The sequence below is a fragment of the Arachis ipaensis genome, chromosome B3 (assembly GCF_059453495.1).
Source record: "Arachis ipaensis isolate K30076 ecotype BB chromosome B3, ASM5945349v1, whole genome shotgun sequence".
Classification (NCBI taxonomy): Eukaryota; Viridiplantae; Streptophyta; class Magnoliopsida; order Fabales; family Fabaceae; genus Arachis; species Arachis ipaensis.
Genome location: NC_142438.1, coordinates 134,143,692 through 134,284,440, shown reverse-complemented (window position 1 = coordinate 134,284,440; position 140,749 = coordinate 134,143,692). Strand labels below are relative to the sequence as shown.

General features: G+C 36.5%; 16 protein-coding genes and 2 pseudogenes across 26 annotated transcripts; 7 read left to right on the top strand and 11 right to left on the bottom strand.

Annotated features, from left to right (window-relative positions):
* Window positions 1-486: 486 nt before the first annotated feature.
* Window positions 487-2,656, top strand: LOC107631296 (protein phosphatase 2C 37). Its single transcript, XM_016334696.3, has 4 exons — window positions 487-1,116; window positions 1,226-1,549; window positions 1,671-1,776; window positions 1,907-2,656. Exons 1-4 carry the CDS (start codon window positions 607-609, stop codon window positions 2,266-2,268), a joined length of 1,302 nt encoding a protein of 433 aa, XP_016190182.1. The 5' UTR covers window positions 487-606; the 3' UTR covers window positions 2,269-2,656.
* Window positions 2,657-9,701: 7,045 nt separating this feature from the next.
* On the bottom strand, window positions 9,702-15,684 carry HESO1 (Nucleotidyltransferase family protein). Its single transcript, XM_016334697.3, has 9 exons — window positions 15,232-15,684; window positions 14,397-14,707; window positions 13,550-13,714; window positions 12,114-12,292; window positions 11,934-12,029; window positions 11,724-11,793; window positions 10,812-10,942; window positions 10,461-10,571; window positions 9,702-10,353 (listed from the first exon to the last, which is right to left on the bottom strand). Exons 2-9 carry the CDS (start codon window positions 14,533-14,535, stop codon window positions 9,922-9,924), a joined length of 1,323 nt encoding a protein of 440 aa, XP_016190183.1. The 5' UTR covers window positions 14,536-14,707; window positions 15,232-15,684; the 3' UTR covers window positions 9,702-9,921.
* A 13,016-nt stretch (window positions 15,685-28,700) lies between these two features.
* Window positions 28,701-32,920, bottom strand: LOC107631298 (putative methyltransferase PMT11). The gene is made up of 9 exons (XM_016334701.3): window positions 32,086-32,920; window positions 31,726-31,875; window positions 31,357-31,627; window positions 31,051-31,161; window positions 30,758-30,917; window positions 30,022-30,279; window positions 29,783-29,905; window positions 29,541-29,618; window positions 28,701-29,307 (listed from the first exon to the last, which is right to left on the bottom strand). The coding sequence occupies exons 1-9, from the start codon at window positions 32,686-32,688 to the stop codon at window positions 29,100-29,102; spliced, it is 1,962 nt and encodes a 653-aa protein (XP_016190187.1). The 5' UTR covers window positions 32,689-32,920; the 3' UTR covers window positions 28,701-29,099.
* Window positions 32,921-38,586: 5,666 nt separating this feature from the next.
* On the top strand, window positions 38,587-41,271 carry BPM3 (BTB/POZ/MATH-domains containing protein). The gene is made up of 4 exons (XM_088509110.1): window positions 38,587-39,151; window positions 39,399-39,744; window positions 40,056-40,332; window positions 40,775-41,271. Exons 1-4 carry the CDS (start codon window positions 38,787-38,789, stop codon window positions 40,990-40,992), a joined length of 1,206 nt encoding a protein of 401 aa, XP_088365236.1. The 5' UTR covers window positions 38,587-38,786; the 3' UTR covers window positions 40,993-41,271.
* Window positions 41,272-48,480: 7,209 nt separating this feature from the next.
* Window positions 48,481-50,638, bottom strand: LOC148572521 (uncharacterized). Its single transcript, XM_088507565.1, has 2 exons — window positions 49,133-50,638; window positions 48,481-49,044 (listed from the first exon to the last, which is right to left on the bottom strand). Exons 1-2 carry the CDS (start codon window positions 50,636-50,638, stop codon window positions 48,481-48,483), a joined length of 2,070 nt encoding a protein of 689 aa, XP_088363691.1.
* Window positions 50,639-56,005: 5,367 nt separating this feature from the next.
* LOC107631299 (Regulator of chromosome condensation (RCC1) family protein) lies at window positions 56,006-61,293 on the top strand. Of its 2 annotated transcripts, none has more exons than XM_016334702.3 (11): window positions 56,006-56,518; window positions 57,372-57,445; window positions 57,532-57,616; window positions 57,792-57,923; window positions 58,100-58,324; window positions 58,406-58,645; window positions 59,038-59,081; window positions 59,718-59,900; window positions 60,123-60,213; window positions 60,549-60,592; window positions 60,784-61,293. In XM_016334702.3, the coding sequence occupies exons 1-11, from the start codon at window positions 56,323-56,325 to the stop codon at window positions 60,904-60,906; spliced, it is 1,437 nt and encodes a 478-aa protein (XP_016190188.1). In that variant the 5' UTR covers window positions 56,006-56,322; the 3' UTR covers window positions 60,907-61,293. The 2 variants fall into 2 exon arrangements, with proteins under 2 accessions (XP_016190188.1, XP_020975185.1); XM_021119526.2 differs by having other exon boundaries at window positions 56,164-56,518; window positions 60,093-60,213.
* Window positions 61,294-63,911: 2,618 nt separating this feature from the next.
* Window positions 63,912-66,451, top strand: LOC107631300 (wall-associated receptor kinase-like 20). Its single transcript, XM_016334703.3, has 3 exons — window positions 63,912-64,768; window positions 64,896-64,955; window positions 65,137-66,451. The coding sequence occupies exons 1-3, from the start codon at window positions 63,982-63,984 to the stop codon at window positions 66,198-66,200; spliced, it is 1,911 nt and encodes a 636-aa protein (XP_016190189.1). The 5' UTR covers window positions 63,912-63,981; the 3' UTR covers window positions 66,201-66,451.
* A 1,495-nt stretch (window positions 66,452-67,946) lies between these two features.
* LOC107631301 (mannose-1-phosphate guanylyltransferase 1) lies at window positions 67,947-71,687 on the top strand. 3 transcript variants are annotated; one of them, XM_016334704.3, is made up of 5 exons: window positions 67,947-68,286; window positions 69,697-69,838; window positions 70,239-70,301; window positions 70,393-70,632; window positions 70,706-71,687. In XM_016334704.3, the coding sequence occupies exons 2-5, from the start codon at window positions 69,728-69,730 to the stop codon at window positions 71,375-71,377; spliced, it is 1,086 nt and encodes a 361-aa protein (XP_016190190.1). In that variant the 5' UTR covers window positions 67,947-68,286; window positions 69,697-69,727; the 3' UTR covers window positions 71,378-71,687. The 3 variants fall into 3 exon arrangements, with proteins under 3 accessions (XP_016190190.1, XP_088364343.1, XP_088364342.1); XM_088508217.1 differs by having other exon boundaries at window positions 67,951-68,286; window positions 69,712-69,838; XM_088508216.1 differs by having other exon boundaries at window positions 67,952-68,286; window positions 69,706-69,838.
* A 287-nt stretch (window positions 71,688-71,974) lies between these two features.
* On the bottom strand, window positions 71,975-75,206 carry HAG2 (histone acetyltransferase of the GNAT family 2). Its single transcript, XM_016334705.3, has 9 exons — window positions 74,880-75,206; window positions 74,318-74,427; window positions 74,157-74,225; window positions 73,971-74,009; window positions 73,812-73,888; window positions 73,567-73,666; window positions 73,353-73,434; window positions 73,091-73,251; window positions 71,975-72,959 (listed from the first exon to the last, which is right to left on the bottom strand). The coding sequence occupies exons 1-9, from the start codon at window positions 74,998-75,000 to the stop codon at window positions 72,297-72,299; spliced, it is 1,422 nt and encodes a 473-aa protein (XP_016190191.1). The 5' UTR covers window positions 75,001-75,206; the 3' UTR covers window positions 71,975-72,296.
* Window positions 75,207-78,600: 3,394 nt separating this feature from the next.
* LOC148572520 (uncharacterized) lies at window positions 78,601-80,307 on the bottom strand (annotated as a pseudogene).
* A 9,613-nt stretch (window positions 80,308-89,920) lies between these two features.
* On the bottom strand, window positions 89,921-90,721 carry LOC107633774 (uncharacterized). The gene has a single exon (XM_016337374.1). It carries the CDS (start codon window positions 90,719-90,721, stop codon window positions 89,921-89,923), a length of 801 nt encoding a protein of 266 aa, XP_016192860.1.
* Window positions 90,722-91,157: 436 nt separating this feature from the next.
* Window positions 91,158-95,851, bottom strand: LOC148572519 (uncharacterized). Its single transcript, XM_088507564.1, has 4 exons — window positions 93,989-95,851; window positions 92,746-93,095; window positions 92,220-92,490; window positions 91,158-91,982 (listed from the first exon to the last, which is right to left on the bottom strand). The coding sequence occupies exons 1-4, from the start codon at window positions 95,849-95,851 to the stop codon at window positions 91,158-91,160; spliced, it is 3,309 nt and encodes a 1,102-aa protein (XP_088363690.1).
* Window positions 95,852-98,111: 2,260 nt separating this feature from the next.
* On the bottom strand, window positions 98,112-103,913 carry LOC107631303 (delta-1-pyrroline-5-carboxylate synthase). Its single transcript, XM_088508403.1, has 20 exons — window positions 103,709-103,913; window positions 103,507-103,578; window positions 103,289-103,392; window positions 103,058-103,160; window positions 102,759-102,920; window positions 102,044-102,321; window positions 101,645-101,795; window positions 101,369-101,533; window positions 101,192-101,269; window positions 100,795-100,884; window positions 100,465-100,551; window positions 100,252-100,338; window positions 99,995-100,091; window positions 99,792-99,895; window positions 99,630-99,705; window positions 99,297-99,447; window positions 99,082-99,150; window positions 98,894-98,960; window positions 98,738-98,808; window positions 98,112-98,486 (listed from the first exon to the last, which is right to left on the bottom strand). The coding sequence occupies exons 1-20, from the start codon at window positions 103,766-103,768 to the stop codon at window positions 98,408-98,410; spliced, it is 2,151 nt and encodes a 716-aa protein (XP_088364529.1). The 5' UTR covers window positions 103,769-103,913; the 3' UTR covers window positions 98,112-98,407.
* Window positions 103,914-105,650: 1,737 nt separating this feature from the next.
* LOC107631305 (uncharacterized) lies at window positions 105,651-108,781 on the bottom strand. The gene is made up of 6 exons (XM_016334714.3): window positions 108,536-108,781; window positions 108,375-108,414; window positions 108,183-108,272; window positions 107,405-107,570; window positions 106,450-106,714; window positions 105,651-106,055 (listed from the first exon to the last, which is right to left on the bottom strand). Exons 1-6 carry the CDS (start codon window positions 108,590-108,592, stop codon window positions 105,864-105,866), a joined length of 810 nt encoding a protein of 269 aa, XP_016190200.1. The 5' UTR covers window positions 108,593-108,781; the 3' UTR covers window positions 105,651-105,863.
* Window positions 108,782-109,887: 1,106 nt separating this feature from the next.
* Window positions 109,888-116,175, bottom strand: LOC107631304 (folylpolyglutamate synthase). Of its 8 annotated transcripts, none has more exons than XR_015907341.1 (17): window positions 115,965-116,133; window positions 115,852-115,880; window positions 115,572-115,693; window positions 115,403-115,468; window positions 114,983-115,092; window positions 114,662-114,722; window positions 113,935-114,018; window positions 113,766-113,822; window positions 113,592-113,652; window positions 113,127-113,173; window positions 112,693-112,770; window positions 112,106-112,270; window positions 111,709-111,999; window positions 111,236-111,314; window positions 110,861-110,906; window positions 110,599-110,753; window positions 109,888-110,370 (listed from the first exon to the last, which is right to left on the bottom strand). XR_015907341.1 is itself a non-coding variant. In XM_016334708.3 (17 exons), the coding sequence occupies exons 1-17, from the start codon at window positions 116,087-116,089 to the stop codon at window positions 110,311-110,313; spliced, it is 1,743 nt and encodes a 580-aa protein (XP_016190194.1). In that variant the 5' UTR covers window positions 116,090-116,175; the 3' UTR covers window positions 109,888-110,310. The 8 variants fall into 8 exon arrangements, 5 of the variants coding, with proteins under 5 accessions (XP_016190194.1, XP_016190195.1, XP_016190196.1 ...); XR_001618539.3 differs by having other exon boundaries at window positions 110,599-110,776; window positions 110,861-111,013; window positions 115,965-116,132; XR_015907342.1 differs by having other exon boundaries at window positions 110,599-110,750; window positions 115,965-116,132.
* An 11,321-nt stretch (window positions 116,176-127,496) lies between these two features.
* On the top strand, window positions 127,497-128,063 carry LOC148572518 (uncharacterized). Its single transcript, XM_088507563.1, has one exon. The coding sequence runs from the start codon at window positions 127,497-127,499 to the stop codon at window positions 128,061-128,063; it is 567 nt and encodes a 188-aa protein (XP_088363689.1).
* Window positions 128,064-128,694: 631 nt separating this feature from the next.
* LOC148572517 (uncharacterized) lies at window positions 128,695-129,522 on the top strand. Its single transcript, XM_088507562.1, has one exon. The coding sequence runs from the start codon at window positions 128,695-128,697 to the stop codon at window positions 129,520-129,522; it is 828 nt and encodes a 275-aa protein (XP_088363688.1).
* Window positions 129,523-132,849: 3,327 nt separating this feature from the next.
* Window positions 132,850-133,488, bottom strand: LOC148572516 (uncharacterized; annotated as a pseudogene).
* Between the last annotated feature and the right edge of the window lie 7,261 nt (window positions 133,489-140,749).

The window sequence follows — 140,749 nt, the reverse complement described above, 5'->3', positions numbered from 1 at the left end:
GTCCTAACAGACCGAAAAGTGGCATGCATAGGGAGCTAAAACTAAAATTAACCAACAAAAAGGAAAAAAAATGCGAAGTGGGAAAATATTTTGCGGGTAAGACTCAAACCAAATCAAATCAAAGGTGAAATTGAAAGCTACTATGATATGTGATATAGTTTTCGAATTGGAATTGGAAGAAAGAGAGAGAGAATAACAAGAAGCGGGCCACATGCGTGTCAGAAAAGGAAAAAAAACATCTAAACCTACCGTGGATCCAAATCATTGGTGCCACGTACACCCTTTTTCAAAAAGGCCACCTTACCACGTGTTCCCCTGCCAAACCCCAACCCTGATCACTTCAACGGCTGAGATCGCTTCGCGCTACTCTTTGACGGTGACGGGCACCCTGCCCGTCCATTTACTGTGGGCCCTACTTGAATTCCCTAACCTTGGGCCTCCCTCCCCCTTCAGTAGAAAATGCTCCTTCTCCCCCCTCTTTCCTTCATTCACTCCATTTTTTTATTTTAAAATTTTTTTCTTCTCTCTTACTTCTCTATATATATCCTACTCTTCCTGTGTTTCGATATTTCAATATTTCATCGTTTTTGGAGTTTCAAAATTTGAATGGCTGGGATTTGCTGTGGTGTTGTTGGAGAAGGCGAAGCAACGGCTCCAATCGAGCCAAGCCAACGCCCGTCCAGGCGAAGGAGCCTAGACTTGCTTTCTTTGAGGTTAATGACCGACGTGGCGACGGTGGCGGCGCCCGAGGCTTCCCGGAAACGGCAGAGGATGGACCTTTGCGCGGTTCCCAGGGAGCGCGGCAACGTCGCGGAGAACCGCGGCTCCTTTGTTGCCGGGCAGAACAAGGAGGACGGATCTAAGCAGCTGGTTAACAACGAAGATGGCACAGTTTCGGAAACGAAACGGTCCAAGGTTTCTTCTCAGTTGAGTTTGACGGCGGAAGGTTTGGGAAATGAGAAGGTTTTTGAAGAGTGTCCGAAGTTCGGCGTGACTTCCGTTTGCGGAAGGAGACGAGACATGGAGGATTCGGTTTGTGTGCGTCCTTCTTTCTGCGATGAGAGTCACAGAGGGTTCCATTACTTCGGCGTGTTTGACGGTCACGGTTGCTCACATGTAAGCACTCTAGCTTAGCCGCTTCAATTTTCAGTTGCTTAAATACGCTCGTAGAATGTAGAAGTGGATCTGGTTATGGTTTTAACTTAAACCGGTTTCGTGTATGCAGGTTGCGACGCTGTGCAAGGAGAGGCTGCATGATATTGTGAAGGATGAAATCAGTGGAGCGAAGAAGGATGAACAAGAGTTGGAATGGAAATCCGTGATGGAGCATGGGTTCTTGCGCATGGACGACGACGTACACATCTGGAGCAAGGCGAATCACTCCTCCGCCTGCCGCTGCGAGCTTCAGAGTCCACACTGCGACGCTGTCGGATCCACTGCCGCTGTCGCCGTCGTCACCTCCGAGAAGATCGTTGTCTCCAACTGCGGCGACTCACGCGCGGTGCTCTGCCGCAACGGCGTGGCCATCCCCCTGTCCTCCGATCACAAGGTCAGTTCTTACTTTCTTGATTTTATTTTTCCCGGGAAATAGAAAAATAAAAATAGAGAAACGTTACTTTGGCGCTTGCATGACACGTGGCCTAACTATTATTCGAATCCTTTTATTGCAGCCTGACCGACCCGACGAACTGATCCGGGTTCAAGCAGCAGGAGGGCGCGTGATCTATTGGGATGTTCCCAGGGTGCTTGGGATGCTAGCCATGTCTAGAGCCATAGGTGAGTGTTGAGCAACAACTGCGCACGTTAGCACCATGCGTTTTAATATGATTATTTTGCGTTACGGTCGCATCGTTACTGAGGCGGTTCACATTCTAGAACTTAACGATTTCCGTTTTGTTTCTTTCAGGGGATAATTATCTGAAACCGTACGTGATCCCGGAACCGGAGGTGACCGTTACTGAGAGGAGACACGATGATGAGTGTTTGATTATTGCGAGTGACGGTTTGTGGGACGTGGTGTCAAATGACACTGCGTGCGGGGTGGTGCGGATGTGTCTCAAGGCGCAGAAGCCGCCGTCGCCGCCGGGGTCTCCGTCGGGGAGTGGCGTGGCAGCGGACGGATCCGATAGGGCGTGCTCAGATGCTTCCATTCTGCTGACGAAGTTGGCGCTGGCGAGGCACAGCGAGGATAATGTGAGCGTGGTGGTAGTTGACTTGAGGAGGGGCCAACAACGGACTAATCCCAACAATAACGACAACGTTAATTGAATTGATGATACCGACGGATGAATGAATGAAATAGCCTTTTAACTTCAATGGCCATTGGCCACCCTCCATTTTTCGAAGGACCTTGTTTGTTGGAAGAAAACGGTGGGGGTGTTGGGCATTTTGGTTATTGAATGCGATTATGTAATGGTATTTAGCTAGGTTCTCGAGTCAAGTAAGGAAGAAAATTAAATCGTAGCATTATGAAATTATAGGAAAAATATTTAGTGTGGGGAATTTGTGTCAGCAAAGGACTAAATCAGCCGGTTGACACAACGGGTCTAATAGATTCTGTTTTGGTTCATAGTTTGTTCCAGTTAAGTTTGTTTTATCTCATAATTACTATGATTAATTAATGCAAAGATTGGTAATGAATAACCAACCTGTGGAAGCTTATTTCTTTTCTTTATCTATCTCGAGTCTCTCGTTTCCTTTCCAGTTAAGCTTATTTTATTTTTATATGCAATATGTATTCCTGCTTCGTTAGACATCAGAGAGGCAGAGATCGATTTTTAATTGACTCAAAATAATATTTCTGTAGCGATAATCTACAGAAGACACTTCCAAATCTAGTAATTAAAAGATCGGGAATATTCCTCAAGTTTATCATCTCAAAGGAGATTACAGATTTGTGTTTTTCGAAGTTCCGCTCACTTGCCGATACATGTTTTGATAGACATTATTGTGTGATTAGTATCGGTGAACATAGTTGAAACTTGAAAGGCCATTTGACATTTGTAGAACATAGTACCAAGGCACTCGGACTCGGTATGAGATAATATACGTGAATTATTCTTTAATTAAACCAGAGGAAGTATTAGGAGCCAATAAAGTCAATAAAATATTTGTAGTGTATAATGAAGGTTTAGAGATGTTCAATTTAGTATTAGAGATATAACTATTAGTGTTATTTTTTTCTATCAACTAAAATTTTTAGAATAAGTAGTTTCATGATATGGTATCAGAGTTCTAAATTCAAAGTGATAATTTATGAGATGGCCTGGTACAAAATTATCTTTATCACTTAAACAATATATATATATAATATATATATATTTTAGTTAAATAGTTAAATATGTTGACTCTTAATATATTATATTGAATTTTAAATCTTGACCATGGTTAAGTAGTAGATACTAGATAGAATCCTGTATAAAAAAAATTCAAAATATATATTAAAAATAAATTTAATATATTAAATTATTTTTCTATCTTAATCCATGACAACAATAAAAAAGTCAAATTCAACCCAACAGAATATACAAATTCAATTATAATTTTAGTCCTTATCTTATCTTATAGTTATCTTTATCTTTATCTTTATCTCTATCTTATTTTTATTTGCTTTTATCTTTCATAGGTCAATGTTCTATATATACCTAATTTTACCTTTATAGTTTATGCTTCAATTCAATACAATTCAATCAATCAATAATCAATAAAAGTTCGCATTCTTTTTTTTTTCTTATTCTTTCGCAATTTTATCATGGTATGAGCTCTGCTGACATCCATGGATAAATCAACCAATTCAGATTTTAAAATCCCTTCAACCTCTCCTTTCACTATGAATAATCAACCTCCTTACTCTGTACTAGATAATTTCATCCGGAGTCTCTTTTGGACCTTTCGTCAGCCTAACACTTTTCTTTCATGACACTTCTTTTCAATGAAAAAGCTCGTCCTTCAAACCAACTTGAGCTTTTGTCAAGTCCAACTACTCATTATCTTTGTTCTTTCAATACGTTTTCTACTGTTAACAATTCTTCAAATTGAGATTCATTCTTGAATACTTGGATCATTGATTCTGGTGCCACAGATCACATTGCATCAAATTTGTCTTGGTTTATTTCTTACACACAAATTTCTCCTATTATTGTTCATTTACCAAATGGTTCTCGAACTACTGTTTCTTATAAAGGCATCGTTCAATTTTCACTATCCTTGGTTCTTCATGATGTTCTTTATTTACTTCATTTTAACTTTAATATTATCTCTGTTTCAAAAATTACTTCAGCACTCATATGTGAACTCACTTTTTTATCTTCTTCTTGTACTCTACAGAGCAACAACTTGGGGACGATTGATTTGTCCAGAATGAGAGAGGGATTATATGTCTTTGAACCAAATTTCGGTAAAAATTCATCCACTACACACTCCATAAATTCCATCCAATCTCCACTCATTACACCTTCCAATATATAGCATTTTCGTTTAGGACACCTTTCTGGGCAAAGACTTAATCATTTACATAAAAAATTTCTTTTATCTCTATGCATCATGACGAGACTTGTGACATTTGTCATCTTTCTAAACAAAAGAAACTTTTATTTTCTCAAAGTTTTAACAAAGCCAATTCAAGTTTTGATTTATTACACTTTGATATTTGGGGTCCGTTTCGACAAAATTCTATTCATAATCATAAATATTTTTTTTACTATTGTTGATGATTTTAGCCGCTTTAGATGGGTTACTTTATTAAAATAAAAAGGAGAAGTGCAAAATCAAATAAAAAATTTTATTACTTTAATCGAAACACAATTCAACTCCAAAGTCAAAACTATTCGTTCCGATAATGGACCAGAATTTATTTTACCTGATTTTTATGCTTTAAAGGGCATTATTCATCAACGTAGTTGTGTTGAAACTCCTCAACAAAATGGAAGGGTAGAACGCAAGCATCAACATATTTTGAATATAGCTCGTGCTCTTATGTTTCAATCTAATTTACCATCATCTTTTTGGTCTTATACTGTTAGACATGCTGTTTATTTACTTAATAGAGTTTCATCATCCGCAATTAATTTTAAAACACCATTTGAGATTTTATTCAATCATCCACCAAATTATCATGACCTTAAAGTTTTTGGATGCTTATGTTTTGTTTCTACCCTAATGGCAAACAGATCAAAATTTGATCCAAGAGCCAAAAAGGCTGTATTTATTGACTTTCAACATGGTTTTAAATGATATATTGTTTATGTTTTAGAAGATAAAAGAATTGATATTTCTAGAAACGTGATTTTTTATGAAATAATCTTGCCCTTAGTCACAAAAAATGTCAAATTCCATACACTCAACCCAACATTGCCAAACACACATTCTCAAAAACAAGATTCAATTAGTCTTCCAGTTGAACCCTCACCTATACCCATTGACCCAACTCCACCTAATTCTTTATTTTTTTCCAACAACCTCTCCTTCTTCCTCACTATCGTTTCCTAACCAAGTTGAACCAATGACCATCGAATCACTTTCAACACTAGACACCAGTCCACCATCACCTTCTTATCCCCCGTCACCTTCTTCACCACCTGAGCAACCCCATCCTCGTCATTCCGACCGGCCTCACTGACCTCCAACATATCTCTCTGATTACTTGTGTAATTCTTCTCTCATCTCTACAAATCAATCTCTCTCAAAGTGCAAGTATCATTTATTTTCAGTCATGTCTTTTTCTTCTCTTTCATCTTCACATAAAAAGTTTCTTTTATCCCTACATTATGACGTTGAGCCAAAGTCTTTTAAGGACGCCAATCAACACTCTAATTAGCGTAGTGCTATGAAAGATGAGTTGAATGCTCTTGAGCTGAACAAAACTTGGCGTCTTGTTGATTGCCCTGCAGGGGTTAAGTCGGTTGGCTGTAAATGGGTCTATCGTATCAAACGCAAGCCTGATGGTTCAGTTGATCGATATAAAGCACGCATTGTGGCTAAAGAGTTCACTCAAACTGAAGGTGTTGATTTCTTGGAAACTTTTTCTCCTGTTATCAAGCCTGCCACCATCAGATTAGTTTTAGTATTGGCCTCTATGAAGCATTGGCCCATACATCAGTTGGATGTCAATAATGCTTTCTTACATGGGGATCTTTCTGAGGATGTTTATATGATTCTGCCACCCGGATTTACATCTCCTCAACCGAATCAATGCTGTAAGCTACTAAAGTCACTGTATGGTTTACGACAATCTAATCGTATGTGGTATGACAAACTTTTTCATCTTTTGCTATCTCATGGATATTAGCAGATCTCATCTGATTATAGTCTATTTGTCAAATTCATTTGTGATCAAATTTCCATCTTTTTAGTCTATGTTGACGACATTGTTCTCACTGGTAATTCCATTTCTAAACTTACTGCCACTAAGTCTATTTTGCACCAACACTTCCGAATTAAAGACTTGGGCCTATTAAAATATTTTTTGGGTATTGAGGTTGCTCAATCAGAGAAAGAAATTTGCTTATCTCAGAGAAAATATTGTCTTGATCTTTTGGAGGATTCTGGTTTATTAGGTGCTAAACCTGCCTCTGTTCCAATGGATAGTACCACAAGACTATATCAAGACAAAAGTCCCATGCTATCCGACCCTTTTGTATATCGCCGTTTGGTTGGCCGTCTTATCTATCTCACTACTACTCGATCGAAAATCATGTATGCCACTCAACAATTAAGTCAATTCATGGCATCTCCTACTGAATCTCATCTTCAAGCTGCCAAGCATGTGTTACGATATCTGAAAACTAGTCCTGGCAAATGACTTTTCTTTCCAAGGGAATTAGAAATTTGGCTTCTCGGCTTCAGTGACTCTGATTGGGTCGGATGTCCTGACACTCGGCGATCTTTAACAGGTTATTGTTTCTTCTTAGGCAGTTCTTTAGTCTCTTGGAAGACCAAGAAACAAACCACCGTTGCCCGCTCATCCACGGAAGCAGAATATCGTGCACTTGCCAACACAACTTGTGAACTTCAATGGATACTAAATGTGTTACAATTTTTACGCATCTCTCATATCCACCCACCAGTTTTATATTGTGATAATGTGCTCTTCATATTGCTGCTAACCCGATTTTTCATGAACGGACCAAACATTTAGAGGTTGATTGTCATTTGGTTCGATAAAAAGCTCAAGCTGGAGTGATGAAACTTCTCCCAATTCCCTCTTCTGGGCAACTAGCTAACATCTTTACCAAGCCTTTGTCTCCTCAACCCTTCCATCTTAGTCTGAATAAGCTTAGTATTCTTGACATCTTTCATCCTCTAACTTGCGAGGGCGTATTAAACTACTCTTCCACCTTAGCCCATGACAACAATAAAGACGTCTCACGGCCCACAAATTCAGCCCAACAGAATACACAAATTCAATTATAATTTTAGTCTTTATCTTATCTTATAGTTATCTTTATCTTTATCTCTATCTTATCTTTATTTGCTTTTATCTTTCATAGGCCAATGCTCTATATATACTTAGTTTTACCTTCATAGTTTACACTTCAATTCAATACAATCCAATCAATCAATAATCAATAAAAATTCGCGCTTTTATCTTTCATAGGCCAATACTCTATATATACTTAATTTTACCTTCACAGTTTACACTTCAATTCAATACAATCCAATCAATCAATAATCAATAAAAATTCGCATTCTTTTTTTTTTCTTATTCTTTTACAATTTTATCATATATATATATATATATATATATATATATATATAATACATTTATTTATACAAAAAAAATATGATTGTTAATTTTTTGTGCACATCAAATTTTTTATTTATATACAAATACGAATTGACTAATTTTTTATACACGTGTATTTTTAAATTAAAATATATATCAGGTCAGAGTAGAAAATCTACAAAAGAAGTTTTCACAAAACTTTTGGTTTTATATTTTTATATCATATGAAAATATATACATCTGTTATTTGAAAAATGCGATTTGGCGAGTACAATGTCTAATAAGTTGCCAGTAATAACAAGTACACTGTTCTTTGTTGGGAGTCCCTTTTAAGTGTCGTGGATGGATAGAGGATATTGCTGTTATGCTATATTGCTATTCCTATAGTTCCCTCCCGTACCGTACGTGAATTGGCAAGCCAAAAACTCGACACATCAAAAGTTTAAAATTAATTATAGTCTGAGTCATATAGTGATTTCTTTGATGCTTTTTTTTTTTTCCATAATTTAGAAAATAAATTTGATAATTTAAATCAATACGACACAGTCTATTTTTTATCCGTAATATGACAGGAAAAAGAAAAAGAAAATTCAACCATATTTAAAAAATTCTAATAATATTTTTTTAAAAATAAAATTTAATTTTAGTACATGAATGTGTAAAATGCTTTAGAGTGTATCACCATTAAATTCTTAAAAAAAAAAGGTTTTTGGGTGTCCCTGCCTGTTAGATTCCACCCCGTTAATCACCTCAAACAAACCAATGTAACTGATGAACCAAACATATGGAAGCTCATCTACAAAATTGAATCGAAGGTAGACACGTAGATTTTAATTCTCTTTTTATGTCACCATCTATTAGCTGGACTAGATTTTCCTCTCTCTATCACTGTCTTTTTTCTCTTGAGACAGACTAGATTTCCTTTTTTTTTTCTTTCATAGACTATACTTCCTTTTGATTTGATGCTGATTGCTCCTTTTGATTGTTGGGCCATGGACTAGTTAGTTATTTTTTTTTTGGTGTCTACCATGGACTAGTTGTATCTACGAATCCCATATTATTCTTTTTCACTTTTTTTTGTGTGTGTGAAAAAAAGCACTGAATTTGACATTTAGACTCATATATAATCACCATTAACGTTCTTTATACCTGATTAGCTTACCTAATTTGGGTGTCATGATATGAGTTATGGATCTTTCTTGATATTGAAATCAAAGGGCCAAGGGACTTGGTTATGCATGTTGCAATAATTTGATCATGACAAACTTATATGGTGCTTATGAGTCATGACTTATCAGGCTGCAACTACTATTTGAAATGAACATAGGAATTAGTAGGGATATTTTTTAAGTGATTATTGCATTACTCATTCCCCACATTCACACTTCAATTTCGCAGCCAATTTTAGCTTTTGGACATGCATTTTTGTGTTAAGCTGATTGGTCCAGTCTAATTGATGTGGGAAAAGATAATGAAAAGAACATGAAATAATAATTAATGACTTCCCAAAGATGCTAAATGATGAATTTCACGGGGTTCAATGTTCATGTCAATTTGTTTCTAAAATTATGGTTTTATGAATAAAAAGTTGTAATGTGATGTCACTCCTATTTAAACGGAATTATTGGGCCAAAATGATTTTGAGAGTTCCAGCCACCAACAATTTATGACTAAATTTGTTAAATACTGTAATAAGTTAATAACCAAATATCTTTATTAATATTAATAGTAAGAGGATAATTATCATCATTCAATGTCTCTTCCCTTTTTCTCTCGTTTTTATTCACTCTATCAATCACCCACTCTTATTCCCGTGACTTGTATAACTTGCACCACATATTATCCTCACATTATTTTCTTTTTGATGTTGATACTAATTATCCTTCTATTTTCCTTTTTAATCTTTCTTGATAATGCAAAACAAATGTAAAACTAATTATCCTGCTTGCTGTCTAAATTCCAAAATAGAGCTGAGCATAATCCAGCAATCAAATGTCAATTATAATTCCCCACCAAAAAAATGTTTTAAGTGACATTCATAATGTTTATCACTTTTGGATCCCCTGAGGGCAAAAAATATCAAGCTAGCTATAATCTATCTTATAACACAACAAATCACATGACACTAGTTACTTGTATACCGGAAAGCAAGTGTTGAAACATGTAATTAGAGACTGTATTTTTGGCTGCCAACTCATCTATTGGATGATCCTTGGCCTCCATATCTGCTGCCTTTTTTGTGCCTGCATAGGCAGTGCTCTCGATATTGAACTTGATCCTTTACTGCCACCTGAAGTTGAACCGTTGGAGCTTGATCCTTCACTGCCATTTTGAATGCGATGCTGTGGTGGTTGCTGAGGATGACGCTGTGGGGGTGGTTGTGGCCGTACAGGTCTTGGAAATTGAGGCTGAGGTGGGTGAAGGTAACCACCACCATAATTTGGGATAGCAGGTTTCATAATGTATCTCGACACATGGGGTGGTGCCAAGTAGATCAGGAGAGAGTTTGGAGTCTGACTCTTTGAGATGAGTATGCTATACGTCTCTAGAAATGCCTTCGCTATCTTTGGTAGATGTCCACTGCTGACAGATCTTGCAGTATTTTGTGGCTGCTCAAAAGGATCCTCAACCTAACCAACCATAAGGCAGATGCAGATGCAGATGCAGAGAGTAAAATTAGAGCTACAAAAAGTATGCATGATACAGTTTAAGATTGTTCAAGTGAGCAGAGTAGTACAAATATCGCATAAGTCTTCGGCAACCATCTCGTGTTGTCCTTTATCTGCTCCCATTGTCCAGTATGTGGTGAAATTCCCATCTTTGATGCCCATGAATCCATCTGAGCAAACTGCATGAACATGCAACATGCTGTAATCATCACTATAGTGTGACTAATGCCTAGAAGGCCGTACCATATAGATTGAGGAAATTAATCACAAAACAGAGCCACACAATCAGTCACAAACCAAAAGATGCAATATTTTTCAATGGTATTAAAAGAATTTGGGGGAAAAAAGAGACACAGTCTCAAATGCCTCTTAACAATACCAAAGACAATGCAGAAATCAGGAAGAAGATGATGATCTACCTTTCTTAGGAATTCAACAAAAAGTTCAGCCAATGATTTTTTGTTTTTCGGCCTGGACTTGTCTGATATGTATCTGTTTATATTGGTATCACATGTTTCTGCAATAAGATCCTCCACATCAGCTCTAACACCTGTACGAATTATACATAACAAACAATTACATAATTATTCTTGTATACATAGCTTCACAATTCACATATTAACACTGTTTTAAGAGACAGCAAGCGTTTTGCAACCTTCCAGGCCAATAAATCCAGACAAAAAAATGGCAAAGGGTGCTGGTTGATTATCACATGAACAAGTTTTAGGTACTTGGCCCTCAAGTGGTGTTCAGACGAAGTGCATTGCAATTTGCAAGGGAGATTATTTAAGGAGGGCAAATCTTATGTCCAAGACAAAAATAAATACACAAATTTAAAGAAAAAAGTCGTTGGATAAAAGAAAATTGACGGAACAACATAAAAACTAAAGAAAGTAAAAGTCATCACTCAAAGCCTGCAGCAGCCAATTAACTGTTTATCAACCAAACGCCAAATTTCTATGAAATATTAAAATAAGACACCATGATCCATAATTAATCCTGTTGACTGCATTCACGACTTTGACATAAAGGATTAATTCTTTAAATTCATTTTAAAAAATAGAAGAAAGAAAACCGCACATGGATAGTGTAAAATTAATGTGAGGAGAAGGAGATACCACTATACCAGGAGCATGTTGAACTATTTGCATTGCAATAAGTTGTATGCACCATGGAATAAATAATTCTTAATGTTGAATGCATGCAAACAATTTGTAAATCCAAAATTTCTACAAACGAGTTCAGCTTCAACAAAATTCACACCCCCATCCCACACAAAAAGTAAATAAATAAATCATGATGCCTCACAATCAATCAAAGATGGAATGTACCTATAAGATCATCGACCATATTGCCAGGGTATATATCTTTGAGTGGTGGTAAAATTGCAGGAACACAAGTCTGAAAAAGAAGGGAAAAAAAATAATGTCAATAGAGAAGGCTATTAAATATTTCCTAGTTTTGGCTGCACAAACCCCTTATCCCTCAGAACCCCTAGCTAGGAGGGACAAAAGAAATATGTAATACGCGACTACAAGTACCTGAAAGTGAAAGATTACAAGTAAACTGAGGGAATAAGAATTGAACGTTCCAGTTTTTGGGTTATTGATTTTATGTGCTTTGGCCCATTCCTTGACCTACACAAACTAGAAAGGATGAAATATGAATCGAGCAGAAGTCTGTCATTGCAAAGAACTCCTATTTCAGCCACAAGAAGGTACCAGTAAAACCATATCATGGAAGCGGCCATCTATTTTGTTGATCCAAAGTAGTATCTTGGATTTCATTTGGCCCTGCAGGTTATTAATCGAAATATCACAAGATATGCCCGGTGGGTAGCGTTTAAGTTTTAAAATGGGAACTCGTGCATTGATTATGAACTGCAAGTTGTTCCACCCACCTGCAAATTAATGTTATTTCAAAATGTATCAAGACAAAAAATAAACTGGTAAATTCCATTCCCATATGTTTATTTTGGTTTCGAAACTGACAAAACATAAAAGTACCAGGAAGATTTGAGAACTTAATGAGCACTAGAAATGGAAATCTAAAATCTAACTAATTCAAATAAAATGACTACTAAAAGTAGGAACCAATATTGACATGAAATGGTTAAAAATCGTGTTGGACTGAGACCTTTCCATAATAATGCTTCACCCAAAAGTACAAGTGATTCTTTGGTTTCTTTTGGTATTATGAAGTTATCAACATATTGACGGGATATCTTTTTAGAGGAGTTTTCCTCTCAAACAAGTGAAGAGATTGGTAGGTACGCTTTACTGATTTTTTGTCACTTATTTTTTGTTAGGAGGGTCTCTTATCCTCCCATCCTCTTGTAACATCCTTTACCCTGTCTTAATAATATTCTTCTTTTAACAACGACAACAACAGCAGCAGCAACAACAATAATATTAAATCTTATATTCCACGTGATGCTATAAAGCAACTTGTTGACGATTAAGATCCTTAATCAATGTTATTTGTACAGATTCTGAAGCAAAATTTTGCTTCATATATATGTATATATATATATATATATATATATATATATATATATATATATATATATATATATATATATCTTTTTCAGGTGAGCCAAGATAAAATGTGCATCTTGACATCAAACAGGTCAGAATTTTAAAGAGAAGTCCCCTCCTCTTTTCCTAACCTTAAAAATTAGTCATATAACTACATTACCCTATCAAGTCTAAGCATATTTGTCAAAAAATTACATGCAAATAACAATTTCAGGTAACATATGACAACAGTTTTACCCTCTACAATCCATGAATAAGCTAAAACAACTAAATAAATCTATGATATTCCAATTGTACATATTGTAGATTTATTTGTAAATCTAGAAGAGTACATTATGCATAATCATCACTTCATTAATATACAGTAGTTTGTGTTTTCAACTACCACTTCTTGTATTGCTATTTAATAAAAACTTATTTAAGTTTAGTTTGAATGAAGAAAGAAGAGGGGGGAGGGGGGGGGGGGGGTTATTCATCAACCTTTATAACCTATTTCTTCTGTTGTGTGAATACGAAGAAAGAAATTATCGAACTAAAAGAAAAATGGACCATGCACCTAAATGGTTAACCTATCATCTATTTCTGTACAGCTAAGTGACAGAAGTTTAAGAAAATTTCACCTTTTGTTCTCAAAGCCTTTAAAAGATCCCCCAATAATGTTTGTTTATGTTTTTTCCCAACAGATGAAATATGTGAACCATTTGATAACTCAATCGAGATATCCAAGTCACCCCAGCGCGTAAAGAGATTAGACACGAACGACCCAAATGGCTCCACGGTTGCTCCTGTTCCAAAAATTGAGTAAAATACGAGTTTTAATTCTTTAATTTCAAAATTGATGGAAAACTTCATGGTATATCATGGGAATCCATCTGTAAACATTTATGATACCCAAATTAAATAATGAAAACTAAATGTTGGAATAATTGTTCTGAGTGAAAGACAATAAAATTCATCTTACTTTCAATTATTTATAGGAGAAACCTTCAAGCAACAAACTAGTTTGGCATCTTTGATAATTCATTTTATTGAATGGGGGAGAAAACAACAATTTATTGCATCAATGTTATAGTCATATAAGAAAGTTGGATTATATGCCTAAAAAGAAGAAATGCACATTTTTAACTTTAGAAATGGAACAATAACTTCACAGCCAATTTTCAGGAATAAGACTTGTGGATGAACCAACTTGTTGGTCAAGAACCATGTTAGTTAGTGAAGAAACTGTTTTGTTTACAAACTTTCATGGATCAAACTAGAAGCTATGTTCATGCATGGAACTGCAATATAAGAACGGAAATACTTCCATTGTCTTTATCAATCTCTTTTCATTACTTATGCTAAATCAACACTGCAAGACCAAGATTTAGGAGGGAAAAAAAAGAAAAGAATAGAAAAGAAAAGAGAAAGGAAGCAAAAGAGAAAAAGAGGTGGGAACAGAAAAAAAAAAAATTTCAGGAAGTTCACCTCTCAGGCTTTCGACAGATTCTGCAACTAATCGTAGATCATTAATAATCCCAAATCGAACTGCCCAATCTTCTTGCAAGGGTGTCACTGCCTTAAGTATATCATTTAAAACATTGTCCAGCATACCATATTTGCTCATTTTTTATATCTCGATAACTGTGTATAGCAGTTAATGTAGCAATGAAACAACTGCAATAGTGGTTTTATGCAGCACTAGATGGACAAACTGAAGACAAAAGGATCAAAATTGACATGCTTAGGAATCTTGAAACATTGCAAATCCTGTGAAACCTTGAAGCAGCATTAGTGACCTGATATCATTGTTCATACAGTTAATGACTGCAGCATAGGCTAACAAATTAAATGAGTGCATATAATAACAATAAAAATAGAAGATATTAAAACCAGAAGATATCCAGAATTCATAATCTAAGGCACAAACAATTCATCAGTTGTTTCATCCCCTCTAATTTTCTAGCAGCCTAGCTCAAACATCACTCAATCACAAAACTACTTATCCACATAAAAGATTGATCATCAATGGCACTCTGCAATCGAGAAACATGCCATGTCATACCTAACTCATCCAACACAATGTCACACAACCTTTGGGGGGGAATGGCATGAGCAGAACCACAGAACTTCAAAAATTCCAATTCCAATCACAAACTCCCACGAGCCCAAAAAAGAAAAAGAAAAAAACTCCAAAACCCGTGACTTACCGAATCCGGCAAGCTAGCACAAACCAATCTCAATGAACACCGAATTAATCTTTAACATTAAAAAGAAAGGCAACATAGAAAGAGGAAGAGAGCAATGAAGGAAAATTAATTGCCTGGTCCAAGGTGGGATTTTGAAGGGCGTGGAGGGTTTCGAACGAAGAAAGCCAAAAAGGGTCGCAGAAAAACTCACGTCGGAATCGTTACAAGTGAGAAAGGAGGGAACTTGGAGAGCTATAGTAGTGCGAAGTAACAGTTGGTATTTATGAATATCTGTCTACGAGAGCATAACTTAGGAGGAGGGGTTTTCCATTTCATCATAACAGTAATATTCTATCCACCTTTTTTTTGGAAGGCCCCATTTTGAGATCGACAAGTCCCTGTTGATGTTTGATTAATTATTAAAGATGGCAAAGATATGATTTTGGAAGCGGGAAAAAAAAAGGAAAGGAGGGGTTAACGAGTCCACTATCGGTCATTGCTTTGAAAATGGTTCTGTGGAATGTGGAGTGTGATTCTCATGAATTAAGAAGACTTCACCTCAGTCCTCACCAACTACCAACAGCAATAGAGAGGTTCCAATTTCCAAACGCAAAATTTCGGGCTGGAAATTGGAACTCCCTATGGGTTAAACATCTGATTGACTGATTCTGTTATTATTAATTTTTTCATATTGTCATGTTATTAGTAGTATTATTATTAGGTCTTACTGGCCAAGATTATAATAGTTAAGAATGACTAAGATTTAATTGACCTATAAATACATGACATGTGGAGAAAAGTATGCAAGTTGTTAGGGGAATTTGATGATGGTTTAGTTTGGTAAAGCTTTTACTTTTTAAAAGTAGCTTATAAAAGTTAATTTTTAAAAGATGGTTTTTTAAAAGTTGTAGTATTTATGTTTGATAAATCAAATCAAAAATAACTTTTAATAAATATAAGCAACATCAATTGTGTTTGGTAAAATAGCTTTTAAAATTTAAAAATACTATAATAGACATAAACGTAAACATTAAATTTGAAAATTAGTTAACATGTTACATTAGACTTTAAAATTTTGAAAAGCACAAGCCAACTTTAAAAATCTCTATCCTAGGTGCTTTCAAAAGTACCACAATCTTTTAAAAGCTGCAAGCACAAGCATATGATCTTTTTTATTTACCAAACACAAAATGAAGAGCTTAAGCTTTTAAAAAGTACAAGCACCTCTTCAAAAAGATTTATCAAACCAAGCCCAAGTTACATGTTAGAAATTACTGCAGGATAAAGTAGTGGGCCTTTTATGTGAAGGAAAAAAAATTCTATTGAGTGGTAACACTAAAAATTTAAATGTTGGATCAATAAAAGTTACTTAATTATTAATTTATTATCTATTATTTATTTTATATTATTAATTTTATAACTAAAATATGTCATGTATTACTCTCTCATTGCAATTGAAATTCAATCTTTCTCTTTAAAATTAGAGCATTCTCTCCTCTCCAAAGATTCAATTATTTTGAAAAAAATAATTTTTAAAAGAAGAGATATAAAATTAATTCAAAATTAATTTTTTTTAAATAATTACATTTTTATTCTAATTAATTAATTATTAATCACAATATTATTATTCTCTCCAAATTATATATAATAAATGTTTAAAAGAAGAAATACAAAAATATATATTAGAAAGATACACGGTAAAAATTTAAAACTAATATATATATATAATAATAATAATAATAATAATAATAATATATTTTTATGTAAATAATATTACATGGTTGTTCATACCCTGACCCAATAACTAGGACCCAGGATCCAAGCAAAGAAGCCCAACCCAAAGGGGTTGGCCCTCCCCCAGTACCGGCCTTCATCCCCAGAAGTCGGTACCGAACACGACCTACTCGAAAGAAGTCGGATACGAGGGTTAGCTGGCAGATAACACTCATTCGAATGAGTAACCGCCCCTAGAAACTCTCTAACCACTTCATAGAGCCATATCTTAACCTCCCTAAGATATGGGAACGGTTATCCACCTAAAAAGGTGGCACTACTTCAGCGGTGGTTATTGGTTCACCACTATAAATACCCTGACATCCCTCAGGTATCACTAAGTTCCAATACATTCTCAACTTGCTCACACTCTCGCTAACTTAGGCATTGGAGTGTCTTTGCAGGTACCACCCCCCATTCTTCCACACGCACAAGTCGGACGGAGGAACACCGAGTTTCAGGTGCATTCGATAGCCACCTCCCTCACGCGTTTAGGCCAACCAACGTCATCCGGCCCACTAATCTCCGGTTACCCATCGTAACATTGGCGCCGTTGCCGGGGACCCGAGAGATTGACCAGTGATGGCGGAAAGATCCCCTGAAGAAGGGCATGTGGAGACAGATTCTGATCAAGAGAATTTGAACACCGGAAACAATGAAGCAGATCAGAACCTCCACCAGGAAGCTAATGATCAAAATAAGGAAGGTACTTCCGGAATAAAAAATCCGAAGGCAAACTCCTCGGAGGGGCGCGAGTCAGAAAAAGAAGGACCCCCTCTCGCTAGTGAGCTTATGGGGCTAATTCATAGCCGCCTCGAGCAGCTAGAGCAGGAGCGGGAACGACAAAGGGAAGCTGAAAAGAACCTAAAAGAGGAGATGGAGCGACGAAAAGAGTTAGAAAGAAAACTCTTAAAGTTAGAATCCTCCCTCAAGGGTCGGAATTCCCAAGGCGATAGAGAAGATTCTCCCTTAGGAGAGAAAGATCCGTTTAGCGAGGACATAATGAGGGCAAAAGTTCCGAGAAACTTTAGAAGCCCCGATATGGACCTCTACGATGGAACCACCGATCCAAAGCATCATCTGAGCAACTTTAAAAGTCGGATGTATCTGACCGATGCTTCAGACGCTACGCGATGCAAAGCTTTCCCGACAACCTTGTCCAAAGCAGCGATGAAGTGGTTCGACAGTCTCCCTCCGAGGTCAATTACCAGTTTTGAAGACCTCTCAAGAAAATTCTTGATGAGGTTCTCCATCCAGAAGGACAAAGTAAAACATGCACCAAGCCTCCTGGGAATAAAACAGGAGGTAGGGGAGTCCTTACGGGCCTATATGGAAAGATTCAACAAAGCATGTTTGGAGATTCAAGACCTGCCCACCGAAGCGGTCATCATGGGGCTAGTCAATGGTCTTAGAGAAGGTCCCTTCTCACAGTCCATATCAAAAAGACACCCCGCCTCTTTAAATGATGTACAGGAAAGAGCTGAAAAGTACATCAATATGGAAGAAAACGCTAGGCTAAGAGACCCGAGTTTGCGAATCGGGCCCCCTCCCTCAACGAAAGAAAGGGAGAGGGAAGCGAAGAAGAAGGAAGAGCTCGGCCTTGATAGGCCAAGAAAATATCACTCTTATACTCCATTGAAAGTTCCTGTAGTGGACGTATACAGAGAAATTTGCAATACTGAAAGGCTGCCTCCCCCCAGACCCATCAAGAATAAAAAAGGGGGGAGCCGCAGTGATTACTGCGAGTACCATAAGATATATGGACACTCCACAAACGACTGTTACGACCTTAAAAATGTGATAGAAAAGCTAGCCAGAGAAGGTCGGCTTGACAGATATCTCATAGAAAGGTCGGACGGTCATGGAAAAAGAAAGCGAGAAGATGCGGATAGAAGAGATCCACCACCACAAACTCCGGAGAGACATATCCATATGATCTCAGGAGGATTTGCGGGAGGGGGACTCACAAAATCCTCCCGAAAAAGACATCTCAAGAGAGTCTACCAGGTCGAAGAGGGGTCCCCCGATCTTCCGACCATTTCATTCACAAAGGAAGACGGGCGAGGAGTAATCCCTGGGCACGATGACCCAGTGGTAATTACTATGATCCTGGCAAATGCCCATCTACACAGAACCCTAGTAGACCAAGGAAGCTCAGCAGACATCCTCTTTAAGCCCGCTTTCGACAAGCTAGGTTTAGATGAGAAAGAGTTAAGAGCCTACCCCGACACCTTATACGGATTAGGTGACACGCCGATAAAGCCACTAGGATTTTTACCCCTCCACACCACCTTTGGAAAGGGGGAAAAATCAAAGACTCTGAGTATAGACTTCATAGTCATCGACGTGGGGTCGGCTTATAATGCTTTAATCGGCAGGGCTACCCTTAATCGACTTGGAGCGGTGGTATCGACACCCCACCTATGCATGAAGTTCCCGACCTCGTCGGGAATAGCGACGGTGAGGGGAGATCAGAAGCTGGCAAGGAAATGCTACAATGAAAGCCTAAACCTGAGAGGAAAAGGCAGAGAAGTCCACACAATAGAGCTCGGGGGAGCAAGGGTTAAAGAAGAGCTACGACCACAGCCCGGGGGAAAAACTGAGGAAATTCAGGTCGGCGAAGAGGAAGGAAAAAACACTCACATAGGAGCCAACCTAGGGGAAACCCTAAGACAAGGGTTGACTAGGCTCCTAAGAGATAACTCCGATCTCTTCGCCTGGAAGGCCTCCGACATGCCTGGGATAGATCCCGAGCTCATGTCTCACAAGCTCTCGGTCTACTCAGGGTCTCGACCTGTACAACAAAGAAGACGCAAGCTCGGCCCAGAGCGAGCCCTAGTAGTAGAAGAACAAGTGCAGGCGCTCCTAGAAGCCGGCTTCATCAGAGAAGTCAAATACCCAACATGGCTAGCCAATGTAGTGCTAGTCAAAAAACAAAATGGTAAATGGAGAATGTGCGTCGACTACACCGACTTAAATAAGGCATGTCCCAAGGACCCCTATCCACTACCAAGCATTGACGCCCTAGTGGACTCTAGCTCGGGGTATCAATACCTGTCATTCATGGACGCCTACTCAGGGTATAACCAAATCCCGATGTACGAACCAGACCAGGAAAAAACATCATTCATCACGCCCAGAGCCAACTATTGCTACGTGGTCATGCCATTTGGATTGAAAAATGCAGGGGCCACATATCAGAGGCTGATGAATAAGGTGTTTGCCCCCCACTTAGGGAGCTTAATGGAAGCCTATGTCGACGATATGCTGGTAAAAACCAAGGAAGAAGTGGACCTCCTATCCGACCTCTCACAAGTCTTTGATACCATAAGGTTGCACGGGATGAGACTAAACCCTGCAAAGTGCGCCTTCGCAGTGGAGGCAGGAAAATTTCTAGGATTCATGCTAACACAAAGAGGGATCGAAGCCAATCTCGACAAGTGTAGAGCTATCTTAGAGATGAAAAGCCCGACTTGTTTGAGAGAAGTCCAACAGCTGAATGGCCGACTAGCAGCTCTCTCCAGATTTTTGGCGGGATCAGCATTAAGATCCCTTCCACTATTCTCCCTACTAAAAAAGGGGCACCAGTTTGAGTGGACCCCCGAATGCGAGGAGGCGTTCCAGGAGTTCAAAAAGTTTTTGAGCCAGCCTCCTATCTTGACCCGACCTATAGCCGGAAAAGACCTCATCCTATACCTCTCCGTAGCAGACAGGGCTGTCTCAGCAGCCTTGATAAGAGAAGAGGAGGTCAGGCAACACCCAATCTACTTCATCAGTAAAGTTCTACAGGGCCCTGAGCTAAGGTACCACAAATTAGAAAAGTTTGCCTACTCCTTAGTAATAGCCTCTCGAAGGCTACGGCCTTACTTTCAGGCTCACACAATAAGAGTCCGCACGAACCAACCCATGAAGCAGATCCTCCAAAAAACGGATATTGCAGGAAGAATGGTGCAATGGGCAATAGAGCTCTCTGAGTTCGACTTAAAGTATGAAACTCGGACGGCGATTAAAGCCCAGTGCCTCGCCGACTTCGTTGCTGAATATGCAGGGGATCAAGAGGACAAACCGACTACCTGGGAACTCTACGTGGATGGATCCTCCAATAAAACAGGAAGCGGCGCAGGCATAATATTGGTAGATGAAAGGGGAACCCAGATAGAAGTTTCCCTCAAGTTCGAATTCCCAGCTTCAAATAATCAGGCAGAATACGAAGCCTTGATCGCAGGATTGAAGCTGGCTGAAGAAGTCGGTGCTACGAAAGTGATGGTATACAGCGACTCCCAGGTGGTGACCTCTCAAATAAATGGGGAGTACCAGGCAAAAGACCCAACTATGAAAAGGTACTTGGAGAAAGCCTCGGAGCTCTTGGGGCGCTTTACAGAAACTGAGGTGAAGCACATAACTCGGGATCTAAACAGCAGAGCAGACGCCCTATCCAAGCTAGCAAGTACCAAGCCAGGAGGAAATAACAGAAGCTTGATTCAAGAGACCCTCCAGGAACCCTCAGTGGTAAAAACAGAAGACACACTAGAAGTCTTTGAAGTGGTCGGATTAAACCTCGGATGGATGAACCCCTTAGTCAAATACCTAAAATTCGACATCCTCCCTAAGGAGGAAAAAGAAGCCCAGAAAATCCGAAGGGAAGCACAACATTATACTTTGGTGAAAAATGTTCTCTACAGAAGGGGGATATCAACACCATTGTTAAAGTGTGTACCGACCTTAAAAACCACCGAGGTGTTGGAGGAGGTACATAGCGGAATCTGCGGGAACCATCTCGGAGCCAGGTCATTGGCCAGGAAAGTAATCCGAGCTGGATTTTACTGGCCAACCTTACAGAAAGATGCCACAGAATTTGTGAAAAAGTGCCAGCCATGCCAAATGCATGCAAATTTCCACGTGGCTCCCCCAGAAGAGCTCATTAGTATCACTTCTCCATGGCCCTTTGCAAAATGGGGAATGGATTTGTTAGGTCCTTTTCCCCAAGCGCCAGGACAAGTTAAATACCTAATAGTGGGAATAGATTACTTCACAAAGTGGATAGAAGCAGAACCACTGGCCACCATCACTGCACAGAGGAGTCGGAGGTTCCTCTACAAAAATATAATCACAAGGTATGGGATACCTTATTCCATTACCACAGATAACGGAACCCAGTTCACCGACTCCACCTTTAGAAGCCTGGTAGCCAGTATGAAAATTAAACACCAGTTCACCTCGGTGGAACACCCACAAGCCAATGGGCAAGCCGAAGCAGCCAACAAAGTCATTCTGGCAGGGCTGAAGAAAAGGTTACAAGACGCGAAAGGGGCTTGGGCTGAAGAGCTCCAACAAGTACTATGGGCTTACAGAACAACTCCCCAATCCGCCACTGGAGAAACACCCTTCCGACTAGTCTATGGCGTAGAAGCCATGATCCCAATAGAGGTCAATGAGCAAAGCCCAAGAGTGATTTTCCACGATGAGATTAGGAATATACAGGGACATAAAGAAGAACTCGACTTGCTCCCTGAAGTCCGAGAAGAAGCTTAGATAAGAGAAGCAGCATTGAAACAAAGGATGACTACAAGGTACAACAAAAAAGTCATTCGAAGGAGTTTCACCCCAGATGACTTAGTCTTAATCAGAAACGACATCGGGGTCAACAAATCTGGGGAGGGAAAGCTCGCCGCCAATTGGAAAGGACCATACAAAATCAAGGAGGTCTTAGGAAAAGGCTATTATAAGGTGACCGACTTAGGCGGCACCGAGTTACCAAGGTCATGGCATGCTTGTAATATGAAAAGGTACTACAGTTAAAAGCAAACCCTACTCCCTGATGTACTCTTTTCCCAGCTTCATGATTTTTTCCCAGAATCAAAGGGTTTTTTCTGAAGAAGGGTTTTTAACGAGGCATCACAGTAAGGGCTAAGGGAAATAAATTAGCAAAAGCCCTTAGTAGCAATAAGGTACCTCCTCAATTAATAAAGAACTCTTTCATTTTAAATATCTCTTTCAAAATTCCCTTTTAAATTTTCTTTCTACGAAACGCGCCGATTTAAGCTCGACAAAACGTAAAAATCCCATGAACCGACCTAGATGGTCGTCAGGATAAAACGACGAGGTACAAGTCGGTGTAAAGAGGCTATAGAAGTCGATCATGATAAACTCGGGATCGGTCCGACTCACAGGGCGGAATGCGAAACCGAGTACAATTAAAATGAATCGCAAAAGTAGCCTAAGTCACGAAAAACTCAATAAAACAAAATTGAGTATTAGGAATACCAAAAGAGATAAGGAAAAACTAAGAAAAAGGCTGCCTTGAGAATCAAGGAAATTCAGAAAAGCAGGCAAATCCCAAAGAAAAGATTTTTTCCAGAAAAGATCAAAGAGTCAAAAGAACCACGAAAAGCATGCGCGCATAAGGTAACTCAAAACCCTTATCCAAAAAGGGTATTTATCTAACGATAAATTAAACCCCTATTAAAAAGGGGCATTACTGTTTTGTTTACGACCTTAAAAGGCCAAAAAATTGTTCAAAACACCAACAAATAAATATAAAGAGTTTAAAAAGAGGGGCCCACAGGCCGGGCCCCAATAGCCAAAATCACTTTTTTAGAAGATCACCACCAGCAGAGTCAGGGGGAACGCCAGGAGCAGGAGTTGAAGAGGAAGTCGGAGGAACGGTAGAAGAACTCGGGGCGTCCTTAGAGCGAGGAGGGGACTCTACGATCCTCTGCCCTCGAGTCTTTAAATCAGACTCAGATTCCACTATGGGGGCAGGAGGATCCACGATGGCACCATCAATAACAATCTTATCAGGATCCAAAGGAGAAAGGTCCAAGTCAGGAGCAATAACTCCGACCTGTTCCTTGAAAATCCTCCAGGCCTCATCAGCACCATCCGCAATAGAGTCCTCCAACTCGGTGTAGGCCTTCCGAGCGTTCAGTAAGTCGTTCTTTACAGACACAAGATCAGCAAATAAGCTATTGTAGCTGGCTTGCGCTGCCTTCCTCAACTCCACCTCCATGTTGCATTGGGCTTGCAACTTCTGCCCCTTCTCTCGGAGGCTGTTCCTCTCCCCCTCCAGTTTGGCGACTTTCCCCTCCAACTCCTTCTCATGCTCCTGATATATACGAAGCCTACCCTCCAGCTCCTCGACCCTCGAGGTCGTCCCTAAAGAGCTGATGGGAGTCTTCTCAAATATATCCAAGAGTTTGCCACAAACCCCCGTCGTCTTGAGACTCTCCTCAACCACAGTAGTGAGGTAGTGCCGAACAGAAACATCATCCATACTCATACGAGCATGAGGATAGATGTTCTTTCGGACGAACGCAAGAGCGTCCGCCTCACCAGAAGCGCCAGACTCTAAGGTCTTGCGCTTCTTTGGCTCTGGTTCGGGAGTAGGTCGGACGGAAGGGGGTGGCAGAGAGGAAGCAGAGGAAGAAATTACAATAGGCTGAGAAGGAGTCCCAACGTTCCGAGGAGGAGGAGGAGGAGAGACAACCATCCTAACACCTCCAGACCTGGCTCGAGACTTTGCCTTGGCTTCCTGAACCCTCTGCCAAAATCAGACAAAGTCGGTAAAAGAAATTGCAAATCGGAAACAAGCAAGAAACGCAAAAAGCTACCTAATTGTGACTGGACAAAGGACGGCGACCCCTGGAGAAATTTTTTAGTATCCAAGTATGGGGCCCTCCCCCACGCTTCTCGGAGGAACCCCACAATGGCTGCTTCTACCTCAGTTAAATCATCCAGACCATATTTCTCGCAAGGGGAGGCCTCCAGCCAATATAAAGGAAATCGGGGAGAAGAATGATCATCCAGGAAAAAGGGGTGGTGACCCTCTACAGCTTGCACTTTGAAAAAGTAGTTCTTGAAGTCATGAAAGGACTCGTCAAAAAGGGTAAAAAGTCTCCGACCTTGTATGGCTCGGAACGACACCCACTGTTGTTTATTGTTTAGCCCACTGAAGGGTTTTGTCATATGGAAAAGATGGAAGAAAATCTTTAAAGAAGTCGGGAACTCTAAAGCCTGGCTGACAAATTGATAAATTTTCAAAAAACCCCAAGAGTTGGGGTGAAGCTGGGTGGGAGCGACTCGACAGTGACGCAAAACAGATATCTCAAAATTCGAAAAGGGAAGAAAAACACCCAAACGGGTGATCATGCACTCATACATAAAGAAAAAATGAGGGGCCGCCTCATCGACTCTTCCAAAACAAACCCGGTCTTCAGGACCCGGGACTACCAATTCATATTTTGGTTCGTCATCCTCAGAAGTACAAATTCTGTGATGAGTGCGAAGGTTGGTAATGAACTCAGAATCGACTGAGGGCTCCTCCCCTAAGACCGTGACATCAACCCAGTGAGAGAGAGCATCTACAGAAGCCATTTCTTTTTATAAAAAAGGGGGGTAACAAACCTACAAGGGGAAAAGAAATGTCACCAACACGGTCTCTAAAGGGAGGAGGATGCGAAACTAAAGTCTACAAATCAAATTTATCTACAAAGGCATATTAAAGAACTAACCTTTATCCGGAAATAAGGGTTGGAAGCAAAAAGCCTTTGAAGACGCAAGAACGCAGCACGAACGAAGGCAAGGAAAATTTGAAAGATCGCAGAAACGAAACAACGAAAGAGAGGGAAAATATTTATAAGAACGTTAGGGGCATAACGGTAAAATCGGGGCAATCATTAATGAGGATGCACCGTTACCAAGGCTATTAAATCCCTACGCACACCCCTAACGGACACGACGCTTGATTAGACGTAACTGTCAGAACCAAAAGGTCACGGAAAATCACGTCGGTTCTCAAACCATCACGTCGGTCCTCTCACAAATCGGCTACGACCCCGAGTTGAATACTCGAACCCAACTCTTAAAAATAAATTGGGCTCGAGTAGGGGCACTGTTCATACCCTGGCCCAATAACTAGGACCCAGGATCCAAGCAAAGAAGCCCAACCCAAAGGGGTTGGCCCTCCCCCAGTACCGGCCTTCATCCCCAGAAGTCGGTACCGAACACGACCTACTCGAAAGAAGTCGGATACGAGGGTTAGCTGGCAGATAACACTCATTCGAATGAGTAACCGCCCCTAGAAACTCTCTAACCACTTCATAGAGCCATATCTTAACCTCCCTAAGATATGGGAACGGTTATCCACCTAAAAAGGTGGCACTACTTCAGCGGTGGTTATTGGTTCACCACTATAAATACCCTGACATCCCTCAGGTATCACTAAGTTCCAATACATTCTCAACTTGCTCACACTCTCGCTAACTTAGGCATTGGAGTGTCTTTGCAGGTACCACCCCCCATTCTTCCACACGCACAAGTCGGACGGAGGAACACCGAGTTTCAGGTGCATTCGATAGCCACCTCCCTCACGCGTTTGGGCCAACCAACGTCATCCGGCCCACTAATCTCCGGTTACCCATCGTAACAATGGTTATTTTTTAATTATATTTAATTATAAATTTAATGTATTTTTTATAGTTTTATAAATTTATTTAAATTATATTATTTTATTAATTTAATTTTTTATAAAACACAAATGTAGAGAGAAATAGAGAATGAGAGAGAAAATAGAGAGAAAGATACAAAAAAAGAAAGAGAGAGAATTTGTTAATTTCTGAAAAAATATTTTTATTTTAGTTGTAGTAAAATAACATCTTGTGACATATTTTAGTTTCTCAAATTAATAATATAAAATATAAATTATAAGTTATATATAGAGTGGAAAGAAAGAGAGAAATAGAGAAGGGGAGAGAGGTAGATAAGAGGATGGAAGAAGAAAGTTTATTAATTTTTAAAGAAAATATTTTATTCCAATTTTAATAAGAATGTCATGTGATGTATTTTGATTGTTAAATTAGTAATATAATATAGTTATGTTTTAATTTTAATATTTTAATTTTAATTTTAATTTTAATTTTAATTATAATTAGAGAAGGTGATATTGCACATTTTGATTGTCAAATTTATAATTAGTCATTGATAATGATATATAAGAGAAATAGAGTGGGTGAATAAATGAGAGAGATAGATAAAGAAAAAGAGAGGAGGAGATAACACTCTAATTTTGGAGAAAAAAATTGAATTTCAATTGCAATGAGAAAGTGAGATGTGACACATTTTAATTGTAAAATTAGAAATATATAATAAATAATAAATAATAGATTAATAATTAAGGAACTTTTATTGATCCGACATTGTAATGAATTTTTTTTTCACATAAAAGGCCCACATAATATACACGTAATTTTGGTTAACTCATTTTTCTACTTTACGTCATTCCTAGTATATAAGGTGATCAAACACACTAAGAACCTGTATACTACTTTTCACATATCATGTGTTTATAGGTTAGTCAAATCTTAGCAATTCTTAGCCACTATAACTTTAGTTACCAAAGATTTTCCCTTATTATTAAGCCATTTTTTCTGGCCTAGGGGGTTGTGTCATCCAGCATAATATGTTCGAAAAGGATTGTTTACCCAACTTGTTGCGAATAGGATAGAATAGGATGCGAATAAGGTAGAGTTAGAGTGTGGGTTAGATAGGTAAGGTACGGGTTCAAAAGTGTATTCTATCCTTTTCTACCTGCAATTCTAATATATATAAATGATGTATATAGTAAAAGAAGCGCGTGTTAAACTCACAACCTCTTTTTAATAAAAGTTTAGAATAATCACTAAGTTAATTATTTAAATTATTAATTTAGTATATTTATTTTTTATAATAAGTATGATAAGATATTTATCTTTATTTGTATTATTTTAAGTTTATTAAGAAGTTAATGATCATGTTATTTATAATTTTATGTTAGATTTTCTTAAAATTTTATTATTTTTAATTTTAATTTAAATTTAGCTTTTTATTTTATTAGTATATATAAAATTTAAAATGATTAAATTTTATATTTACTTAAAAAAATTTGATTTTTCTGTAAATAGAATCAGATAGAATAGAATTTAAAACTTTAAAATATGGGTAGAATTTGGGTTAAAAAATTTTCAAACCCTACTCTATCTATCTATTGCCAATCTTAATCATGTGATATATATATATATATATATATATATATATATATATATATATATATATATATATATATATATATATATAATATCAACCCTTTTATTATTAAATATAGTTTAAATATAATTTTTTTTCTATAAGACCAAGTTTATTCTAAAGATCAAAGCTTTTATGTAAAAAGTTTCTCTGTCACAACAAAAAAGGGTTTCTGTAAACATAAAATTGAGTGCACATAAAATTGAATGCAATTTATGTTGTACTAGCGTGTCAATACTCAATACTCACTGTTTTTTTTTTTTTATATTATTTTCGTATACTATTTTTGACCCCACAACTAAAATCTTTTGGATCCGCCAGCGTGTAACATGATTAAATGTTAATATGATTTCAACTTTAACCCTCTTTTATAACACCATTAGATTAACTTCAAAGTTCACAAACACCACTTTTTATGGTGTGCAAATATTATGACTCCTGATTTATTTTGTGAATCAGATACAATATCAATGTTATCTGATAGAAGTTGAAAGTAATAGCAAGTTGTGAGCTATGGTTAAGTTAACTAACCATATTTCTGAGCTGTCACAATATGGAACATAAGTTAACTAGTTTGTTAGACTTAAGAGTTAGTTAGTTGTAGCTGATTCTAGTTAGTTAGCTTACTATATATAGTATGTAACTAAATGTAACTTTTGAGATGCACATTTTCTGTTCTCTGTAATCAATGAGAATCACTTTCTCTCATCTCTCTCTCTGCTAAGCTGACCCTAGAGCACGATTTTTCTTCAATCAACAAGAAAATGTATACCTTATTTGGAAACTACTTATAAATCAATGGGGAAAATGTATCAAAATTGTACATAGATGATTTGTTCTATTTGGAATAATCAACAATGAATATATGTGGAATAGCTTTGTAATATACAAATAAATTGAATGTTACAACTAAGTTAGATGATGCACTTGACTTACCCAGCTTTTCGGGATCGCGCATCTCATGCCTAGTATCAACCAAAAAATGCTTCCAACACTCATCACTTTCTGAACTCTTTAAGTAACGAGTGAGTGATACTAGGCACTTAAAATCTTCCTATATTTCTGAAATGACAAACAGGATTTCATGTTGTAGGAATTCACTCCGCTATTTGTAGGATCAAAGCAAAACATGTGTTCCATTTCATGTTTATGCATACACTCCCATTTTGTTTCAGGCATGTAGCAGGTGCTTGTCACACACCAATACTCTATAACTAGCATGAGGCCCCTCAGCTGTATCTCTCAATGTAACTTGCCACCCCATTGCCTTGGCAATGTCTTGAATTTCATCCATGATGGCAATAGAATCACGGATGTATACCCGTCCTCCCGGTCTCAGTATTCGGTCCATCTCAAGCATAATAGATGACACATTGCATCTGATAAGAGAGAAATCCAACACATAGGAAGGAATAGACATTATCAATACTGAACTTTGCAGTCGAGCAGAGCGATCATAAAATACTTATTTCCTAAGCTACGATTACGAAAGATGAATATCGGATTGGATATCCAAACCACAATTCTCATTTTTCTCATTATTAACAGAAATAGTGTAATGATTATAAGCCAGGAGGAAAGATACAAGCTTGACAAGAAAAGAAAAAGGTACCTTTTGCGTTCTGCAGAAAGAAGGTTGGCAGCATGCAGAAAATCATAGGTTCTTGGGTAGGTGTCAAATGCTTCACACCTAAATTATAAAAATTGCAGAATATTACAAAACACTAACAAGATCGCAAAAGTAATTTGGGAGAATTGATATAGAGGCTCTTTCAGTACATGGAATTGGGAAACCTCAGTACTACAAGGTGAACATTTGTATTTAATATATCTTAAGTAAGTTTTGTTAAATACCAGTCATGCATAACTCCCATCAATCCACGGTCGTAGATAACTGGCAAGGTATTTGTGCTACTAACAGGAACAACATTCATAACCCAGCAGTCAAATTTCCGACTAATCAATGCTGCTGCAAACCTGAGAAAGCACTCAAATATATTGAAAATAAAAATTAGGAACTACCAAATACTAGAGCAATTAGGAATAACTACATGTCTATTCATAAAAAGAAAATAAAACGATAGAAAAATTACCCTCCAAATCCAGCTCGCATGTCCATAACATTTCTCATTCTCATCTCTTTCCAGCGTAAAGTATCAACATATTGTCCTATTATCTCATTCCAATATTTCGACTCTGCCTTAAAAAGCTCTGCTCTGGATGTGAAGGCATCAAATTTTATGCTTTGAAGCCTATCAGGCGGAGTTTGCAAACGAGCAGGCCATTCTGTAACATTTGTTCCATAGCCATTCTTAGGTAATCGAGAGATGCATGCTTTTAGATTAACATACCTACATAAATTAAGTAATGAAATTACCAATAATGAGTCATTAAGAACCAAAAATGTTATTTGGACAACCATTGAAAGCTCTCTACACCAACCAACTTTTAGTTGGTAATTCATGCAAATAGTTTGCAGCTTGCATTCGAAAAATTGGAAACTGCCAAAAAGTTTCTAATTTCTGGAAAGCAAGAAAAAATAAAGTTGTGAGAGAAGATGAGTGTGACACACACCATAATTGCTCTAATATCAACAACTTTTAGTTGTCCAAATAACATTGTAACATTATCCAAACAATCAAAAGTTGTTCTACATCAACCCTTTGAGTGCAATTATGGTGTGGGTCTCATTCACACTCTCAAGTTTGGGGTGTTTGAGCCTACATATTGGCAAATTGCATTTATTTTCTACTCTCTGATTCTATCTCGCAGAGCTCTAACAAACATATAATAATCATAACGAAGATCAAGATGGCTTCAACACAATACCAAACATTGTCTGGGTCGTCACGTGGGTCACACAGTGGAGGTTTAGTCCCTTCCTCGCGGTTTAGATAGCAGCTATTGTTAGAAGGTTTCTGCCATACTGCAATATACCCATCTTTTTTCAAAAAATTCCAGCAGAGTCGAGTAGTAAGATTAAGCATCTCTGGAGATAACAAAAACCCAAGTTACGCACATGATAGGCACAGACAGCATTCTTAATAATAAAGAAAGACTTAAGCAAATCCTAGCAAGTTATTTACTGTACAACTCTGTTCAATCTAAATGTGTAACTATACCTTCCCATTGTTCTTCTAAAGCTTCCTCATGTTTATAAACTGGCTGGGCAGCCCAGACAAAGTACCCTCCTCCTCTTAGCATCCTATCAACTTCAGCTAGCAATATCCCATCTTCAACACAAAGTAAAATAAAGTGTTAAGGCTCATAACATAAATAAAGGCATTTGCTATCATAAGCAAGAAAACTAGCATATCAACATGCACTCAACTGGTTGATTAGCTGTTATATATGCTCCTGTTCATAATATTTTGCTTCTCGTTATTACCAAGAACTATTGCACATTGTAAAAGAGAGGAAAACCATACCATCCCTTGTCCAGTTAATTCTACAGCGTGAACAATGTATCAAGTCAAAAGCTTGACTTGGATATAACAACCGTCTAGTAGCAAACACCGATGCCATTGCTGGCACACCACGCTCAAGAGCAAATTGGATCTGATTCTCATGAACATCTTTGGGAGCTACAGACATGGTGAGGACATTCCGTGACAGTAAATATGCGCCAAAGCTAGCTACACCACAGCCAACATCAAGAACAACCCGTATATGCCGACCAAAAGTAATTTCAGGGATCATCTAACAAAACAGAAAAAATCCTGATGTTCAGCATCGAGTTACCTATACTGTCTAAAAAGAAGAATTGGCGAAACCAAATTATATACACATAGAAAAACCTTAGCAATGTGGTCCAGGTATTCATTTGCCCCATGGATAAATTGCGTACCACCTCCTGGAAATTTGAACTTGTCTTTGTCTCTGGAAATCCAGTTTTGGCCACCTTTGTCTTCTACAAGACGATTGTGAGGAACATTATTGAACCATACCTACACCAGCCAGAAAGAGAAAGAAACAACAAAAACCTATCCATGTATCAGTAATAACAACGTATTTACACAAACTTAATAACACATTTAAAGAAATGCCATTGAAAATAGAAAAAGAAATCCTTCAATCTTAACTCAACTAAAAACAATAAAGAGAACTTATTTTTAAGCATTCATTTCTTGAGAAATTAAAACAGAATAGCAAGGAACCTCGTCTCGGCTTTGGGGCCATGGAATTGGGGTACGGTACCCTTTGGGTGCAGGAACCAAGCAATTCAACCCACGACCTTTTTCGGGGCAATAGCGCTGGAACCTCTCTCCTTTCTCAGTGGAAGGAAGCTTCTTAATCGCTTCCTCGTTATCCAAACACGGTATATACTCGCTCATGTTCCGCGGGCACAGACCAAACCTCTTGATCACGAATCTCGTAGAAGAACCACCACCGCCGCCGCCGCCGTCGTCGTCCTCAGTAGAGGCAACCTCCGTCTCGTTCACCCACTCATTCCCCACCTCGAAATCCTCCGACATGGTCCCATTCTCGCTCACGATCCCGAATTTCTTGACCTCCGGCTGCGGCGATTCTAGGGCTACTTCCGGCGGTGGTTGGAAATCGTTGATGAGGGCGGAGACGTTGAATTGTTTGTCGAAATTGGGGGATGTGGAAACAAGGCGGTTGGGGTTAGGGTCTGAAAAGAAGACGAGTTGTTGGTAGCCATCGGACCAGTGCATTCCCAAGTAGAAGAATGTGACGGCGATGAAGAGAGAGCCGATGATCTTCAATGCAAGGGAACTTCTCAGCAGATCCAAGCTCATTTTGGATCCACCAATATTGGGTGTGTCTCAAAACTCCTTCTTTTTCTTTTCTCTGTGGCTTTGTGATTGTGCCAGAGCTTATTACAACAGAAGAAGAAGAAGAAGGGTGACTAAGAATTTTTGTTTGTGCCTCGCGGACATTGATAATGACATGATTTAGATTTACATTACAGCTACTACATTTTGTACACGCTTCTCAGATCCGCTTTGTATCACAATATCAGTATCACCATTACCCTCGCATTACCAAAAATAATAATAAAATAAAATAGAAAAGAATATTTAATTTTTGTAATTAACTTTTTACTATTGAGTGTTAGAACTTAGAACACCTAATTGTTTCCTAAATCAAATGTAGCCTTCTCTCAACATTTTGCAGGATTCTACTTGCCCTTTGTCATTCAAGTGTCTCATGTTTTGTTGTTAGGTTTCATCTCGACACCCTCATCACTGATTATTTGGATAAAATGTGCTAAATTTGATTAGTTTGTGTAGATAGCTCTAAAACTAACAGAGAAGAATAGGAACTAGGAAGAAAATAACATAATTCAACATGAGTCAATTTGGTTTAATCCAAACTGGAATTGGCTAGTTTTTTGTTAAGATAGTCTAATGATTCAAATCTCTCTTTAAAATGCTTTTCTTGTGTTTAATTTACTGATTAGATCAGGTGGATCTTAATCACCAAATATAAAAAAGTGCATGATGCATTATTGCTAACAACACACATTGCTGAAAAGCTTCTTGTACTAATGTATCAAACATATAATTTGCACCTCTTTTTATCCATTCAAACTGGAATTTATTCCGTTAAAATATTTAGAATTAGATCTTCATTATATATACTAGCGGCTCACCAGGCACTATCGTGCCTGTTGAGCCGCTTTTCTATTGAGTTTAAGAAATTAATTTTATATTTTTATTTTAAAATTATAAATTTAATAATAATTAAAAATAAATTATAAAAAATAAAATATCTTAAATTATTTAACATATAAAATATTAAAAAAACAAATTTAAATTAAAAAATAAGATTAAAAAATATTAATTTGCTATTATCTGTAATAAAATTAATAAAAAAATTTATTGATATTATTTAAAGATTAGTTATTTATAAATATTATTAAATTTATTTATTTTTTCAATCCTATTTAATTAGAAGCAAATTTAAAAATTTATATCCAAAACATTTTTTATCTTCATCCATAATTCTAATAGATAAAAAATTATATTTTTTTAATTTTATCTTGAACCTCTTTAATTATCATTAATTTTATTCTTTTTAAGATTATTAATTTTTATTTTAATTATATTATCTCATCATATTATACACTATCGTTTCTCTTATCATTATTATTATGTTGCCTTTTTTTTTTATTCATCCCAATCGCAATTAATTATCACCGTATCATTATTCCAACTCTCATTTTTGTTTATCACTCTTATCTATAACTACCATGGTGTTAACTTTTGAGTTATTACAAATTTGCTAAAGGAATTTTTTTCTTCTTTGATTTAGATATCTAGATGTATACTTATTATATAGATCCTTATTATTTTTCAGACTTATTTGTTAAGTCATATTTTATTGCTTTCAGACAAAATTTAAGATATCAATGATTCAGATTTTTTTGTTTATCAAATTATAAAATTTGTCAACAATTATAAAAAAATAATATCAAATAGTTTATATCTTCTTAAAAGAGTAATATTATATGAACACTACTATTTTAGTTACTATTAACATATACAATTGAATATAAAAATATTACATTATTATTGAACATTTCCCCTATTCTTAACACTTATTTGTAATAATTCTTAATCTTTCTCTAAATCTAATATGTCAACTTCTATGTCTCTAACTAATAAAATTTTTAAGATTTTCATAAAATTTCATTTAATTTCAAAATAAAATTGTAATTTTTATATTGTTATTTTTTCTAATATTTTCAGAAAATTAATTTTTATGCTTTTTAAATTATAAATTTGAGATAAAAAATAAAAATTTTAATAAATAATAAATTATTAATAAATAAAATAAAAATTTTATATGTTATTTATTTTTTAATGTATAGAATAATAAAATTTAAATTAATTTAAGTATGATACTAAAATTATTATGTTATTTTTATATGTAACAATTAAGATAAAGATTTATAAATATTTATAAATTTATTTATTTTTTTAATCTTATTTAATTTAAAGCAGATATAAAAATTTAAATTTAAAGAATTTTTTTCTCGCATAATTTTAATTGCTTTGTTTTATTTTATATTCAATATGTTAAATTATCTTTTGTTTCATTATTTTTTTAAAAAAATTATTTTTATTTTTATTATTTTTTACCATTCTCCATACACATATTTATTATTATTTTCTTAATTAAGTGAAATAAAGATAGGGAGAGAGTACTACATGTACTCCATAGAATAAAGAAAAAAGACAACATGAGTAGAAGTTATGTGTAGAATAAAAAAGTAACTATAAAAAGAACAAAGGAAAATTAATTAATAATTATATTTTTGACCAAATTTTAAGACGAAAATTATATTAAACACTATTTATCAATAAAATTAAGATAGAAAAGTAAAAATTGGACACTAAAATCTCCTATTCCCTTTATATATTGTTATAGATATTTAATTTAAAGTACATTAAGATATTATAATAATATCTATAACAATATTATTTAGGACAATTATGGAAGGTTTATCGAATCAAAACTTAAGAAAAAATAAATTATTATTATTTAAATAAATATAAATATACAGAATTCTTACCTATATTTGGATCATTCCGTCTATTTGGACCAACTTCACTGTTATTATTAGTATCTGAATATTTAGAAAATTTATTATTAGCATGAAAATATATTGTAAAAGGTAATTCATATTAAATGATATACTAACTACATAAATTTATTAATGGATGTATAACGCACGTCTGGCAAGGTATTGCTGCCTCTGTTCTTCGCTCATGTTTTGTCTTTGTCGCCAGACATAGTCTTGCCAAGTCGGTCCACCACTTCCATTGGTATACTGTCAACGGTAATTAATCAAAACAAACATATAAACATAGTTTCACACTTTTATTTAATGACGAAAAAGAAATTATATTAGATGAAATGAGAAAAATGCATGAAAAGATGGATGAGAAATGAAGTTTTTCTAGTAAAAGCAACGTGAAGTGAGAGAGAATAAGGGAAGAAAGAGATAATTATTATAGAAGTTACGTGGAATTATAAAATAAGAGAGAACGTGAATGAAAATGAGGTAGTGAGAGTATTGTAATGCGAAATAACTAACGTGGGCTAGGTTATTAAGAAGGATAAAAATGAAAAAAAAGTTTTGGACACCAAAACAGGTTTTGCCATTATATATTGTTATAGATTATTATATTACCTTGTTCTCCTTTCTCGTTTTTTCTTTTTCCTTCCATATTCTCTTCTGACCGTCCGTAATTAATTATCACCAAGTATTATTATTGCAAATTTTAATTTTGTCTATCACTTTGATTTATAACCATCTATTCCGTTAACTTTTATGAGTTGTTGAAGTTTTGCTAAAAAAAGTAAGACATAAAGCATTTAATTTTATATTTAATTTTTAAAATTTTTAATTTTTAATTTTTTAAATATTTTATTTTTATTTTTTAATTTTATATTTAATTTTTTAAATATTTTTAATTTCATTATTTTTCTAAATTATTAACTTATAATTTTTATTATATCCCCTTACTATATCAAACACTATTCTTTCTCTTATTATTATTCTCTATACACATACCTATCATTGTCTAATCGCTGTTATCATATTACTTTGTTCCTTCTCGTTTTTTCTTCTCCTTCCACCGTCTCTTCACCCCATCGTAATTAATTATCACTATTTATATGTTACATCTTTTATATGTTAATCAAATAACCAGTGCCATATGCCAAACAAATGATATTATAGAAGTCAAAATAAATTATATTTTTGTAATATAATTCATTTATTTTAGTTTAATTTAAAAATAAATATTCATGTACTCAAATTTTAAATATAATATTCTATATAATTAATAATTTAAAAATTAAAAAAATAATATTATCACATATGAAGTAATTTAAAAATCCTTAAATTTAACAAAATATTAGACTTTTTCAATTCATCATTGATAGATACAGACATATTTAAAAAAAATACATATAATTTGAAAAAAATTAGTTCTTCCTTGATAAGAAAAAAAGATAAAACACTATCTTTTGTACGTGAAATATTGGAACAAATTAAAAAAAAAGTAAAAGAGCCATGAAAATATTAATTAGATAAGTAAATTAAAGAGAAAAAAAATATAGGTAGAAGTTATACGTGAACATAATAACTGCAATAAAACTAAATAAAATTTGTAACGATGGATGTGACGAAATCGATAGCGTTGAAGGTAAAAAAATAATGGCAGCAAGAGAAATATAACAAAGTGTATTAGGAGGTAAAAAAAAAACCAGTAAAATAGATGAAATTATAAAAAAAATAAAAAAGATATATATTTTTTATGATTAAAAAAAATTTAATAGAATAATTAGAATGAGGCTAAACTAATGGACAGACCATCAGAGTACAGTACTCACAGGTATACTTAAAACAACACTATACAAACAAAGACTAATATAGAATTAAACAAAACATAATTTAAATGAATACCTCCCAATATAATAAGATCTATACAAAAAAAATATTTATCACCACTGATTAAACACTTGTTGGCTTCTAATTATTTTTTTATTTCATATATGGCCACGAAAATAAATCTTTTGACATCGTCTTTACCTAGTTTAAGATGTCAAAAAAACTCATTTAAATAATTGTGCGGTACAGAGAAGAGTTTATAAGATAAAGAAGAATCAGACAAAAAAGAAGAGAGATCGTGGGAGTAAAGAATTGAATAGAAGTTACGCGTGAGTTTTTGTTGTATAATATTTTTGAATTATGTTAGTAGGGTTAAAACAGGAAATAGAAAATTGGACACCAAACCTCCATGTTTTGGCATTATATATTGTTATAGATAAAACAGAAATTCATATAAAATAAACTAAAAGTAAGAGAAAAAAACTTACATATGTGTGTCCTGCCAAGAAACCAACTAAGATATAATTAATAGTTAATTAGTTGAAAAACAGGTCTATTAACAAAAAAATAATAACTTCTCACTATCTTAATTTTTTGAATTTTAAAACTAAAAATAAAAAGAATTGATTTGAGTTAGTTTATATGGCTCCCTAAATTTTTTCTATGTATAATTTGCATTTTAAAATCTAAAAAAAAAAAGACTTTTACCAAAAGAGACATATTAAATTAAATTATTTAAATGCAAAAATTTTATTTTTTTGCTTAACTCTTAATTAAATATGAAGACTGAATTTGTATAGACAATGAGATAAGAATACAAAGATATAAAATTATATTTAATAGATAAAATATAAATATATAAATTTTATCTTGAGATATTAAATTAATATATTTTATATATTTTTTGTTAATATTTCTTATTAAAAAAATACAAAGACACAAAATATATGAATAAAAAATAAAATTTATTTTTTTATTATTTCTATTAATTTTTTATAATTGTATATTTTATCATTATTTTTTTCTTAAACTTTTATATAAGAAATATAGAATAAATTAAACTTGATAATTTATTCTTTCTTACATTTAGTTTATTAATAAATAAAATATAAGATCACAAGTGTTTAGCTTTTATTTAAGACAAAAAAATTTAAATTAAATTATTTTATTAGTCTTTGGAACGTTACTAAATTTATAATTAAATCTATATTATTTAAAAACTTCCAATTGAATTTTTACATTATTTTAAATTTTATAATTAATTTATTATCGTGAAAAAAAAAAGATTATGTTCGAAAGAAACAGACGGGAGGGAAAGAGAATGAATGATTGATACATGATGATTCTTCCGTTTCTCTCGGTTCCCTCTCTGCATCAGTTTCTATATCCGGCGTCAGTTACTTGGCCCAAACTAAATTGATTTAATTTGTTAACACAAGGTCGGTTAGGGGAGAACGATTCATACCTCAATTCTCTTCCCACTGCACCATGGAGTCGTCGTGGTCGTGGTCGCGGTCGATCACCGAGACTGTGAACGGGTCCCACCAATTCACTATCAAGGGTTACTCCTTGGCGAAAGGGATGGGTCCGGGCAGGCACATTATGAGCGGCACCTTCAACGTGGGTGGTTATGATTGGGCCATATACTTCTACCCTGATGGCAAGAACCCTGACGACAATTCCATCTACGTTTCGGTCTTCATAGCACTGGCCAGCGAGGGAACCGATGTCAGGGCGTTGTTCAAGCTCACGCTGCTCGATCAGACCCAGAACGGGAACCATAAAGTGCACAGTCATTTCGATCGCCCACTAGAGAGGGGCCCTTACACCATCAAGTACAGAGGCAGCATGTGGTACTGCTTTCTTGGATTTCTTTTCACTGTTTATGTATTTGAACACATGAATTTGGGGTTTACACATTTGAACTTAGTGAGTGGTATCTGACATTGGGTTTGAGCGAGAAAAATGTCTCCCATGGAAGCAATGTATCAATATTTATTCTTCATTTTGATGGGGAGGGGGTGGGAGTGGGTTGAAGGTTTTTGTTGTCTCTTATGCCCTTAGCATTTATTTCATTTGGCTTTTGTTGGTTCATTTCAGGGGTTACAAACGATTCTTTAAAAGAGCGTTACTGGAAACATCAGAATATCTGAAAGACGATTGCCTTATCATGCAATGCACTGTAGGTGTTGTGAAAACCCGTCTTGAGGGTTTTAAACCGGGGCTCATTGTGCCATATTCAGACATGGGCCGAGACTTTAAGGACTTGTTGGAGTCCGAAATTGGTTTTGACATAGTTTTCAAGGTCAAGAGTGAAAGCTTCAAAGCTCATAAGTTGATACTTGCTGCCCGATCTCCTGTCTTCAGAGAGCAGTTTTCTGGAGGAGTTGGGGATCCTAGCATAGATGAAATAGTGGTTGATGATATTGAGCCTTTTGTCTTCAAGGTAATTACTCCCATTTGTGAATTGTGATATCTGAACTTTGGTGAAATTTTTATCATTCTTATGGTATAACTGTGTAAGAAATGGTCTTCTCACCCCATATCTGAACTGTGAATCCTTAAGTATCATTAGCATTATTTTTTGATAATATATTTCTTTGCAAATCTTTAACCCAGTTGTGCCTGCTTTTGTTTGTGAAGCATTATTCTGTTATTTTATCTGCCTGCTGAACTTCTGGCTGAATACTCATTTTTCTTTCATTATTTTGTGTTATGTTCTGGCCAAGTGAATATTCATTTTATCTAGTTTTTCAGGCAATGCTTCTCTTCATTTACACAGACAAACTTCCTGAGATGTCCGATATTATGGGCTCAATAAATATGTGCTCGTGTACTGTCATGGTGCAGAATCTGTTAGCTGCTGCTGATCTCTATAATCTTGATCGTCTAAAACTACTGTGTGAATCAAAATTGAGTGAAAAAATCAACACTGACACTGTTGCCACAACACTTGCCCTGGCTGAGAAACATCATTGTCCGCAGCTTAAGGCGATCTGTTTAAAATTTATTGCAAATCCAGTAAACATAGGAGGTGCGTACTATTTTAGAAGTTCTATGGTTTTTAAACTTCAATATTTTTTCAGCATAAACTCTATTGCCCTCATGATGCTTTCTAGCACATCCTACACATTTTGTGTTTTAAAGTTGTTTTGGTAGATATTTGGTATGCTTTATGGTCAAATACCATAATGAATGGCGAGACTGTCATAGAGTTTCTAAGGTACTTTAGCGGAAAGAATCGTTCAAATGTCATTCTTTCCCCTTTTCATGCATTTCTTATAGTTGGAAGATTAAACATTTGAAGTAACAGTCATTCAATTCTCTATTTGGATGCTACACATTGAACAGAGAAAAATTCAATGTGTGATCTAAGAATATGGACAGCCACTTATTTTTCAATTTGTGCATTTTGTGGAAGCCCTCATATATTCCACTTTAAGACTCAGTCGTGTATTGTTTTATGTTGTGTGCAGTGGTAATGCTGTCGGAAGCTTTTGAACATTTGAAAGAAGGTTACCCTAAGATGCTGTCGGAATTGCTCAAGACATTTGCAGCAGGAGATGATAATTCAAGCCAGCCATCAAGCAGGAAAAGAAGTGGCAGCAGAATACACCGGCAAGATTTTGTGGATGGTGCTCCTGCTGAATCTGTTAATCCAAATGGCAGGTCTCTCAGGAGGCGTACATGGTGATAGAGTAAAAACCCTGAATGGAAGTGCAATATAGCTATGGAACTTTGCATGTGAATATGAGTGAATTCATCATTTCGTTTCACCTGCTCCTATATATAGCTCTCTCTTGAGTCTCAAGTATTTGGCCTTGACAACATTTTGAATGGTAGTTTGACATTAGATCATATCAGTTCTAGTGTAGGGTATAATACTATAATCATGTTTGATGTCTTTAATAAAAAATAAATAGGTATATATTGAAACCATTGAATTTAATCTACCATGATAGACTTTTTTTTACTGGTCGTTCTTACCTGCCTCTGGTGTATATCGCTATTATACAAATTGTCTTAAGATTATAAACAGGGCTAGTGGTCGAATTAGTCCTTGAAAGATGGGTTATTCTTTAAATTTGTCCATAAAAAAATTTATCAATCAAATTAATCCTTCAAACATTACAAATTAATCATTTTTGTCCTTCTGTCACTCAATTAATAATTTCCATCAACGATTGATGATATAAAACATTAACTTATAACATACATAACACCTATCTTATCTAATTAGACTTTGAACAAATATGTTTATGAAAATCTATCAATATTTATTTTTCTAATTATATTAACCATAATTCTAATATAACATAACCACACTAAATTAATAAATTTTCATAAATATATTTATTCAGTGTTTAATTAGATATTCTAAGTGTCATGTATGATGTAAGTTAATATTTCATGTCATCAATCATTGACTAAAACTATTAATTAAGTGATTGAATGATAAAAAAAGATTAATTTATAATTTTTGAATGACCAATTTGATAGATAAAGTCCTTTAAGGATAAATTTAAAGAACGAACATCTTTTAAGAACTAATTTGATTATTAATATATTGCAAGCAATTATTGGTTATGTTGATTATTAATCTATTGCAAGTAATTATTGGTTATGTAGAAGCATCTTCAGATAGATTCCTTCCTCCTCAAGGAAGAATTATTTTGCCTTACACAATCTTGTTGGGAACATGAGAGAAGAAAAGATGCAAGATAAAAATAAAAGAGAAAATGATAAATAGGTCTCTGACCTTTTTTTCTGTAGACATTTTCGTCCCTAATTATTGAAAAATACATTTAAATTCCTGACGTTCTTAAAAGTTGGACAGATCAGTCCCTCCGTCCAAATGTCTCCGTCAGACCTAACGGAAAAGTCTGACGTGACTCCCGTAATGCTTGTCACGTGTACGCGTGGGTCACGCGTACGCGTCGCCTAACAGACTTTCCTTTCACGTGTACGCGTCGCCACAAATTTAGCAAATCCTCATTTTTTCATGAATTCTTCACTGTGCATGCCTTTTTTTTTTCAATTTCTTTCAAGTAATTCTTGCCTTCAAAACTTTAAATCACTCAAACAAACATACCAAGGCATCGAATGGGAGAAAAGTAAATTAAATTTAGCAATTTAATAGCCTAAAAAATATGTTTTCAATCATTAAGCACACTTAGGAGAAATTCATAAAACCATGATATTTTAGTGAATAAATGTGAAAAAAATTGATAAAATCCACCAAATTCAATACAATATAAACCATAAAATTGTGGTTCATCAACTTTCCCACACTTAAACATTAACATGTCCTCATGCTAAACTCTTGTGGTTCATAAACTAATATGCAAAATGCATCTACCTACTTGGTTAAAAATGAATCAATCTCTAAGAACATATATGAACAAGTAGGGCTAAGATAGTATGATGATTTTTGAATTCCACTAATTCAAATCTCAAAATGAAGTATAAATATACTTGCAAGAAGAAAGCTCGTGAAAGTAAGGAACAATGAATTGAGCATTGAACCCTCACTGGAAGTGTTTGCACTCTAATATCTCTAGTGTTTAAGGGTCGATTCTCTCAATTCTCTACTAATCTTGCTTTCTAAGGCTTGCTCTTCTTCTACCAATCAACATATATATAATGCATGGATACACATATCAAGAGGTCTTTTCAAGGGTTGTAATGAGGTTATGGCTAAATTTAATTTATTTTTCTCCCATTCGATACCTTAATATGTTTGTTTGAGTGATTTAAAGTTTTGAAGGCAAGAATGGCTTGAAAGAAATGGGAAAAAAACATGCAAAGTGGAGAATTCATGAAGAAATGAGGATTTGCTGAATTCATGGCGACGCGTATGCGTGAAAGGGAAGTCTGTTAGGCGACGCGTATGCGTGAAAGGGAAGTCTGTTAGGCGACGCGTACGCGTGACAAACATTACAGGAGCCACGCGCCAGACTTTTTTGTTGGGTCTCACAGAGGCATTTAGACGGAAGGACTGATCCATCCAACTTTTAAGAACGTCAAGAATTTAAATGTATTTTTCAATGATTAAAGACAAAAATGTCTGCAAAAAAATATCAAAAACCTATTTGTCCTCGTCTCGAAATAAAATAATAACTGAAATAAAAATATTAGTGCCCGCACGACAAAAATTTAAAATTTAACTTGGTAATTTTAGTCTGAATAATTGGTATTCCATAAAAGAATAAAGTAATAAATAAAAGTCCCCTTCAATTGAAATGAAGTCGTTAAAGTTTGTTGGCATAATTGTGCACTATCACCGAGCACATGATCAGTTGGGCAACAAATAGCGACGTACGTCAATTTACCCTTAAACTTAAAAGGATGATTGATTTATATAATGAAATTAAATTATTATTATCTGGTAATGTGCGTTGTCAACTTGTCATTGTCATTCTATGAACCAAAACCCCATCTGAAAATGAAAGTTAATGTAAGCTACATGATGCGTCAACTTAAATAATCCTAATGAAAAGTACTTCATAATGTTGAAATGAATTTCTCGGCAAATAATAGAAGCTAATAATAACTAATTTGGGTTGATCGAGTGATCACCTCACTTGTTCACTTAAGTAAGTGTTGGGGATTCAAATTTCATTTTGTGCATGCAGTAATTTATTGGCCAGCCACAACCTCTTATCACTAACAGATGTAGTAGATGAGTTTTGTGAGACAAATAAAAAATGTGTATCCACAAGCAATCTTGACCGCAAGTTCGAATTTTAAGGATGTAACTCTTGTCACAATATAGTATAACCTTGTGCTTCTTCAATTCAATAATGGGAAATAATCTCGTATACATCCACCTCTTGACACACACAAGCTTGTTGGTTGGGTAAAGAAAAATCCTATCCTATAAAAATGACAACTTTAACGATGAATAATTAAAAGTTTCAGTTTATAATACCCTAAAATTTATACTCGCATTCATATTATGAAATAAATTTATTTATTTTTAACTTTTAAATATAATATATGTTAATATTTATCAAATAAAAAATAATAATATCACATGATAATTTATTATTTATTGTTCTTATAATAGAACTTATTACAACATCTTGAAAACATCTCATAATTGTATAAACACTTAAAAAATTAACTAAATTAGAGAAATACAGAAATATGTTAACAGTGATGGTTGTTTTTAATTAATATATATTATATATATTTTTTATTATTAAAATCAATGATTAAAACTAATGGAATAGCGATAGCGATGTTTCTACTTGAAATTCTTTCAAGAGAATATTATATAATACATTTTAATTATTCAATTAATAATATATAAAAAATTCCACGAAATATACAAGTTATTAAACGATACACGGAAGACTTTATCAAACAAAATAATTGACAGGCATTAACAATAACAAGTGATAAGATGACACGAACACACACTAAAATGGACCCTTTGGGGTTACGTCAACCACATCCAATCCACACGATCTCACTCTCACACCCACCTAAAACACATTGACCCCATCCAATGATTGTCAACAAAAACATCCAACGGTTCTAGCTGCCTTATAACTTGCACTAACTACTCCATACAACACCAAGAACCACCAATTTATCATGGGCCCGACCCCATCAAATAATTACCCTGCCATTCTCAACCACAGGGCTTAGTTACAGAGCCTCCTCTTTTCATGGGCCCATACCGTACACTAATTCGTCATTAGAAGGTGTGTGTTTTTTATTTTTTGGGTCACGGGCTCTCGGTTGTTATAGAGGAGGTGGTTAGTTAACACCCATGCCATGTGTTGTAGTTGTAGTGTGTTTTGCTTTCGGCCACAAAAATTATTTGTGGCTAATAAAGAGTGACGTAGCTGCACGTTTTATTGGGCATGGTACTTGGGCCGAATTTCCAATATGGATCCAATTGGTGGAAATGCAGGCCAACTTAGAATTCTGTGACTCTGAGGATCCAATTTCTTTATTAAATTTATGAATTTAATAACAGAATTTTTTTATTTAAATTAAATAAATATAAAAATTACGGAAATATATATAATATAGAGTAATTATTCAAATACACAAGGTACTATATCTCAGATACTAAGAGAAAAATTAAAAAATACGCACATCTTAGATGCTGTAACCCGCATTACGCATTTGAGCGTATTTAGGATACGAAGACCCTAATAAGTGTTTAAACGCATTTCAGTTGTTCAATACCCATTTTTCCATCTTGCGTCACAGAATGGGGTTTGAGTACTCGAAATATGCACATATTTAAATTTTTTTCTTAATACTTGAAGATGTAGTATGTTGTGTATTTAGATAATTACTCTATATTTTATATATTTTTGTAAATTTTATATTTATTTAATTTAAATAAAAGAAATCGTTTAATAGTTTTCTAAAGAAAATTCGTACTAATTGAAATTATGTGATTATAGCTTACATGTCAATGTCATTATCTAAGTCTCTTTATTCAAATGGCGGTGGACTGATGGTGACATATCTAAATAATGTCTCTAATTACTGATTAGATTCTTTTGGGCGTTATTGTTTATAGTATTATCAGCAGGTGAATTTGTTATGTACATAGAGATATTGAATTTATAAACAAGGTATTAATTGAAGTTGATTAAAATAAATCGTAAAGATTCTAGATGGAGACTATGTGCTACTATACTCCTTGTTGACAATTCTACTTTTCAGTTAACTATGTATTTGATTTACTAATAAAAACATTATTTTACTAAAAAAGTAGTTGCCATAGCAGACATTATTAGAAAGTAAAAACATTGATAAAGTTTTTAAAAATGCTATTTTTGCACCTAAAATTAATCATTAAAATTAATTATTATGTATAAATATATGTGTAGTTAAATTTATTTTTAATGTATATTTTATATTTTAATATTTATTCTACATTAATAATTAATTTTAATGATTAATTTTGGTATATATTTAGCATTATTGAGAATTAATACACCAATGGCATTTTTTACAATTTTTCCATTGAAGTGTATTCCATTTTGATGTTAACTTCTGGTTGTGGTTGGTGATTAAAACCTTTGATGATGACCTGAAATCGTTACACAACCAAGCCTTAAATAGCTTTCTTGGTTGTACCTCAAGTCACAAGAAATGGGAATAATGTTGTTTGAACATTAAAAATTAGAATAAAGTATTATTTTTGTCCCCAACGTTTGGGGTAAGTCCTATAATTGTTCCTAACGTTTCATTCGTCCTATTTACGTCCCCAACGTTTCAAAGCTGATTCAATGTGATCTTCCCGTTAATTCCATTGACGGAATACTAACGGAGCTGCCTACGTGGCTAACTTTGTCTACTGTGGCAAACATTTTTCTTTGTGACCGTTACTGAGAAATTAAAAAAAAAGGAAATACTAATTTAAAAGGGTGAACCCTAATTTGAGAATGCCCCTCTTGAGCTTCTTCTTCTCACCATCGCCGTCTCTGTTGCAGTCGTGGGTGACTCCATGGCTTCGCAGGGCTCCCAGGCGGTGCGTAGTAGCAGTGCTTCGGGTCGAAACAGCAGTCAAGGAAGGCGACGGAGAACAACTTGTTATTGTGGGGAGAGGCCAGTGCTTGCGACTTCATCAACGGCAGAGAATCTTGGACGGAGGTTTTATGGCTGTGTTAACTATGGGGTAAGTAGAAAATGTAATTGATGGGGGTGAATGTTGTTTGATTATCTGATTAAAATTTTGTTTTGGTTTGGTCTAGATTGGAGAAGAGTGTGGGTACTTTGTGTAGGCGGAAAAGGAGCCAGAAGTTGCTCGATTGAAAAGAAAAATCACAGGCTTGAAGGGTAAAGTGAAAACAGTTGAGAGGATGTTGACAATGGCAGTAGCAGTTGCTCTGGTTGGATGGACATATGCTATGATTTTATTGTGTGAAAAATTGTCATTGACAAGAAATAGGAGGTTTTTTCTGCAATAAGACTGCAGAACATAGTCGCTAGTGTAATGTCTTGGCAATATGTTGTATGTATTTTGGGGTGTGGCTGTAGGGATTGAGTTGGATCAAATGTAAGTTGTTGATTGCATGATTTTGAATAAAACTTCATTGTTGCCCAATTTTATGTGTTCAATTTACATTGTCATGTAACATTATTGAAGTAACTATCTGCTGATATGATTAAATGAGACAGTGACCCAGCAATAACATAAAGGATTAACCTTAACATTAGGCCTATTTAGGCAATAATTCAGAACTTAACCAACATAGATGTTATGTAGATGTCAAACAACTGAAAATATAAATCAACCTAGATGCTAAACATTGTTTTTGAAGTAGCAGCACCTCCAGATACAAAAAGTGAAACCAACAACCATAGTTTGTAACATGATACAAAATGCAAAATACAAAAAGCATCACAAGTCATAGAAATTCACAAGTGTCAGTAAATCACTCCACATTCTTCCATGCTGTTGGTGGAATCTTGGCCCTGAACCTAAGCTGGGACTGGGTGACCTTCTTCACTGGGCTTGGCAGAACCCTTGGAGTTGTTGGGGGCTGGTGCAGAAGCAGTTTGTGAATGATCCACTTTAGCCCTTTTCGAAAAAGCTTGTGATTGCTGGGAGCTGGCAGCTGACTTTCTCTTTGGGTGTGAGGATGGTTTGTTATTGTTTCCCTTTTGCTTCCTATTTTCACTCTCAGTAGTCTTACTAGAAGCTGTCTTAACAAAGAGTCTGACACTTTTCTAACCCCTCTCCGTGACCTCCCCTTTGAAGTAGAATTAGCAGCAATGTTAACCTGCGCACAAAACAGAGCAGCAAATAATTGAATGACCAAAATGATGAAGACACAAGTAAGCACAACAACAAATTATGAATGAGATAGTCTTACAGCAGGAGTTGGGGTGACTTTGCACTTCTTTGGACAACTCCTTTTGTTATGACCAGAGCATAAACAATAGGAACACTTTTGTTGCTATCCTTCACGAGACAGTCCAAACCTATTTGATTGCTCATCAGCAGCTCGTGTCCTCTTCTTCTTTGGCCTTCCAATAGGTTTTCTATAAGTGGGAGGCAACACATCATCGAATTGAGTTCTGTCCCAGAGGTTGGGTCCATTAACAGGGAACACAACATGTTGGTAGCAGAAGATGTATGCAGCCTTCTTATAGTAGTCAGCCACATAGGTATCGACGTTGAAGCACATTTTTCTTATACAAGTCATCGCATGTGCACAAGAAATCCCAAACAGTTGAAACTTCCTACACGAGCACTCGTGATTCCTAAGATCCACCACAAATTTTTTCTTCCCCCCTGAATGCTAACCACCTCATATCTATCACGTCCAGCATACACACTCACCCAATTCCCACTTAGTTCAGCTTGTTTTTCTACTTTAATTCTAATACGTGGTAACACATCTCTGTTGTAAGGCATTATCCTATCCCTATTGTCAGCACAGCGTTTCGTTATATAAACCCGGATATCCTCTATCATAGTCACTATTGGCTTCTCCCTAGCCTCAACCAGAACAGAATTAAACACTTCACACATATTGTTAACTAAACTGTCACACCTAGGTCTACACACAAACCTATGACGACACCAGTATTTTGTCGGTATCTCCATTAGATAGTTGTATGCTCCTTGATCCACCTTTTGTATCTCACTCAATATCTTCAACTGGATCCCTAGATATCTCTTTTTGAAATTTGCATACAGATGTCTAACACAAAATCTATGGTCAATCCCAGGCAGAAACTCCTCAAAAGTTGGCACTAAACCCTGTTATGAATACACAAAGGACGAGTATAGATTATTCAATGCTAACTACAATACTTGTACATTAAGGGGTAGAGAAAAAGACATGTACCTTCTGTTGGTCAGACATGAAGGTGCAGGTCCTGATCTTGTCAACTCCCAGTTCATCACATAGATGCTGGAGAAACCATGTCCATGAGTCCTTCGTTTCAGCTTCAATAACTGCGTATGCTATCGGCAGGATTTGATCGTTTGGGTCCCAACCTATTGCAGTTAGGAGCCAGCCTCCATATGGTGTTTTCAGAAAACAGCCGTCCAACCCAATCATTGGCCTGCAAGCCATGAAACTCCTCCTACAGGCATCTAACATCACATAGATCCTCTCGAATCTGGGTCTTAAATTTACCCCTGGCACTGGTCTTTCAGAAGCAAACTTAGGAGGCCTCTGGACTTTCAAATGCACTGATGACCCAGGGTTAGTCTTAAACAACTCATGGCAGTAGTCATACAACCTTCTATACTGCTCTATGTATGTCCCCTGCACCTCATCCAGAGCAAACTGTCTGACCCTGGAAGCCTTAGATTTGGTCAACTCCACATTCCACTTTGTGTATGCTTTCCTCATTAGTGTGGTTAACTTAATCTTCGGGTTCTCAGCAATTTTGTTCAGAAAAACTTTACTCAGCCACTTTGCATGCATGATTCCAATCTTCAACTCCCTGGAGCAGTTGTGCTTGTTGTTACAGCTCTTCAACTGCCAGCTTCGCTCATGCTTCATCTTTCCACAGTATGCGTACCACTCACAGCCCTCCACACACTCCACTTTAACCCTCTTCAGATCCACCTTAGAGAATCTAAGACTCCTTCCACTACTGACAGCATATGCAGTGGCACATTCTTTGAACTCCTCTCTTGACACATACAAGGTTCCCACCTCCCACTTGTATTCACTCATGTTCTTCAAGGGCCTGTGAATCGGGTACCTCTTTCCCATGTAATCTTCATCATCACTCAATGGAATATCTAGAAAATTCTCACTATTGTAACCTGCATCCTTATCACCAAATCTCCCTACAATTTTTTCGTTTCCAACATTTGGTGCAGCTAGTTGTGAAGATTGACCCTGTGACTGACTAGGTATAGACTCTTTTTCCCCCTCTTCCGTGATGTTCACATCAACTAACCCTTCAGCACCCTCCCTGTCATCATCACTGTCACCAAAGTCAAGACTATCAAGACTGTGATATGATGCATTCTTAGCAATTGAATCAGAACTCCATGAACTTTCACTCCCCCTAGGTTCATAGTCATCATCATCAGAGGTCTCACTAAACTCCTCCTCTTCTTCAACAGCAGCACAACCCCTACCATCCTCACATGATCCCTCACTAATGGATCCAACCTCATCCACTTCAGTGGGCCCATCAGTAGCTGCCTTTGACCCAAGCCCAACAACTAGGCCTTCATACACAACAATTGGGCCAGGCCCAGCCTTATCACTTCTTTCAGCAGGAGCAGTAATTTGCCCAGCCTGCACATCTTCTCCCACTTCACTTGTCTTGTGAACAACATAAACCTCAACCATATCATCCTTCACCTCAATTCTTGCCATATCCATTGCATCTTTGTCATTTTAAAGCATGGTCAATCCTTTCTCTAACCCAGCATTCACAGCTTTATACCACATCGCAGCGATATTCTTTTTCAAATATCCCTATCTACTCACTATTTCATACACCTCAATCAAACTCCATTCATCCTCATCACAGTAGTCTACAATGGACGTCTCCCTACCCAAATACCTAACAGCACCTCCTGTAAGCCGAAACCTCCCTTGGTGATAAATTTTTACACTAAAGTTACTCATGTCTTCCGCTACTTTTCCTATTACAAGTTTCAAAAATCATAAAACCACAGTAATCAATGTGAAGGGCAGAAAGTGTAAATCAAAACATTAAACTTACATCAATAACCCCAAACCCCAACAGCAACAACATAACGACCACAGAAATCCTATGCATACTCATCTTTACTTGCATGAACTATTCCCTTCAAATGAAAATAAAACATTGATTCAACATACCTTTTCATTCTGTGCCGTTTCAAAGTTCTTGGTACCACCAACACGGGGCAATGCTGTTCTGTGTAGGGAATATAGACCACACCAACCCGCTTCAATCCGTCTTCTTCCTTAGTAATCGAGGGCGAAGAACATGCGATCAAAAATCGATAGGGTTCAGGGACTGTGGGTTGAATGTGAAGTGTTACGTTTTTTGTTCCTCTCCTCTGATTGCAAGCGTTTCGTATGGTTAAAGAAAACATTACGCACGAAGGGAAACTCGTGTCAATACACACGTTTGGGGTTACCAACGTGTCCTGTCCACGTAGGCAGCTCCGTTAGTGTTCCGTCAGTGGAGTTAATGGGAGAATCATATTGAATCAGTTTTAGAACGTTGGGGACGTAAATAGGATGAATGAAACGTTAGGGACAATTATAGGACTTACCCCAAACGTTGGAGACAAAAATAATACTTTACTTTTAAAAATTATTATATAACATTTATAATGTATAGTTTAAATAAGATCATAGAATATTAGAATTGAAATAACACAAGTATGCCATCAAAATTTAGAAATTTATAAAATATATATCGATACAAAATACGAATAGTCCAAAACACTTTAAGAAGCCATAATGCTAGAAAAATAATAATTTAAAATGATTTTATTTAATTTAATATCTATAATAATTAAGGAATATAAAATAAAATACCTTAAGATTGTTTTATCCTATTTTTTATTGTCAGACAAACATGTTTATTTAAGGAGTATTCATATGTGTATGACATCTTTATCAACTAATTAACAATTATTCCATTCTCAAACTACCAAACTATTTGTTGACCTTTATTTAATGGAGTTTAGAGAAGGGGTTGGAAAAGTAATATCAACGTAAGTGTCACGAGATCTTTTGAAGCAATGAGAGTTGGAGGACCTCACAAAAAAGTAAAGGATTTTGTGCTTGGAACTCTCACAGACGGATTGTGAAAGTGAAAAATGATGAAAACCACTCACAAGTGTTATGTTTGTTCATATAAAGTAGTTCGTAGAGTTGGTGGAGCATGGTTAAATATGAAAAAGGCAGAGGGTAAAAGGAAAAGTCAAAAGTTAATTAGAGCATATGCTCAAAACGGCTTAATGTACCAAAATTTCCTTACAAGAAGGGAAACTAAAAATGGAATTATTAGAGAGCAAGAGAAAATTGGCTTTATGTGTCAGGGGGTGTTTACCTATATTTTTCATTTCTAGTACTATTTGAACGCAATAATAGCCCATTATACTTTTCAACGGACGTACTTTAATATCAACGGAAAAAAAAAAGATGGTAATAAAAACGATATAACAATATCATATAAAAAGAAAAATATATATAATGTTGTACTGGATGTTTCCGGTACGGGTTGAGAGATGGATCGAGAACTTGCGGGTCGAAGCGGATGCCGGATTATTTGACTGGAGCAATTGGGGGTGGTACCTGCAAAGACACTCCTACGCTCAAGTCAGAATGGATCTGAGAGGTATAAGGTGTGTAGAGTGAATGACATACCTAAAGGGGCCTGGAGCTCCCCTTTATATAGGTGATGAAGATAAGGGAGGTATTTGAATTTGATTGTTGGTTAGAAGCTCTAGTGAGCCGGTCTCGGACCTTCTAGAAGGGCGAAGCGGGTCGAACCCGAATAACTGAATTCAGAAACTGTTCCAGGTGTGGGATCCGTGGGCCGAATCCGTAACAAATGTATATGTATATCTAAGATGTGTATCCAATGCAAAGTACACCAACATGTAATTTTATAAAAATATTAAAAAGATAATAGAAAATTAACTCAAATAGTCTAATAAAATTATATTATTTAACATTATTTTTTAATTATTGTTTATTTTATTTTATATTTTTAATCATTATTAGAATATATAATTAAATAATATCAAATATAATAAATATATACTTACGAAGGTTACATACATAAAATTTAATAATTTTAGATTATAGTCTTCCGAATATTAAAGTAAATAAAAATTATAAGTTTTATTAAAATCATATTGTTTACCCATTATAAGAGAATTCTTTTATTATTTTCAATTCTGAATTTTTATTTTGTTTTTTTATTAAAATCAAATTCGATCAAATTAGTTACTTTAAAAGATAACTACTTAATTTTTTTTATTATATTACTTATTGAACTAATAAAATAAAACACATCTCACATGAGACATAATATAATTTTTTTTTACGCCACAATCATATGCCTTTTTCCCTTGTAAATTCTCTTTGTAAAGTGAGAATATTATTCGATTTTTCTATGAAACTTTTTTGGATATCCGAATGGAATATTTCGATTAAGCTGAGAAAACTATCGTATCAAGAGCTAATATATATTGGTATTTCCTCTTACGTAGCTCTCTTTATGTTTGTTTGGTAAATACCAAACAATTAAACATCAAAGTTATCGTTTAAACCTCTCGTGTATTCAAAGTTACAGTTTTTCATGATCTATAAATCATACGTTTAGCTTATAAAATGTGTTTTTGAAACTTTATATACCTAATTCTTAATTTATCTTGTCTGATTATATGTCTAACGTAAAAGTTTTGAATATATATATAAGACAATCAGACTCACTTATTAAAAAAATATTATTTACTTTCTTGAAAATAGAACATTCTGGTGTTTTCCTGATGTTGGGTCAATTTGTTAAGAAGAGTTGAAATTAATGAAGACTCAATTTATCACTCAAATGTGTTTTCCTAGTATATTTTGTCACTCAATTTTTTAAATTAAAAATGCACTAACAAGTAATAATATTTTATAGTTAATAAAAATTCAAAGATTAGAGATAATGTATCATAGCAGAAAAAAAAAATTTATCAAATGCTGGATGAGTAATTAGTAAAAAAATGATTTTTTTATGGCACATATAACAATGAGTAAATTATGAAATACAAACAAAGATAAAATAAAATAGAAAAGAATAGAATTGTGTTTTTTTAATAAATTAAAAAAATATTCACCACCATATAATTGATGGTGGGTATATAACTATTATTAGACAATAAATATAAAAAAATATTAATAGAAATATTAGATTTGATATTAAAATAAAATATATTATCAATGAATAAAATTATGAAATTTAAAATCAAATTAAAACATTTAAGTGTTAGATATTTTATAAAATTCGTAATTTACGTACCTCCAACCATTATCAATAAATTGTTTAATTTAATTTAAAATTTTCAATTCTTGAATTATACAGTCAGATAGAATCAATGTGTGTTTTTTTTTTTGTTCCATGATCATAATTGGGAACCCAAATTTTATAAAGTTTATGATGAATAGTCGTATTCTTTCCATCAAAGAACAGACCAACTGCTAATATAATTAATGAATAATTACAACACCATCCAAACTAATTTCTATATTAACAAATTGGACTACAATTAGAATAAAAATTCTAACATTAAGATCAGAAGAAAATGAAAAAAAAACTTTTTGATAAATAACATTCAAATATTAACGTGATAATAAATTAAATAATTAATATAATAAATCAATTATATATAATTGCTTAGTTCAACGAAGTAAGTTAAATATATAAAAAATATCTTATAAATATGTCATTTAAAAATGATAACATTTTTAAGAATTACTAATTAAAATATATAAGACAAAAAAATAATGCAAATTAAAACAAAATTAATTCATATTCATGTCAAATGAAATCATTAATGTAATTTATTGGTTATAGTTAATATAGTCAAACAATATATTAAACAATAATAATTAATAAGATTAAATAAAATATTAAATAATTTGATATTTATCTTAATTAAATAAAATAAATAATTAATTATGTCATTCTTAAAAATTGTTAATTAAAATATATAAAACAAAAAATTTAATGTAAATTAAAATAAAATTAATTAATTTATTTCAGTTAAATTAAATAATTAATGTAATTGAGTAATTATAGTTAATGTAATCAAATAAAATATTAAATAATATGATATTTATTTTAATTAAATTAATTAATTAATTAATTAATTAATTAATACATTTAAATGAATTAAATAAAATAAATTAAAAAATATATTAAAAACATGCTGCGAAAGAATTCGATTTTAATAATATATAATAGATAATAGATATAATAGATGTATATACTAACTATAATTACTTGCCTAAATAAATAAAAATTACTTGTCCTTGTAGATAATATAGACACGAAGGTTGACAAAAATCCATGTTACCAATAAGATCGAAAAGAAAGAAAAGATGAACTAGTGGCCGGTTGAATAAAATTTGGATACGTAATAAAGTAATGGCTCACTTTTCAAAATGAATTTCGCATACATGCACACCATTACACCAATCAAATTAGCACAAATTGTTTTTTATTTAGTTATCACCAACTAACTCCTCCCATACGGAACACTATATTTTGGTTAATCAATTTTGATTAGCAAATCTAATTGTCCACATTTCAACCATCTTTGTCACCCTATTATAACACCAATAACAAAACCCTTCAAATATTTGTCAAACTTATCAAAAATTAAAAATTAAAATTTAATTTTTAAAATATAAAAATAAATAATTATTAAATATTAAAATTTATCATAAAAAATAAATTAAACAAAAATTACACACGGCCGAATTCACCCCCTTTCCGTTAGTTGAAAACTTAAAATTCCAAACATCATTTCACACATCAACATATCACATCGCGTAAATCAGTCCCAAACCATTTTCACATTGCCGTAGAGACACACACGTTCATGACGTGTTGCTTTTCTGGAGTCGACACGTGGAAACTCATAATGATTGGAGACACCATGAGGGCCCAACACGTGGCCAAAACAGAAGCAGACACCGTAGCTGCTGTTTGAAGGGAGAGAATGAACAGAGGAAAAAGAAAATAAAGCAGAGCTTCCAGAAAGTTCCGCCGTACTCGTGGCTAGAAACTGCCGAATCAAGTAGTGGCTAGAAATATGCCATGTGTACTTGGCACCACGTGAGCATCCAACGTGGCACCCGCATTCTCGCGGAAAATGATACGCCCCCTTTTATGCACCAAGCTGAGCGAAAGCAAAAAGATTAGGGCACTTTCCGCCACTCCAAAAATCGCATTTTTTTGGAGAGCTTACCAAACGGAAACACCCATAACCAAAAGAATAAGAATAGCACCGTAATCTGAGGGGTAAAAAGTTTGGAACTTTGTTGCATTGGGTGTGTGATTCGCCATGAATGGCGAGGGGAGCGAAGCGGCATTGGAAATGGTGGCGAAGGATAGGTTGGTGTACATGTGGGGTTACCTGCCGGGAGCTCTGCCGCAGAGGACGCCGCTTTTGACGCCGGTTCTTGCCAGGGTTCCAGCACCCGGTCACTCCTGGAGGGATGTTTGCGGTGGTGGTTGTGGATTCGCTATGGCCATTTCCGGTGATTCACCTTTTTTATTAAAAAAAAAAAAAGAAAATTCTTTATTTTGTTGTTTCGAAACCTCTTTTTATTAGTATTATTTTGAGTTTTCGTTGTTGGTTGGAATTCGAGAATTAAGCTTAATCACTTTTCTTTTCTTTCGCGGGGGGGTAGTGGATTTTTGTTTTAAAGTTCAAGTTGTGGAAGGAACCGATAATCCATTGAATTTCCTTTATTTATTTATTTTTTGGGTCTGCTACTTTATTTATGTTCTTAAAAAGTCTTGAATGTTGCGTTTTTCATTTTCCATTTCGACGAAAGTAGAAGAAACTCAACTTACTGAACTTGGTTCAGTGGACTAAGCTTGACTAAGCTGATGCTGATGATGTTATCAGTGAATTGCCTTTTTCTTTTAATTTGCTAGCAACCCAAGTTGTGTTTTTTAAAATCAAAGAATTTTTCTCTCTGTTACCAGCAAACACAGTTTATTGATTTGTCTATTTACAAATTTCTGTTTGAACTTTCAATCTTGTTATTTGCTCCAGCTACACCATAAGCTAGTCTTTTTCCTTTCCTTGTTATTTTGTTAGATTGTTGAAACTTGAGGGACAGAGTTTTACCCTCTTCGTATTTGTTTTTCTTTTAAAGAGAAAATATATTTATCAATTTCTTCTCCATTTACTCTCCGATGGAATACATTGTTGTTCTTACTTCTTTATGTTGCTGTCATAATCAACTAAACTCTATTTGTTTGTTTTTATTTGTGAGATGATTGTATTCGTAATTTACTTTTAGTTTTTGTATATTTGCTTAAATGATTTATCATTGCTCTTATTTTATTTATTTATTTATTTTTAATTCTTTCCTTAATCAGATTCTGGAAAGCTCATAACATGGGGTTCAACAGATGACTTAGGTCAAAGCTATGTTACATCTGGGAAGCACGGGGTAATGCATAACCATGACACTGTTCTCCTGCAGTCTTTGTTGCTTCTTTGTTAGTCAACTAACATTTTCTTGTTTTTCTGCAAAAGGAAACTCCAGAGCCTTTCCCTCTTCCGCCTGAAGTGTCTATTGTAAAAGCTGCTGCTGGATGGGCACATTGTGTTTCTGTAACAGGTAACTTTGATCTCCCTTGTTTTGCTGGGACTGAAATAGAATGAGTAAAGGAACATTGAATGTGTAGTATTATGTCGTTGGAGTGGAGTAAAACTGGGGCTAAAGTTACACATGAATCGATTCATGTGTAAATTTAACCCTCATTACAAACACATCCTTTGATGTTTCTTTGCAGAACGTGGAGAAGTTTACACATGGGGATGGAAGGAGTGTATTCCCTCTGGGAAGGTATTTGGTGAACCATCAACTGGGGTAAGTCCTGAAAAAGATGTAACTGGAAGGCAGAGTTCATTTGTGACGGAGCAAGGTATGTTTGATCTTTCTTGAAATGGCCTAATAGTGGGGGCGGCAGGGGACTGCAGCTATGTAGGATAGAATGTTTGCAACCAAAAGAAAGAAGAAAAGAGTGTTGCCTTTTACAATGAGCAAAGAAGGATACTTAGCCTTTATCTGTCTTACTGATGTAGAGTGGTTTTGCTACAGTGAGCCCTCGGTCTCAAGGCTCAAAATCTACTGGTGGAACTGCCTCCAGTACCAGTGGAGAAGAAACTACAAAGCGAAGGAGAGTATCTTCAGCAAAGCAAACAGCTGAAACATCATCTTCTGGTGATGATGTTCTGACTGCATTGCCATGTCTTGTTACACTTAACCCAGGGGTGAGGATAGCAAGTGTTGCAGCTGGTGGACGCCATACCCTAGCATTGTCAGGTATTGATTTCATTATGGACAATCTATAAACCTATGCCAAAATATTGCACATCATTTATTCTAATTTTCTGGAAGTTACAGATATGGGACAGGTGTGGGGTTGGGGCTATGGAGGTGAAGGGCAGCTTGGTTTGGGTTCCAGAATACGTATGGTGTCCTCTCCTCATCTTGTTCCTTGTATTGATTCCTCTCCTTATGGTAAAGATAGATTGTCATCGCTGGCTCGTGGGAGCATGGGTTCGGAGGGACATAACTTTAGAGTTCCTGGAAGTTATGTTAAGGGAATTGCCTGCGGAGGTCGACACAGTGTGGTAATCACAGGTACTTGTGTCTGTCTATTCATTGTCACACGTGAAACCAGAAGAGAGAATATCCAGATGCATCATATATGATGCAATTTGCCTAGCTGGTATCAGGATTGGTTGCTTGAAGGTGTTTTTAGAAAAGGAAAATTAACAGATGCTACAATCAGACTAGGAATTGTATTATTTGATGAGATGAAGAAACATTATGCTTAGATTGGTCCATGAATTTGGGAAACATCTATAACGTCTATATATGGCATGTCATTCTTAATACCAGATTAAGAGTTGGATAGTTACAATACAACTTTCTTAGTTTCTTATTTTCTTAAGTTAAAAATTTTCTCATTTTTTGGGTCCTCCATAATTCAGATATACTGATATTCCAATGTTTGTCTATTCAATATGCAGATGCTGGAGCGGTGCTTGCTTTTGGTTGGGGACTTTATGGACAGGTAATTTAAAATGATCTATGGATATCATTGGAGCTTTTGGTTGCGTATCCTAAATGGAAGTGAATTATATCTAAATACCTGTGCATTCCCTTTTCGTTCAGTAAAAAATTGTTAAGGTTGTTCATAAATAAATTCTTATGTCTTCTAACCCATGGTAAGCTTGCTTGGTTTAATATTAGACAGTGTTTTCATCCGTCTAAGAGCAGCATATGTGATTTTCACCTCCTCGAGGCCTCGAAAAGATATATAAACAAAAAAGACAATTTATTGATTGGGATACGTGTTTTCTTGATATGTGATGTATCACTATCAGCCACAGGAGTTGCACCTTCCCTTCGATAGCTGCTCTTAGGTGTTGAATACTCCCATGCACTTCCTTTCCACAAGATTCTAACCAAACTAAGCCAAAAATCTATTCATGTACGCCAGTGTTTTCATATTATCAACTGTTAACCTTCTTTAAGATCAACATGTAGGTAAAGTAGAATATGGTGGACAACGATGTTGAAGATGAAGTTCACTCTAACAAGGGATAATCTGTTCTATTCCTTTACAATGTTTACCTTTGTAATCACTATTGGTTGATGCAATCATATACTTGTTATACTAAACTAATGTCATCTTGTTTTGGAGAAGTGTGGGCAAGGAAGTACAGATGATGAATTGAGCCCAACGTGCGTATCTTCTTTATTGGGTATGCAAATAGAGGGAGTTGCCGCAGGACTGTGGCATACTGTCTGTATATCTGCCGATGGGGATGTATATGCATTTGGCGGGAACCAGTTTGGGCAGCTGGGAACCGGTACTGATCAAGCTGAGGTGCACCCTTGATATCCATTCTCCACTGCAATTGCCATGAAAATTTAAAAATGGAACATAATGATGTGATAACTTTATTCCCTAATCAACTACAAATGCTGTTTAAGGATTAAAAAAAAAAACTACAAATTCTGTCACCTAAAGCTCTGTAATGTTATGTCATGCTCCTAACTTCTATGGTCTGTTATACAGTTTCCCTTATGTTTGGAATTTTTGAGACAGACAATACCAAGGCTGCTAGATGCTCCGAGCTTGGAAAATGTGAGCGTGAAGAGGATATCTTGTGGGGCTCGTCACACTGCAACAATTACAGGTATAGTTTAACCTTCAGAGCTGTGATAGCATTCTTATCCCTGCATGGGAGAACCTAGCCTTACTCTGCTGAAGTCATGTTACTGAACTCTAAACACTGACTTGAATGTCTGTTTGAATGTTTGATTTCTCCAGTTTTCTTCACTTTCAAAGAAGTTATGTCTATGCCTTCCGTTTTGGCCTAAATCGTAGTCTCATACCTAGTCACGTTCTTGTATTTTGATTATATTGGTAGTTTATAAACATACTGGAAATTCATGTTCCTAACATTAACATATTCTCATTAGTTTGCCTTTTGTTTTTGTTTTTTGTTTTTATAAATTTTTTCACTGACAGAGAATGGAAAAGTCTTCTGCTGGGGATGGAACAAGTATGGTCAGGTGCTTATTTTTTGCACTCCATTTTTCATGTGTTTTCTTTATATTTCAATGCTCTATATCTATACAGTCAATAAATATTGCTGAAGTTTTTCTCTGCGAGTCTATAAAATGGCAAGGATGTATGTAATGCTTTATGAATTAGCTGCACTCTTACCACAATGTTCTAAGTAGTAATTTGGGGTGTGTGGCAGCTAGGACTCGGGGATGTGATCGACCGTAACATCCCTACAGAAGTAACCATGGAAGGTTGTGTAGCGAAGAACGTGGCATGTGGGTGGTGGCACACACTTGTTCTGGCAGAGTCGATCACCTGATTGAAGTCATGGCTTCTTCCTTTGAGGCTCATTGACCCCAATTTTGGTAGTTAGTTAGGCACCATCTTTTCTTGATTTAGTTATTAAGCTATGGTAAGTCATATGTATATGTATATGTACATACAGTAGTAGTGGTATACATATGCATATGTATACGCTTTGTATTCTTTCATGGTGTGAATATCTGAAATCACCATGACCTACTGGCTCTTAGCATTTAACAACATCCCATAGTGATTTCTGTTTTGAAAAGGAAATAGTGGGGTTCCCTTTCATCTTATGATGTAACATTAGTCTTCTTCATAGTGTGTATATTTTATTCTATTGTATAAAACTCTGCCAGTGTAATTATATATGTATGCTATGCTGGCATCAAGTTGTGGAGTATTGGATTAGTATATATGATATGATGTACATGTTATCCTTGGAATCCGTATCAAATGTACGGGATTGATACTTGATATTGATGACAATAACTGCATAAACAGCGATTTTCTCAATTATTTGTTTCTGATAAGAATGGCGGTGGAAGCATGGCAATAATTCTTATGATTTCTCGTCATTTTCATGTGCGACGTGGTTTTCACGATTATTCTGTTCTTGGCCTTTTTGAGTCGAATATGACTTGAAAATGAATTACAAGAATGATGTTAGTCACACTTAATTGTAGTTAACACTGATTTCAACATGGATCGAGCTAAATGTATAAAGATTAGAAAGTTAACAAATAATTAATGGTTGGTGCCAAAGTCAAATAGCAAAGGTGGTTTTCCGCATTATTTTGCGGGTCTTGCCAGTTGCCATACATCTCATCTTATCTGATCCTAGTACTCTATTTTTGTCTCATGGCTAAATACCAAACATTTGAAACAAAAACTAAGCTAATGGAAGCTGACTCATTGTCGTAAAAGTCAACATAATATATTTATTGACAAGTTGAGAATTGGGATTAAGGTTATTCATCTTCATGAATCCATTAGTTCGTGGCGTTTCTAGATAGCTGGTATATGGATCTTATTTGCATTAACCCTAAACCAGCACATTGTTTTCATTTTTGTACGCTACTGCCTACTCTATATATTTCCAAGTCAACCCGCTTTATTTGAATGTTACCACTTTTTCGCTTTACATTTTGGTTTGACACGTAATAATGCCTTTGTTAGTTATGTGTTAATAAAACCCCTGTTTTATCCCTTTTCCTGAACAAGTTGAAACTTTACCTTATTCTCTCTTGTCTGATTCTCGCTTTGTGGCATTGACCTATTGCTTCACTTCCATCTATAAAGTCAAAGTCAACGGTAAGATAAAGAATATCAACAAATATACAAAATCATGTTTAGGTGGGAAGATATTCTTTGCCATTCATTGCATTTTAATTAAGAACACAGGTAGTAAGTAGTAACGCCCAAGGGAAAAAAAAGGTATCAGAAACTTCAGAAATATGAGCTGTGTTAGGCTGGAATATTTCGTATAGAACATTCAAATATATATGAACACATTAATATTGAATCTTCCTGTATTACTCTTTTTCCCTCCTTAATCTGCCAGCGCTGACATTTCTAATAATAATAAAAAAATAGATACTAATAGATGGATGCAATCAAAGGGGAATTGTGTCACATGTATACGTGAATGTACGTGAGATCACGAATTCATGATATCTTACCTATGCACTTCTAAAAGAAAATACAAGTTTAAATTTATTCATTATTAGCTCCATGACATACTCGATTTCTCTTTTCTTATGATGAATAAACGAAAGTAAATATAGGTAAACAACTTTTAATTAATCAATTTTAAACAACTATAATTAATATTTATTAATTTTATATTTTTGAAAAAATAAAATTTAAATAATTACTAAATAATGGTAATTTAAAACAATCAAGATTACTAATTAATAACAAATTGATTGGTAATTAGCTAGTTGGACGTTGATTACCCAGTAGAATTTCTAAATGAATAGTGTGACACTGTGACTACATGTAGTGTTTACCCTTAAGATGACCTGTAGTGATAAGCGAATACTCTAATTATTACTACTATATTGCGATCCATGATGGATACATCTAATTTATAATAATAAGATAACGTTGCATGCCTAATCAATTATTTTAACAACTGAAAATCCCCAAATGTATGAACCTAAGCTACATTTATGAAGTTTTTTTCATGGAGAACATAATTAAAGAAGAAAAGAAATCTATCTTGCTTTTATTTTAGTTTTGTAATTTTAATTTTTCTGCTCTAATATTTCTATCTTTCGGTCTTCGTATTTATGTCAAAGAAAATATAAAATGGGTAAAGTATTAAATTGGTCTCTTATTTTTACAAATAATTTTGTTTTGGTCTTTAAAGTTTAAAGTGTCTTATTTGAATCAAAAAATTTTATTTAACTTCAATGTAGTCTTACGGTGTGGTCAAAGTTAAATAATTAACGAGCTGTACTACATAACAGCAGTATAATACGGAGAATAAATACAAGTTCCAGAGGCACATAATCAACCGTAGATGTATTAATACATTTATTTATCATTTTTCTTACAATTTAAATAAAATATTTTCTAGAGAACTAAAGAGAATGATAAATAAATGTATTAATACATCCACGATTGATTTTGTGTCTCATTCTCTACATTATCGATCTTGTTCTTGTAGTGCTGTCATGTAGAATATTTCGTTAATTATTTAACTTTAACCTCGTGGTGGAACTACATTGAAACTAAATAAAACTTTTTTAAATTCAAATGAGACATTTTAAACTTTAAGAATCAAAACAAGATTACGCACCAATTTATTATTTTACTCGTATAAAATTAATGCTTTTGTCATTTGTACACTAATTGATTTTTTCCTTTAAGTTTCTCCCCTCCTCCCATAGATAACAACAACATTTTTCGGTGAAATAAATATATTTAGTGATCATCAAAGTCAAAGCCCTCAGTATTGAACAACGACAAAATAAAATAAATAAAAATGAAAATAGCAAAAACTATAAGTGGCGCCATATATACTAACAATACCGTTAATGCAACCCCTTCAGTTTGTTCGTTCTTCATTGATCTCCCGCGCACAATGGAGGCCACCCCAACCAACCTCCTCCTCTTCCTTCTATCATCCCTTCTTTTCATCTCACATGCTCCTCACGTGACACCAGCAACCCCATGCCCCCGGTGCGGCAACGCCACCGTCCCATTCCCACTAAGCACCACCCCGACCTGTGGCGACCCCGCCTACAAGATCCGCTGTACCTCCAACACACTCGTCTTCGACACGCTCAACAACTCCTACCCGATCGAGTCCATAAACCCTCAGTCCCAGCGCCTCGTGATCCGTCCTGCGCCGCTCGTGCCGAACAAGTGCGTCACCACCGATAAGGTTCACCAAGGGATCCAGCTCAACAGCACTCTCCCTTTCAACATCACAAGCTCCAATACCATTGTTTACCTCAACTGCACCCAAACGCTTCTTATGTCGCCGCTTAACTGCTCCTCCTCCAGCCTCTGCCATACCTACATCAACGCCACCGCATCCGCCTCCGTATGTAATAACGGACCGCTCTGTTGCACGTTCCGTGCCGGCGGCTCTAGTAACTCCTACCAGATTCGGGTTAGGGATGTTGGTTGCAGTGCCTATTCGAGTTTTGTGAACTTGAACCCGGTTCTTCCGGTGAACCGCTGGCCCCAACCCGGTTTGGAGATCCAGTGGCTGTCGCCTAGGGAAACGGTTTGCGCGTCGCAGAAGGATTGTGATTCTGCCACGTCGGCGTGTGGACCAGACCCTAGCTCTGGGAGTGGGATTAAGAGGTGCTTCTGCATCAATGATCTTGTGTGGGATCCCATTAATGGGGTCTGCGCAAAAAGTAAGTTGTACTTGTACAGAATCGTTGAACTTTTTTCTTATCATTTTTCTTTTTTCGAATTATTTCTCTTGTAAAAAAAAAATGGAACCGTTGACTAATATGTTGAGTTTGATGTTGACTTGTGCAGAGGTTACTTGTGAGGATCCGAATGGCTGTGGAGGAACCGATAGAACAGCACTAATAGCAGGTATTGATAATTAAAAGTAGAGAAAGCTTAATATGGTTGAAGACTGCACAATTTATTTGCATTGAGATTTTCATACAATAACTGACACATACACACTGTTTAAGGTACTGATATGCACACTAATAACTAACAAAACATATACATTTTAACCATAGAAGATTAACTTAATTATCTGCGGCAGGTTTAACATGCGGGATCGGAGCAGGGCTCATCCTGGCCGCAATCTTTGTCCTGCTCTACAAGCGCCACCGGCGTATTGTGGAAGCGCAAGAGCGCCTAGCCAGAGAGCGCGAAGGCATTCTCAACGCCAGCGGTGGTGGAAGGCCCGCAAAGCTCTTTAGCGGCAAGGAAATCAAGAAGGCCACCAATGACTTCTCACCGGACCGCCTCCTCGGAGCAGGCGGCTACGGGGAGGTCTACAAAGGCACCCTCCAAGACGGCACCGTAGTGGCCGTGAAAATCGCCAAGCTCGGCAACGCCAAAGGAACGGACCAAGTCCTGAACGAGGTCCGCATACTCTGCCAAGTCAACCACCGGAGCCTCGTGGGCCTCCTTGGTTGCTGCGTGGAGCTCCAGCAACCAATCATGGTCTACGAGTTCATAGAAAACGGAACACTCCTCGACCACTTGCAGGGTCAATTAAAAAAGGAACACAGCCTTTTGACATGGAAGCACCGCCTTGGAATCGCGCGTGACACCGCTGAAGGCCTCGCTTACCTTCATTTCATGGCTGTTCCTCCTATTTACCACAGAGACGTCAAGTCCAGCAACATTCTCCTGGATTCCAAGCTTAATGCTAAGGTCTCCGATTTCGGTTTATCTAGGTTGGCCCAAACTGATATGAGCCACATTTCAACCTGTGCTCAGGGTACTCTTGGCTACCTTGATCCTGAATACTATAGGAACTACCAATTGACGGATAAGAGTGATGTTTATAGTTTTGGTGTTGTGCTGCTTGAGCTTCTCACAGCGCAGAAGGCCATAGATTTTAACAGGGATGCGGATGATGTGAACTTGGCTGTTTATGTGCAGAGGATGGTAGAGGAAGAGAGGGTGCTGGAGGTGATTGATCCGGTCTTGAAGAATGGGGCTGGTGCCGTGGAGATTGACACGATGAAGGCGTTGGCGTTTCTTGCGCTTGGATGCTTGGAGGAGCGGAGGCAGAACCGTCCTTCCATGAAGGAGGTGGCAGAGGAGATTGAATATATCATTAGTATTGCCACTGCAAAGGATGTGGAGAATTGAATGTGGTATGTAAGTAAAGTTGTGTTCACTTTCCTTTATTCACTTCATTTATGTCTTGTTTCAGGGTTTTGTTGCTCGTTTCTTAGCTTTTTACTAATTAAATCGAAAGAGGTTGTGTTACAGAAAGAACCATTTGTTAATACATTATTCAATCTTAACCCCTGCTGCTTATAAGGACTAAAGAAATGCTCCGTGTATCATCTTACATTCTATCCATTTGAATGATTATTTCCTTAACATTTGAAGTTTGATATGCTTTACGAAGCCCAGTAGCTCTGTTTTGCACTTTTGCTTCTAGTTTGTAAAATGGACACTCAACTAGGTTTTGCATTATTATTCATCAAAAATGTTATTTGATACTCTGTATTTATATATAAATATATGTATTGTTTAACTCATTTTTAATATGTATTTTTATATTTTAAAATATATTTTATATTAGTAACTCATTTTAGTATACAAATAATATAGTTGATTATTGATGTCTCTAGAAACATTTATTGACTTTTACCTTTATTTTTAGGAGAATTCTATGATGCCTAAAGTATTGGTGCCTAATTTGCTTAAAAAATGAGAAGAAAAAGTGTGGATCTCATTTTTTATATTTATATGATGTTGTGTAAAAATTACTCATGATAGAGTGTTTTGAAATTTAAGATAAAAAAATATAATAAAAAATAATAAATAAATAATTGGAACTGAATAAACAAATAATGAGAGAGTGCTTTGAAGTTTAAGATAATTTATGTAATTTAACTTAAATATATAATTAATAAAAATTTTAATAAAATAAAGTTATTTTAATGTACTATGTTCGACCTTAAATCCTGATCGTTTTATAATTTATAACATCGGCACGGCATTACATCAAGCATTTGTGGAGTCCATTCATACCAGAAGAGAAGGCAGCAAAGTTTGTAATGAATTGGTTACTTAAGTCAAGTCATTCAACTTATGTTGTTTCATTACGAAGATCTAAGAGTTTTTTTCTTGTTGGAAGAAAAGGCAGGCATAAACTATAGTAGGCCAAAGAAAAGAAAAGCATAGACAAAGCATGCGGCACTAAAAATGGCAAGGGTAATGTTAAGGAGACCAAAAAAATAGCTAGAATTTGTCTTATTTAATATTAATAAATTAATTAATGTTAAATAAGACAAATTATAATTTTTTTAGCTGATTTTCTTTAGTTACCAAATATTTTTGAAATAACAAAATGTATGGAATTAATTAAGGTGTGCGCTGGAAAACCAAGCGTCTTATAAATGACAGCTTACCACACGTGCCTAAAAATGGAAGCATCTACATGTGCTTGAAACGTGTTCCTATCTCCTCTGTCCAAATAGTAATTAATCATTAAGTGGCACAAATAATTATGGACTAATAGTAATAATAGCGGACATATGTTTGCATGATTGAAATCTCAAATTTTAGATGAGATGTCTTGGCCGGACGCACAATCTTAAAACTAGTAGTCTACTAGGGCTGTTGCCAAATTAAATGACTCAAATGTGTAAAATGATGACCAGATTTTTTACAAAAGGGAAAGGCTCAAATGACATGAATCCCTTGGAGGTTTTGACTGCAATTTAAAGAAAGATAAAAAGAAACTTTACTCCTTAATCCTTATACACGAAGCTTTGATGTATGTTCTTTGTGTTGCTGATATAACATTACTGATAAAATAACCATGTAATAAAGAAAAGGAAAAAATCATATTTCATGTTTAAATAAGCAAGTTAGTAACCCAAAGTGGAGAAAGGCCTAAAACTAAAAGCTAAGACCTCACCGACGCTGCTCCGCCAAACAAGGCCTTACTAGCTTACCCTCCCTTGAAGGACTAAAAAGGAATAAATCAGTTTAACTGTTAAGTATTCTAGAAAAAGAAAAAAAAAAAAGGTGATATAGTTAATTAAAAACAGAAGATGACGATTGACGAAGAAGACAGGATCCACCAACGCCATCGCAACACAGTGTGTCTAAGGGGTTTGGTTGTTTCAGCCACTTCCACAACCCACTGATTCACCGTCTTCACTCCCTCCATTTTCGCCTTTCGGATCTCTCCGATCTCATTTTATTTTTCTTTCAGGTCAATTCAATTCCACTCTCCCTCTCTCTCTCTCTCTCTCTCTCTCTCTTACTTTTCGCTTGATTCAGGTTAACGTCGAGTTATCGATTTTTCTTGTTCGTATTTTTTTGTTGATATTAGTTTCCTGCATTGATTGATTGAGATGAGGCTATTCTTACAATAACATTGTTTATGTTTGTTCCGATTATGAATTATGCTTTTCATGTTTGAATTCGTGATTGCTCTATATTTCATATTTTTCACGTGGTGTTCGTATTTGTAATGTGGATTTGTTATTCACTTTGTATTTAACAGGGTAAATGAAATTCATTTTGTACTAGTCAGATCTGGTGCTGCTGATGTTACTGTTTCTTAAATTTTCTGTTTTCTTTTAGTTATTGGATTGCTTTATCTGTTTAGTAGATGTCTTTTCGTGTTCTTGGATTTTATGCCTGGTGCATTTGTGATGTAACAGAATAATTCTGACGTAAAAAAGTCCTGATGTGATGTGTTTAGTTGCTCTTTTGAGAAATCTGTGTCCGAAAACAATGTAAAGAAGAAGCCTTTTACCCCATGCCCTGAGCTGAACTGGCCTGACTCAATCTTGTGTTTGATTTATATAATAACCATATTCTTACTAATTTCTTCTTGTTCAAAATTTGTTGGCAAAGTTAGCAGTGTACCAAAATGTGTAATTTGGAACTAGATTATTCCTATGGATTTCTTTCGATAGTAGTCGAACTTAACTCCCTATCTGTAGCATATTTGGTTCTCTAATGCGTAGTTAATGCAATTACTTTAACTCTTTTCCAGTGGACATTTTGTCATTGTGAAAGCTATGTAGGAAATATTTTAGAACTGAAATAAGGAAGCATCCTTGTACTATAAATTAACAGCACAATACTGAATTTTACCTTGTAGTATGGTTACGCTTTAGATACAATGCCATTTAGGAATCAAGCCTCTCCTGAGTTAAACCATTTTTTGTCATTCTCACTGAAAGTTAGTGCCTATGAATAGCTGGATTTTGTCTTTGTTTCCACCTCCAGATAAACCTTCTGCATCACTCTTACTTCCCTTTATACATATATGATTCTTATTAAGACGCATAACCTGATCTTTTTGTTGGTTCTTTTGGATGCGTATTAAATATTTTCAGGTCCTATGTCTTAAGCTTAGTTAACATACTGTTTTTCTCAGTTTTTTTTTTTTTTTTTTAATATCTCAGTCACTATCTTTATGTGTATTTGAGTCACACTCCCAAGAACACCTGCTAGCTGAGGTGCAAATTCTTTTTGTTTTTTTACTTTTGCCAAATGTCTTAAGAAACTTCTTTCTTTACTTGGATGTATATTTATAAGACAGGGCAGAATCTCTCACATTTGAGGTTGTGTTCTCTGTTGACCTTTATTGATCTGATTCTAAATTTAGAATTTGTAGGAATAGCAAAAGGCATATAACAATGAAGGCGCTGATTCTGGTTGGTGGGTTTGGAACAAGGTTGAGGCCATTGACACTCAGTGTTCCCAAGCCTCTTGTTGATTTTGCTAACAAACCCATGATTCTGCATCAGGTAAGGTTTTCTGATTCCTCTTTCTGGAATTCATACCTCAGTTATGCCTGTATGAGTAAATTAGTGATTGGGCTTGTTGAGTAGCACGTGTGCTATCTCTAATGTAGTTTCTTCAAGATATCATGGATATGTCATCTTTTCAGAAGTTTGTATAAATAAGACATTTCTGATTTTTATATTTTGGATACACGAAAGCTATATTATAGCCTGTTAGATGGATGAATGGTCCCTACCTACAATTTTTATCTTATCCAATAACCAACCTCGAGCATGTTTTTAAAATATGTGCATGTGCATGAGCCAAATTTGTATTTATGCATCTCCTTCTTGTATAATTGTCTTAAGAGGGATTAATAGACCATCATAGTGATTTACCTTTTTCATTTTATTTATTTTACAGATTGAAGCCCTTAAGGCTGTTGGAGTCAGTGAAGTGGTACTAGCTATCAATTACCAACCGGAGGTTAGGATTGTAAACCCTCCTTATCACACTATGTGGTCAAGGCTTCCTTTTTTTGTTTCTTTTCTGAATTTGGCAATACTTTTTCTTGTAGGTAATGTTGAATTTCCTGAAGGATTTTGAAGCAAAGCTCGACATCAAAATCACTTGTTCTCAAGAAGCTGAACCAATGGGGACAGCAGGTCCCTTGGCTCTTGCCAGAGATAAGTTGATAGATGAATCGGGAGATCCGTTTTTTGTTCTCAACAGTGATGTTATCAGTGAGTACCCACTTAAAGAAATGATCAAATTCCACAAAGCCCATGGAGGAGAGGCTTCCATAATGGTGACAAAGGTAACCGGATTTAAAAATTTGAAGTATTGGAAACATGCCAGAGTCAATATCATTTTTTAATATATTTTTGTAGGTTGATGAACCATCCAAATATGGTGTGGTTGTGATGGAGGACACCACCGGGCAGGTTGAGAAATTTGTAGAGAAACCAAAGTTGTTTGTTGGTAATAAAATCAATGCCGGAATCTACCTATTGAACCCCTCAGTTTTAAATCGGATTGAACTGAGGCCCACTTCAATTGAGAAACAGGTGTTTCCAAAGATAGCGGAAGAGAAAAAGCTCTATGCAATGGTTCTGCCCGGATTCTGGATGGACATTGGAATGCCAAAGGACTACATTACCGGCCTGAGACTCTATTTGGATTCATTGAGGAAAAAGACTCCTTCTAAGTTGGCCGCTGGTCCCAACATTGTGGGGAATGTCATTGTGGATGAAACTGCCAAAATCGGCGAGGGGTGCCTCATTGGACCTGATGTTGCCATTGGCCCTGGCTGCATTATTGAGTCAGGTGTCAGGCTCTCAAACTGCACAATAATGCGAGGAGTTCGTGTAAGAAATCATGCTTGCATATCAAGCAGCATCGTTGGTTGGCATTGCACTATCGGGCAATGGGCTCGTTTGGAGAACATGACTGTCCTTGGAGAAGATGTCCATGTATGCGATGAAATTTACACCAATGGTTGCCTTATTTTGCCCCACAAGGAGATCAAGTCAAGCCTTGTGACACCAGAGATAGTCATGTGATGTTGATGTCTTTCAAATTTTTCTTCTTTTAAATGAGTGTCAACTAAATTCTTAGCATGTGGCTTGGTGGTAAGTTATTAAGTCTACATTTTGTATTTTGGTTTTATTTGGCATCCATTTGTTTCCCTTCATCACACTTCTTTTCTCTTTACCTGCATTTATACACGTCAGTTTGTCTAGAAAGAGTCAATGCCATGATTAACAAATGTTAAATGGCATAAAGTTAGTCATGCTTCAAAAGTTAAAAGTCATGTAATTTTCACTGTGTATAGAAATTATTTATTTAGTTGTTTCTGAATTCTATCTAAAATCGTTCGTATAATATTATGAGCTAGAAATAGAATCAAATCTAGCTAGAAAACAAAATAATTGATGCGACATTGTCCCGAATGGGAAACACACACTACGATTTATCACCTCTGTATTTCTTACGTTGGGACCAACGTGGCAGAAGGAAAATTTTTTAAAAATTGATTAAATAGAAAAACCATTTATCACTTGGTGCTTTAGATTTTATACAGAACAATTTAGTGTCAAGTATCCGGTCCTTATTTTCCACGTATAAAATATAATATTAAGCTGAGCGTCAAAGACCATTTTTGGTTTGGATTCGTCTTTATGTCTACGATATAAGAAGTTGCTCAACAGCACTGGATTTAAGTATTTAACACAATTTACTCCGATCAATCCATCCCTTCTCTCATGTCCGCTACATGCTTGTAAATCCTAAAAAGCAAAAACTACGTCACACTGGTTCCTCTACAGCCTAGAAGGAAAAATTTTCAAATAGAGCCTACTAAAAAGAACCACAAACAATGTTGATTCTGGTTCCAGGGATGGATTCAGAAATGCCTACCAAGGTAAGCATAAGATTTGTCCAGAAATAAAACCTCCAATTGTCCACCCTGATGCCATCTTGTCAATTAACAGCAACATCTGCGCTCTTGCGATGCAGGGATACCTTCTCCGCAATCGACTGTATTTCTTTCACCCTTTCTTGAACCAACTTCTGCAGTTGCTCTTCTTGATTTGGCTGACTGTCATCCACCTGCACAGCATTATCTTCGTTCACTCCTGATTTGAACATGACAAATGACATCTCCTCTGAAAATTCAGTTGGAACGTCAATGAGTTGCTTCCCAGAAGTGCCAGAATCTTTTCCTAAGATGTCATACTTTACGCGGTTGCAGATAACGCTCAAAAAGTTATCCATGTGCTTTTCAACAGGATTAAGGCCAAGGTAGAGCAAAACCTCCCAACATTGGAGAAACTGCTTCCTGTTAATTTTCAGAGTTTTCCTGGCATACTCAATGGCACTGGGAGGTGGCATTAGTCGTGGACGATTAGTCTTCTTTGATAGTCTTCCTTGCTTTAGCAGTGAAACAGCAGCCTTGACTGACTGCTGGATTGGTTCACAACAAAGCAGGCGTGGTATATCCAAACATGTGCGGATGTGTTGAAGGTTATCTAATGGCTCTTCTATTGTGATGTCAAAGACATTTTCAGATACGGCAACATCATTTAGCACTTCAAGAATATATCGGCCATAGCCTTTGTGCTGGTAATGAGGCAATACAAGTATCTGCCATGCCATCAACAGCGGATATCATATAAACAGTACCAGAAAGAAGTGTTTCAGCATATTATGAAAAAGCATGTTGAAATTGGTTGAGGGTCCAACAGCTATTAGTGAATTTCAAGAACACAACAAACCTGGCTAAGTCGCAATCGAGTACCACCAGGATAGTGGTAAAATCGATAGATAGCAGCAAAACCAATCAACCTACATTGAATCTCTCCCTGTTGATCAGTTTCATTCCGGGTTACAAGATACAATTCCCAGTGTGGATCCGCAACATCAATTGGACTGCTACCTATATGATAAATAAACAGAACTTGTTAAAAACATTTATATGAAAGATGAATATCCCCTATAGACAAGCAATACTATGATATACTAATGGGTGAAAATTACCATCGACAAGAAGAAGCACAAGAGGTATTAGACGACTGTAAAGGTGCCCAGTAGCCATGCTGCCTACCACCATACGAACAACCTACTTCAGGAGATATATATCAAACAACACACAGTTTCAAAATATTACCCTAAATATGCATGTGCATGACTAAGCAACTAAGCTTCTGCCATCAGCATTGACAATATATTAAACCTAAATTTAAATTACAACCTCAACTTTAGATGTCGCTGAATCTGCATCCGTATTAGAATCACTGATCTGCCCATTAAAAACTTTCTGCTGCAAAACCTCGCCACTTGAGATAGTTGTTCTGCAAACCAATAAAATTTAGCAATATCATCCCCAGTAATACAGTTTTAAAATCCATTTTTCAATTAATATATTAAAACATGGAAAGGCTTCAGAGAGAAAATGTGATATTTTAGAGCACAAACAAAGTAATGAACATATATTACCTGATAAAATCCTTATCTGTGATAAAAGTTTGAATGAATTCATCTTTGCTCTCAACAAGAGTCTCAGCAAAAATATTCTGTGAAAAAAAAAAAATAAGCCACACTATAACAGGTAAAAGGTACACAAATAACGGTCTCACAATGGATATTGATGCCAACCTGAAGAGCAACTTTAAGGTCTGTGATCCCCTTGCCTCTCTTGAAAGTTGAAACATTGAATGGTAAATTTACAGAAAGTGTCAAAAACAATTCACAGGAATACAAACAACAGAAAAATTGTAAATTTTAAACCACCGACGAGGTACCATCCATTTTCCCTCAAGAGTCTATGAATTCAGCACTTACATCAGATGAACTTTGGAAGGTAATATCAGCATATGCCCGAAACGATATGCTACTAACCCAGATATTAATCTGCATAAATAATTATAGAACGATAACATCATATACCATGATGAAATGTTCAGAAAAGATTATAAGAACGTTTTACAACAAACATATCTGACCTTTAACCCCTCGTATCCATATATTTTTCCATCATCACCAAAAAAGGCATTCAAATCCACAGGCTCAATGGCCGAACTCTCTGGAGCCAGGAATTCCTCTTTTTTTGACACTGCACATCAATTCATAGAATTCAATCATATGAAGACTGAAAACGGGAAGAAATAATAAACCAAATAAATGCAAGACCGTGTAACAAACCCAAACAACCAAACATTTCATATTTGCAAAGATATATAAAACAAATCAATTGAATAACAAAACCCAGATAAATAAGTGCAGAAACTACACCAACAAAGGCTCCATGCCTCCATCGAACCCACAAATAATGCTTAATTTCATAGTCAGCTTCTTATATACATTAAAATGTCCAACTTGAACAAATAAACAATATAACATATCCCTGGAAACCTATAATGTTAAAAACACCAAACTCACTCTGAAAAAGTGAGAAGCTACTAAACTAGACCCAGAACTAATCTCTTTAAACATTCCCATTTTTCAAAAGGTAAAACCGTTTCGCGTCAGAAAGTGGAGACGGCCAAATCAAAAAGCAGTGAGTACCTAGGAAGATTCTGATGCAATGTTTGGCTTCAACACCGTCGTCTTCGGTGGAGAACCCAACGCGGCGTCGCTTCTTGGGTTCGATGTTGGGATCTGTATTATGCTGCTGCTTCTGCCCCATGTTTCTGAGTTGAGAGAGAAGAGAGAGGGGTTAGGGTTTTGTAGAGCGGGAAATGAATTGGGAGGGGAAATTAATTTGGACCATTTTGTAATTTATTATACAACTCAATCCTCAATAGGTCTAGGACCAAACTTCATGTTTCGGTCATCCCTCCTTTTTTTTGGGTAAGCTTTCATTCTCTCTCCCGCAAAAACTTATAAATAAAATTAAAAAAAAAAAAAAAAACCAAACTGAAATATATATATATATATATATATTTTACCATTATAAAATTCTAATTAGTGCCTTTATTAACAAGATATTCTTTAGTCTTTACACTTCTTACAGTTTCTCAAATTTTCGTTTAGGTTTTTAAGATATCTCCGGTGTATTATCAGCAATGATATAATTCACAATTTTTTTCAATAGTTAATCTATTTTAAATTTGAAGTTTTTTTTTTTTTTGAAAGAAAGAGCTCAACACTCAAGGTGGAGCGTACATAGACTTAGATAAAATAAACGATTAATCAGCTCTTATGTCATCTCCAGCATAGCCATCAATATCATGAGCTAATTTTCACACCATTCCGTAGCACAAAGCACTGATTGTGTCGCACACTCTACAACTCCTGCTGTTTTGTTCTGGAAGATTACATCATTCCTCCGTAGCCAAATATTTTATATAATTGAAAAGAAACCAACTACCCAGTACTTGCGTACCTCCTTTCTCATAGGAATTGATCTCCAACTCTCAAAGTGATCTTTCAAGGTGCCGGGAGCTGTCCATACCTGACCAAATTCCGTGATCAATACACACCACACCTGCCAAGAAAAATCACAAGCAACCAATAGGTGATGAACACTTTCAACTGCTTTTTTTACACAACACGCATATATTCTCATTTGGTTCCAGAATTTCTAACCTACTAAGCCGGTCATTTGTGTTTACCCGGCCAATCAGAGCAAACCAAGTGAACAACTCAATTCTAGGCGGAACTAAACCTCTCCAAATTTCTTTTGTGAACCTGTAACTCAGAATCTCCTCGTCCAGAGTCGCTTCCTGCAAGACCTGCACAAATGAGTTAGTAGTATAAACGCCTTCCTTATCAAATTTCCACACCACTCTGTCTTGCACTTCTGCTATCAGTTTAACAGATTGTAAGGCATGAAGCAACTGGTCCAATGTTTCTGTTTCCCACTGGCGAAGTTCCCACCTCCACTGAAAATGCCAAACACACTCTAACCTATCCCAAAACCCACAATCCCCAATAGGTGATCCTTTTTGGCTTGAAATCAAGAAGAGTCTCATATAAGAGTCCTTCAACTTTCTTATTTGGAGCCACGTATTGAAGGTTGTGGTAGGCTTAGAGAAGGGGGGTTGAATCTATGCCTTCCTTTTAAGTTGCTGTTATGACCCTTTTAAAACAAATTTGTAATTCTGATTCTGTTTGAACTCAGCAGTGGAAATTTATGAGACAATTTATTTTTGTCTCATGATTATCAAAAAACAGAACACAGCAGAGAAAAAAAAAGCTAACACCAGCATATATCCTGGTTCGGTTGCCTTGTGCTATGCAACCTACGTCCAGTCTCCTCCACAACTGTGGAAGAATTTCACTATAGTTAACTGTATTATATACACCAATTTTACAGGATTGACCCAATCCTTTCACACTCAAGTTCTAACCTAACTTGACATTGGCTATGCTAATACCTAACTATTCCTCTTAGTGCTAACCCAACTAAGAAAGAGATACCTTACAAGTACAAGACACAAGACACTTAACCAACCTAAAGAAATCAGAAAATAACTCTAGGCTTTTCTCTCAAGTGTTTTTCTCAGCCTTTTTCCACTCATGGCTTTTTCTTAAGCTTTCTCACACTGCCTTTTCTCACAAGAAATTACAGAAAGATAAACTTAGAAAAGTACATTACAATCAGTAAAACATGAAGGAGATTGATTTCATCAGCAGCCTCTTTGCTATGTGCAAAACCAGATTCGCAAACCTCAGCTTGAGTTCTTCAGTATTGGCCGAATGCTTCTTTGAAAGAAAGCATTATCAAAGTAGAGGAACTTCTTTACAGAATACTGTTTTCACACTCTGGTTTTCTCTCCTTGCTTTCTGAATGAACAGCAAGCTTCTTTTATCTCCTTGCATGTTGCTTGGTTCTTCTTCCAAGGTCAACACCTTGAGCCTTGAGCTTCACCAACCCACTGATTCACTCCTTAATCCTAAGAATAGAAACTTTCCTTCTGATTTCCTCACCTTGACCGAAAGCCATAACACAGCAACCATAGAGATCTTCTCATGGTCAACATGATCTGAACCCTTGAGAACCAACTTGGTCCCCAAGTCTTGTTTAAGACCGTAGATACACAGCAGAGAAGAACATAAATCCTCTTTCCCTTGTATCCCATTTCGGATAGAGCAGAGAGTTGGGAAGAAGAGATGTAACCAAGTTGCATGTATGAGGAAAAGATTTACCTATAACCTAAGCTTGATTTGGTTTGGATTTGTTGAGATGACTTCTGCCTTTCAAGCTTAGTTTCTCTTTCTTGCTTCTTTGGTGACTATCTTGGTGAAGAAGCTCTTTCTCTCTTTCTCTTTCTTACTTTTCTGAAGTTGTGATTTGACTAGGACAAAAGAGAGATAAACGTGCACTTTGAAAGAGAGAAGACTTCAATCTTACAAGAGAAGCTTTGTGGGATGGATACGGGCTTGGATTGGTTTTCCATTAAACAACCCGTTGGTGCCTTGCCTTGCTTCTTTGAAGAAATTTTGCTTGAGATGAATGACTTGGGCTTGTCTTTATTTTCACTTACCATTCAGCCCATTAGCATAAATCTTTTGTTTGATGTTGGGCTGCTGTAACACTTGTTTTTAGCCTGCATCACTTATCAAGAATAATCAAAACTAATTGGGTGATTAGCCCACTAATCAAATGTTTGTCATCATCAATTCTATTAATTAATTTCTTAACTCAACAATCTCCCCCTTGATGACAAACATAATCAAGCAATGATCAAAGGAATTTAAATTTTTAGTAAGGTTAGAAAACTTCCCTTTGATGTTTCTTGCTTTAGTGTTGCTCCCCCTTTCTTTTTTCAAGATTAGCTCCCCCTGAATTTGTGCTTTCCTCTTTGTTCCTATTTTTCTTTGATCTTAAAGAGAGCACAATAAAGAGATAAAATACATTTATCTTGGCTAAGGGATATCAGATAAGCAACATCACATAATCAGCCCAACAACAAGCTAATTACCATCAGCAAACTGATTCAGCATGTGAAATCAAGTATTAATGCAGCAAAGAATATTCAGCATGCAAACTCAAGTATTAATGCACCAAAAATCCCAAAAGAAGTACTAGGATCTATTATCCCATTGCTATTACTCCCCCTTTTGTCATCAAGGGTGGATAATAAGCAAGTTCAACAAAAACAGAGTCTGGCATCCTGCAGAAAAGAGTTAGTCTATAGTGCAAAGTACTGACTAAACTACCAAAGGTGCAGCAATATCTAGAGTTATTATAGTCATCCAAAATGAAACAGTTCAAAAGTAGCTAAAGAAACAGAATTCATGAGACAAAAAGAGAGCAGCAGCAGTTTTTATGAGACAAATCCTAGTCATCAGAACCATTCCCCTCCGAAGCAGCTTCCTCTTCAACATCAGTGGCAATGTCTTCATCATTTTGTAGGTTATCAATGAAAGTCATGAGCACAGCCACCCTATCCCTTGATTTCTTCAGGAAGTTCTCATGCTTGCTAGCAAGCTTCCTTTGTTCCTTGCTCATGGCAATCATGTGATTTGATTGGGAAACAAATTCTTGAGCGACATCCTTGACTACATTCAGCAAAGTAGATTTCTTCCCAGTGGAGATGGAGGTATCCTCAGTGGAAGGAGCAGGAGAATCTTCAGGGACAAAATCATCATCTTCATCATCTAGGACAACTCTTTCAGATCTAGTGGGTCCTTTGTTCTGTTTCACTGAACCACCCCCTTTTAGGTATAAATGTCTATTTTCATAGTTCTCATTGGTCAAGTCAACACCAAAAAACTCAAATATGCAAGTTAGAAACATGCCATAAGGAAGTGCTTTGTCATTTTCACTCCTAACAGAGTCAAACATATATCTAACCATCAAGTATGCAAATGAAATTTCAGTTTTGGTGAGAAGGGCATATAAAACAAGAGTATCAGTGTAGGAAACCCTTTGATATGAGCCGCTTTGAGGCAGAATAATATGATTGACCATTCGGTGCAGTTGAGCACGCTCATATCCTAGGGCTTTATGAGTGGGTGTAATGCCATCAATTAAAGAAACATGTTCACAGATGTGTGCCAATGCATCATGATAAGAAATTCCAACACCTTCATCCCACTTAACCGAGGTGTAAGCACAAGGCCCAACATCAGTATACTTCAAAGCATCACTGATAGTTTCATTATTTAAAACTATGTCTCGGCCCTTTACATATGAGTGAGCAGTGCCTTCATGATAAGTCATGTTTGCATAAAACTCTTTGACCAACAAGGGATAAACAGGCTTTTTGATGTCAAAAAGGTGATTCCAGTCCAGAAAAATCAAGTTATCAACAAATGGAAAACCTTTTCTTTTCAAAGATGGCAAATCAGCGAGAAAAGAGGGACAGAGGGTACGATACTGGATAACCCCTTCAAAAAAATCATTATTCATGGCAGATTTGAATCTATAGGGATTATAGTTCGAGTGAGAGGTCAAATAATGGGCTTTGTGATCAAACGGTCCAATGTCTGGTTCTTTCACATTTTTGAGAGGGACTCGAGTGTTACCTCGTTGAGAGCGCGCAGGAACCGACCTGGATTTGGGTTGCGTTGGTTCGTGAACAGGTTCCTCAGTCGCCGGACGTTTGCCCTTGGAGGAGCTAGGCTTCGCGGAACCAGGTTTTGAGGAGTCTGGCTTGGAAGGTGTGACTTTCGGTGGTGGTGTCGGCTTGGCAGAGGCAGGGTATCTTGGAGTATTTTTGGTCCGAGCCATGGGGTCGCACCGAGGAGGAGAGGTAGGAGGAGAAGGAGATGGGGTAAATGTTCGGTCTTGGGAGCGAGTGGAAGGTTTTGTGGGAAGTTTGTACACCTTTTCACGAGGAGGCCTTTTAGCAATGGTTATCTTCCTCATTTGGCTAGTTTCAGTCTTTTGAGGGAAGAGAAGCAGTAAAGTGAGTGGGAAGTAACCGAAGAGATTGAGGAGAAGTTATGGAGGGAAGAGAGGAAGTGTTGGTAACCGTACCCAAAAAGAAGATTTCCAAAACCATGCAACTGCATCACCATTTGAAAAGACTTGAAAAGACATGACTTCATACAAAAAAGATTTTATTTAAAAAATAAAACAGGAAATTTATTTTAAATTTTGAAAGACAACAAAATTAACCTGAAACACTTTTTGGGCCAAAGAAAAATTAAATCCACTTGAAAACCTTTTGGGCCACAAAACATTAGATGAAAACCTTATAAGAAAACTTAAATACACAGGCCATCAAAAACAACAAACAAAATTGTAACATTCATGTTTGGGCCTCAGAGATGGTTGGACTTAAGGAAACACATTTGAACCACTCATGATCTGAAATTTGAAGTTGGTCCAGATTTATTTTCACTTGAAACAAGCCCAGATCACGCTGATTAAGGGGGAACGCTCTTCTTCTGCCCAGAATTGTCTCATACCTGTTTATGAGACAAAAAGCTCCAGCAAATACATCAGCATTTTTTAAATAAAGAATCATAACTCAAAATTCCTAGACAAGTCCTAAGCATGCAGAATCTGTCCTCAGCTAATGGTTTTGTGAAAATATCTGCTAATTGTTCCTCTGATTTGACAAATTGAATACAAATATCCCCCTTTTGGACATGTTCTCTTATTGAGTGAAATTTCACTTCAATATGCTTAGTCATAGAGTGCAAAACTGGATTTTGAGAAATATTAATGGCACTCATATTATCACACATCAAGGGAATATTTTCAGCATTTAATTTATAATCAGCAAGCTGTGTTTTTAACCATAAAAGCTGAGAACAACAAGAAGAAGCAGCTATATACTCAGCCTCTGCAGTGGATAAAGCCACAGTTGGCTGTTTCTTACTTGACCACACATTTAAGGACTTCCCAAGGAAGCAACATAAACCAGAAGTGCTCCTTCTATCAACTCTATCACCAGCAAAATCTGCATCACAATAACCAACTGCAGAAAAATCATCAATCTTAGGATACCAAAGACCAAAATTGGATGTGCCATGAACATATCTAATGATCCTCTTAACTGCAGAAAGATGTGACTCTTTTAGTTTGGATTGGAACCTAGAACACAATCCAACACTTTGTACAATATCGGGTCTAGAGGAAGTTAAGTACATAAGAGAACCAATCATTTCTCTATACCTAGTCTCATCAACATCTTTCTCAGTTTCTCCCTTATCTAATTTAGAACTAGGATGCATGGGAGTTCCCATGGGTTTGGCATTTTCCATACCAAATTTCTTAACTAATTCCTTGGCATACTTTTCTTGATGAATGAAAATACCTTTTTCAGTTTGTTTAATTTGCAGCCCAAGGAAGAAATTAAGTTCACCCATCATACTCATGTCAAATTCACTTGTCATGAGTTTTTCAAATTCAGAACAAAGGGATTCATTGGCTGATCCAAAAATAATGTCATCAACATATATTTGGACTAGAATAAAAGAATCATTAGAGTTCTTGATGAATAGAGTTGTATCTGTGGTGCCTCTTTAAAAACCATTTTTCAAAAGAAAAGAACTAAGTCTCTCATACCAAGCTCTAGGAGCTTGTCTTAAACCATAGAGAGCTTTAGACAATTTGAAAACATGATCAAAATGCTCTTTATTTTCAAAACCAGGAGGCTGCTCCACATACACTTTTCTATCTATCACTCCATTCAAAAATGCACATTTCACATCCATTTGATATAATTTAAAACCACAAAATGCAGCATAAGCTAAGAGAAGTCTTATGGCTTCCATTCGGGCAACAGGGGCAAAGGATTCATCAAAGTCTATTCCTTCTTCTTGGTCATATCCTTGTGCCACTAGCCTTGCCTTGTTTCTTGCAATGCTACCATCTTCTCCCAACTTGTTCCGAAAAATCCACTTTGTGCCGGTCACTTTCTTTCCACTTGGCCTTGGAACCAAAGTCCATACTTGGTTCTTTTTAAACTCAAGTAGCTCATTTTCCATAGCTTTAACCCACGATGGGTCACTAAGTGCTTCCTTGACGTTTTGAGGCTCTATTTGTGAAAGAAGGGCAATGTTTGATCCTTCATTTGCCTTTCTAGTGGAAGACCTTGTTTGCACACCACAAGAGACATCCCCAATGACAAATTCCTCAGGATAATTCTTCAAGAACCTCCATTCATGAGGTCTGGTGGATTTGGTGGTAGATTCAGTCACCAAGGGATTCTGGGTGCTGCTGTTTCCAGGATTTCCTTCAGATTCATGAGACAAAATGGAATTGTCTCTTGAATTTTCAGCAGTTGCAGTTTCTGGTTCAGTTTGACCAGAATTTCCTTTTTCATTATTTTGAGCAGTTTCATTTTCCTTTTGAGCTTGATTTCCTACATCACAATCTTCCAAAATGCTTTGCACCAAGTTAGTATCACAAAATGTAACATGTATGGACTCTTCAATAATCCTAGCATCTTGATGATAAACCCTATAGGCTTTACTAGTTGTGGAATATCCTACAAACAAACACTCATACGCCTTTGGATCGAACTTACCCAAATTTTCTTTGTTATTCAAAACAAAACATTTGCATCCAAAGACGTGCAAGTAATCTAAATTTGGTGGGTATCCTTTCCAAAGTTCATAAGGGGTTTTCTTCAAAAATTTCCTTATGATTGTTCTATTTAAAATGTGGCAAGCTGTGTTAACTGCTTCAGCCCAAAGGAATTTTGGAACATTACTCTCACAAAGCATAGCTCTTGTCATCTCTTGTATGCTTCTATTTCTTCTTTCCACAACACCATTTTGTTGTGGTGTTCTTGGATAAGAGAAGTTGTGAGATATTCCAAATTCCTCACAAAAGGATTCAAATAAATTATTTTCAAATTCAGTTCCATGATCGCTTCTTATAGAAGAGATTTTCAAATCCTTTTCATTTTGAATTTTCTTGCAAAAAGGTTCAAAGGCCGAAAAGGCTTCATTTTTATGTGCAAGAAATAAAACCCAACCAAACCTAGTGTAGTCATCCACAATTACTAAACCATAATGTTTACCACATAGGCTTTGAGTTCTTGTTGGACCAAATAAATCAATGTGTAGCAACTCAAGTGGTCTTTTAGTAGAGATGTCTTCCTTTGGTTTAAAAGAACTTTTTGTTTGTTTTCCCATTTGGCAAGCATCACAAGTGATGTCTTTGTCAAATTTTATCAAAGGAAGACCTCTTACTAATTCTTTCTTAACAAGTTTGTTTATTTGAAACATACTTGCATGGCCCAATCTCTTGTGCCATAACCACTTTTCAGATTCTTTAGAGTGAAGACAAGCTACATTTTGATCTTTCAGTTCATCAAGAGTAAGTCCATACATATTATTGAAACGCTTGGCAACAAACATCACTTCATTTGTCTTTTCATTAACAACACAGCATTCAAGCCTTTTGAAAATAACTAAATACCCTAAATCACACAGCTGACTTATACTCAAAAGATTGTGCTTTAAACCACATACCAAAAGTACATCATCAATAAAAGTAGATTGCTCATTACCTACTTTTCCAACAGCAATGATTTTACCTTTACCATCATCTCCAAAGGTCACAAAACCTCCATCATACTTATTTAGTTTGATGAAGTAGGTTGACCTTCCAGTCATGTGCCTTGAACATCCACTATCCATGTACCACATGTCCTTTTTGTTCTTGGATGCTAGGCAAATCTGCATGATGAGTTTCAAGTAGCCTTAGGTATCCAAATTAATTTGGATCCTTTGAAGTTAATCCATCTTGGTTGCCCAAGTGCATTGAAATCACAAACAACATTGTAGACTTTGTTTCCTACAACTCTCTTTTCAATGAAGCATTGTTCATATGAGTGACCAACTTTCTTGCAATTAACACAATGATTTTCTGATGTGTGTCGCTGAAATTTAGGTGAGTTAAATTGCTTGAAGTGATTAAATGGTTGAAATTTTCTGGTTTTTGGAGGAGACGCATTTCCTTTAACAAACTGATTTTTGTTATAATTGTTCCTCTTTGCAAAAATGTTTTCACCTGAATTTTTAAAACTCTTTGGATTTTTCGAAAATGAGGTTTTGTTATAGAAAAATGGTTTCTTGAAAGCAGCCTCATTTTTCGAAATATAACCCAAACCTGGCCGGTTTGAACTTAGATCAGTTCTTGGTGAAGGCTTAGTTTCACTTGTGTATACTTCATCAAATTTTTCTTCAAAAGTTGAAGCATATCCAATACCCGATTTGTTTGGTATAGGTTTGGTATTTGATGAAGAAGCCACAAATTTTATAGAGGAAGTGTTGGAAATAGCATCTTCCTTGGTTATGTAGCCTAAACCAGATTTTTCAAACAATGGTCTTTGACTTGCAAGTAATTTGTCCAAGTTACTAGAACCTTGAGCAAATTTTGCTAAGTCACTATTCAGCCTTTTAATCATATCATTTAATCTTTCATTTTCAGCAATTAACTCATGAGAAGGATCCATAATGTGCTTTCCTTTTAATTTTTCAAGTTCAGATTTTAGAAATCTGTTTTCTTCAATGATGTCCAAAGCACATTCAGTTTCCTTCACCTTTTCTTTTAAAAAATCATTTTCAGCTCTTAACACATCTCTTTCAGATCTACATTCATTGTATTTATCAAGCAGTTTTGATGTGTTTAAAGTGAGATCATCAATAATAGCATGCAAGTCCTCAATGGTCAAATCATAATAGTTTACCTCATCAAGATTGTTGTTTCCAGCCATGAAGCAGTCTTTGTCATCTCCTTCAGATTCTTCTTCTTCATTTGAGTCATTCTCAAGATCCTCCCAAGCTGCCATGAGTACTCTCTTCCTTTCCTTCTTGCCTTTGTCCTCCTTCTTGAGCTTTGGACAGTTTAGCTTGAAATGTCCAGCCTCCTTGCAGTGATGGCACGTCACCTTGCTCAAGTCGATCTTGTGTTCCTTTGAACTTGAACCCTTGTAAAACCCTTGTTCTTCATCATCCTTCTAAATCTCCTAGCAAAAAACAAAAGCTCGTCATCTGAAATACCATCACTAGACTCACTCTCTTTTGGTTCTATTTGTGACTTGAGGGCTATTCCCTTTTTCTTTGAGTTTGTGTTTGTGTGTGTGACTTCATAGGCAAGGAGTTTTCCTCTCAGCTCATCATAGGTTATGGGACTTAGGTTGTTACTTTCGGTTAGGACAGTGGCAGTGGTTTCCCATTCTTTTGTGAGGCTTCTAAGGAGTTTTCTCACCAAGGTTTGTTCTGCATAGTTTGTACCCATAGCATCAAGGTTGTTAATTATGATTGAGAATCTCTCAAACGCTTCATCAATGCTTTCTCCATCCTTCATGCTAAACATCTCGTACTCTTTTCGCAGCATATCAATCCTCGTTTCTTTGACTTGTTTAGTGCCTTCGTGTGTAACCTGGAGTTTTTCCCAGATTTCTTTGGCTGTCTTGCATCTAGACACCTTCCAGTACTCTTCAAAGCTGATAGCACAGTGAAGAAGGTTGATTGCTTTGGCATTCAGCTCTATCTTCTTCTTATCATCTTCATTCCATTCAGCTTCTTCTTTTGGAGTCACCACTCCATCAGCACTTGTTTTTGTTGGGATCTTGGGACCGTTCACAACAATCTTCCATATGTTGTAGTCAATGGATTGGATGAAAATCCTTATCCTTTCTTTCCAGTAAGAGTAGTTCTTCCCGTTGAAGAAAGGTGGCCGGTTGTTTGACTGGCCTTCAGTGAGAGTGTAGCCAACTGTGGTTGTGCCCAGGTTGTTTGCCATTGGATCTTTGCTCCAAGTGGTTAAGCTTGATTCTTGAGACCTTAGCTCTGATACCAATTGAAGGTTGTGGTAGGCTTAGAGAAGGGGGTTGAATCTATGCCTTCCTTTTAAGTTGCTGTTATGACCCTTTTAAAACAAATTTACAATTCTGATTCTGTTTGAACTCAGCAGTGGAAATTTATGAGACAATTTATTTTTGTCTCATGATTATCAGAAAACAGAACACAACAGAGAAAAAAAAAGCTAACACCAGCATATATCCTGGTTCGGTTGCCTTGTGCTATGCAACCTACGTCCAGTCTCCTCCACAACTGTGGAAGAATTTCACTATAGTTAACTGTATTACATACACCAATTTCACAAGATTGACCCAATCCTTTCACACTCAAGTTCTAACCTAACTTGACATTGGCTATGCTAATACCTAACTATTCCTCTTAGTGCTAACCCAACTAAGAAAGGGATACCTTACAGGTACAAAATACAAGACACTTAACCAACCTAAAGAAATCATAAAATAACTCTAGGCTTTTCTCTCAAGTGTTTTTCTCAGCCTTTTTCCACTCATGGCTTTTTCTTAAGCTTTCTCACACTGCCTTTTCTCACAAGAAATTACAGAAAGATAAACTTAGAAAAGTACATTACAATCAGTAAAACATGAAGGAGATTGATTTCATCAGCAGCCTCTTTGCTATGTGCAAAACCAGATTCGCAAACCTCAGCTTGAGTTCTTCAGTATTGGCCGAATGCTTCTTTGAAAGAAAGCATTATCCAAGTAGATGAACTTCTTTACAGAACACTGTTCTCACACTCTGGTTTTCTCTCCTTGCTTTCTGAATGAACAGCAAGCTTCTTTTATCTCCTTGCATGTTGCTTGGTTCTTCTTCCAAGGTCAACACCTTGAGCCTTGAGCTTCACCAACCCACTGATTCACTTTTTCTCCTTAATCCTCAGAATAGAAACTTTCCTTCTGATTTCCTCACCTTGATCGAAAGCCATAACACAACAACCATAGAGATATTCTCATGGTCAACATGATCTGAACCCTTGAGAACCAACTTGGTCCCCAAGTCTTGTTTAAGACCGTAGATACACAGCAGAGAAGAACAGAAATCCTCTTTCCCTTGTATCCCATTTCGGATAGAGCAGAGAGTTGGGAAGAAGAGATGTAACCAAGTTGCATGTATGAGGAAAAGATTTACCTATAACCTAAGCTTGATTTGGTTTGGATTTGTTGAGATGACTTCTGCCTTTCAAGCTTAGTTTCTCTTTCTTGCTTCTTTGGTGACTATCTTGGTGAAGAAGCTCTTTCTCTCTTTCTCTTTCTTACTTTTCTGAAGCTGTGATTTGACTAGGACAAAAGAGAGATAAACGTTGCACTTTGAAAGAGAGAGGACTTCAATCTTACAAGAGAAGCTTTGTGGGATGGATACGGGCTTGGATTGGTTTTCTATTAAACAACCCGTTGGTGCCTTGCCTTGCTTCTTTGAAGAAATTTTGCTTGAGATGAATGACTTGGGTTTGTCTTTATTTTCACTTACCATTCAGCCCATTAGCATAAATCTTTTGTTTGATGTTGGGCTGCTGTAACACTTGTTTTTAGCCTGCATCACTTATCAAGAATAATCAAAACTAATTGGGTGATTAGCCCACTAATTAAATGTTTGTCATCATCAATTCTATTAATTAATTTCTTAACTCAACAATCTCCCCCTTGATGACAAACATAATCAAGCAATGATCAAAGGAATTTAAATTTTTAGTAAGGTTAGAAAACTTTCCTTTGATGTTTCTTGCTTTAGTGTTGCTCCCTCTTTCTTTTTCAAGATTAGCTCCCCCTGAATTTGTGCTTTCCTCTTTGTTCCTATTTTTCTTTGATCTTAAAGAGAGCACAATAAAGAGCTAAAATACATTTATCTTGGCTAAGGGATATCAGATAAGCAACATCACATAATCAGCCCAACAACAAGCTAATTATCATCAGCAAACTGATTCAGCATGTGAAATCAAGTATCCTCCCAAAATCTAGTGGTCCTGCCATCCCCTACCTCAATAGCAAGGCCATCAATCATTTTCCGCCTTACTTGTTGCTCCTTTATTTGTAGTTGGCATATGTCTCTCCATGGACCCCCTCTCACCGGTAAAGTCTGAGTAGATAGCAACTGATTTGGGTTCAGTCTATTGCATGAACACACAATCTTCTTCCACAACGGACAGTTCTCCTTTGAGAAGCGCTACCACCATTTAAACAATAAAGCAGTATTACGTACCACTACGTCACCCACTCCCAGCCCTCCTAACTTCTTTGGTGCTTGGATCATCTCCCACTTCACAAGAGCCATGCCAGGTCGTCCGTCTTCCTTCCCCCAGAAGAACCTCCGCTGCAGAGAAATGATTCTTCGTGTAACCGCATTTGGTATCTTATACAGGCTCAGGTAATAAACTGGTAGGCTGTTTATGACAGACTTGATGAGTACCAGTTTTCCAGCCTTACTTAGGACCTTCGCTTTCCATAAGCTGAGCTTCTCTTCCACCTTATCTATTACCGGCTTCCAAGTTTTTACTAGTCTCGGATTTGCTCCTAGGCTAATACCAAGATACCTCACCGGTAGAGCTGCCTCCTAGCATCCAAGCAAGTGACACATCCTACTAGTCCACTCCTAGCTACAATTCACTGGTATCAAGCTAGACTTCTCAAAGTTAATGCTAAGCCCCGACATAATCTCGAAGCACCTCAGAAGTCTCTTATAATTTGTCACTGTCTCCTCCTCTGGCGGACAGAATAATATTGTGTCATCCGCAAATTATAAATGCGATAACTCAATATCATCCCTTCCTACCAACAGTGGGGATATTCGACCGTTTCTCACTGCCTCGCCGATCATTCTATTGAGCACGTCCACGACCAAGACAAACAAGAACGGCGATAACGGGTCGCCTTGACGAGTCCCCTTTCCATTCTGAAGGCTTTCGAAGGAGACCCATTAACCAGAATAGAGATGGATGCCGACCTTATACGCTCCTTAACCCATGCCCTCCATGTACTACCGAAGCCCATCTTCTCTAAGACAGTATCAACAAAGCACCATTTAACTCTATCATAGGCTTTGTGGAAGTCCAATTTGATAATCGCTGATGCCTTTCTTTTTAGATTTAGCCAATGCACAGTTTCGCATGCAATTAATGCTCCATCATGTATCTTCCTTCCTTTTACAAAGGCACTCTGGGATTCTCCAACTAGGTCTGGCATGACACTCCTCATTCTTCGCGTCAGCAATTTGGAAATAGCCTTATAAACACAACCAACCATGCTGATTGGTCTAAGGTATTTTATCTCCTTCGCCCCAACGAATTTTGGTGCCAACGCTACCCATGTGACATTGGAGTCTGCTGGTAGTCTTGCATGCTCAAAGAAACTCATCACCGCTTTAGTGAATCCTGATCCAATCTCCCCCCAACAATTTTTAATAAAATTCATGTTGTACCCATCCTTCCCTGGCGCTTTCAAAGATTCACAGTCTCATACCGCCTCTTTCACTTCCTCTGCTGATGACATCACCTCTAAGGCTTCAGCTTCCTCCCTCTCCAGACTGTTTACTAGACCATCTCTAAAACTCACCGTTGGGGAGGCTTCTTGGTGGTACAGGCGTTTATAATAGTCTCGAATTGCCACCTTTATTCTTGCTTGATTCCTTATTAGTCTCCCATTAATCACCAATGACTCTATTCTGTTATTCCTTCTTCTTGCCGAAGCAATATTGTGAAAATATTTAGTATTTCTATCCATCTCTTTAGCATACCGAGCCCTCGACATTTGTTTTCAGTGGACATCCTGTCTCACATACCACTTCTCACAACATCTCACTAACGCCCTTCCTCTTGACTCCATTGTACCATCATGCAAACCACTACTCACCATATCATCCACCTTCTTGATCTCTTCTTAAAACTTCCTTTTCCTCTCAGATATATTCCCAAAGTGCTGCTTGTGCCATCTCCGAACTGGAACTGACAGCGCTTTCATCTTGTCTAGGAATTGTATATCTCCTAACTCCCTCCACTCGTCCTTCACTATCCTTAGAAAGCCTTCATGCGTGAACCACGAGTCCAGGCTCCGAAAAGGTCTTGGGCCATCAAACGTTCTGTTCTCTTCCATAATCAACGTGCAGTGATCTGATAATCCTCTTGGACCTCCCCTTAGTCGTGTCCCCAGATACATCTCTAACCACCCCAAGGTAATAAGGCTCTTGTCTATTCGACTGCACGAGCTCCCCCTAAACCATGTATACCTCCGATCATTCAGCGGCAAGCCAACCAGCTCCATATCATTTACCCAAGCTCTAAAGTCCTCCGCAGACGCTGATAGGGTAGTCGATTCTTTCCTTTCTTCCAAATGCATAATTTCATTGAAATCACCCAAAAAATAGAACGGCACCTGACACAACCCTGCAATATAGCTCAACTCTTTCCACACTACTATCTTCTCTGATCTCACACGTGGTCCATATACCAGACAAATAGCACAGTGAAAATTATCTTTCATCACAACCCCTTCTACACACAGCCATCTATCTCCTTTATAACAATTTGTCAATTTGAATATTGATTCATTCCATATTAGCCATAAGCCTCCTGAAGCCCCAACTGAACTTACAAACTCCCAACTAGCTCCATCTCTACCCCAAATACGCATAACATCAAACTTAGTCACCAACTCCTTTTTCGTCTCTATCAACCCTAACATTTCTAATCTATACTTATTTTTGAGATTCTTTAACATACTGAATTTTCCAGCACCACCTAAACCTCTAATATTCCAGGAGCTTATAATTATTTAACATTAATAGCACACACCTGGTTGCGAGCTTTTGGCCGACTTCTTCGTATTTTTTCTTTTTTCTTTACCTGTCGCCGCTTTAAAGCCATTGCCTCATTTTGCTCCTGCATGATTGCCATAATATCCTCCTCATCACTGCACTGAGCACCGGACTCTACAGCTAATTTCCAAGCTTCTTTGTTCTCTGCCATCTCTTCTTCCCAGCTCCGCCTTAGTTCCTCCCTGTGAGGCTCATTTTCACTCTCCAAGCTAGCCTCAGCCTCTGAACCTGCGTCTGTACGACTCTCATACTCCTTCTCTTGGCCCGTGTCGTAGGCCCCTGTCCCACCTTCCATCAATCCATTCATATCTTGCCTTCTGCATCATACCCGAACCTGCAAATGTCGTTGGTCTGAGCATTGCGGTGTGTTTCAGCTTCAGCCCCCGCTCTGTAACCAGGAACCACTGTATCTTCTTCAACCTCCATATCCGCATTTTGAACCCTTCCCTCAGCCACCTTGTTGATGACCGTTCCACTTCTCCTATGGCTAAGCCCGTTCCCTCGAGTCATAACGCCTGCCCTCATCGTCTTCCTTCCAACAGAGCCCTCAACCATCGTCTCCCGTGTGACCTCCTCAGTCGTGAGGAACTGCCCGCCATTATCCATGGATATGATCATCTCGCCGTCCTTTGTGCCATCCACCCGGTCAGGCTCATCGCCCAGAGCTTCTCTAAAATGGTGCCGTCCCTGCGGTCGAGGAGCTCCAGCTACCGCTACCTCGCGAAGATGCACGCTTCCTACCGCAGCAGCCCACGTTACATCCCCTGCCCTGATGTGTCTCGAGATCGCAACTATTGGACCGCCCGCAGCCCAGACTTGCTTCCCTTGCCGGGTCATGGACTCAAGCTCTAACTCAACCCGGTTTGAGATCCACTTAGGACCACCCCTCTCAAGGCCCAAATCAAGCTCTCTAGACAGGGGCTCCTTACCCTCCTTATTGGGCTTTGTTACTCCCAGCCCAATATTCTTACTTGTAGCCTCATCAATTTTATTTCCACAATGCTCCCCGTATTCAACTGTTACCATTTTATCCAAGTCAATCTCCTCATTAATGTCTAATGATCCCTGAGAATCCTCCGTTCCATTAGATGCCAGATAATTAGCCACACCATAATGTGAATTCAAATTCTAATTATTCCATTCATTCAAATTTACAAGTGATTTTACAAAACTACCCTTTTCAAATTCATCATTCCTGAACCTTGCCGACATGAGCTCAACCGCTAGATCCCGGTCACCAACTAGCCTTCCGCCACCATACTTCATTCCTTCGCCATTTTCCTCATGTTCCGTCTCTTCAGCATGTAATGCTTGTCTGTCCCCTAATTCCCGGTAGCTCTCCTAAAAGCACTCCTCCCGATATACCTCTCCTCTCACTTCTCTTACGAGGACGTCAAATCCGCTTGTACCTATTGTAATGTGAATCCTGTCGTTAATCATATCAAAGACACACGTATCAATCAGAACTCGACCAACGCTGAAGGATCTACACGACTCCATTAAGTTATCAATCTGAACCACCTCTCCCCATTGCTCCCCTATCATGCGAAAGGAGTCTCGTGACCATGCACGCAATGAAACTCCATAGCATTCCAACCAAACTCTTCTAGATTCACTTTTCTCCGTCTCATCCCATCTCCATACCATAGGGAACAGCCTTAATAAATCATTCATTCAAAATGTGTACGCTTCTTCAGCGCTCAGCATAGTGTCAAAGGTTATCATAGCTTTATAAGCTCCCAGCTCCCTTACTTGTGTTACTCCCGTCCATTCCCTGTGAATCTTTTCCTAGAGGGCGTTGAACTTGATCGTCTTCTTTGTACCTCCCACGATACTTCTTTGCAACCAGACAACATTCTCGTCCGATATCGGAACTTCTATTTTTTTTTACCTTATGTTGTATTGTGGATCCTTGATGAGTGAATCACTCGGATTCAATGCCTCTCTTACTTCAACTGCCCTTACGTTTGTATTCGTTGGATCACTTCTTCCTGCTCCTTGTCTTGCAGTTTCAGTAACCTCCTTACCGTTCTTGTTCCTACCATTCCTAAATTGCATTACATCTTCCCTTCTATATTTCACTTCTCCTACAAATAGTCTTCTACCTCGTAGAACCCACCTGTTCATATCCGTAACAGCCTTCAAAGCTCCTCCTTTCGTTGTATACCGTATGAAAGCAAAAAGGTAGATTCGGCCATTTTTAGTCTTTCGTGACAGATATATATCGATGATTTGACCTGTCTATTTGAACATGTTGAAGAGCTCCCGTTTTGATATATCCTCCGGTAGATTGTCGACGAAAACCGAGAAGGAATCAAGTTCTAATTGTTGAAACTCTTCTTTATTCCAAATCCTATGATATCTCTCTCACTCTCTCTCTCTCGTGTGAGAAGCATTTTTTTTAAAGGAACCTTTCTTGGATTAATCTAAATATTAGGGGACATGACATAATAATTATATTATATATGATCTGTTCGTTATAATTCAGTTGAAAACTATTACTGATAATTAAATTTGGATTACAAACGGCTTTATATAATGTTATAAGTCAATATGAATTTAACGATCAAATTATTTTATTATAACTTAATTCTCATTGACGGCCAACTAAACTGAATAATCATCGAATTTATTCTCAACCCACTTATAAAAATTAAAAAGGGTTCTAAGAACAAAAAATAGTGTGTATTTTTTATAAAAAAGTAATATCAAAATTCACTTATATTGACTTGATCGTCAAGTATCTTATGCACATACCTACATTCTTTATTCTTGGTGATTCGAGTTATATCTCAATATCTCATCTGGTGGAAAATAAGATCATCTCAAATATCTATACAAGATCAATATGAATGAATAATTTCCCTTGCTTGACATGCTTTGACGGCAAAGCAAATGAAGCTAATAAAATTGTGAAAGAATAGGAAAATAAAAGAATTGTGAAAGAAAAAGATGAAAAAATTTTATTGATTGTTGATTGAATAAATTGTAAACTATGAAGGTAAAATTAAGTATATATAGAGTATTGGCCTATGAAAGATAAAAGTAGATAAAGATAACTATAAGATAAGATAAAGACTAAATTATCATTTAATTTGTGTATTCTGTTGGGCTGAATTTGTGGGCTGTGAGACGTCTTTATTGTTGTCATGGGCTAAGGTAGAAGAGTGGTTTAATACGCCCCCGCAAGCTAGAGGATGAAAGATGTCAAGAACACTAAGCTTATTCAGATTAAGATGGAATGGTTGAGGAGACAAAGGCTTGGTGAAAATGTCAGCTAGTTGCCCAGAAGAGGGAATTGGGAGAAGTTTCATCACTCCAGCTTGAGCTTTTTGTCGAACCAAGTGACAATCAACCTCTAAATGTTTGGTTCGTTCATGAAAAATCGGGTTAGCAGCAATATGAAGAGCACTCTGATTATCACAATATAAAACTGGTGGGCGGATAGGAGAGATGCATAAAAATTGTAACACATTTAGTATCCATTGAAGTTCACAAGTTGTGTTGGCAAGTGCACGATATTCTTCTTCCGTGGAAGAGCAGGCAACGGTGGTTTGTTTCTTAGTCTTCCAAGAGACTAAAGAACTGCCTAAGAAGAAACAATAACCTGTTAAAGATCGCCGAGTGTCAGGACATCCGGCCCAATCAGAGTCACTGAAGCCGAGAAGCTGAATTTCTGATTCCCTTGGAAAGAAAAGTCCTTTGCCGGGACTAGTTTTCAGATATCGTAACACATGCTTGGCAGCTTGAAGATGAGATTCAGTAGGAGATGCCATGAATTGACTTAATTGTTGAGTGGCATACATGATGTCCGGTCGAGTAGTGGTGAGATAGATGAGACGGCCAACCAAACGACGATATACAAAAGGGTCGGATAGCAATGGACTTTTGTCTTGATATAGTCTTGTGGTACTATCCATTGGAATAGAGGCAGGTTTAGCACCTAATAAACCAGAATCATCCAAAAGATCAAGACAATATTTTCTCTGAGATAAGCAAATTCTCTTCTCTGATTGAGCAACTTCAATACCCAAAAAATATTTTAATGGGCCCAAGTCTTTAATTCGGAAGTGTTGGTGTAAAATAGACTTAATGGCAGCAAGTTTAGAAATGGAATTACCAGTGAGAACAATGTCGTCAACATAGACTAAAAGGATAGAAATTTGATCACCAATGAATTTGACAAATAAACTATAATCAGATGAGGTCTGCTGATATCCACGAGATAGCAAAAGATGAGAAAGTTTGTCATACCACATACGACTAGATTGTCGTAAACCATACAGTGACTTTAGTAGCTTACAGCATTGATTCGGTTGAGGAGATATAAATCCGGGTGGCAGAGTCATATAAACATCCTCAGAAAGATCCCCATGTAAGAAAGCGTTATTGACATCCAACTGATGTATAGGCCAATGCTTCATAGAGGCCAATGCCAAAACTAATCTGATAGTGGCAGGCTTGACAACAGGGGAGAAAGTTTCCAAGAAATCAACACCTTCAGTTTGAGTGAACCCTTTAGCCACAAGGCGTGCTTTATATTGATCAACTGAACCATCAGGCTTGCGTTTGATGCGATAGACCCATTTACAGCCAACCGGCTTAATCCCTACAGGGCAATCAACAAGACGCCAAGTTTTGTTCAGCTCAAGAGCATCCAACTCATCTTTCATAGCACTACGCCAATTAGAGTGTTGATTGGCGTCCTTAAAAGACTTTGGCTCAACGTCAGAATGTAGAGATAAAAGAAACTTTTTATGTGAAGATGAAAGAGAAGAAAAAGACATGACTGAAGATAAAGGATACTTGCACTTTGAGGGAGATTGATTTGTAGAGATGAGAGAGGAATTACACAAGTAATCAGAGAGATATGCTGGAGGTCGGTGAGGCCGGTCGGAATGACGAGGATGGGGTTGCTCAGGTGGTGAAGAAGGTGACAGGGGATGAGAAGGTGATGGTGGACTGGTGTCTAGTGTTGAAAGTGATTCGGTGGTCATGGGTTCAACTTGGTTAGGAAACGATAGTGAGGAAGAAGGAGAGGTTGTTGGAGAAAATAAAGAACTAGGTGGAGTTGGGTCAATAGGTATAGGTGAGGGTTCAACTGGAAGACTAACTGAATCTTGTTTTTGAGAAGGTGTGTTTAGCAATATTGGGCTGGGTGTCTGGAATTGGACATTTTTTGTGACTAAGGGCAAGATCTTTTCATAAAAAATCACATTTCTAGAAATCTCAATTCTTTTATCTTCTAAAACATAAACAATATACCCTTTAAAACCAGATTGAAAGCCAATAAATACAGCATTTTTGGCTCTTGGATCAAATTTTGATCTATTTGCCATTTGGGTAGAAACAAAACATAAGCATCCAAAAACTTTAATGTCATGATAATTTGGTGGATGATTGAATAAAATCTCAAATAGTGTTTTAAAATTAATTGCGGATGATGGAACTCTATTAAGTAAATAAACAGCATGTCTAACAGCATAAGACCAAAAAGATGATGGTAAATTAGATTAAAACATAAGAGCACGAGCTATATTCAAAATATGTTGATGCTTGCGTTCTATCCTTCCATTTTGTTGAGGAGTTTCAACACAACTACATTGATGAATAATGCCCTTTGAAGCATAAAAATCAGGTAAAATAAATTATGGTCCATTATCGGAACGAATAGTTTTGACTTTGGAGTTGAATTGTGTTTCAATTAAAGTAATAAAATTTTTTATTTGATTCTGTACTTCTCCTTTTGATTTTAATAAAGTAACCCATGTAAAGCGGCTAAAATCATCAACAATAGTAAAAAAATATTTATGATTATGAATAGAATTTTGTCGAAACGGACCCCAAATATCAAAGTGTAATAAATCAAAACTTGCATTGGCTTTGTTAAAACTTTGAGAAAATAAAAGTTTCTTTTGTTTAGAAAGATGACAAATATCACAAGCCTCATCATGATGCATAGAGATAAAAGGAAATTGTTTATGTAAATGATTAAGTCTTTGCCCAGAAAGGTGTCCTAAACGAAAATGCCATATATTGGAAGGTGTAATGGGTGGAGAATGGATGAAATTTATGGAGTGTGTAGTGGATGAATTTTTACCGAAATTGGGTTCAAAGACATATAATCCCTCTCTCATTCTGGCCAAATCAATTGTCCCCAAATTGTTGCTCTATAGAGTGCAAGAAGAAGATGAAAAAGTGAGTTCACATATGAGTGCTGAAGTAATTTTTGAAACAGAGATAATATTAAAGTTGAAATGAGGTAAATAAAGAACATCATGAAGAACTAAGAATGGTGAAAATTGAACGATGCCTTTATAAGAAACAGTAGTTCGAGAACCATTTGGTAAATGAACAATAATAGGAGAAATTTGTGTGTAAGAAATAAACCAAGACAAATTTGATGCAATGTGATCTGTGGCACCAGAATCAATGATCCAAGTATTCAAGAATGAATCTCGATTTGAAGAATTGTTAACAGTAGAAAAGGTATTGAAAGAACAAAGATAATGAGTAGTTGGACTTGGCAGAAGCTCAAGTTGATTTGAAGGACGAGCTTCTTCATTGAAAGGAAGTGCCATGAAAGAAAAGTGTTGGGCTGACGAAAGGTCCAAAAGAGACTCCGGATGAAGTTGCTGGTGTGCCCTTTCTCCTTGATCCATGGATGTCAACAGAGCTCAAGAGGAGCTCTGATACCATAATAAAATTGTGAAAGAATAGGAAAATAAAAGAACTGTGAAAGAAAAAGATGAAGAAATTTTATTGATTGTTGATTGAATAAATTGTAAACTATGAAGGTAAAATTAAGTATATATAGAGTATTGGCCTATGAAAGATAAAAGTAGATAAAGATAAGATATAGATAAAGATAAAGATAACTATAAAATAAGATAAAGACTAAATTATCATTTAATTTGTGTATTCTGTTGGGCTGAATTTGTGGGTCGTGAAACGTCTTTATTGTTGTCATGGGCTAAGGTAGAAGAGTGATTTAATAGAAGCTTTATGCTATTATTTAAACAAAAACAACAAAACTTTATCCTACCAAATGGAGTCGACGATATAGATCAAACATCAAACAATGCCAACTATTTATACTTATGAAAGAGTGTTCAGATCCGTGACGGATTAGTTCACGGATTAGTTCTTATTTTGTCAGGTTGGAAAATACCGTGGATAGCAAAAAATAAAAATAAAAGTTTTGATTTAATCCACTTCGCTCTTTCCCCCTCTTTTCTATCCTATTACAAACCAAACCTTCAAGAGCAATAAAATCATCTTTTTTATTTGCATTAACAAACAGAGCTATTATCATGTCACTTGAAAATAATAAGAATAAAAAGAATCCTAAACAAAGAACATAAATTTCCTAACAATGCGTATACAACATAACACAATGAACGGATAAGCAACAATACATAACACAGATATCCCGCCCTCCCTCCCTCTATTGAATTATACAATTTCTGCCACACTCTAAAGGACAACCCAATCGCCTCCAAGCATCCTATCCCTTCTTGAGAATGATGTGAATTTGTAGCTACAACTACAAATCAAGTAGCAGTAAGGTCTCTATGAGTGTAACTAACTGCTTTGTCACCATCAACTATTTGTCCACTCCCTTTTAGAATCCTGCACAACCAAATTAATAGTTCCAGTATCAGTTATGATCTTGTATAAGCCTATCAGGTATGTTTGTTATATATTCATAGCTGATAAATCTACTTCCCAATTTTCTGCACCTTCCCTAAGTTTTAGTTCATGTCCTTGAAATTGATCATACTAACTAAATAAGAGGGTAACTGAGTGAATGCAATTGCTAGTTGTAAAGAAACTATAATCTTTTTTACTCCATAAGTATTATATTGATCATCAATTCATACCATCTGGTTGTTAACAAGCCATCAACTCCTACAGGGCCCCGAGCATGAATCCTGCTTGTACTTATTCCAACCTATCGATACATGAAAGAATTATGCATTGTTCAAATCAGCAAACTTAGTGTCAGAGATTATTCAAAGAATAGAAACAATATGAACCTCTGCGCCTAATCCAAATCGCGCCCCATCACTGAATCTTGTACTAGCATTGTGAAAAACAGCAGCACTGCCAATATATAGCAAAAATTATTTGCAAGATACTTATTACGAAACTACACATAATAATGGCATACAGCAAAGTAGATAACTTGAAAGGAAAAGCAAAATACAGATGTTCCAAATATTACCTGTCAACTTGGTGTAGAAAAGCATCAGCCACTTCATGATCTTCCGCGACGATGGAATCAGTATGCGCACTGCCACAACGGAGAAATTGCAACAAAATTTTCATGTAAGCTCACTGAATTACCACAGATCTAATTTGAAGTGGAACAGAGGGAAAATACACAGAAATAAATTATGATTCAACATGTTTCTTATCAAGAAATAAGGGGTAACATGCCTTCCATAAAGATTTATATGGTCAATAGCTGCATACACATCATCCACAATTTCAATAGTGCAGGCCAACGAACTGTACTCATGATGAAACGATCGTGCCTGTGGAATATTTAACAGAGAGCTTGCCTTGGGTCCTCCATATAATGTAACACCTGCATAAATTTTACATCATTTAGCCATTCCAGAGACAATTATGAATCACAAAATACACTTGGCAGTTGGAATGATTGCAATTAAATGGACTTGAAGAAACCACCCTTTAAATTTACAGAAAAAATAGTCAGTCATATAATTTAGCAGTCTAATAAAATGAAATATTCGCTTGAGGTCCTACCTTCTGTTCGCAAGTCAACAATAATATCATTGAGCCAATTTTTATCTGCTAAGTCCTTGTGAACAAGAAGTGTTTCCTAAAAGTTCAAATCAAACAGTGACAAATGAGAAAGAAAAATAGGTGGCAAATCAAGTTTGCATCATCCTCCAATACACAAATTACCATGGCATTACAGCCTGCTGGATAATCTATTTTTGCATCCAGAACAATCCGCCTTGCCATCTCCAAGTTAGCAGATTTATCAATATAGACATGACAAATTCCATCTGGTTGGCAATGACGAGGGTTTATTATGATAATCTCTTGAATTCTTTACGCCTACCAGAATCAGGAATTTGCTTGCATATCAAGTAGAAAGTCCTTACCAGCATGACCTAGAACAGGAATTTTAGTGGAACTCTTTATCTGAGAAACAAGTTGGTTGCTGCCTCTAGGAATCACCAGATCAATTACATCATCCAGCTGAAAGATAAACAGAGTGCAAGTTGCCAATTCCAATTTTAGATAATATTGCCAATCTTTACAGTAAGCCGCCTTCTTTTTTCTTTTTCTTTTTTTTTTTTAAAATACAGTAAGCAAGTGTATAAGGAAACTCAGAAATTAATCTCTATTGTGTACTTGCCTTAAGTAGCTCTGGGATCTCTGCTCTTGTTGTAACGAGTCCAATAAGTTTTCCGCCAACAGTATCAGGTATGGCCTCAGTAATTACCTGCAGTGTCAAAGATGTTAAATTACGGGGTAAAAAAAGGAAAAGAAAAGAAAAGAGAACTGTCAAACAAAATAGAAAGTTTAAACTAAAATAATTTGCAATAATCATTTAAATTTGAAACCAAACTTTGTGTAAAATTGCATTTGATCGCTTAGCCTCCTTGCCTCCTTTCAAGAGAAGCCCGTTACCACTCCGGATTGCCAAAGAAGCTATCTGCTCGGGTGAGGCCAGCAGCTTAGAATATGCATAAAATAACATAAAATCTAGAAACTGCTTAAATCTAAACAAGTTCAGATGATAAAGAAAGTCCTGGTTGCCACTTATGTAATCGTTTTAACAGCCCACTAAACAGGAATGACACATAATAACAGCCATGACCAATTGAAAGCGACAACGATTAAGTAGGTTCTACGAGAAAGTTGGGAGAAAAATTGAAAAAAAAAATGTTCAATTCACCTGTACAAGTGCATCAGGGCGAGATTCAAAAACAATTAAGAGAACTCCTATAGGAGATGATGTCTTCTCTAAAATTAGCCCATCTGCAAGCTAAAAGGCAAACAGAAGTTTTAAGAACTCAGACAGACCATAAATAATTAACTATCATTAAAATTTTGAACAATCAATGGTATCCATGAAAAACTTGGTCTAAAAATCAAAGCAGTGTCCTTTATGACCAAGCAAAAATCACGTTCACATGATTTGGATATCTGCCTTACACAACTGCAAATAAAACCGGAAACTCTAACAATTACAATAAGTCGAAGGCAACTGGTTCTACTCAGAGTGACCTTGGAAGAATAATCACATTCACAATAGCCAGTAATGTACATTTCCAGAATAGAGTTGTCATTACCTCGGTTCGTTTTAACACTCGACCAATTGGATCGTCCATGTTTGCAATAGTTCGCATGTTGTTTGCAAGGCTTGTAATCTGTTAGTTAACATATTTATCATCAGGAATTGTAGTTTGCTAAGATTCAAATAATTATACAGTATTTAAATAATTTTTTCTTTAGTTGAATTGTCTTGCCTTCCCAGGTTTTAAGACCAGCCTAGCAACCAAGGATTTCTCATATCCTGCTTCTTGTGCAGCAGCAACATCAGCTTCATTTTCAGTCCTGATTTCCTTTTCATTTGCTTCCAAGGCATCAGCTATATTTAACATAATTTGTTTCCTCTCCTCTGAAGGTAAGGCCTGTAAAGTAAGATCATTAGATTATAATGCTGAACTGGGAACGGTACACTAAATCTAGTAATATCCATGATTTATCACACATTTCGCTGAATGTGAAGATAAAAACGAAACCTGAAGTCGTCTGGAACAGTCCCGAGCTGCAACTGCCATTTCCCGTGCATCCACCTCTTTAACTGGTGCCCACTTATGTGCATCTTTATGGAAGAGTGTTCCAATACGTTGTCCTTGGAGAACTTTAATGATATTTTCTGCCGCATACCCACTGAAAAGATAAAAAAGGTAGCAGAATCAAGGAAAAACAAAATTCCAAAGATGAGAATAAAACAGAGTAGGTATTAAGTAGCTAATACAATAGATTTCTTATTGTTTCTATTGTTTGAAAAATTAGTGTGTTCACAAGTCATGACTTCGATAAAATATTCTTACTGAAATGGTATTATTGAAAATTGCCTATTGCCTTCAACAATGATACTTTCAAAAAATAAAATAAACGAAACAGAAATAGTGTACCTGGTAATAATCACAGGAATGCCAGCTTCAGCAGCATGAACAGAAGCCTTCACTTTGGCTGTCATTCCACCTCTTCCCACCCTAGACTTGTCTCCGAAAGTAATTTCATTTTGGTGTTTTTCTTTGATGTATGTATGAATGAGCTTTGACTGTGGATCACTTGGAGGCCCACTGTAAAGACCCTCTACATCACTCAACAAAACAAGAAGATCAGCTTTTAACTCCAAGGCCAACAAAGCTGATAAACTGTCATTATCCCAAAATATTCCAGAAGAATCCTGCAGGAAATAGTTGGTAACATTTTAAGTACTTCAATGGCATAAATGATACAATGGTACAAGTATAAGGCATTTATATGGTATAAATTTAATACAAAAGTTTGAAGAAATCGCCGGGAACTCTAACGATTTAATTTTGATTATATACAGGTGGTATTAAGCTTGTGGACAAAATAGTAGATAACTTTTACCACACAGATGAATCCAAAGAGAACCCTGGATATAGGATCAATATATAAGTCTAATATAAAGCTCATGAAATCAATGAATGGGAAAATAAACACAATTCTAGTTTCAGATCCTTGCTAGCATAAGCCTAGTTCTATATTAAACTTACAGCCACTAGTTGTGCATAACAGAGCAAAGCATGAAACAATCAGATCCGGGGTTAAGTTCGGCATAGTCAACAAATTTTGGCAAGAAGGAGAATAACAAACCTCATATGGAGCTTTCCTAGTACTGACAGCATCATTCTCGTTGAAAACAGGAATAACTTTAAGTGCCAACAATGACTTCACCGTTTCAGTAAGTTGCTTTCTAAAATCTCTGTCTCTAAAATCGTTGTCTGTAACAAGAAGCTGAGCAGATGTGACATCCAGCTGCAAGGCAAGTAGAGAAAGAGTAACACAACACAACAGAACATCGTTGAATTGTCAACTTGACCAAATTCATATAAATACCAAAATGAAATGGACAGTTATGATCATACATTAAATGAACACCAATCATTAATTACCTGACTAAACAAGGAATCATAAATAGCCATGAGGCTGCTTTGTCCAACTGCGGCACACGCCTTGCCATCAAGCTCAAGCTGTGGCTTCTCAAGGTCAGCAAAGCTGCAAAGAGCTCATAAAAGAGCACCCATGTAAATGAACATCTCAACCACCTTCAAGCCCCAAAAATTATGTGGCAAATAATAACAATGATGAAATTTGTAGCCACAATTTGGAACAGTTTAGCTTACCTGCTATTAACTAATTTCCTGTATTTAAGCCTTTGGCGTCCAAGGCCAACAGCACCAGAAGAGACCAAAATAACCTCATATCCCAGAGAGTTAAGTTCCTTAATCTGCCATTTGTTAATAAAAATCCAATTTTTAGTTCTCAAAAAAACAAAACAAAAAAAAAAGGAAGATGGCATAAGTGTAGGATAATGCATGGAATTAGAGATTAGAGAAGTAACCTGTTCACAAAGTGCACCTAATTTTCCAACTGCCAAGCGTCCATCTTTGCGGGTAACAACAGCAGTTCCAACCTTACAACAATGGAAACAAAGGAAACCTTAAATCCCCATTTGCATCGGCAATGGTTGCATGCTTGGGCCTATAGCATTGCCCCGTGATAATAAACAGAGATGAATGAAGAGAATCGAGTGAGAGAGGGACCTTGATGACTATGCGCTTCACGTCTTTGACAAAATCTCGCGAAGGATCCACGTTCTCCATTTTTGCAGCCACCAAAGTGTGGTTCAGCGCCTGCTCCACACAGATAAAACTCCAAACTCCGAAGAGAGAGAAGAGAGAAGAAGAAAGAGAAAGCAGTCGCGGCTATCACCAACTACAACACGGGTGAATCAATTTTCAATGTGACTAAATTTTCTTATGATATGTATTTATAAATTACAAGGGTGTAACTGCAATTACAGAAAATAAACCATATTTACTATTTACTCTCTTTTTTTTCTCTGACTGTTGCATATGATTTAAGCTGCGCTTGTTTATTGGCATGAAACATGAGATGGAGACATAGAGGCATAAGATCCTGTCTCTGACGAATGAGATATAAATATAGAAATTATATTTAAAGATACTTAATTAGTATATTTTATATTTATTTTGATAAAAAAATATTAATAAAAAATATTATTTTTTAATTTTTTTATTATTATTAATTTTTTATAATTATATATTTTTAAAATTTTTTAAATGAACAAAATAGAATAAATTTGACTTTGATAATTTATTTTAATTTATCATAAAATAAAATATAAAAATATTAATTTTTGTGTCTTTATTTTTTATATTTTATTTTTAATTTTGTTTTATTCTATTTTTAAAACCAAACACAATCTTATACATCATTACTTTACTGGTAATAAATCAAAATTAAATATAACAAAGTTTGGGGGGTTTTAAATTTTAATTTTAATATAAAAGCATTTTATTTTTTAAGCATAATGAGCTTTTGAGTCAACACCGTGTACGTTGTTGAGCCAACTGTCATAATAAGAAATTATAATTCATCCATGTTATTAAACTTGTACAAAAAACTATTCATTCATGTATATATAATACAAGTGGATGGAATTTCAGAATCTTTTATTTATTTGTAAATCTCTCTCAGTTTTTTTTCCAAAAAGTCTTTATTAGAGGAGCTTGCAATCATTCTAATTTCTCCGATTCAAACGCTCGTTATTATGCACATTTTATCTCATAATTATTATGTGCCTAACTACATACTTTAGTTTTACTTGGGAGCCAAGTTAAGTTGGTAAGACGACAAAATATAAACGTTGATTGAAGATTCGAAGTATATCTGCCATCACCGTGTAAAAAAGTGGGCTTGAGTTCAAACCACACTCCGTAATACACATGTTAAGTGTTAAACACTTCCATTCAAGTTCCAACATCTAAAGCAAAGTTTAAGATAAGATGACTAGTGAACGGTGACCACCTTGTTTTGTTTTGAGTTGATGAGATCATCATTGTTAAATCTGCTACCATTTTAATAGGCATAATTTAATGTCTATCACATCATTTTAGTTTTTAAAAGTTAAAAGCAATGAATCCTTTCAAAATTTTAGTATCTGTGATACTTAGAAAACTCATTTTGATATATCTTCCTTGCTTTGACGTATGGAATATGAATAGCGATAGATATTCCGTAATATAGGACCCTCCCTCCTCACATTCTTGTTAACAAAAATAATAGATGTTATTTGCGTACCAAATTTGTTGTCTCTTTAGACATCTTTTAGATTTAACAATGGACAAGTAAAATAGATGAATAACAAATGAGAAAATTCTACAGTTTAATCTAATGATAGTAAAAATGGTGTTTAAATATATATAAATTTATATTGTTCTAAAACAATTGTCTAAAATGAATGTGTATTACTGTTTACCGTGGCAAATTTGTGCTAAAACGAGAGACATTTACATACATTTTAGCTTTCACCAAAGACATGAAATTAAATAAGAGATCCGATATGTTTACAAAAAGATGGAAACTTTTAAATGCAAATACTACACACCCACAATTGTTCCCCCCCTCTCTCCTCCCACAAAAAAATAAAATAATAAAATAATAATAATAAATAGTAATGATTGGAAAAAACAAAAACAAATAATATTGTAGAGAGCCCAAGAAAACTTCTTTGTAGCTCTTCTTGCATCCATCATCATCCAAAATACAAAAACCAATTCTGATGATGCAGACAATTCCAGTCATGTGTTAAAGAAAGTTACTCAGTGGAGTAGGCTAACAATGATTGTTGTTTAATTTGGGGGTATTATTCTGCAGCGCTGCAGCCCCATTTAGCTATGCAAAGAACCGAACCTTGATGAAGACTGCTAAAGCTATTTGCAATCCAAATGCAGCAATTACAGCCATTGAAAGATCATTTTCTTGGATGAAGGATTTCAGGTTCAAGGCAACAAAGGTAGCTGAGGCACCACCAGAGGTGATTATTATCATCCACCGCAGAACCCCAACTGGGATAAGCAATAAAAACTGAAAATATCACAAGTAATGAGCATTAGAAACATGGAAGACAACACATCTCAAATCATAAGTAGCTAGTTAATTACACAAAAGTTTCTGTCACAATGTACATTTGAAGCTTGAACATTTAAGATGATAAATAACAATGTATCATGAAAACATTTTATAATATATAATAAAATAAAATGCATGTCATGGCTATCCAATCTGAGCCTTATAGCTATTATATTGAACAGAACAGGAACATGAACTTGTACTGAGAGAAACTTTTCCATATAGGATCACATCTCCAGCACCCGAAATATGAATTAGTACAAAAGGGGGTGGGGGGTGGGGGAATCTCAGCAATGGTGCATACAAGATTAATTACACAATATGCCATATGTAGAAAACAGAAACTTACAGAGGACATGACGAAAATGGTAAGGGAGTATCCCCACAGGCACCAAAAGCGTACAAGGTTAGTATTTGAACGCATGTACTGAAGATAGAAGTGGTATGCCATTGGGACCACTAAGACATAGCCGTATATGGACCATGCAGCTGAATGCACATAACTGACATCAAAGTTCCAGTCATTAGCTTTTTTCACTGAAAAGTATGTAGCAAGGTTTCCCACTGAGGAAAGAATAAAAACCAATGTTGTTGAGATCCATACCGTTCCATACCTACAATAATAGAAAAACATGGCATTACAAGATGCTCATTTAACGTGGATCTAAAAGAGGGAAAGGCCATTGCCTAACTCCACAGTCTAAGTCCATATCATAAAAGGTTAGTATCCCCGTTAGGCATACAAAACTTTAATTTATCAAGGTGGTTATTTTAAGAACTGTACTTTCATTATTCCTTTTTCCATGAGTGGCAGCATATATTTGTGAGTGGTAAAATTTCAACTGTGTCTGCTTCTCTGTGATGGGATGATAAGGACAAGTAGAAAGTGATGCGCTTATGCTTTATGGGCTAGGGTGATGGGAAGGAAAAAAATGTATGTTTTCAATCATAGACCATCAGTATTCAAAAAGCAAAATATTCTTCCCATAATTGAATTTATTGTGTATTTTTCGTACGTGACACCCATTTTTCCAAACCATGGTTACGGAAGTGAATGGTTTTGACTTTTGACATTTATTGTGGGCGAGAACAAGGCACACACAGGACCAAGATGAGGAAATGATAAAATGAAGAGAAAGCAAATGGCAGAAGCAAACAGGCAGCATTCTCCCAGTAAATGTTATGGTAGCAGTTCTATTTTTGCTTGATGCATAATATTTTCACATCTGAACCAAACCGGTAACTTAGTTTTGATTATTGAAATCATAGCAGGAGTGCTGCACGAGTCAAAAGTCAAAACTCACAAATCAGGGTTAGCATCTATCTTGCTGAAAAAATCATCACGGACTGGATTCAAGGAACATATCATTCTGTCTACAACAACATCCGTGTCCACATTGAAATACTGTGAGTAAGATGAGACACTAAAAACTCCCTGCCAGTTAGTTGTTGGCTGCTGCTCAAATGATTCTGCACCGATCAACAAATTAAAGATCAGTGAATGGCATTTTTTTGGACAGGAATGAATGGCACTATTATGAATTAAGTTGCAATAAAAATACAGAATTAGAATCAGTCTTATATCTGACTGCAGCATAAATCAGCAGTATGAATCTTCTCTAGGTCAACCGATACAACAGAAGATTACTTAGAATCTAGAAACGAGGTTAATTAGTTGGGATCCATATGCTCAAGTTCACCCCAACTTTTCAGACTCCCAATCTCATCCTTGGCCAAACACATGGAAGAGTGACAGATTTGGAAATGACAAATTCCCTCACAATTCAGAAAAAGGGTAACAGATTAATCCTAGCATAAAAAACTGAATGATGAAGGACAAATTTGTTACTTTCAAATCCTGAGGAACTAATTTGATGTCCATGTTTTTGTTTAGAGACAAGATTGAGGTTTACCTTTTCTCCTTTGATATAATCCATCCGTCGACAAAAAAATACTGAAGACATACCAAGGTATGTAGCATGTCAATTGTCAAGAATATAACACCAGAAAACAAGAGCTACAAATAGAAACATGCATCTCATATTTGGTTGTAAAGAAGTATGATAGATAAGATTGATATACCAGCAGTTTGAGCTGTAATAGGTTGATATACTTGTCCTCTTCTTCCTCCTGCATTGCTGGAAGGGAATGTTTGCATATTTGCCAAAGGGGCTGCATCCATTATCAGGGGAACCAAGCTTCAACGCAAGGCATTACAATAATACACAGCTCCAATTGAAAAAATTTAAAAAAATTAATGCTATAGTTACATACCATCTTGTTTCGTAGTACTCTTTTCTCCAGCTGTGACAGCCTGATTCTCAAACAGGAATAGTGATCAGAAAAGTTCATTGGCATCAAATAACTTAATAAAATTTAATTCCAAATTATATAAAACCACTTCAACTGCTAGGAAGAGGAGAAGGAGGACTCACCGGAACAGAACCGGCCAAATGGCTGGTGGGGAGGCCGGTGGTGTATGACTCTTCCATGGAACGCAAACTCACAGCAGCAACGTCTCGCAGCTCAGTCTCACGGTGGCAGCGCCAATCATTGGGGGGAAACGGGAAATGCGACTTGTGAGGATGATTGGTTTTGGATCAGAATTCTGAATCCCTAGATTCGGATTTGGGATTATTCTATTGCACTTGAACAAAAAGTCAAAAGCTCACAAAACCGTTGCTTTTCAACGGTCAACGTCTCTAACTGAAAACTAACTCGAATCATATTGGGCCATAGTTTGGAGCCGAGGCCCATTACTTTGTTGTAAGTACACATTAGTCATTGTAGAGTGAAAACTCTTACTATAGTTTTCTGTTTTCACTTTTCATAACTTCAGCAATTAGCTCTATCTTTTTACAATGAGTAAAACCCCTCCCGAGTTCCTAACTATTTATGAAAAGGATTTGATGCTCTTTGACTATTAGAAAATAATAACGCAGTCCTTATCCATTCTCTCCGTGGGATCGAAAGGCTTTTTCGGCGCCTCCTGGCAATTAGGTTCTTCCGGTTATTTTTTACCCAAAGACTGACAAGAGGATCCTTTCGATTACACAGAGAGAATGGATAAGAACCGCGTTGTTATTTTCTAATGGTCAGGAGGTACCAGGTCCTTTTCATAAATAATTAGGGACCGGAGAGGACTTTTACTCTTTTACAATTAGTTAATTTTGTTCATAGCAGCAACATAAGGTGTTTACCACAAGACCCTCCAGAAAAGCCAATAGTAATCATTGACAGAGCCTTTGAAATTATGCTCGAAAAAAAGTTATTTTCTTATACGATATAACCTACCTTGTATTTATCGTCTTTTTATTGTGAAAGTATGATGAACATAGATAAATAAAGATAAAAATTTATATATGAGAATATAAAGAATTGTATCTTGATGATATTCTCAGTTCCTCACAATATAACACGTAGTAATTTATGAGAATATATTTTCTATTACACAAAAATGTTACACAAGAATTCAACATTAGAATTAAGATAATGTAAACTTGTAAACTTGTAAATTTGATGTGTCTTGAAACCTTCTCTTTAGGATATAAATGAAGGTTTTGAATTAAATAATAATAGAATATTATTTACCTAACCTACTTACTAATTAGTGAAAATACACTATGAAAATTCATGCTTCATTAATTGATAATGTTTCATACTCTATTATGTATGATAATGCTCCATACTCCATGACATCCACAATAGTATCATTTTATAACATTTTTATTTTTATTCTTTAGTTTCAGCATCTTTCAATATATATATAACACAATCACAAAGGGCATTCTTGTAAAGAGTTGGCATTATGAATCCAAACATGTTGATTGTTGAAAGCATTAGTATGATAGTGACAACTTAATGAAGTTTATGTGCAAATAAGACCCTAGACTAGGTAGGTGGATTATCTTTTATCCATGTTCCTTAATCCATCTTTCACCTTTTCAACTACAAGAATCAAATTAAAAAAAATTGAAAGACATCCCACTAGGAAACCCAAACCAGCCTCATCTTGAAATAAACCACCAAGCTTCATCTACAATAAATTGTCCAAAACCAAGATGGTTAGTCGGTTGCTTGTGTTGAAAACATTGTGTTAGCAGTTTCCAACGATGTGTGATAGCTCTTCAAATCCTCAATGGATACTGAATGATTGAGAGGGATCTCTTGTGGGACAAGATCTTAGAATAGTTGGCACGGTGGCACTTGATCACTTCTTGATTAATTTCAACACGTCACCAACAAGATGTATAGAACCAGTTACAAGTACCTGATGTATGTATTGTATTATTTACCACACAAATGTTGCAGTTACATCCTATACTATGTATAAATAATAAAATTTGAAAAATAAAAATTGACAATAACACTAGAGTTGCATTTCAACTATTACTCAAGTCTTAGTATCAAACTCGAGCAATCATTTTCGTTAAGATAAATCTCAGTATACATGCTCATTTGTATAAGCTATTCATGAATTATCAATGTATAGGATTACCTGAAAACGAGTTGATTGATTCTGTTGTACTCTATCCCTAAGCCACTTGATAGCCACCGGCAACGAGGGAAACACTGCGCTGTGTTCGAAATTATTGGCACTCATCCCCATATCATCTTTTAATTCCTCTGAAGCGGCATCAGTACTCTTGCCTACTAAGCCAGCGGATCAGAAGCAACTTAAGAGTCAGGAAAATAAAAATTGTCATTTCCCAAAACTTGGAAACGAAACTCAAATAGATGTTGTAATTTGTATCATATACCTTTGTTCCCTTGCATGAGACTTTCCCACACTCTTTGAAGAGTTAACTGCCATGACAGGTTAATGTTAGTATCGGTCGGGGTTAAAGCATGAGATCCAACTTTGTGGTACATTGATAAAGCAGGCACAAAGAGAGCCTTTCTGAAGTAGACACCTATAATTTCAGTTTAGCTCTTTAGTTCTTAATCATAATGGTTGGTCATATAAAATATTCAGCATCACATTTTCCTCCATATGGAACTAAATAATCACAGAACTAAATGAGGAGAAGATCACTTACTTACTAAACATTTTTTAATTATGCAATCTTAATCATAATTGTTCATGTTATATATCATGATGTAACCATATTCTAGCAAAGTCCAGATTTGCGCACCATGATCAGCACATGTTTTCATCAATTGAGGAAGAAGCAACTGTGGATCTCGAACAGACATACAATTGAACAGCAAAATCTGCATAGAATTCAATGATTTAAAGAAGTTCCATGTCACAGCAACAATATCAGTCAAAACATTAGCATTTACATCCCATCTCACCTGATCTTTGTATTTCTTATAGACATGCTTTCGGTAATTGAGCCATGCAATTTGCTTCCAAGAGTTTTATGCTAGCATTTTTTTTTTCTACAAAGCAACTTGTTCTACAATTTTTCATTTTAATGGCACAAAGACATTTGTTGAATTTGTGTGCATGGCAACGGGATATGTTCAAGAGACATTGTGAATCAGATTTAACCTTTTAAACTATTTGACAGATATCAAACTTTGACTGCAAATTTTTAAGCTTGTACTTGCTGAACATCAATAAGAGATCATTTTGAAAATATTTAAAATCAATATACTCTACCTGTGTGGATTTTTTATGGTCTCTTTCACCTATATTCATCTTCACCATTCCTGTAGAGAACTTAGAATTATCCAGTTTCTGATGAAACGAAGTCTGGTCCTGGCCCTTAATGGCAAGAGTAAACCACCTTGCACATGCTTCCATGCTTTCAGGACTATGAGCCCCATCTAGAAAGAAGACAAGTTCATTTGAGGCTTCATTGTTGACGTGTTGATCAGGAACAATCTGGGCCCTTCCTTGCAGACTTGCAGTTGCTAACCCTTTTATGAATGGCTCTGGCAAAGTGTGTTGCTTCATGCATGTAGGTGAATCACTTCAGCAGCATGAAAAGAAAGGGCACAAAAAGGAAAAGAAAGTAAAGGGTCAAAATCAAACTATTTTCTTGTTAACAACTCACTGTTTGTTCCAAATTAGTGTCTTGAAGATGCCCGGTCATCTTCAGCCACATAGAGCATAACGCGACAGCAAGACCAGCATTTGTATATTGATGCTCACCTTCAAGCCCCAGTGTTGAACCATTTAGCAATTTGGCATCTACCGGGTTAACCACTTGAAGAGGTACCTATAGTTAACAGGATCTTTTGAGCTGATTGAACATGAGAACCAAAGAGTAAAGCTACACAAAAAAGGACAACCACAGTTCTATATGGTATAACAATATATCATCCATTTGACAGAGCAAGCAGATGTACCAACACAATCATAGGACGCATCTTTGGGCAGGGCAATTAAGTCATGTACATATAAACAGATAGTTCAAGATTCAAGTACATGGGATAAAAAACAATGACGAAATTTGCTTCCCAAATTTGGTAAGGTTACAAGTAATGCAGCCAATTAATAAACATAATTAAGTTGTAATATTATTGTAAAATAAACGTTCACCAACTAATATCCTCTTATCGGAATTTCATGAGACAAACTCATGTTTAGGTATTAGTTGTTCTGATTAAATTCTGGAGGAACATAGAAGAATTTACTTACATTTAACCGAGAAGCCTTCTCTTTAAGTACATGCATTGCTTCATCAGGCTGAGGCACAGTAAAAGCTGGAATCCGATGCTACATTAAATTATAAAATGTGTAAAAAAAAATTCTTTAGGATGAAAAGATTCAAACTCAGCATTGGGTATTACATGGAAAGGTAGGAAAGTATAAAGAAAAGAAAGATATTATCACAGGTTTGCTGCACATGACAGAGGACATTGTTGATATAAACTTCAAATGGAGTTGTTATTTTTTCTTTACAAAAAGAAGGAACCGAAATGGTGAAGGGCTATGATGAGTCCTTTATCAGCTGGGTATGAACACAACTCTTATTAAAGTAGATGGTTTACACTCTTGATAGCCTTGGTTTTTAGCAGCAGGCTCTCCTCTTCATTAGAAAAGAAGTAGAAACTTTTTTATTCTAAACTTACCTTGAAGATACCGGCCTTCTCACCAGCAATTTCTCCAAGAGTATTCCCTGTTAATGGAATCCCACAGATAACAGTAAACCCAATTGGTTAGACAAAATAAGTAGCTATGCAACATGAAGTTTAAAAAATAATACTTCACACATACAATAAAACTTCTTAAAAGGTCTAATTATTTTCCCATTTTCTTGCAGTCGGACATACCATCACTTAGGTTAACAAATTAAATTCCAGCATATGATAGTAAATATTTGTCATTAACAGGTAAAAAGGCATCCCATCATTCACCTATGTAACTTGTGGCAAGTTACATATTTCACCAGCAAATGAGATATTAGGCTGCTCAGTATGGGAAGGCAATGCATATCATGGCAAATATAAGTTGGTTATTATATCTCATGCTATTTCATGATTTTCATTAAAACACATCAAATAGCGGTTCCCATATTATAAAAATATAACACTTACCAAGAATCTCCATGTGATCATACCCAAGGGATGTTATACCACACACAACTGGTGCCTGCACCTGAAATATCGACACACCACATGATCTTGTTCCAGAATAGTAACTATTCAAACAGCTTGATAGTGGCAATATTCTAGAAACCAACAAATTTCTGCTGAAATGATTATACATACCACATTTGTTGCATCATACTTGCCACCTAAACCAACTTCCATTATGGAAACATCTACCTACATGAAATGTGATAATAAAATAAGTTTTGTTCATTTGTAGGAAAAATGTACACATATTATTATCGGTATGGAGCATTATGTGTAGCAATTCAAGGCAAGGTAATGAAACCTGCTCAGCTGAAAATATCTTGAAGGCAAGTAAAGCAAGGAAGTGGAAGAAAGGAGGCATTGGAACCTTGTCATCAGTTTTCTCCTGTACATCCCGAAATAAGACTCCAGCTATGTTAACACTATAAGCAAGCACATCTAGATATAAAAGTTTTACCAGAGTCCGAAAACATCATTTTGAAGTGAACACTTTGATGATCAGGCATGTATTAGTTTAATAGTATGGTATTGTTGTCATGCAAATTGAAATTGGGACTATGAAAATAGAAGATTTTATTGAAAGTGCGGAGAACAGAAGTTGGCTGTGCTAGGATTATCATACTTGTAATTAAACCATTTCTTTTTTATTGATCCAGATGCACTCGGATAATAAAATATTAACATTAATCACTTTGAGTAATATCAACATGCTCAGAAAATCATTGATCCTCCAAAATCAATGAAATGATCCAAAAGTAGTAAAAATAAAATTGCTTCAAAACTTCAATGCATTTCACAGAAAATATCCATCTTTTCGCTCTTAACAGTTATAAATAAAGTAGTTCATAGACTGCAAGGATAAATCAGAAAATGTACCAGTAGTTCAATGGGAGTAGAAAGACAACTTGTCTGGTTCAGAATATAAAGAGAACAAAAGAAAGAAAAGCATAATCTTGTTTACACCTTAAAAGACCTTCTACGATAAATATTTTAAATTTTTAATCAAGTATTTACTCACAGAAAGATACCTTTAGTCTATCATAACACCACCAGAAGTATGCCAAAAATTTCTCTTCAGAGATTTCCAGACTGCAGAAGCAAGAATAATGCTAATAAATTAGAGTGCACTAGTTATCTGAATTCAAATACATCATACAATGTAATTTAGTAGGTATATGAAATTGGATAAAAGCATAGATTTCAAGGGTGATGATGTTATGGTAAAGTAATTACCGAATAGCGATGTAAAAGGTAAGTTTGTTACAAAAATCGTACTAATATGCATAATAACAAATAGACTTACTCATAGTAAAAGGAAAGAAATCAATCTGTGAAATTGAAATACTCACCCATCTAAACGAAATCTTTCTCGGATATCAATTAGGTGAGGAGAAGTAAAGAGCCCAGTGCGAAAACCACAGTTTCGTAAAATAGACTCTGTGAAAGTGCATGTAGATCCCTGTGAAAACACGGTGTAATTCATTACAAATGCAAGAGTAAACACTAAAAGTACAGCTGGATAAAGACTAGAATCCATAGCTAGACCTCGGTTTGAGACCACAAAATTCAACTTCTCACTGAATAGAATACAGCATAAATTCCAAAACTATATAAAGTTAATTATCAAAAGCAGTTAAGTTTCAAGTCTTAGCAACTTTAACAGATAAAAGAAAGTAGAGAGAGCAAGTGAGCATCAAGGCAATGAACGATTCAAGTGCCCTTAACATGCCTTCAGTCCCGAGCAACCATCAAAGTAAAAAAGAAAGTACCTTCCCTTTAGTGCCGGCTACATGGATGATCTTCATATTTGAAATCGCCTCCTCCAAATCTAGCATCTATGCAATCAACGGCACGCCATTTTGTCAACATCACCAAGCAACTAAGCATGTCCCAAGAAAATGGCCAAGTATTTCAGAAGCAAATTCACAAACACCATACCTTCACGTACTCAAACAGCACGTTGAATCGTTCCTCTAAATTGACATCACCAACACGAGTGCGTCTAGTGATCAGAGAAGACAAGGCCTCCAATGCTTCTTCATAGGGAGTCATTTTATCTCCTTGTGCAAAGAACATAAAAAAAAAAAAAAAAACTACTTTGAATTGAAGGCAGAGCACATTGACGTATAGAAAAGAAACACCCAATGAAACAAGTAGATGAAAACAACCCACGTCTGAAATTCAAGAATAGGCGTAGAAATGAAAGGAAATATAATACCTTGAGACATGGGTATTGTGGAGTGAAATCTGAATAAAAGAGAAGCCAAAAAAAGTGAATTGGGTTACAGATAAACGAGATAGAAAGATAGAAAGATAGGGAGAGAGAGTTACAGGGTGGAATGGAGCTTGAAACGGAGGAAAGTGGTGCTGGGATTGAAGGAATGAAAGATGGAAGGCGTAGTGTATGGGGTTGGTGAGAGTGAGAAGGAGCAAAGACATAACAATGGCACTGCCATTTCTTTCTTCTCTTATCTCTCTCTCTCTCTCTCTCTCTCTCTCTATCTCACAGGGTATTTGCGGTTGGTGGGGTTGTCATAATGCCACGTCACACAATCATTTTTGTGTATTTTTTTAAACAAATAAATGCTATTTGTACATTAAAATCAGCCACTAAAATCAGCCATAGATGTATTTATGTATAAATACATGTATGGTTTACACTGTTAGATGATTTTTGAGAGAGTGACAAGTGTCTTCCAAACCTTTTCTTTCTTTTGTGTTTCGCTCTTCAACAAAAAGCCAAAACCTTTTTACCTGGTGAAAGGTTATTAGAGAAGATCTTTGTCCAATTGTTTGAAGAGAGTTAATCCGGCAGCAATTCCAAAACCACCATTTAGGGAAAAAAATGAAAATGCTAGCTTCTGATTAGATGATTAGGGTAAACAATGGATTGAGAACTCATTGTCCCTCAGGTAATGAAGTAGAACACTCTTTGCAGCAATTTGATTGCGATCTTTTCCTTTCAAATCAGGATTTGAACACCAAATTTTGAGCGCAATTTTTTCATTTGAAATCAGAGTTCAAAATGACATCCTCAAATGCCTCTACCACACCGAAGATGCTCCTCAAGGTCTTTTCACTCACAATTTTTGTTTCAGTTTAGCTTTTGAGAGATTTATTATTAACATTATTAATATTCTTTTTGTGGGTTCAGATATGATAGAGATGAGGGCAGAAATAGTGACGATGCTAAAGTCGCTGTCGCTGCACCCCTGGCGGCATTCCTTCATACCCGGTTGGATGTGCAGGAGTTGAAGGCTAACAAGGAAGAATTGCGAGTAGAAAAGTTAAAGGACAAAGAGGAAGTAGAGGACTTAACTTAGGAAATGGCTGAGCTACGGTATCGAACTCTCATCCCTAGACCTCAAGCTTCATCTCTCCAATTCAAGTAATCGGTACACTCCTATTTTATCGATACCCCATCCCTCATTTCTCTCTATTTTTTTATAAATTTGGTTCCAATTTTACTTTTTATGATGTTGGGTACCCTTAAAGTTGATAACTTTTTTACCTTTTTACATTTTGCTCATTAACTGTCTGTGACGAGCAATCCCTTGTGAGTGTGTGATCATTTATCCTTCACTAAATTCATTAAAGAAGATGAACTTCATGTTGCTGCTAAAACCTGAGAGGTTATTTTGTCGGAGAAGTATTTTTATTGTGATGGTGTTGTGTATTCATTGTATCACCTTTGCTTATCATTTAGCTGCAATTTAATGATACTTGCTTGCTTTATGATCAGTTGGCAGGAATGGACCTTTGGTGGATGGATGGAAGTGGTCAAGGCCTAATGGAGGGCATGCAGGACTAACATCAGCATTGAAGACATAAAAGATTTAAACAAAACAAGGTATACTCAAAACAAAACTACATTTTATTTTTTTTAAAATATGTTTTCTCAAAACACCTTTCTTTTTGGGTGTTAATCATAGGCCAAAATGATTAAGTTGAATTTGTCATTTTTCTGTGAATGATATGGATTGAGTTCTACTAATGTTTGGAGCAAAATTTATGTAAAATTGATGATTATGTCCAAGAACTAATATGATTGCTACCTTTTAAATTGATAATATGCTATCATAATTTTTTTCTCAACTAATAATTAAAATTAAGAAGTGTTTTCTCTTTGTCCCCAAATTTTAAAATAGGGAGAGAAGAAGTATGATATAGAGGGTGTGAATTTGGATGAAAAATATAAAGATTGGCAAAATAAATTGCATTCTGATTTTTACATTCTTAGGTCGGTCTGTTGGGATAATCTTCTTTGTTTTTCTTGCACTTTTTTTGCTTTGCCTCTCTACTCTTTGGTGAATAGTTTAAAAGTTTGTATATTTGAATGAGTTATAGGAGAAGCTAATATTTTTTGTTTGATCATATCGTTTGTTTTGAAAGAAAGGGATTTCGATGCTAAAAAATCTGCAAGGGTGATTGATGCATACTATATGCTTAGCAAGCCTTTGACTACTAATTATATTGTTGTTATCTTCTTTTGTGAAATTATTTGCTGAAGATTGGTAATGAATTGTTTGATTATACTTAATGATGACCAATTAATTTTTTTTGTTTTATTGAGTAATAATTTTTTCTTTCTTTTTTTTACGTAATAAATGTTTGATATCTATATTTTAAAGCAAATATCACTGTCCCTTATATTTTACCGAGTGTTTTGCAGATTTTTTATGTTTGGTGGACAGAATAATAGAAAAGAATTGGGTTGCTTTGGTTTCATCCGATGATAAATTAGGTTACTATATTGAGTGATTAAATGTAAGTGTAATGGTGTCTATTGCATAAATTTTTTGTGTATAGATGTAGTTGCATGTGTTTTATCCCTTTCTTTTTCTCTTTTAAAGGAAATGTAAGTGTGTTTGTTTGAGTAACATTTACTTACTACACATGATTCTTTGAGGCTAAGTTTATCCATTTTCCTCCATCATATATATAAAATTTTAAATCATTTTATTGTGTTGAAATGACTTTAATTCTTTTTATCATATAGGATATATATGTGTGCATTCTTGAGATTTTTATTCTTTAAAGAGATAAGATACTCTAAAGAGTACTTGAGTACTTTAAAGAGTACTTGGCTATTCTAAAAAGATAAGATATTCAACATTCATGAGAAATATTTCACTCATTTTGTTCTGTTTTGACAACTTCTTTTAAACATTCATTATTTTCGTTGTAACATTTTTTCTTTGTGAGAGAAAATTAATTGCATCCAAAATTTTGATTAGCTCTTCTCATAATAGCTTAGTATTTTTTCTTTCTTTCTTTTTGCTTAGTGTTTTATTTTTATTTTTCTTTAGTATATAAAGTGGATGAACATGATAATATATGTTAGGGTAAAGTATACTTTTTGCCTCTGAAGTTTGACAAAAGTTTTAAAAATATCCTTAAGTTTTATTTTGTTTCAATTTTATCCCAAAAGTTTTCAATTTGTATCAAATATATCCTCGACGGCTAAATTTTCAAAAAATTTAAGACCAATCTAACAATAATGTATGAAAATTATGCTTGATTTGCTTGTGTTGAGGGTTGTTCTTATGAAATTGTTATTGAATTGGTCTTAAATTTTTTGAAAAATTAACCGTCAGGGGTATATTTGATACAAATCGAAAACTTTTGGGATAAAATTGAAACAAAATAAAATTTATGGATATTTTTAAAACTTTTATCAAACTTCAGGAAAAAAAAATATACTTTACCCTATATGTTATTATATGATGTTTGTTTTATGTATAAAAGAAATTTTATATCCAAATCTGTGCTACATAAGATAAGTGAGGAGTGAGGTAAATCAGTTTAAAAGAGCAGAATTTGATATTCACAAAAGGTTTAACATCCTTATATTGATAAAAGTGACATTTTTTATCCTAATTAACTCACAATTTGAAGGTAAATATTAAAAGAGTTTGCAACTGGATGATTCCTTTTATTTAAACCCTGACGGAAATAATTTTCATAAGTATCATAGAATTCCTAATTCTAATCATTCACTTGATAATTTTTATTTTCATTTCTTCAATTACAATAGCAGAAGAAAGATTTAGTCTTTTCCATTTGAGAATAACTATTACATGACTATAATTCAAGTAATAGATTGCTGACTAACATTAGAGTAGGAGATGCCTGTATCTTGACCATAGCAGTTATTTGTTCACTAGAGTCCCTTTTTTCTTCTTCTTCATATTGGTTTATAGCTTTATTGGATCAGTAATTGAAGTTGGGCAAACTTATAACGTATATTACTATATGTTTTTTTAATATAATTGAATTCACCAATTTAGTCAGTGTTTGGTTATGAGTTTAGTTGCTGCTTCAATTGCAGGTCTTTTTGCGGAGGGAGAAAACATTCAGTCAAGGCAGAAGAAGAAAGGGGCAGTAGTTTAAAATTGGCCGGTGATTCAAAGGTTAGTCCATATTTTTATTTTCATTTCTTCAATTACAAAAGGATTAAAAAAGATTTAGCCTTTTTTTTTCTTTTTTTTATATTGGTTTATAACTTTATTGGATCAGTAATTGAAATTAGCCAAAACTTATAAATAATGTATATTTTCATCTTTTTTTAATATAATCAGAATTCACTAATTTAGATTAGCGTTTGGTTCTGAGTTCAGCTACTTCTTCAATTGCAGGTCTTCTTGCGGAAGGAAAACGGATCGGCCAAGGCGGAAGAAGAATGGGAGGCAGTTGGAATTAAGAATTAGAATTATGATTTATGTTGTGATAAGAACGAACAACGTGGATGCCCATTCCCATGTAAAACTCACATTTTCAAAGAAGAAATGACATTAAATGCATGTTGAAATTAAGCTCCCAATATATGTATAAATAGAGGCCTTTGCCTCTGAGAAAAAGACAAGCATACAATTACAAATATTTTCATTTCTCTCTCTTTCTCTCTTTACAGTAATAAAACAAATGCAATTCTCTCTCTCTTTACTTTTAATACTTCTTTCTATCTTTACATATATATACATATTACAACATATAATATTAATGTATATATATAAATTATTACTGAGCTAATTATATTAATGCTAGAGTCTTCTATTTATATATTTTATTTTATATTTACATCTTCCTTATTTATTTAGTTGTTTTACAACACGTTATCAGCACGAGACTCTGATCAAATTTTTAGGAAGACTCAGGTAACAAATTTTCATTATGTCGAAGCTCTCTCATCTTGAATTTCATGCTCTTGATATATCTGGAAACAATTATTTATCATGAATATTAGATGCTGAAATCCATTTTGATTCAATGGATATTGAAGATACCATTAAGGCTGAAAAATAATGCATCCCAGAAGGATAAAGCCAAAGCTATGATTTTTCTTCGTCGTCATGTTGACGTATGATTGAAAAATGAATATCCCACATTAAAAGATCCTGCAGATCTGTGGAAAGACCTTGAAGAAAGGTACAATCATCAAAAGACGGTGATACCTCTTCAAGCCCGATATGTTAGAGAAAACTTTATCGACCTTCCATGCCTCGAATGTGCTCCTGCAATAGCAATCGAGAAAAATAATTTAAAAAATATTTTGAGCTAATTTCTTGCTTTCTTGTTGCTGAACGCAACAATGAGTTGCTCTTAAGAAATCATGAAGCGCGCCCAGATGGCGCCGCCCCATTTCCTGAAGCAAATGCGACAAATTATAACCCCAGAAGAGGTAAATGGCAAGATTTTGATAATAAGGAAAAATATAGAAGGAAAAGAAATTATGCTCACAAGAAAAGACCTCACCAGAAGTGGGATAAAGAAAGAAACAATGGGCAAAGTAAATCAATTGAGGATAAATGCTTCCGTTGTGGTGGAAAGGGCCATTGGTCACGTACCTGTCGTACCCCAAGGCACCTAGTTGATCTTTATCAAGTATCCTTGAAAAAGGATGACAAAGGAAAGGAAACAAATTTTGTTTCAAATTATGAAAATTCCACCATTCATTATGATGTATCTAATTTCTTTGAGGATCCTGAAGAAAATATTGGCTATTTGATCAATGATGGAATAGTTTGATATATGTATGTGTTTGTTAAGTATTCATGTGAATAATTTTACTGTACATGTACTTCTACTCATTTTATTATCATTTGTTTTTTTCTTTGAAGAGAAATGGCAAGGACATATTCTGAAGATATTTGCCTTGCGGATAGTGCGAGTTCACACACTATTCTTAAAAGTAATATATATTTTACCCATCTTGTGCCAAAAGATGAATATGTTAATACTATTATTGGCTCGGGCAATGTGATAGAAGGCTCCGAAAGAGCTATAATTTTGTTTCCTGGAGGAACAAAATTTATAATAAATAATGCACTATTATCTACCAAGTCTCGAAGAAACTTGTTGAGTTTTAAAGATATTCGCCGAAATGGATATCATATTGAGACTATGAATGAGGAAAATCATGAGTATTTATGTATCACAACTCATGATTTAAATAAAAAGGTTATACTAGAAAAGTTACCCTCACTTTCATCTGAATTGTATTATACCAAGATTAGTGCAATTGAATCACATGCCATTGTAAACCAGAAGTTTACTAGTCCAAATGAATTCATAACTTGGCATGATAGATTAGGTCATCCGGGAACAACCATGATGAGGAGAATTATTAAAAACTCTCATGGACATTCACTAAAGAACCAGAAGATTCTTAAATCTAGTGAATTTTGTTGTGCTGCATGTTCTCAAGGGAAGTTAATTTTAAAGTCATCACCAGTAAAGATTGGATTTGAGTCTCCTGAATTCTTAGAAAGGATTCAAGGTGATATATGTGGACCTATTCATCCACCATGTGGATCTTTTAGATATTTTATGGTCCTGATAGACGCATCTTCGAGATGGTCACATGTGTGCTTATTATCTTCTCGCAACCTGGCGTTTGCGAGATTACTGGCTCAAATTATTCGATTAAAAGCACAATTTCCAGAAAATCCAATCAAAGAAATTCGCCTTGATAATGCTGGTGAATTTACTTCCCAAGCTTTTGATGCTTATTGTATGGCTAATGGAATAAGTGTTGAATATCCAGTAGCTTATGTTCACACACAAAATGGGTTAGCAGAATCACTTATTAAGTGCCTCCAATTAATTGCTAAACCCTTGCTTATGAGAACAAATCTCCCAACCTCGGTTTGGAGGCATGCAGTTTTACATGCCGCAGCACTTATTCTTTTGAGGCCAACGAGTTATCATCAGTTCTCTCATATGCAATTAGCTTTTGGCCAGCAGCCAAATATTTCCCATTTAAGAATATTTGGGTGTACGATATATGTTTCCATTGCACCACCTAATCGCACCAAAATGGGACCCCAAAGAAAATTGGGGATATATGTTGGATATGATTCTCACTCTATAGTGAGGTATCTTGAGATACAAACGGGAGATGTGTTTAAAGCCCGGTTTGCGGATTGTCATTTTGATGAATCAAAATTTCCAACATTAGGGGGAGAGAATAAGCTTCCTGAAAAGGAACTTAATTGGAATGCATCATCGTTGATGCATTTAGATCCTCGATCAGGACAATGTGAACTAGAAGTTCAAAAGATTATACATTTGCAAAGAATAGCAAATGAATTGCCTGATGCATTTTCCGATACAAAGAGGATTACCAAATCTTATATACCAGCGGAAAATACCCCAATTCGAATTGATGTCCCAGTAGGACAAGTAGCCGCTGAAGCAAATTCACTCCAGAAGCGTGGTAGGGCGGAAAATGTTCCAATTCGAATTGATGTCCTAGTAGGACAAATAGCCACTGAAGCAAATACAAGCCAGAAGCGTGGCAGGCCTGTCGGTTCCAAAGATAAAAATCCTCGAAAGAGAAAAGAGGTAAATACTATTCCTGTTGAAAAAGACATTGTAGAGACACCTGCAGTTGTCCAAAATTCTAATATAGTTTTAACGCCAGAAGACGTTCAGGTACCTGAAAATTGTGAAAATGATGAGATCTCGATAAATTATGTCTTTACAGGAGAGAAATGGGACCGAAATAAGACAATTGTCAATGAAATATTTGCATATAACGTGGCATTAAATATCATGCATGAAAGTAAGGATCTTGAGCCAAGATCAGTCGAAGAATGTCGACTAAGGAATGATTGGCCAAAATGGAAAGAAGCCATGAAGGCTGAGTTAGACTCACTTGCAAAACGTGAAGTCTTTGGACCTGTAGTCCGTACACCTGCAGATGTAAAACCTATTGGATACAAATGGGTATTTGTGAGAAAACGAAATGAGAAAAATGAAGTTGTGCGCTATAAAGCCCGACTTGTGGCACAATGTTTCTCACAAAGGCCTGGTATAGATTATGAAGAAACGTATTTCCCTGTAGTGGATGCGATAACATTGCGTTATTTGGTCAGTTTATCTGCATATCATAAACTGCATATGCATTTAATGGATGTGGTAACAGCCTATTTATACGGCTCATTAGATCGGGATATCTATATGAAAGTCCCTAAAGGACTAAAGATATCTAAACCATCCAATGAATATTCGCAAGAGTTATACTCAGTCAAATTGCAAAGATCTTTATATGGTCTAAAGCAATCTGGACGAATGTGGTATAATCGTCTTACTAAGTATCTGGCCAAAAACGGATTCAAGAATGATGATATCTGCCCATGTATTTTCATAAAGAAAACTACATCTGGGTTCATTATAATTGCTGTGTACGTTGATGATTTAAATATTATTGGGACTCCTGAAGAGATTCCAACAATTATAAAAACTCCAAAAGAAGAGTTTGAGATGAAAGATCTTGGAAGAACTAAATTTTGTCTCAGCCTGCAGATCGAGCATATAAAAAATGGGATCTTTATTCATCAAACAACATACGTAGAAAAGATCTTGAAGAGATTTTATATGGATAAGTCACATCCATTAAGTACCCCAATGATCGTAAGATCTTTGGATGTGAAAAAGGATCAATTCCGTCCTAAAGAAGAAAATGAAGATATCCTTGGTCCTGAAGTACCATATCTTAGTGCCATTGGAGCACTAATGTATCTTGCTAATAATACGCGACCTGACATATCATTCGTGGTGAATTTACTAGCAAGATATAGTTCTTCTCCAACCAGAAGACATTGGAGTGGAATCAAACAAATTTTTTGATATCTTCATGGGACGGTTGATATGGGATTGTTTTATCCCTATGGATCCAAGTCACAACTAGTTGGCTATGCGGATGCTGGATACTTGTCTGATCCATACAAAGGGAGGTCTCAAACAGGATATCTGTTCACATATGGTGGTACAGCTATATCATGGAGGTCCACGAAACAGACGATAGCAGCAACCTCCTCGAATCATGTTGAAATACTGGCGATTCATGAAGCTAGTCGCGAGTGTTTTTGGCTGAGGAGTCTGATTCAATATATTCTGTCATCATGTGGACTGATTGATCATAAGATAGCTCCAACTGTCCTGTTTGAAGATAATACAGCATGCATTGCTCAACTTAAAGGCGGATACATCAAAGGCGATAGAACAAAGCATATTTCTCCCAAATTCTTTTTCACTCATGATCTTCAAAATCAGGGGATTATTGACGTCCAACAGATTCGATCAAGTGACAATCTGGCAGATTTATTTACAAAGTCACTCCCAAAATCGTCCTTTGAAATATTGATACATGAGATTGGGATGCGCCAATTTCGAGACATTAAATGATGTCGGCAAGAGGGGGAGACTGTACTCTTTTTTCCTTGGTCAGGTTTTTTCCCATTGGGTTTTTCTTGACAAGGTTTTTAATGAAGCAGTCCCCATCACAAAGGATATTGTATTCTTTTTCCTTCACTAAGATTTTTCCCACAGGGTTTTCCTCTAGTAAGGCTTTAATGAGGCAATAATCCTAAATGGGCATCCAAGGGGGAGTATTGTGATAAGAACGAGCAACGTGGATGCCCATTCCCATGTAAAACTCACATTTTCAAAGAAGGAATGACATTAAATGTATGTTGAAATTAAGCTCCCAATATATGTATAAATAGAGGCCTTTGCCTCTGAGAGAAAGACAAGCACACAATTACAAATATTTCCATTTCTCTCTCTCTCTCTTTACAGTAATAAAACAAATGCAATTCTCTCTCTCTTTACTTTTAATACTTCTTTCTATCTTTACATATATATACATATTACAACATATAATATTAATGTATATATATATAAATTATTACCGAGCTAATTATATTAATGCTAGAGTCTTCTATTTACATATTTTATTTTATATTTACATCTTCCTTATTTATTTAGTTATTTTACAACAATTTAGAATTATTAGTTACATTATTGTGATCATATTTCTAAGCTCAATAAATGTATATAACAAACTTATCATAATCCAATTTCTATATGTTCTTTTTATATTTTTGTTATTAATTTCATAAACTCAATCACCCACCCACGCGTATGCGTGGGCCTCTTGCTAATTTTTAATATGTATTTATATTCCAACATGTATTTTATATCGGTGAGTGGCTGATTTTAGTGTACACGTAGTATAACCCTTTCAAAAATTACTAAACCATTATACAAATGATTTGCTTTACTTGAAGAGGAAATCACATCTAAACACGCCCTAAATATTATTACTAATAATTTGGATTTTGAAAGTAATATAAAATACTATAAGTTAGGATTTTCTTGGCCATTTGTTAAGACTATTTTGCTAAAAATTTTTAATAAATTTTTTACACACATTAGATATTTTAAGAATTTTAAATACTTAGTCTTTCTAACACAAACTTTCTATATTTAACACTTTAACAAATGTATAGCTAAATTCTACAAGTGGTCTAGTGAAATATAATTTTCTTGCATGTTTTTTAGGTATATTTAATAGAAAATTTTTTTTAAATGTTTCTAAAACACTAATATTTTAGTAATTTTAATTATTAATTTTTAATTAATATATTATATATTTTATAATTGTTACGGCCTGACTCAAACATCATATGGGCCGACCCGACTCACGAACCACCCGACCCGAACGGTCGGGTGCGAGGCGTTCAAGTATCGACCCGAACACGCGTCCTAGATAGCTCTCTACTACAACTGTATGGGGAAGCTTCGAGGAAGGTGGGTTCTGTTCTTGTGGGACCCGCCTCTGACATGGTATATATGTGGAGGGTCCCACCCCTCCCCCAAGGTACGTCACATACCATTCTCTCATTTTTCGCCTGCACACTTGACTGACTAGAGCGTCGGAGTGTCTTTGCAGGTGACACCCCCCTCTCCACACGAAGAGCTCGGGAAGTCGGTTACCCCTCCTCCAATCCAGCAACCCGGAACCAGGCAATTCCCCCTCTCATCAACCGAAGTACCAACCCGAACCGTCCGGTACCCGACCAACCATACATTGGCGCCATCTGTGGGGATGCCTGAATGGACGTTGTACTGGGCCCTGGAGGGCAAGGCCGCGAGGCCGAGCACAGAGGGGAAGCCTCCGTGGCTTCCTCCCGGGAGCGCACGAGGTCCCCTCCACGAAATCGCACCGAGCCGACTACACGATCTCGAGAAAGACGCTCCTTTGGGGGAACAGGCAACAACAGCGCCAGAATAATGCAGGAACTGCGTCACAGGATGCAGAACCTGTAGCGCCAGCTGGTAGATCAGGAACATCGTCAACAAACTCCCGAATCAAGCTACTCCCGTTCTCCTCCGAGAAGCCACTCCCACCGAATACCCAGCCCACGATCTGAGCCCGAGAGCACCCGAGAAGAAGGACGCCCAAGAAGACGCCGCGACCCCGTCATTTACACAAGGCGGGAAAGGAGACGCGCCTCAGGACAAGACCGGGAAGACGGTGAGGGAAGACCAAGGAGAACGCGGAGACCAGTGATAATGGGCGCAACCCCGTTTCATAGTTCCATCCTCGAAGTCCGGCTGTCAAAGCACTTTGACAAGCCAATGGACATGAGGTACGACGGAACCCAAGACCCGCAGGAGCACCTTACGGCCTTCGAGGCCAGGATAAACCTGGAGGGAGTGAGAGACGAGGTAAGGTTCCGCGCTTTTCCGGTCACTCTGGCGGGACCGGCAATACGGTGTTTTAATAGCCTCCCGCAGGGCTCGGTGGCCAAATTTTTGGACATCGGCCACACTTTTCTAGCTCAATTCACGACCAGAATTGCAAAAGTAAAACACCCGATCAATTTACTCGAAGTGATTCAGAGGTTCGGCGAGCCGACCAGAAAATATCTAGACCGGTTCAACGACGAGTGCTTGGAGATCGACGGTCTGACCGATTCGGTTGCTAGCCTGTGCTTGACGAAAGGACTTCTAAACGAGGACTTCAAAAAGTACCTCACCACGAAGCCGGTGTGGACAATGCAGGTGATCCAAAGTGTAGCTAGGGAATACATTAACGATGAGGAAGTCAGCCAAGTCGTGGCTGCCAACAAACGGTAGCCCTCCTACAATCAAACCCAGCAGCTCGGTAGCGGGGAAAGGCAGAAGGAACACGCTAGAGATGGCGGTCCGAGCAAGACACCCAGGCCGTTTTCTCGAGTCGGAAAATTCACCAATTACACCCCCTCACCATCCCCATCACAGAAGTTTATCAGTAGATAGCCAAGAAGGGAATTTTGTCGAAGCCCCGACCTCTGAAGGACCGAACCGGGGGAAACAAGAGCCTCTATTGTGATTATCACAAGGGCTATGGACACAAGACACATGATTGGTTCGACCTGAAGGACGCGCTAGAACAAGCGATCCGGGACGAAAAACTGGCCAAATTATCCCATCTCATCAGGAAGCCGAGGAGGCGAGATCGCGACCGCGAGGGAGATGACAAGACCCACGCGGTGAAGTGACGTCACGAGCCGGAGGACAACGAGCACGACCTTACCATAGTGAACGTGGTAACAGCAAGAGACGCTCCTCCAAGGTCGAGGTCGGCACACAAGAAAGACGCCAAGGTCCTGGTGGTTTCCTCATCTTCTATGCGAAGCTCCAAGAGATCCCCACCCATCTCATTTGGCCCGGAGGACCAATGGTTCGATGAGGCCGCGGAAAACCCTCCCATGGTCATCACGGCCAGATGGGAACCGGCCTCATCAAGTGGATCCTTGTGGACACCGGGGCTGACTCGAACATCATGTTTCGCAACGTGTTCGACGCCTTGAGCCTACGGGATGCCGATTTAAAGACGCACCAGCACAGTGTCGTAGGCTTGGGCGACCACTTCATCAAGCCAGACGGAATAATCTCCCTACCTGTATCAGTAGGACAAGGCCAAGGACGGAGGTCGGTAATGGCAGAATTTGTGGTTCTGCGAGACTCCACGGCCTACAGCGTCATCCTAGGGAGAAAGACTATCAACGACCTCAGGGCAGTAATCAGCACAAAGATGTTGGTAATGAAGTTCATCGCTGATGACGGATCTGTGGGATCCATAAAAGGAGACTTGGAAACGGCAGTCGCTTGCGACAATGCCAGCCTCTCCTTAAGGAAGAAATCTAAAGAGGCATCGGGAGTGTTCCTCGCCGACTTGGACGCTAGAGTTGACGACAAACCGAGACCTGAACCGGAAGGGAACCTGGAGAGGTTCAGAGTCGGTGACACGGAGGAGAAATTCACCTTTGTGAACAGAAACCTCCCACACGACCTGAAGGAACCTCTAATGGAAATGATCAGGGCTAACGGCGACCTATTTGCTTGGACGCCAGCCGACATGCCGGGAATAGACCCCCAACTCATGTCACATCACTTGGCCGTCAAGGCGGAAGCCAGACCGGTGGCTCAGAGGAGAAGGAAAATGTCACAAGAAAGAGCAGAGAAGGTGGCCAGGCAAACGTCCAGCCTCCTCAAAGCGGGATTTATTCGAGAACTCGACAACTCGACTACTCGACATGGCTGTCGAATGTAGTTCTAGTGAAAAAGCACAATGGAAAATGGAAGATGTGTGTGGATTACTCCGATCTCAACAAAGCATGCCCCAAGGACTGCTACCCCCTGCCCAACATTGACGCACTCGTCGACGCAGCGGCAGGATATCGGTACCTGAGCTTTATGGACGCTTATTCTGGCTATAATCAGATACCGATGCACCGGCCTGACGAAGAGAAAACAACGTTCATAACGCCGGGAGGGATATATTGCTACAAGGTAATGCCGTTCGGCCTGAAGAACGCTGTGGCAACGTACCAAAGGCTAATGAACAAGATATTTAGTAACCTCATAGGCAAAACGGTGGAGGTGTATGTAGATGATATCCTCGCAAAGACCACTCGACCTGAGGACCTCATAGGCGACCTGGGAAATGTGTTCGCCTTCCTCCGACAACACGGCATGAGGCTCAACCCACTCAAATGCGCCTTTGCCATGGAAGCAGGAAAGTTCCTAGGGTTCATGATAACCCAAAGGGTGGTCGAGGCCAACCTAGAAAAGTACCATGCAATACTCCAAATGAAGATTCCGGGCTGTGTCAAGGATGTTCAGAGGCTGTCGGGTAGACTTACTGCCTTATCCCGTTTCCTTGGAGCGTTGGCTGCCAGGGCGCTGCCATTTTTCAACCTTATGAAAAAAGGGATAGTGTTTGAATGGACCCCGGCGTGTGAGGAAGCGTTTAAACATTTCAAAGAGATCCTCGCAAAACCGCCCGTGCTCGGGAAGCCCAAGATCGGAGAACCGCTCTACCTATACCTAGCCATAACGGAGGAAGCGTTGGCGGCGGTTTTGGTACGAGAAGAAGGGAAGGTTCAACAACCAATTTACTTTGTGAGTAGAGCACTGCAAGGAGCGAAACTTGGATACAACAAATTAGAGAAGCTAGCACTGGCGCTGCTGACCTCTTCCCGCAGGCTACGGCAATACTTCCAGGGTCACCAAGTGGTCGTGAGAACGGACCAGGGAATTCGCCAGGTGCTCCAAAAACCCGACTTAGCGGGAAGAATGATGACTTGGGCCATCGATCTATCTCAGTATGACTTGCGATATGAGCTCCGACATGCGATTAAGGCGCAAGCAATGGCAGACTTCTTGGTTGAGGTAACGGGGGACCCAACCGAGGAAGCGGGCATACGGTGGAGGCTCCATGTGGACGGGGCCTCCAACCAAACGTTCGGAGGTGCCGGGATCATCTTGGAAAGTCCTGCCGGGGTCATATACGAACAATCAATCAAGTTTGAGTTTCCCGTATTGAACAACCAAGTGGAGTACGAGGCCCTCTTGGACGGCTTGATCCTAGCTTGGGAAGTCGGGGCTACGAGGCTGGAAGTGTGCAGTGACTCACAGGTCGTTACCTCGCAAGTAAATGGAAGCTACCAGCCAGAGACTCGCTATTGCAGAAGTACTTGGAGAAGGTCAAAGAGTTGAGCAAACAATTTGAGGAGGTCGCGGTCCAGCACGTTCCGAGGGAAAGGAACACACGGGCAGACCTCCTATCCAAGCTAGCAAGCACAAAACTGGGAGTCAGCAACCGGTCCCTCATTCAAGGCATGATAAAAAAAACCAGCAGTCGCCCTTCACCTAAAAAAGATAGGCCCCTCCTGGATGTACCCCATCACTGATTTCCTAGAAAACGGCAAACTCCCTGACGACAAGAAGGAAGCTAAAGCGTTGAGAAGGGAGGCGGCCAAATATGCGATCATACAAGGTCAACTATTTAAAAAGGGACTCAGCCAACCCTTATTAAAGTACCTGCATCCCGACCAAACGGACTACGTACTCAAAGAGGTCCACGAAGGATGCTGTGGTCACCATATCGAGGGCAAAGCCCTAGCAAGAAAGCTCATCCGAGCTGGATATTACTGGCCATCATTGATGATGGACTCCAAAAAATTTGTAAGAAAATGCGTCAAGTGCCAAGAGAACGCCAACTTCCACAAAGCACCGGCAACCGAGCTAAGCCTATTGACGTCCTCCCGACCTTTCGCACAGTGGGGAGTCGACCTACTTGGACCTTTCCCGGTTGGCCCGGGGCAAGTCAAATACCTCATAGTTGCTATCGACTACTACACCAAATGGATAGAGGCTGAACCACTGGCCAGCATATCCTCGTCCAATTGTCGAAAGTTTATGTGGAGGCAGGTGATAACTCGATTCGGCATCCCGGAAGTTGTTGTCTCCGATAACGGGACACAATTCACTGACAAGAAGTTCGCAGAATTCCTCTTCGGTCTGGGCATAAAGCAGAGATTCTCCTCTGTAGAGCATTCCCAGACGAACAGTCAGGTCGAGGCCGTAAACAAGGTCATCTTGCTGGGCCTCAAGAAGCGGCTGGATAACAAAAAAGGTGCATGGGCCGACGAACTCGCCTCGGTCCTCTGGTCTTACCGAACAACCGAGCAGTCGTCCACAGGAGAAACCCCTTTCCGCCTGATGTACGGGGTGGACGCAATGGTACCCGTAGAGATCGGAGAGCCGAGCCCACGATTACTTCTGAAGGGAGTAGAGGAAGCTGTGGAAAAGGACCTAGCAGATGAGGCTAGGGAGATGGCCTATTTGTCAGAAATAGCACTAAAGCAAAGAATGGCCCTGCGCTACAACGCCAAAGTGCTCAAGAGAATTTGAACAAAATGACCTCGTCTTGCGGCGCAACGATATCGGGCTGCCGACCCAAGGGGAAGGTAAACTGGCGGCAAACTGGGAAGGCCCCTACAGAGTCAAAGAGGTGATTGGCAAGGGCGCCTACAAATTGGAGAAGCTCGATGGCAAGGAAGTCCCGAGAACTTGGAATGCAAGTAACTTGAGAAGATTTTATTCCTAGCTCAAACACGCCGACTAGGCGATCTGACGAGCTCAGTGATTTACTTTTGTTAAGTACTTATTATGGCAATAGACTTGCTTAACTATCGATTAATGTTTACTTGTCAAAATTACCCTCCCATTTACTTTTCTCCATTTACGCATCCCACAACAACAAGTTCCTTATAATACATGTTAAACGGGACCACGATACGGTGCCCCGGGACTGATCACCCTGGGAGCCAACTAAGTTAAAGCCATAACAAACGGCTACAGCAATAGCAAAGCCACGACTTGGCTTCGCCAAATTACCAACACAACGGTAAACAAACATGAGCGACAAGCCAATACCAACAAAACGGTAACAAAATAGAACGAAAATGCTACCAGACAAGCAGAGAAAGATGATAATCACAAGCCAACACCAAGCGACTATTAAAGTATATCAAAAAGTAAGTTCCACAAGTTCTACAACAAAATCACAAACTCCATACAAAGATACAAGAGATCATTTCTTGGGCATAACGACAATCTTGCCATCCTTGATTGTCTTAAAGACCCCGATTGCCGACGTGTCGAAGTCAGGAGCCACGATCTTCACCTGGGCCTTAAGAGCCTCTTCAGTCATTAGGATCGCGCCTTTTCCCTGCTTCACGGTCTCTTTATACTTCTTCTTACACTCTTCGGCTTCAGCTTGAGCGGCCTTAGCCGACGAGATGGCCACATCACGTTCCTTCTCCAAAGCGACCATCCGACCTTGCGCGGCATTGAGCTGACTTTCCAAAGTCATCTCCCGCTCGGTTAGACGGGATACGGTAGCATCAGAGGTCTTCAATTTTTCCTCGGCAGACGCGGCCTTCTCCTCGGCAGCCTTAAGCTTCTCCTCTGCCTTGGACAGCTGCTCCCGAAGCGTTTCAACTTAAGTTTTGAATTGATTATTGGCTGTAGCAGCAGATTCGAGCTTCCTACGCACCGACTGCATCCCCGACAACTCGAACTCGGCCTTCCGAGCTATAGCAGCACCGCGGAGGAGGGTAAGGTACATCCACCTCGCCTGTCCCGCAAGGTCGGAGCCACAGAAGTGCTCCTCCGTGCCGAGAAGCAACTGGGAATCTATGAAGGTCCCGGCGTCAAAGTTCCTCTCCATCACGATGAGGGCTCCTTCAGGGCTGGAGAATGACCTCTACCTCTTAGGGCGAATGACCTTCAATTCATTATCATCATCGACTTGTTGAGCGGAGGTCGAATACCCAGTACCGGTCGCCTCCTCATGAATGGGAGAGACGCGCCCCCTGTTAGAATGTTTGTCCGACATCTTGGCATCACGGGGTGAAGGCACCGCCTGATCCTCCTTATTCTCAGGTGGGGCCTCCGGCTTCCCGTCAGCCTTTTCTTCATCGCTTTCCTCCAAAAAAGTCTTGTACAAACTCTCAAGGCCTGTCACCTCGGCAGACATTCCCACTGCAACAAATAAATAAACAAGTTAGTCGTGAAATCGGCATAACCAATCAAAGCAATAGTAATGCAAGAAACATAAGTCAGAGCTGCTCACAAATATAATTTCTGGCGACCTCCTGGTCACCCATAAGAAGGTGGAGATTCACATGGTTTCTCCCCAAAACGGCCAACAACACGTCGGCAACCTTTTTGTCCACAGCGGACATCCCCTTGTAAGTCACCTTAACAAAGGTGTTGGACCCCGCCCCGAAACTCCAATACATTGGGATGAGGTGTTCTCCTTCTAACGACAACCAGAAGGGATGGCGGCCTTTGACTGGGCGCACCTTAAAATACTTGTCCTTATACTCATGGTAAGAGTCCTCGAACAAGCCAAAAATCCTCCGACCCTGGGCAGATCGGAAGGACATGAACCCTTTCCTTGCCTTCCCTTCCTTGGAAGGATTCGTGAGGTTGAAGAAATAAAGGAAAACGTCTACGGACACCGGCAACTCTAGGTATTCACACACCATCTCGAAACAGCGGATGGAAGCCCAACTGTTCGGATGCAGCTGCGACGGTGCCACGGAGATCCAGTTAAGGAGCGCCATTTGAAAGGCAGAAAAAGGAATACGAACCCCCACTTGGGTGAACATGGACTTATAGAACCAAATCCAATCGGCAACCCGGGGGGAGTGGAAGTTGAGTTCGTATAGTCGTTCGCCAGGGGCGTGAATGAAAACGTCGTAGTTGGCCTCCTCGTCAGTCCCACCGCACAAGTACTCGGCTTGGCGGAACTCGGTAAGCTCCTCCTCGCCCATCTGGTTCGGGGAGTCTTTCACGTCGGAAGTCACCCAAGCGTACGGGTCGTAACCCGCGGCGGAGGTGGAAGCTCGTGAGACGATGCGAGGCATACCTACAGTGGGGTACCACTCGGTTAGTCTACGAGGTCGGGAGCTCGGAAAATTCCAGAAACTATATTTAGCCTATTCAGTAACTAAAATTAATCATGGCCGAAGCAGAATCCAAGTAAAAGCCTAAAAAGCTAACACCCTGGAATGGTAACCCCCCTAACGCACCTACTTAACACTAAGGCCATCTGGCATACAAATCAAACAGGAAGCATGCATACAGAAGAACTAATGATGAAGGTAAAATGGACATGAAGCAGAGAGCGAGGAAATGAATGCTTACCTAGATTAGTTGCGAAGATTCGAAAGAAAAGGGAAAGGAGCGAATGCACAGGGATGCAGAAATGATGCTCTGGGAAACTTAAGAGAAAAGAAGATGGAGATGGAAGGAGTAAAGAAATGAGATGAAAACAAAAGGCAAAACTGGTTAAAACTGCCAGACTCAAGAAGCGCGAAAGGCCAAGGGGCAAAATAGTCTTTGCGCGCGGGGTTTTGAAATCATTTAATGCTCAGCGCGAGGAACGAGACGACGAACGGTTATCCCCAGCAACGAACAGACACGCGCGCAAGAGGCACGTCCTCTCCACGAGCGGCCGACCTGGCGACAACGCACGAAAGAAGGGACAACACGCCACCAAGACCCTCACGATCATTGCTGGCGCGTTGGGAGCACTGTTACGGCCTGGCCGACCCACGAACCACCCGACCCGAACGGTCGGGTGCGAGGCGTTCAAGTATCAACCCGGACACACGTCCTAGACAGCTGTATGGGGAAGCTTCGAGGAATGTGGGTTCTGCCTTTGTGGGACCCGCCTCTGACACGGTATATATGGGGAGGGTCCTACCCCTCCCCCAAGGTACGTCACATACCATTCTCTCATTTTTCGCCTACACACTTGACTGACTAGAGCGTCGGAGTGTCTTTGCAGGTGACACCCCCCCTCTCCACATGAAGAGCTTGGGAAGTCGGTTACCCCTCCTCCAATCCAGCAACCCGGAACCAGGCGATTCCCCCTCTCATCAACCGAAGTACCAACCCGAACCGTCCGGTACCCGACCAACCGTACAATAATTAAAATCAACAACTAAAATTATTAGAACATCGATGTTTAAGGAATATTTGAAATTCTTCGTATTTAATATATGTTTTAACAATATTTTCAATAACGAATTTTTAATTAAAAATCATTACTGTATGTAAGCAATTGAGCTAGCTCAAGTTTAATTTCTTAGGCTAATCTTCACTTTCCTCAATATCATGAATTCGATATTTCCCATGGGTCAAGCCCATTACTGAGAAGTGAGCTAGATACAAACCCACCATTTGTCAATAAAAATCTTCTTTGACCTAAATTTGGGCCTTTTGGCCCATTTTGGTACGACTTCACTTTATGATTGATGGGTGGATTGTTAAAGCACAAGAAAAGCTCGACCAAAAATATTGTAGCTGATCCAACTTTTATTTAATTTTCCACCCTACCAAAATATGAAAACTACCTTAGCTTATGCACAAGTTTCAAGATGCTAACGTGGTTTTTAAATAGAAGTGTGTTCAAGGTGCTCAATATTAACATGTGATCCGGTAGGATGTTATATATGCTTTTCTTACAAAGAAACTTTAAAGCTAATAAACGGATTATTAGATAATATATAGATAGATATTTGAGGAAGATAACTTTTCTTCTTTATTTCCTTGCTTCCATTAATTATATATATAAAGGTAAAAGCTTAAGGCTGCCAAGGCAGATTTCTCTAATTAACTTCTATGTTTCAAAACTTTTAGAAAATATACTTAAATTTATTAGGTATATATATATCAGACCATACATAGATTTTGAAAAAGAAAGCTGTATTGATATCAACTTCCAATATATATACATATATAGAAGACAGCAATCCGCTATATCTTCATCATGGAAAATAAAACAATGGGTTCAGAAAAATGCTGATTTTTTATTATGCATATATGCATGCATTGCATATATTGTTGAAAAAGCATGCACTTTGAAAAAGAGCTACGTACTCCAAGAATCATATGGATTTTCTATCAATCAATTAATAATCATTTTTAGGAAGTAAATTAACTTATGTGATCTGAGCACTATTACTGCTACTAGATATTATTAAAGTCTTAGTACGGATATATGCTTTGACGAATTCTCTTGTCGTTTTTCATTTTTCTTAAAAAAAATTCTTGATGACTAATAATGAATGGTGTGGAATAAATCAGTTACTGTAACATCTCCCACAACAAATTCGTGTGCTTTTTTATATAAATCTTTTACTGTTAAGCATTATTCTTATAGTACTACGTACTGATGAATATATTTTTCTTTTTTCAATAGATCAATTAAAATACAATTTAAATTAATTAATTTAATTTCTCAATATAATTGGTTCCAACTTTATGGCTGCATATATAATTGGTTTCAGGCGCAGAATTAGGTTAAATTTTATTAGCAAGGGGCAAAAAATTAATTTTATAATAAAAAATAGAGTCAATGTTCTTTCCAGTCTTTAACCATTTGTTTTATTGATTTCACACCCCCTAACAAATATAAAAATCTAAATCGGTCCCTATCTACTCTGATATATGTTTCCGTCCCTGCAATTAGTTTCGAGCAGATCACTTACTGATGTGTCAGTAACTTGTTCACGTGATTTCAATTTGTCTTAATTATGAAGGAGAGAAACCCACGCGAACAAATTACTGATATATCAGCAAGTGACCTGCTCAAAACTGGTTGCAGAGACTGAACGTACATATATCAAAGTAGATAAGGACCAATTTAAATTTTTATATTTGTTAGAGGGTGCGAAGTCCATCAAACAAATAATTAAAGACAAAAAAGGACATTTATTCAAAAAAGTAAAATAAAACTTTTAAAAGAACTAAACTAAAATTTTTATACAATTTATAAAAAAAAAATTAAAATTTGGGGCCTTACCCTCTTTTTATTGCATGAACCTCTCCTCTTAATTAATTTCAAACACAATATAAAAACTTAATTTAATATTTATTTCTTAATTTTTATCTTTTGGTCTCGATCTCTTTTTCAAACACTACCATAACCTTACAATAATAAAGGCTACAACTAGTTGTTTTGGTAAATGGGATCTGTAGAAGCGCCTATGGTATAATTTGGTAACTGAAAAGAAAGCCATGTTCATAAAAGGTAGAGGAGCATGCCTCTAAGTTCTAACTAAAATGCTTCTCTCTTTTCTTTTTTTATCCTTTTTTTTTTTTTTAATTGAAACTCCCTAGCTTTCAGTGCCCCACCCACTTTTACCACTGACTGATTTACAATGAAGATCCTGTCTTTGTAATTGGTGAGAATTGAGAACCACAGAAAGCCCTTTTCTTTTTTCTTTTTATTATTTTTATTGATATTGCTTCCTTTTACTTGGTGCAAATTAAACCTTTAAACATATGTAAAGCCAAAGTAATTTAGTTTAATAAATTAATAGATGGTTAATGTACAACCCTAATTTTCAGAAAGATTCTTTTCCGAAACTTTGGAATAAAGCTAGATCTGAGTAACATAATTAAGAATTAGTATTATTTTTCTCCCCCTCTCACCGATCAGCATTTGTTCCTTGGAAGAAATAATAATGTACTATTTCAAATAAAGTTCTGTGACTTCACCAACTTGCATTGTAAGAATTTGAATTAGAATAGCAGCCAAGCCATCACAAAATAAATATGATGCATTTCTTGGCCGTCCAAATTTAGGAATAACATCATTTTCTTCTTTTGTCACCGCTTACACAGATATTTTTTTAGGATAAAATATATTTTTTATTTTTAAAATTTATGTTGTTTTAATTTTATCCCACAATTCGATTTGCTTTAGGATAAAATATATTTTTTATTTTTAAAATTTATGTTGTTTTAATTTTATCCCACAATTCGATTTGCGTCAAATATAATCATAGCGGCTAATTTTTCATTTAAGATTAATTTAACAACAGTTTATAAAAACAACTTTTAACATAAATAAATCAAAATAATTGTCATGCATTGCTGTTGATTTAGTTTTAAATTTTTTGAAAATTTAGTTATCAAGAACATATTTAATGTAAATAAAAAATCTTTAGAACAAAACTAAAAAAAAAATATTATGAGTATTTTTAATTTTTTTTTAATTTTTGAGAGAAAAAAATATATTTTATCATTTTTCTTATTAATATAATTTGCTATTACATGATCGCTTCCAAAAAGGGAAAATTATGCTTCTAGGCATGTTGAGCTTATGTTACATCACACTATTACATTAGTAACCGCAATTTATTTACACCATTCATCCCTTAGCTTCATCATGTTATGGGTTTTTTATTTAAATAAAATATTTGGACTCCTATATTACCTGATTTCTCTAAATAATTTTTTTGATCGTGAATCCCCTAAATCATATAATATATAAATTATCTTAGGATTGTGTGTTTTAATGAATATATAAATCATTGTATCCTGGGACGATTTATGCATGAATTGCATAGGTGAATAAGGCATAAATCGTCTCAGCCTACTGTGTGTTACGAATAACACGTAAATCGACATATTTTAGGATGATTTATGCATTTTAACTTAAAACACTCTACCCTGGTACGATTTACGTGCTTCTTCCTAACCCTCTACCCCTATCACGATTTACGTGCAAATTCCAAACCCACAAGTCCTAGGACGATTTTTATTTGTATTTAACAATAATTTTTTTAATTTAAAAATTAATTTCTATTCAACATTTAACACTTGATTATTAGTAAAAATTATATATTAATTTTATAAAAAATATAAAATAATATATACCATTTTTAAAAATTAATCATTTAATCTTTGATTTTTCATAAAAAATAATTAATTAATACAAATAATATTTTAAAAACTTAAATTTTGGAAACAAAATAAAATTATTTTAAATATTTTTACATTTTAAAATATTTTTTTAGTTACAAAAATTCTTATATTTTGTGACAAACAAATAACTTGTTACAAACAATATTGAATTTTGTGACAAATTAATTTTTTATTACAAAATAATTAGAGTTTTTAAAACAAATGAATATTTTGTTACAAAATATTTTGAACGTTTGTAACAACACACCGATTCGTTACAAAAACCAAAATAATTTGTAACAAAAAAATCAAATTATTACAAAATATCAAAACGTTTTGTAACAAATTATATTGTTGTTACAAAAATATTATTATTATGTAACAATCACTAATTTTTATTACAAAAATTAATTTTTTGTAATAATTTTAAATTTGTTACAAAATTTGTGTTACAAATATTTTATTTTCTTATAGTATATATATAATCAAGCCCATAATGTGATTTACATAAATATTTGTATAGTAGAATATTCTAGAACAAATAAATAAGTCAACACAATATAAATTTGATGAATAAATATATGAAAATTAACTTTAATTAATATTAGTTTATTTTTTATTGTAAATTAATTTTTTATTTTTATTTTTTTAAATTTAAAATTTAAAATTTAAAATTTAAAATAAAAATAAAAATAAATTAAAAAAATTGTAACTTAAAAAATTAACTTCTTAATTGAACTCAAATTTGATATAGTAGTAAATATGGTGTGATTGCATAAAAAAAATGGTTGTCATATATTAAAGAAACACATGTCTTTTTACTCTAGATGAGTTAGAATTCGAATTACACATAAAAGTTTTTACATAAATCGTCCTAGGGACTTGTGGGTTTGGGATTTGCACGTAAATCGTGTTAGGGGGTAGAGGATTAGGAAGAAGCATGTAAATCGTGACAGAATAGAGTGTTTTAGGTTAAAATGCATATATCATCCTAGGCTAGGACGATTTACGTGTTATTCGTAACACACAGTGGGTTGAGACGATTTATGCCTTATTCACCTATGCAATTCATGCATAAATCGTCCCAAAATATAATGATTTATATATTCATTAAAACACACAACTCTATGACGATTTATATATTATATGGTTTAAAAAATTCACGTTCAAAAAAATCATTTAAGAAATCAGGTAATATAGGAGCCAAAATATTTTATTTAAAT

Bases quoted from the DNA above. Each gene is read 5' to 3' on its own strand.
- LOC107631296 (XM_016334696.3), top strand. From the start codon at position 607: ATGGCTGGGATTTGCTGTGGTGTTGTTGGAGAAGGCGAAGCAACGGCT. The intron at 1,117-1,225 runs GTAAGCACTCTA...TCGTGTATGCAG, and splicing joins ACGGTCACGGTTGCTCACAT to GTTGCGACGCTGTGCAAGGA. The intron at 1,777-1,906 runs GTGAGTGTTGAG...TGTTTCTTTCAG, and splicing joins AGCCATGTCTAGAGCCATAG to GGGATAATTATCTGAAACCG.
- HESO1 (XM_016334697.3), bottom strand. From the start codon at position 14,535: ATGAGCAAATATGGTATGCTGGACAATGTTTTAAATGATATACTTAAG. The intron at 13,715-14,396 runs GTGAACTTCCTG...TTTTTGGAACAG, and splicing joins ATCTGTCGAAAGCCTGAGAG to GAGCAACCGTGGAGCCATTT. The intron at 10,943-11,723 runs GTACATTCCATC...TAATTCGTACAG, and splicing joins TATGGTCGATGATCTTATAG to GTGTTAGAGCTGATGTGGAG.
- LOC107631298 (XM_016334701.3), bottom strand. From the start codon at position 32,688: ATGAGCTTGGATCTGCTGAGAAGTTCCCTTGCATTGAAGATCATCGGC. The intron at 31,876-32,085 runs GTTCCTTGCTAT...TGGCTGGTGTAG, and splicing joins GGCCCCAAAGCCGAGACGAG to GTATGGTTCAATAATGTTCC. The intron at 31,162-31,356 runs GTATGGTTTTCC...TTTGTGTTGAAG, and splicing joins AATTAACTGGACAAGGGATG to ATGGGATATTGCTAGCTGAA.
- BPM3 (XM_088509110.1), top strand. From the start codon at position 38,787: ATGGAGTCGTCGTGGTCGTGGTCGCGGTCGATCACCGAGACTGTGAAC. The intron at 39,152-39,398 runs GTACTGCTTTCT...GGTTCATTTCAG, and splicing joins AAGTACAGAGGCAGCATGTG to GGGTTACAAACGATTCTTTA. The intron at 40,333-40,774 runs GTGCGTACTATT...TGTTGTGTGCAG, and splicing joins AAATCCAGTAAACATAGGAG to TGGTAATGCTGTCGGAAGCT.
- LOC148572521 (XM_088507565.1), bottom strand. From the start codon at position 50,638: ATGGATATGGCAAGAATTGAGGTGAAGGATGATATGGTTGAGGTTTAT. The intron at 49,045-49,132 runs GTACATGTCTTT...TATTCATAACAG, and splicing joins TCATGTCTGACCAACAGAAG to GGTTTAGTGCCAACTTTTGA.
- LOC107631299 (XM_021119526.2), top strand. From the start codon at position 56,323: ATGAATGGCGAGGGGAGCGAAGCGGCATTGGAAATGGTGGCGAAGGAT. The intron at 57,446-57,531 runs GTAATGCATAAC...TTTCTGCAAAAG, and splicing joins TTACATCTGGGAAGCACGGG to GAAACTCCAGAGCCTTTCCC. The intron at 59,901-60,092 runs GTGCACCCTTGA...TCTGTTATACAG, and splicing joins CCGGTACTGATCAAGCTGAG to TTTCCCTTATGTTTGGAATT.
- LOC107631300 (XM_016334703.3), top strand. From the start codon at position 63,982: ATGGAGGCCACCCCAACCAACCTCCTCCTCTTCCTTCTATCATCCCTT. The intron at 64,769-64,895 runs GTAAGTTGTACT...TGACTTGTGCAG, and splicing joins TAATGGGGTCTGCGCAAAAA to AGGTTACTTGTGAGGATCCG. The intron at 64,956-65,136 runs GTATTGATAATT...TATCTGCGGCAG, and splicing joins TAGAACAGCACTAATAGCAG to GTTTAACATGCGGGATCGGA.
- LOC107631301 (XM_016334704.3), top strand. From the start codon at position 69,728: ATGAAGGCGCTGATTCTGGTTGGTGGGTTTGGAACAAGGTTGAGGCCA. The intron at 70,302-70,392 runs GTTAGGATTGTA...TTTTTCTTGTAG, and splicing joins CTATCAATTACCAACCGGAG to GTAATGTTGAATTTCCTGAA. The intron at 70,633-70,705 runs GTAACCGGATTT...ATATTTTTGTAG, and splicing joins CTTCCATAATGGTGACAAAG to GTTGATGAACCATCCAAATA.
- HAG2 (XM_016334705.3), bottom strand. From the start codon at position 75,000: ATGGGGCAGAAGCAGCAGCATAATACAGATCCCAACATCGAACCCAAG. The intron at 74,010-74,156 runs GTAAGTGCTGAA...TCAACTTTCAAG, and splicing joins CCTTCCAAAGTTCATCTGAT to AGAGGCAAGGGGATCACAGA. The intron at 72,960-73,090 runs GTTTGTTGTGTT...ATGGCATGGCAG, and splicing joins CTCGATTGCGACTTAGCCAG to ATACTTGTATTGCCTCATTA.
- LOC107633774 (XM_016337374.1), bottom strand. From the start codon at position 90,721: ATGTTAGGGTTGATAGAGACGAAAAAGGAGTTGGTGACTAAGTTTGAT.
- LOC148572519 (XM_088507564.1), bottom strand. From the start codon at position 95,851: ATGACCACCGAATCACTTTCAACACTAGACACCAGTCCACCATCACCT. The intron at 92,491-92,745 runs GTAAAAAAAAAT...TATGGTATGGAG, and splicing joins GATCCACAATACAACATAAG to ATGGGATGAGACGGAGAAAA. The intron at 91,983-92,219 runs GTATATCGGGAG...TGGAATAATTAG, and splicing joins TAAGAGAAGTGAGAGGAGAG to AATTTGAATTCACATTATGG.
- LOC107631303 (XM_088508403.1), bottom strand. From the start codon at position 103,768: ATGGAGAACGTGGATCCTTCGCGAGATTTTGTCAAAGACGTGAAGCGC. The intron at 103,161-103,288 runs GTAAGCTAAACT...AGCTCTTTGCAG, and splicing joins AGGAAATTAGTTAATAGCAG to CTTTGCTGACCTTGAGAAGC. The intron at 102,322-102,758 runs GTTTGTTATTCT...TATTTCCTGCAG, and splicing joins CTAGGAAAGCTCCATATGAG to GATTCTTCTGGAATATTTTG.
- LOC107631305 (XM_016334714.3), bottom strand. From the start codon at position 108,592: ATGGAAGAGTCATACACCACCGGCCTCCCCACCAGCCATTTGGCCGGT. The intron at 106,715-107,404 runs GTGAGTTTTGAC...CTATTATTGTAG, and splicing joins ATAGATGCTAACCCTGATTT to GTATGGAACGGTATGGATCT. The intron at 106,056-106,449 runs GTAAGTTTCTGT...TGATATTTTCAG, and splicing joins CCATTTTCGTCATGTCCTCT to TTTTTATTGCTTATCCCAGT.
- LOC107631304 (XM_016334708.3), bottom strand. From the start codon at position 116,089: ATGGCAGTGCCATTGTTATGTCTTTGCTCCTTCTCACTCTCACCAACC. The intron at 114,723-114,982 runs GTGAGTATTTCA...TTGCTTCTGCAG, and splicing joins GAAAGATTTCGTTTAGATGG to TCTGGAAATCTCTGAAGAGA. The intron at 110,754-110,860 runs GTATATGATACA...CCGCTGGCTTAG, and splicing joins TCTCATGCAAGGGAACAAAG to TAGGCAAGAGTACTGATGCC.
- LOC148572518 (XM_088507563.1), top strand. From the start codon at position 127,497: ATGGGCGCAACCCCGTTTCATAGTTCCATCCTCGAAGTCCGGCTGTCA.
- LOC148572517 (XM_088507562.1), top strand. From the start codon at position 128,695: ATGGGAACCGGCCTCATCAAGTGGATCCTTGTGGACACCGGGGCTGAC.